Here is a 105184-nt window from a genome sequence, read left to right as displayed (position 1 = left end):
ATGCAGCTACATAAAAGTCAGTAATGATAATAAACAATGGCACTTTATGGTACTGTAACCATTCTGTAAAGTGGACATGATTCAGTTCATTATTGAAATTATTCAGCTATTAAATTATATTACAAGCATGACAATTTCAGTGAAGAGCAACATGAATGGGTTAGTTTTGTTGGACAGGAGCACTTGAGCTGTATGAACTTCCATTTGAAAACTGATGATCATGTTCTCCAGTATGATTTTTTAAAGGATCCAAAGTGAAAGAACATCGGACTGAAAGGAGAACAAATGATCAACGTCATATACTGACCTATAAAAAGTGCTGAATATGAGCTATTCTGTTTGACATCATAATGCTTCTTAGCTTTCTGGTGGACAGCAGTTTCAACGCGGCATCTGTGGATATTTGGACCCCACAGTACATAATAATTCTGTTTTGTTGTGTAAATCAGAGATCATTTCCAAATATTGTCATTTTTTTAAAAAAGAAACTGAACTTGCTTCTTAGCTACATTAATTTGACAAAAGAAGTGAGCGAGGAGGAGAGACGCCTTAAAGTTGTGATTATCCTGAGTGGCTTGGTTCGGCAGTGATTCCTGCTGGGACACAAGCACAGGGCTTCTAAATAAATTGCAAGTGGCCTTGGGCAAAGAGAAGAACTGTCTTTTGATCTCCTTTACGAGTGAATGAAGAGAATTTGCAGGCTGTCAATCAAACTCATAAGTCTTCAGAACAATGGGACGACCTTTATCTATTTTTTTTTTTTTTATCACACATTTCATTATGACAATGCTCTCTCTTTCTCGCAGGTCGAGAGCCGCACGATCAATAATTGATACGGTGTGGTACGGCAGACTTTCCTCTTTTCCTTTGGAGCCCTTGTCACTAACTGTTGTCAGAACACATTTGCTTTGATGCCAAATTTGAAGAAGCAAAAAAGGGCATCATATGTGATTATATATTTAAGGCAGTAGAAAGGTTGGGGAAGATCGGCAGCTCGGGTGCACCTTTTCCCCGTGTGTTCAAGGCACTCTATTGAAGTTGCTTGTGTTGTTGCCAGCCTCTGCCTTAAACACACGGATGCATTGTAAGGAGATTCCTCCTTCTAAAAGAGCAGATGAAAAGATCCAAGTTTTTTTTTTTTTTCCTTTGTCATGTGTCAGTAAACACTGTAGACTGTTTTGAGATGAGGGCAGATCACACAAAAGAAACTTACTCTTTAAACTCAGAGACATGGGATGGTGGGGAAACATCACGTGCGAGGGTTGTCTTTACCTGGACCGCTGTGTTTCACCTAAAAAGGACATGTGAGAAAAACAAACCCAGTAACCCATAATGCATAATCATGTTTGATTTTGGAGCTGAGCATGTAAACCTGGGATAGATTTTGAAGAAAAATGAGGACCAGCTCAAATATATATATATATATATATATATATATATATATATATATATATATATCATAAATTGGTCCCACAGTATGACAACTGAAAATGCTAATTATTTAATTTTATTATTTTAGAATAATTTGTAACTATGCAACATTTGTTTAAAAAAATGTATGTTTAATAACGGTGGTAAAAAGCTAAATTCTTCCAAATTAAATATTTTTATAACATTTAAATAAACACAAGTTTTACATATAATAACATAATAAATAAATACTAATGCTATATACAATAAGTTGAAATATCTTAATAGCTACTCAGCAATTAAACAATTATTCCATGTTATATCAATTTGTTATTTAGTGTTTTTCAACAATTATGATACTAAAGCAATGGTTCTTGCGTATCAAATCAGCATATTAGAAAGACTTCGGAAAAATCATGTGACACTGAAAACTGAAACAGAAAAATTTTATAAATTGTAATAATATTGAACTGCTTCTCTGCATTTTTGATCAAATAAATTCAGCCTGGGTGAGCATAAGAGATTCCTTTCCAAAACATAAAAAAAAAACACACATTTTAACATATGTAGTGTAAAATAAATAAATAGCACATATGAAATCTGGGGCTAAAGTCAACTTTAAACCTTCTAAAGAAAAGTTTTATGAAACGTCCAACAGTGTGTCGCAAAGGCGAGAAACACACAAAACTGCATGTATAAACTAAATAATAACCACATCCATTATTTGAATGGCTTCAGAAGAGTCCCCAATCCCTCCATTCTTCAGTGTATATTCCACTACTATTTCCTCTTTTAATTATCCTCCAAAAGAAAAGATGGAGCACATCAGACACATCTCCACAAAGCTGTCCCTGGCACGCTCTCAGAGTGGCCGGCGAGCGTAGGCAGCGTCTGGCGCAGCCGATAGTGAGGCTTGTGCGCTGGCAGGGACAGACAGGGCCCGTCTGCAGCTCCGCACAACAACAGGAGGATGATCTCCCAGCAAAGGGGCCCTCATCTTCCTCCCCCTCACATGGGAGGCTTTGGCTCACCAGCTACATCACACCGTCTTCAACAGCAGATTAAGGCCCGCTCGTACATACTCGCAAGGCTAATTGGAGAAAAGCGGCAGCTGCCATTCACTAGTGCAGAGCTTTTGTCCTAGAACCATAAAGTACTTAAAATTACAAATTTTCCTTAAAACAGTCCACACCGATAGCTTAAATACTCCTATCTGGGACTGCAAAGTCCACTGCATATTGTCTCCCACCCTTAAAAAATTAAAATGAATTATGTTTACTTGTGTGCTGTGCACTGTCTAATTCTAGATTATACATACAATTCCAATTTAATGCCATAATCAAGAAACTAACAGTGTATTTGTTTGCCATTATGTCTATCAAGTATTAAAATATTCTTCTTAGCCTTTCCTGTAATGTCACTAAATAAGACCATGTTCTTTTCTCAATATTATGCTTTAAGTTTCCAGATGAACCAAAAGACTAGTCAGGTTTATATATACTGAACAAAAGTCTAAAATCAGACCGAAAGCATGGAAATATGTTTTTGAACGTTAGACATGTAGAAAAAACATAAACTTTTATGATGTAAAATGATTAAGAATTATTTAAGATTATGCACTAGCATTTCTACAGTAAGTCGCTAATCAAGTAAATTTATGACACTGATCATGTGAATTTCATTGTGATGGTCAGTTGTTCTTCCATTACTGCGCAAGATTTTAGGATCTTTCTCAAATCATGCTGGAGAACATGATTGTCAGATTTGACACAAAAATGGTGGAGTTCAGTTCAACATTTAAAAAATGTTAACACTGATAAAATGTAGCTATTACAAATAAAATGAATACAAAAATACAAATGTTAATTTTCTCCGATTTTTTTGGACCTCATTGTAAATAAATGAAATTAGCGTATTTTGCACATTTTATCACCTCTCAATGAAAATAATCTAATGTGATAAAACTGTACTGTTACACTTTGTGTCTGTCCAAAACAACTCTCTCCATTTCCTTCTCTCTCAACCGGAGAGGCTGCAAAAGATCTTAAGTGTTGGCTTTTTGTTCTCCAGGGGGAACCAAGAGAGAAAGCTTGGGCTTATTTGAAGTATTTCGCCCCGTGTGGGGATGAAATGTCTTGTAGTGCTTTCAAGATTACTATTTGCAAGCCTGTGATGTGAGAGAACCATTCCTGTAGTGCAGAGTACATTTGGTACAGTAATCGTTAACTAAGCCAAGAAAAAAGCTGAGAAGTGGAGGAGACAGAAAGTTAGATTAAAAGACAAAAGATATAATATTAGTCAATCATTTATACAATTGAGTCCAAAAAGTCTTGAGACCACAATGCTATTTTTATTGTTCTAATTCAGTAGTTAAATGACAAGAATTAATTACATTTTAAAATATAGAAAACCATTTTAAATAATAATAATAATATTTAATTTATGACACTTTCATTTGTAGTGTATTTTAAAAAATAATATTGTACACATTACATTCAAATGTTGGAATGAGTTTCAGAATTTTTTGATATATTTTCATTTTGTCCCCCTTGCTTTAATAACTTAAATTTGTCTAAAATAAAAAGGTCAGGTTAAATTCACAAATATCAACGTCACAAAATTGCTTATTAGTTAAGTGATCTAGAAATAGAACAGAATCTTAAATATATCTTCTTCATTTAATAATAATTTAATTCTAATCATCCATTTTATGCGATAATGATTGCTTTAATTTGTTCAAAATCCTAAAACTTTCTGTTTATCTCCAGGTTTAAAATAGATTTTCAGATTAAGATCAGACGCATTAGTAATGATTGTAACTGTCAGCTCAAGCCATTGACAGATAAAGAAACAAAGCACTAACTACAACTTCTCTCACTCTCTGAGCTGTGTTTTAAAACGATGCCAGAGTGGCTATCAAAGAACAGTGTGGCTATTGTTTTACAGAAGCTGTCATTCTCTGGAGTAAAACCGGCAAAAAGCAATACACAAAACAGAGCGTTGCTCATCATCTTGATGAAAGGAGAGATGTGGAGAGTGAAGCTCAGCTTTGAAAAGAATAGAAACACAAGGCCAACTGTCTTAGGCCTTTTGCCTGTCAGCTGAGGGGTTTGCTTACATGCCAGAGCCGACTGTCCTAGAGTTGAAACAATCATCACACAATAACACGAACACAAACACATGAAATGTATGACCCACCTCAACACAGCCTCATATGAAGACCTTGCATCAGAGCGACTCTTCAGGGTATGGAAGCAAAAGAAGGCAACATATTGTCGGAGGTTATGTCAACACATTCCAGAACAATCAATAGTGTCAGAATCACTTAGATGAGTGCCTGAAAATGCACACGGCAGGAAAAACAGACACCAGATGTACTTTAATGTGTGCTGTGATGATATCACTCTCAAATGCTTTGTGATGACAGCATTTAAAAATAAACAATTTAATAAAATTCACCGCACCAACTGGTTGACGCAATGTCTGTCAAGCTGGTTCGCCTCAATCTAAACAGAATGTGTCAGTTGTGTTTCCTTGTAATCTCATATTTGATGACAACATCAAAAAACAAAGCTATAGAGAACCAATTCTGCCATAAAGAGACTTAAAAACTTGTGACAAATGTTTGCTTTATCAGCGTTTTTTTTAAAATCCTAAATGTGTCTGTTCATCTCCCAGTTTAAAAAAGAATTTCAGTGTGGTCTCACACTTTTTTGAAGTCGAATCTTTACAATACAATACACTACAATCAAATAAAATAAAATAAAATAAAATAAAATAAAATAAAATAAAATAAAATAAAATAAAATAAAATAAAATAAAATAAAATAAAATAAAATAAAATTAAATTAAATTATACTTGGCTTTATATTATACTAAAACAATTATAATTTAAGAAACATCTTGTTTAATTAATTAATTACCATGTTAATTTTGACTGCCATATTTTTTTTTTCTTCTCAAACTTTTGTGAACCTCCTACCATCCCCCTGCCAGCTGCCTGGCGTCCATGGTCCCAGTTTGCAACCCCACTGTTAAAGCGAACTTTGAATTACATCAAATGTAACTTGTGCATAAATTAGTTTGCTTCATTTTTACTACACATTGTGCCATAGACAGAAAGGCTTGTTATAATGCCTCCTGATCCTTTTGTGGCCTGTTGTGAAAAGCAGATCCCCAGGTCATTGGTGAACAAGGCTTGGTGTGCTGGTAAGGCTCATGAGGTGAGGGGAATTTGTATAGGTAAACTCTAGCATTCGGGAATAATGGGAGTGTGGCTTTAGTTGTCTTTAGAGAAATGAATAATAGAAAGGTCTGTGACGTTTTCAAAGGTAAACTCTAGTTTCTGTGACGTGCTTCTGGCTTCTGTGTCTATACATCTGTAGAAGAGTATAAAAGGTCCACCAGGACCTCTATGGGAGTTACGGCAGACCGGTGTGGACATCCTGCTTTGCAGCCATGGGAAAGGTAGGCGCTGACAGTTGTACCTTCTAACTAGAGTGATACTTACTGTTCAGAATGGCTATTTTCACAAGACAGTATGTGGTTATTCGCCACATTAGGAATATGAGCTTCACACTCACTTGAAAGACTCGAAGACCATATAGTCTGAAAAGAAATTCAAAAGTCAAACTAGATAAAGGTTAGGAGAATTTTGCAAAGGGACATTATAATTCTTTAGAATAGTATCTCTGTTCAAATTTTTTTTTCCAGTATTAATATTCAGGGAAGTTTAGCCATAAGAGCTTTCTATAGAGCTTTCACATAAGAATGGACAAAATCAGAATATTAATTCCCCACTTACATTATGCCTCTGTTCTTTGCTAACATCTTTACTGTCCTCTGTGGCTTTCTATCGTCAGATCATCTTCTATGAAGGCTCCAACTTCCAGGGGCGCTCTTATGAGTGCTCTGCTGACTGCCCTGACACCTACAGATACTTCAACTGCTGCAACTCCATAAGGGTCACGGGGGGTCACTGGGTTGGCTACGAGAAGCCCAACTATATGGGGTATCAGTACATCCTGGGCCGTGGGGAGTATCCTAACTTTCACCACTGGATGGGCTTCAACAGTTGTATGAGATCTTGTCAGATGTTCTCCCCAGTAAGTCAATCAAACTGATGGGTTTTATTTCACACAGTTAGACACCTTAAAAAAAAAACGTCAATCAACGAGCTCTTTGAAGTAATTCATATATGCAGGGAAAAACAGGTTCACAGGTCCACCAGGAGAGTTAGTTATTTGAAATGGAGCAAGACACACTCCGATGACTGCGCAGCTCATCATAATTCAATTCATCTCTGTTTTTTGCAGTGGAAGAATCATGACACTGTCACTAGAGTTTGTTCGACAAAAATGACTAAACGTCTACTTGAAAATCTTTGAGAGTAGCACATTTACAGCAGGTCAAGTCGTGTTCAAAGGCTCAGTCACAACAGCGACATCAAGAGTTTTCAGTTTTCTCCCTGACATTCTGACTAGCACACGTCTCTGCATTGCCCTGTTTCCTCTAAAGCCCTGATCTCTGTTTTCTCCCCACACAACAGTACAGAGGTGCCTACCGCATGAGAATCTACAACAGACCTGAAATGTACGGACACATGATGGAGTTCACAGATGACTGCCCCAATGTCTACGACCGTTTTGGCCACCACGGCATCTACTCCTGTAACTGTATGGAGGGCTACTGGATCTTTTACGAGCACCCCAATTACAGAGGCCGTCAGTATTTCATGCGGCCCGGAGAATACAGAGCCTGCAGCGAATGGGGTTGCATGAATCCCATGATCGGCTCCTTTAGGAGAATGAGGAGCAGTTTAGTGTAAAAACACAGTCTTTTTTTTTATTTTAATGAGCATTAAAGATGTCAAAACTGATTAAAACAGTTCTTGCATGCTGTCTTTTTCTTCATGATGCTTTGAATTATTTGGTAGTGTAGGAAACAGAACGTTTCTTAAGCCTTCCTCAGCCTTCAGTTTCTTGTTTTCGATTAAGGAGCCATTGATTCATTGCCCAGTACACATAAAAATAAATAAATCAATAAAAATAAAAATAAACAAAACTGCATGTCAGTTTCAAGCCAAACTCAACTTAAAAATCTGACATGGTTGGAGAATTAATTTTAGTCTCATACCAAACCATAAAGCAAGCTGATAAAAAAAAAAAGAACTTTGTGCTTATGTGAGAGAACAAATTCAATTAAATCTTGTTTAAATCACTTTATATCCCAGCTTCATATTACCATTTTATCCTCATTTATGAGTCCTGCCAGTTCAAGGCATTTACATGTAAAGCCCTGAAGCAACTAAAAGCAGAGTTTGCAACTTTTTTGTCAAGCACTGAAAAGTGCAGTGGTGCTGTGTTTGGAGAGAGAGAGAGGGAGAAGAGATGGCAAAGACACAAAGGGGGCCACGCACAGGCAGATCTACGGTCACATTCACTCTATAGAACACATTGTGCTGACCAGACAAGAGTTTTGTGAGTCACACACAAAGCCCTGATCCATGCCGGGTCTATAAAGAGATCCTGACCTCAGAAATGGTTTGGTCCGCTCAGAGAACAGTCACAATGGGCAAGGTAAGTGACCAAATTCTGTCTGTAAATTTAACAGATCAAGGTTTTAGGATATTTATCCCTATTACCCGAAACCATGCTTTTAACTCCTCAAAATAAATTCGAACAAAACATAGAACAGCTGTTATTTTTGTACTGGTAAAAAAATATATATATATAAAATGGTATACTCTGGGTTAAAAGATAAATTGTCATACAGAAGACAAAATATAAACTGATAGACTATAAAACATTACTATTAAAAAGAACATTTCAGATTTTATATGTATGTTTTACAAAAATAAATAAATAAATAAAAATAATTAAAAGTTAAACTACAAACTAAAAGCGTACCTTTAATCCTGTATTTTTCTTTTATTATAACCATCCCACAGATTACTTTCTTTGAAGACAAAAACTTCCAGGGCCGTCACTATGAGTGCACTGCAGACTGCGCTGACATGCAGGCCCACTTTTCTCGCTGCAACTCCATCCGAGTAGAAAGTGGAAGCTGGGTGGCCTATGAGAAGCCCAACTATGCTGGATACCAGTACATGCTCTCCAAGGGTGAATACCCCGATTTCCAGCACTGGGCTGGATTCAACGACTGCATTCGTTCCTGTCGCTTGGTTCCTCCTGTGAGTCTTTATTTGTGAAGCTATTGTGGCTTTGCATCAGCAAGTTAAGAATTTTTATTATGTAGGTTCGGTTGTGAGATTTTAGCGTATCAGTAAAAAAAGAGAGACTGTTCATAGAGTATTTTGTAATTTATTATTATTATTTTTATTATTAACACTCACCTTGTCTGCCACTGGTCATACTCCCACCACAAACTCATACTATTGGCTGATCCAGTGTTGCCATGTTGGGCTGATCAATCAGAGCAATGCTTTACAGTTTTTTATTTTTATTTTTATTTACAAAACTTATTGTATTAAAATTATTACAAATTTTTTAATATCTTCCGCAGTACACTGGAAACTACAGGGTGAAGATCTTTGAGCGCTCCGATTTTGGTGGTCAGGCAATGGAGCTGAATGAAGATTGCCCTGACCTGCGTCAGCGGTTCCACAAAGGAGACATCTCTTCAGCCAATGTTATGGAAGGCTACTGGATCCTCCATGAGCACCCCAACTACACTGGCCGCCAGTTCTTCCTGCGCCCTGGCGAATACAGGAGGTACGTCGAGTGGGGCAGTCCAAGTCCTACCATGGGCTCCCTGAGACGTGTGACTGACATCAACTGAAGATCCAAATCACACAAGCACCTCTCCCAATGTGTCAACAGCATTGCCTGTCCATGCAGCAACTGTCTGACCTTCAATCACCTTGATGTGATTAGGCCTGTGGATCTGTCATGCTGAATGTATTTGTGATGCTTGATTTATTCTGGCACAAATGCCTCACTTAATTAGGGCTATTTGTCTCTTTTGGCACTGTTGACTGAGCAAACTGTGTTTTATCAGCACCTTTCCCTTCCCAACTACAACTGGAAATAAAGGAAAATTTGATTAAAATCAAACAAATGACATTTGTACAGTCTGAATGCCATGCAATGGCAGGGTTTCCGCAGGTTTTATTGAGTTGAATTTAAGACCTTTTTGAGACCAAAAAAAAAAAAAAAAAAGGGAACACAACTTGTCATTTTGGAGGAGAAAATGAGTTTTTTAAAACCAAAAAATAGTCCAACTACCTTCTGATCACACAGCACAAATGAGTATTTTTTGTCTTGTATCAAAATGAAATATATTTGTGATTAAATAAAGGAAAAATATCTGCCAATGGCCTTGCCAAAGGCCACAAAAACTTAATTCAAAGGGAAAACAAGTTTTCAAACACCATTTCCAGATTTTTGTTTAAAGCATAAACTCCCTTAATTTTTATCAGTTTCAAAAAACAAAGTTTCATATCTTCATTTGGAATCTCGAGCAGAACTATCTTGATTTTAGGACTGTTATATTTTTGTCTTGAAAAACAAGACACAAATTACTGTCAAAGATATTCAGTCTTCAGTAAAACCCATCAGTCTTAACTTGTGAAAGGGCAAACTACGGCTTTTTAAGACCTTTTTTAAACCTGCAGAAATCTTGAATGAATGAAACATGCCAAAATGTTGTTGCACAACGTAATCTCATGCCTGAGAGACAAAAGAAAATTATTAAGGAAACAGCTTGTTCTTTGAACGGAGTTATTAAAGAACAAAAAAGGGGTATGTTAGGATGGAAGAGCAAAAGCTTTTTATGAGATCACATGATGTCTAGCAGATGCTTTGGGCCCTTGAAAGAGGCCCCATAGTAGCAGCACATCATAGGGCAACACAGACTCAAAGAGGAAAAGTCAAAGTGGCCTGGTCTTAGCCCCGAGCATGCGGCTCTCTCAGAACACATAACAAAACCAAGTCCATATCTCAGTTCATGCATTTTTCATAAGGTATGGATACCAAGCCCTTTCAAAGATAAATATCAATTATTGAAATTGTTAATTAGAAGCCCATATTTGGCAAAGACACAAATGAATAAATAACTTTGATGATTAATTATTGATTTGCGAAAAGAATTAAGCTCTGCAGGGAGCACATCTGAGTCTCTAAAGATCAAGGAAACACAAGAAAAGAGTTTTTGCCTCAAGTAACGTTCAATTAAAGCTGTACTGACTGTGAAAGCCCAATGGCTTTCAAGCCATGAGACCGGTTCTTTTCAATTTCACATCCATATGCTTTAAGCTCTCAGACGTGCGAAATATTGGGCACAGGTTGATGTGCAGTAATATCAAATCAACATTTATTTAGCAGTCATAATTTGAACAGAATAAACCTGTACTGACAAAATACATCTGAAAGCATTTTTAGGGTCAACGTTCATGAACTTTTATTTTTGAAAAGCTTTGTTTCGCATGGTAGTCAAAATTTTGCGGCCTTACTTCTGCACCTGTATTTCAGTCTCCTGATTTGAGCATTTTCTTAACCTCAGTCTTTCATCCAAACAGTCATTGATCATAGATCTTACGCAGTAAAGTTGGAACACAATAACAGATGAATGAGACTGGATCTTTTTAGTTTCTGATGAAGGCTCATTGAGCGTAAACCACACTTTTTTGAGAATATAAAGAAGTTGTGAGTCAAAAGGCACTGGCACTTTCATGGCAAGCCTCAGTCTTCTCGCGGTCTCTTCTTTCCTAATAGCAACATAATTAATCCTCTGTAGTATTGTTTTCACTCTTCCATGTCCCACTTAGTGCTTGGCAAGTCTCCCTCTCCCTACAGAACCGCCTCTTGATGTTTTCCACACTGAACTGCACTTAAGAAAGATTATTAATCAAGTTCAAAATGGCCCCAATACTTGTCGGTTTCCTCCCTAAACCCTTCTCTAAACCTCTTTCAGGTACAAATTAAACTTTCAGGTCTTTGTCAGAGGCATTAAATGTATCCAGAAGCATTTTGAAAGTACAAAAAAAGACAATTTATTTCTACATACAAAAACTGTGAACACTTTTCACACTAGAAGGACCACTATCTATTTTGTAGGGTGTTACAGCAGTTTAAAGGAAAGGAAACGAGGCCTTTTTGAAGCAGTTCAGGACAAAAGCTGGCCGTCCCGGGTGAATTTTACAGAAGAAAGATGGAAATGCTTACAGTTCTGCATATTATTCATGATTAAAAAGCAATAGGTATATAACAAAAAAAAAAAATTCAAATGAGAAAAGCAATGAACAGGAACATTGCTTTTCTTGCATTTCCTCTTCAATAAAAGTAAATCAAATAGACAAAGCAGCTTGAAAATGCAAGTTTTTTTTCTTCCAATTAAAATAATAGTTTTCTTATCTTGTTCTGTATATGACTAAAACTATTCCGCAAAAGAAGAAAAGAATCTTAATACAGTATTTTTTTTTATGCGATGTTGAATAAGGCAAGCACTATGCCAAATGACTTTTTATTTTTTTTTATTAAAGCTGAAATTATGTATACACAATATGCTGTAAAACGGCACAATGCTCCGTACAACGATTTTTAATGCTCCATATTTTGCCAGGAAATTTGATTTCAAAATTCCTACTGCATTTTCACACATTAAATATTACATAAATATATAGCATGGGCAATTCGGGGGGATTGTTTTCAGTAAATCCATACTGGAGTGAAGCTGTAATTATTTTTTCCATGATCAGTAATTCGTTCGGCTACTCAAAAGAACATAATGCACAAATCTTAACAAAAAAAATACAAAAACGGATGGAAAATCAGATGGACCACAGATTTAAGCAAATTCCCTTGTTGTCCCTGCATGACCCTTCTAGGTTTATGTTAGCTATAAGTTCATCTGGTTCTTTCTGAGAACTGGACACACATATCTGGAATATTTAAGTGTATGGGTTCATTGAACAGATGATTTTTTTTTTTGTATTCACACTTTCTCCATTACACTACCTGACTGGAGTCTTTAAATACATTAAGTGGGTGAGCTTTTACTTAAGATGTATTTGATTATTGACTTCAGATGCTTTTACTTGACGACTCTAGCTGGTGGTTCTGTGTCCAGGAAGAACCTGCGCCACTGGAAGATTCTCATGCAGATACGTCATGCTGCCCTGCTCCGAGAAATCTGCAGCTGTGTGGCCCTCGCCCCGTAAGACCCACTTGGTAGTGAGAAGCCCTTCTAACCCAACAGGCCCACGGGCATGAATACGGGCCGTGCTGATGCCAACCTCTGCACCTACAAAGCATCACAGGGTCATTAGGAGATCAATAGGGAAAAATGTAAATAAGTTTGTGGGTGGGGAAAAAAGAAAAAGGCATTTACCGAGACCAAAGCGATATCCGTCAGCGAACCGTGAGCTGGCGTTCCAAAAGACACAGGCACTATCTAATTGCTGAAGAAACTGCTCTGCTGTGGCCTCTACAAAGAGTATGGGAAATAAAAAGATAATTAAATCAATCTTCCCACTAGATGGCACTACAGCACTGCTTTTTTTGTTCACAATAGAGCATTGAAAGAGTCATTTTAACACTAAGAGTCTAGATTTATACATGATTGTCCAACACTATAGGCAGGTGCATGTTTAGTCTTACCATTTTCAGTGACGATAACATCAGTGTGGGAACTGCCGTATTTATGGATGTGATCAATAGCGTCCTGCATACTGTCCACAACCTCGATACAGCACTCCAGATCCCCGTACTCGGTACGCAGAGACTTGACCTCGGACGGGCTGAAGGTCAGGTACGATGCAAACTTGGGGCCGGCATGGACCTGCACCTAAAAAAGTTAAATAATTTTAAGAAAGTGCAGTTATAAAATGTAGACTATTATTTTATAATATACAGAAATATAATAATAATAATAATAATAATAATAATAAGTTATTATATTCAAATAATGCCTGTTGTGACTGCTGATCAAATGTGCATTATTATTATTATTATTATTTGGGTTGGGTTAAACTAATTATTTTTACTTGGTTGGAACGGCAGCTATGCTAATTATGTCTTTATTTGTATCTCAGATGATGCCAACCCTGAAACAACATACAGAACTACCAAATATTGCTACAAGTGTGAATGCATCATATAATAATAGCTGTTAATAGTGTTCATCGGCTGGTTGACTTCATCTTGAGATGATAAGCGTATAATCACGCGGTCTAATCAGCATCTTGATATGCCACACCTGTGAGGTGGATGAAGTTCTCACTAACAGATTTAGAAAGATTTGTGAACCATATTTGAGAGAAATAGGTCTTCTGTGTACATAGAGAGAGTCTTAGATCTCGGAGTTCAGCTCATGAAAAATGGGGGCAAAAACAAAAGTGTTGCGTTTATAATTTTATAATATATACACACAGTGTATATATGTGGTCTTACATGTTCTGTTCTCAGCATGTCAATGATCTGATCAAACAGTGGGGTTCTGAGAAGATCTCGATGCACCAGCAGGGTTTCCATGGCATTACAGGCTGCAGGGTAGTCGCATTTAGAGTCTCGGACTAGAGAGATAAAACATAAACAGTGCAATTAAGACCATTATAAACAAAACTACAATACCAAATTGTTGTCTGTGAAGTGCACCTATTTGGGAAAAAAACATCTACACTCGTAAATCTTCATTGGTAGTCTTACTGATTTTGATGGCGTTGTCAACACTGGCCTCATGGTCCACATAGACATGGCAGATCCCCTCACTGTGGCCAAGAACAGGGATGCTCTTAGCTGCACGCTGAATGTCTCGGACTAGCTGAGAGGAGCCGCGGGGAATGATCAGATCAATCATCTTCTCCAGACGGCACAAATCCTCCACCTCTTCACGCGTACTCACCTTGCACACACATTGTTATGTATCTTTTAAATGACTATATAAACACACAGCAAAATGGTTTTTTGTTGCTGATATTTTTAAAGTAACTTTTCAATGCAGCAAGGATGTGTTAAATTGATCAAAACTGACATTATAAAGATATTTAAAAAATGTTATAAAAGATCGTCAAGATTGCATCACATTAAAACATTTACATTTTAAATATATAAAATGGAAAACAGTTATTTTAAATTGTAATAAGATTTCTTTCTTTTCTTTTAACATGCACAAAAAAAAAATTACTGGATCTAAACTTTTGAGCAGCAGTGTATACATGAAAGGTGAAAACCTGCTGTGCAAAAGCATTTCATTTACCAGCTGGATGGCATCTTTGACTCCATGGATAGACAAAGCCTCCTGAGCGAGTTCATGCAGGATGCGATTTGTGTTGGCTGCCTCTTTGCCCCCTTTCAACAAAAGAGCATTTCCACTGGCAATGGCTAAAGCGGAAACCTGCAGGGATAAAAATAAATGAGACATTTAGCAGATGTTTGTATGAAGTGGCTCACATTACAATACAAATACTGGTTGGGCAATCCCACTTGAGAGAACTGGAGACTTGGTAAATCTGGTGAAGAATTAAAGGATTTGAATCTACAACATGTCTGTTAACAGCCCAGATGTTTAACCACCACCCACTGGCCCAAACTTAAACATGCTCCCATACAGGAGGAAAACTAAAACAATATCCAAAAAAGCTACATTTATGTATATGCATGCATTTTGTCCACCTGACCTGAGGAAGGCAGTCTGGTCGAGACTCAAAGATGACCAGCAGTACTCCTATAGGGACAGTGATCTGCTCCAGCTCCAGTTTGTTTGCCACACGAGTCCTGCGCAGAACCCTGCCAACGCTGTCCTGAGAGGACACTGCGATCTGACGCAAGCCGATGGACAGACTGTTCAGTTTAGACGACGACAAACTGAGTCGATTCAGCATGGGTGGAGACAGACAACCTGTAACACAGCAGATTGAGATGAAGTGGACCCAAAAAAAAAAAAACTCTGTGAAAGACCACTCCAGTGGGTGGGGCGTTAGGGTGAGTCCACCCGTCCAACCATCACTTCCTGTTACCTGTGCTAACAGCAAGCTCCATGTCCTTTTTGTTGGCAGATAAGATTTCGTCTTTCCTCTCAGTAAGGAGATCGGCAAATGTGCAAATGATTTCACTTCGCTGTGGACGAACAGAATGATATGACACAGATGCTTTCTATAGATGTTAAGATAAAAATAACCCAGAATATTCCTTTTTAATCTAATGGTTCAACAGTTTCTGGGAAAATAGGTGCATATGATTCCAGCCAATCAATTAATGTAGTGGTTTACAAGTTCAGCCAACCTGCTCTGGTTCAAGGGAAGCAAGGGTCCTGCCAGCAGAGCGAGCCATTTCTGTCTGCTGCTCGACTGTGGGGCCTATGGAAGACAAAAAGTGGCATCTGAGAGCTTTCAACAAACAGAGATAAATTAGTCACATTAGAAAAAAACTGATTCAGTAGAACGTGTTGTATCTCACCAGCTGGCTTGACTTCTGAGAAGAAGGTTCCTACTTTCTTTCCCTCAACAATGTCAGTGATCACATGACCTGTGACTTTGGGGTTTGTACCGTTAGCAATGACAACAGACGTTCCCCCTTGGAGAGCCCAGAGAGCAGCTTTAACCTGAAGTTTAGTGAATACACAGACTGACAATTTCAGTTATTCATCCTAATAAAAGATATATTTTGTGTGCTTTTACAGATATCCTTTCTGCGATCATACCTTAGCTTCCATTCCTCCAATGCCGACTCTGGACTTTGTGCCATAGGTTATGGAATGCTGATCGCCAGGGTAAAATGTGTCCAGCAGCTTGGCATCGTCTGACCCTGGTGGTCTGTCGTAAATGCCTGGACAGAGTTATAAAAAAGGCAATTAAAAGGGTAGAGTTAAAAATTTCACTCTGGAAAGTAAAGTTTGAAATGAACTCTGGAAAGCTTTAGACCGCATTTAACTGCATTAAAACGAGTGTCAAATATTTAAGTCTTTAAACCTTTTCCTTAAGTGTAATATAGTTTTACAATACAGTTAAAATGTTTTTTTTTTATATTTTAAAAATAACCATGATATATTTTTCTGCATTTATTTGAAACAGAATTAACATTATAAATAGATGTCTTCACTTTTTATCAACTTAATGCATCTTTGCTGAATAAAAATGTTAAATTCTAAAAAAATAAAAAAATAAAATAAAATAAAATAAATTTATAAAATACCCAAACACTAAAATCCTTTTTACATTTTACAAGAACATTTAGGCATTACAACATTTTAACGTAAAGTATCATTTTGAGACTTTCTAAAAATAACTTTTAACAGCGTTATTAAATACTTGAAGTGAGTGTTACAGGATGGCAAAGATAATTTAAACGTAAAAAAATAATTTAATGCATGAACAAGTACATATACCTAATACTAATACTAATACCAGCCAGTAAAATATGATATGGAAATTGAAGTATTCACTGATTATCATTCAAACTGAAATCTCACCTTCTACGTCAGAGAGAGCGATGAGAAGATCTGCCCTCATCTCCACGGCAAGCCGCGCTGCAAGACTATCGTTATCCTTGATACTGATAACCTGCAGTATGAAAAAGAGAAAAGTATTATGAAAAGAGATTCAAACTAAAGAAAGCCGCCCTTTTTAAAGCCCACAAAGACAGACATTACTAATATATTTCATGCTCCCATGAACATTTCTCTCTAAACTACGGCATTAAAATGGTATGATGAACAGTGACTCTGTCTAGTCTATGAAAAAGCAGAATTCCTCATGAAACTACATTGAAGCCACAACCAGTGCATGACAGAGCAAGCGCAGATGAGCCCAGAGAGTAAGCGACAGTACCGTGAATGGGGTAATGTTAATTTCTTTCCAGTTTCTACAAGAATGGAAAAAACCCCTCAGATTGCAACAGTGAAGAAGACAAAGATTAAGCCTCCACATTGCTCTGATACCCAGCATGCATCTGTAAAGGCCCCTCCCAGCATGCAGTTCCAAAAGGAAGAGGATGGGTGGCAAGGCTGCTGGGCAGACTCTCTCTCCCAATACCCACATTTACCCCCTGTAGGTCACTGTTGGGTTCAGGGGGAGGCACCACGGCGTCGTTGGTGTTGATGATGGGCACGATGTTCATACGCAGCAGCTCGTGCAGAGTGCTGTTCAGGTTACGTCTTTTCTGTTCGTCGTGGAAGTCCAGGTTTGTTACCAGGATCTGAAGCAACAAAAAATAACAAATAAATAACAATTAAGTTATGAATAAGAGTGTGTTTTGTAGCTTCACCATGCATATGTTAGTGTCTGCATGTACCTGGGCAGTACAAGTGCTGTATTGAGTGAACATTGCCTCATACAGAGCCATAAGTCCACTTTGTCCCGCAGCGGCACACGCTCTCGCCTCTAGAACTGGAAGTGACTGACAAAGGAAACACATCCAACTTCAGCCTCTTAACTTTTTAAATTAAAATGGTTAGTTTACTAAGCTGAAACATGGTTCACAATTAAAACAAAGGAGGTTTGTTTCCACATGCCAAAGGAGTACTGCTGAGCTTATCTTTACCATATTTGATGTGCCTTATGTATATGCTTTGATCAATGTTTATGTGAATTAAAGCCTACATTAAATCTATTCATAAAAAGCGATTGTGTCTCTTCAGAAGACTTGGATTTAACAGCTAGATTCATATGCATTTCTTTTGTGATCTCTTAACCCTTTGATGCCTTCTGTATCATATTTGATACAAATTTCTAAGGCCTCTAATTTATCAATATGATTAGAAATTTGCTTAAAAAACCTGTTGTACACAATCAACTACATGCCTTCTTTTAATAAGTAATAAGGCCTTTTGGTATAATTCTAAAAACTCTACTTTCAGGTTGAGGTTCATGTGTGTTTGTGCGGTTTAAACTTAGTTTATAAAAGTAATGCAAGTATAACTTTTATATTGTTAGTGACTTGCAGATGAACACTTACCGGACAGAAGCAACTTAGGTTTACTTGATTATGTATGCATCATATTTAGAAAAGTTAAATGCTAAAATGTATAAAATAATGTATTCAGTTTTTAGGAATGTTTATTTGTATATCATTACACACCACTGTGTTACACTTCTCAAATTATAACTATAGCCTTAATCATTAAACTAAGCATTTAAATAACATGTTTATAAGACAAGCTATTGGGAGATATAGATAGGGAAACTATCCCTTTTAAATCTAACATTGTACTTTAAACAAAATCAATTTTATTTTTAACCAAAAATGTTATCAAATGTACATGTCCTCACCATGTCTTTGAGCTGATTCTGGCCTGAGTGCAGGGCTTGTCTCACACTCTGTGAGAGAAGTATTTCATGCCTCAGCCTTTGTTTTCCAAATGCTACTGCACCACTGGTCACGATCATCATCTCTCTACCCTGATTCTGAAGCATGGCCACCTTAAACAATCAAAGTGCATAAATAAAGAGTTATGTGATATCAATTAAATATTATAAACAAAATTCCTACAATTTGCAACAACATTATGTGAAAATCCTTAAGCTTCAATCATCTTCTTTACCTGTTCTACAATTGAAGCGAGTCGGCCCAAAGCGAGGCCGCACTCGTCGCCACGTGTCACGACAGCACTCCCCAACTTGACGACGATTCTCTTGGCCTGGCGCAGCTCACTTCGGTGGGCAAATGACTTACCGTGCGCCCGTGCCAGCGGCACTGTAAAAAAAGGCACGTTACTCCACTGACGCACAGCATGGAGTGTGAGAAATGGGGAGGAAGAGGGATCTGCATAGAGAGAGAGAGCCGGAAAAGCACCCAATGAGGAGCCATGCCATGCAGGAAAGCCAGTGAGTGATGGATAAATGGACTGTGTTAGGGTGCACTGATTGTATCACTGATAAACATTAAAATAATGCAGAGCAAATAGCAAGTATGAAGTGCATGTTGTAACAAATGGCATTGCATACAATAAATATAATTAGCTCTGTGACAATATGCTTCTCTTTTAAGTCTCTTTGAAAGTGTCTGCTAAATGCAAAAATTTAAATGTAATTGTAAATAAATTAATACTACTCTATTCCCCACAAAATTAATCAATGCAATTTTTTTCATCTAAAATGGAATAACTTTCTGTGCTTCTTTTCAACTTATGTAACCAAAGCCACACCGGGCAGGGAAAAATATTAACAAATAATATCAAAGTCCAGGTTGCATGATCCAAAAAATCTCCAAGGAAGTGTATTATAACTATTTTCTTTATAATTAAAAATAAATATCATCTTCAGTTTTAAGAAAGTACTATAAAATATTGAAAATATTATTATAGTTTATAAAAAAAAATAGTGTATAGTGACATATATATGAAATTTCTGAATAATAGCAATAAGCTGTTTTGTTTATTTTTGTTATGGCTGATAATAATATGAACAATAAAATGCGTGCAACTAAATTTGATTATTTTAAAAACTAAAAGTGTACATGAACGTACAGTACGAAAAATGTGCCTTTATCTCGAAATTAAAAAGATAACATTTAAGAGTGTTATTAAATGTTTTAAGTTAGTAATATTAGCCAGTAACTTGTAATATTTTGAGCAAAAACAGTAAATGTGAAAACTCACCTCTACATTTGAGTGAGTAATGCATACACGTGAACAAATTATGTGCAGGTCCCTATGGGATTCTAGAAAATTCAGACCAGCTGACTAAAAGAAAACTTTAAATCAACATTAACCATTTTTATACGTAAAATTTGATTGGTCTTTATACAAAATTCATCAATAATAAATGGCAGTGCAATCATAAAAGTGATCTGTAAAAGCAATCAAATGAAACAAACAGAAATCACAAGCCATTCACAAAGCTGAGCTCATAATGTTCAGAGCCCATGCACCAACACCCCCGCCACATTCTGTATGAAAGAAAATAACACTGGAAAAAGTGCCACATCAGCAAAGCCAGACAGCACAGCCAAACGCTGACAGGACAGATCTCAAAGAAGAGCACCGACCCAGTGAATGAGAGACAGACAAGCTGTAAATTAAGAGCAAGGGTTATGAATGGAAACAACTCATTCTATCTCTATGTTTAAAGCTCTGTCTCTGACTGATTTTAATAAATAAGAAACAAGGATATCCTGATATACTTAAAAATATCGGTTCTGATACTGATCACTTTTGCAATCCATAAACTTTTCATTTATAGGTACCTACAGATTTTTTCTTTCTTACAAGAGGCACGTGATACAAGGTACAGAATTGCATAAATACTTACTTTTGCCTTGTGAAGCAGCTCTTATGAATGTTTGCATAGCATTTGGTCTCGCCAAAATCTGAGAACAGGAGAACATCTTCTGGAGATACATGGTGACCTGATCTGTACAACTGAAATATAAATCATATACACGTATCAAAACACAATTTATCTAATCAGTTTAATAAGATCTTTCAGGCAAGTTCCCCACATAAATCTAGCATGCGAGATCATAAGATGAAGATAGTTTATTTAACTTAATGTAAATGTAAACAAAAGCTTGATCTACACCCAACTGACCTAAATTCAATTCAAGAAGTCAGTTGCATCACTTTGCAACGTACAGAACAAAACTGTTACCAGGGTTGGATGCTTTTATTACATTAATACATCTAATGATAAATGGGGAATATTTATATTGTATGAGAGCTAAATGCATGCTGTGCAAAATAATATTTAACAACTAATATATATATATATATATATATATATATATATATATATATATATATATATATAACAATAAAATGGGGTTCAGGAAACCACCACTTATCACAGCACCACAATAAACAATAATCAATAAACAATCAATACTAACAGACATTAACGTTAGAGAAAAACACTTGTTATTTTCTCTTCAAACTTTCTTTAGAGACACGTTAGCTGATGCAAGAAGGAAGTTTAAATGGCGCAACATGAGATTTTTAACGCAAATTAATGACGTAATGCAGTCATGTATAAATGTAATCTTACATACCTTAATCTACAAAAAAAGTGATTTATTAAGCTCAAGTTCACTGTCAGCGCTTATCTTCAGTGCCACATCAACTCCCAGCAGCAACTCGCATGGATTCAGCCATGTTGACGTTACACCACGTAGTTACGCAACGAGCGTACGCAGTGACATTTGTACGCTGATTACTGTTACGATTCACAAACATATTTACGGTCAACTCCGCTGAGGTCACATACGCAATCTGAGCAAAATTGTAGTATTTTATAACTTGATAATTATTATTAAAAATAAAAATAATAAAATAATTAAACACGACATTAAAGGTCAGAATATGTATTATGTATTATATTTGTGGGTATCGCAACCTGTATGGCAATCTCAGCCTCCAGCACTAGAGGGCGAAATGTAAACATCAGAACGCATAACTCTTATCTCTGACGGGTCATCTGCATTCCAAGAACAGAACATGAACAATGGACCATTCTTAATGCTGATAGTTTGCACAGATTTCTTATGTCTTTAATGGGTTAGTGACCCATTTCTCCACAAACTCCATTGTAAGCCTACAGAGACTATGGCTTATGAACACCAGGTGGCCTAAAGGATTGTTTTGTCTTGTTCATTAAAACAGATGATGTAAAATTTTGTTTATAATATTTCAGTCACAGCATATATATATATATAGTTAGGTTACCTTTCATTATAACATATAGGCCTAGTTTTGGATTAAAAAATATATCTATTTTGACATTTTGATAATTTCATAATAATTTCAATAATTTATCAAACAATTTGCAATGTTTTAATGTAAGATGTCTACTGAAACCACAATCACCCAAAACATGTTCACAGAATTAATTAAATCCAATGCTGCTTAGTCTGCTAAGTGATATATGCAACATATATCTTCATGTTAGTGCATCATCCAGGAACATGGCAAAAATGATGACATCCCCTCAAACCATTTTGTGATCTCAAACCATATTGTATATAAATAAATTTGACTTGATTTCCATATTTAATAATTGTGAGTTTGAAACATACAGTATGATAATGTTATAATAATGATATGAGCACATGTAATGCACAAGTACTGCACAACAGCAATGACCCATGCTGCTTTATCTGAACTACTCATGATGTGTCCTGACTCTGCAAACAATTTTAAAGAGCACGTCATCAACAAGGGCAGCATCACAGCTCAGATGTTCAGACAGGCTTTATTCATTTTCCACATTCTTAGTTAAAAGCTCTGAACCTGTGACTTAATCTGAGACAAGTCCAAGAGTGTTTTTGGCACACATGGTAAGAAACACCTGGCACGTCTCATGTATTTATCTGTTTAGACAAAACCCTTTATCTTCTGCTATGGAGACGTGACTTGACAGGCAGGAAACATCATGGTCCTTTTTTCTCATTCATATAATGCAGTTTACAGTTTAGAAGTGAATCACTGGATCAATTAGTAAAGTCTGGAATGATGAAGGGGTGTGATGAGCTTATAAAAGATGCAAAAGATCTGAACAGCTCTTTAATGTCTCAACTAAAACCTATTTCAGAGAGTGCCTCTTATATAACACACATAAAGTATCTCATTCACAGTACAGCTGATACACTGCATTAGGCCTACTCTTTTACCTTTAGAAATCAAATTAAAATGACAACTGTGCTGAATGTGTTTTTAAATTACACTTCATATGTGCTGATTAATTCAATTATTTCACAAGATCAAAGAGAGCACAAGAAAACAATGGTAACACTTTAGAATAGGGAACACAGATTAATTTTTAACTAAGAGTTTTCACTGAACAAGCTCCTACTTTGCTGCTTATTAATAGTTAGTAAGGTAGTTGTTAAGTTTTGGTATAGGTTAGTGTTAACTTAACAGATTTAAAAGTCATGCAATATAAGGCATTAATATATTATTTTATAAGTATTCTTATAAGCTAACAAGAATTGTTCTTTAAAACAATTCTGGGTTGAGAATTTTTACTTAAAACAAGTGTTACCATCTGCATATTTTTATCCTCCCTACCCCCACTTTTAAGTTGTGTACCACTAACACCCTTTTTAATGTGCAGCATGAAACATTTTTGGAGGGAAACGTTTTTCCAAGAGGGAAGCAGATGGTTGGCATCATTGCCAGAAAGCCATTATAGTGAGACTGCTGGCTCTGAATCACCATCTGTAAAGTTTACGAAGTTTAAAGTGTACCTTATCAAGATCAGTTAGTGCCATCAGTATTGCTGGGGTTCATTTAATAATACTTTGTCAGTTGCACTTCAATCCGTGGCATGAACTGATATACAGAGATCTTTGCAGAAATGGTCAGCTACACTTTTAACCTCACTTAGATAACACTTGTACAGTCATTTATATGGTATCTTGGAAATAATCAATGACTTCACATGAGAAACTCCTTTAGATACTTTAGGAGCCCATAATAATAGGCTGTCGGGCGAGACAATCACTGTTTCACCAAAGGGTTTGTTTTTTCAATGGTAAGGTAACATACAAAATAAGCCAGAAATTTGTGTGGTCCACTTTAGTAACAATGAATAGTTCAGTCTCAGTATCCTGAGGACATAAAGTAATTAATAGGCTCTTGCTTACAAAGGTTTCCTATGAACAGATCTGTTATTTCTTCTCCAATCAGATATTCCATTCCAATTACATTGTTCCATTACCGGAGAAGAAGAAAAAAAAATCTCTTGGAAACAAGATGAGATGCTTGATTATGTTGTAACCATCCAAATACAGGGGATATAAACACTCACCAGGAAACAGCTTTCTGGAGGATTAACTGAAAGAGTATGCAGTTTAAGTCTGTTTCGGGGGCCCCAGGAAGTAATGCAGACAATGCATTTTCCTTTTAGGAAAGTTATACAGAGATCTAACTTTCAAAAAAGTTATGTATTATGCATTTGGTATCACAGAGGTCCCTTGTGTGTTCTAAATTTAAAAGGGCAACTTGTTTCCACTCTAACTGACCTAGTTCCAATGCATTTCCACTGTTGTGTAATTGTCTACACTTTATTTATTGCTAAACACATTTGAAGTATCTTTCACTAACTTTTAATGAAAGCCAAAAACCGCATATTATAACTAAGTGTGCCTTTGATCTTGTGTTTAATCTTTTGTATAAAGCATTACTCACTGTATCCGACAAAGATAAGCACTCAGAATATCAGCCAATTTAAAGGAACAGTTCACCTAAAATGGGTTAACTCAACTTCATGTAGTTTCAAACCCATATGGCATTCTTTATTTTTCAGCGTCAGTCACCATTTACTATGGAAAAACCTCAGTGGAAGTGCACGGTGACTGAGACACAACATGAGAATGACGGAATTTTCATTTTGGGTGAATTATCCCTTTGATTAGCAACAGCTGATCTCAGAGAAGCTGTGCAAGTCTCTTTCAAAAAACGCCTAGAGGACAGTGTTTCCTAGCATTCAAAATGAAAACATTAGTAAATTGCAACATAACTGTTCTCTTGCCCATACTGTAGCTACTAGAAGTGTTTTGTAATTTGGTTCCTCTGAAAATGTGAAATGGAAGTGAAAATGCTGCACAAAAGTTTTTGTTTTTGTATTTTTTAAAACTGTAGGCTGGCATGTTATTTAGTCCAAATCAGCACATAAACTTCACTAATGATGTGTCTAGATGCATCAGCAGATGTGTGTACACAGCATTATATTCATATTATTATATTGTATTTATAATATACATTACATACTAAATTTGATAAATATATAATTTGATATTATATATTTATATTATACATTATTGCTTTATTATTAAAGATACATTCTTATTATGTATCAAAATGTATTATATATATACTTTTTTATTTTCATATTATATATAAATCATTTACTCACTCTAACACAAAAGGAGATATTTAACAGAATGTCTAAACTGCTCTTTTCCATATCATGAATTTTTCATTCGAGTGAACTAACCCAAACATGTACAGTACATACCCAAGATAAGCCTAAATAAGTCCCATATCTCTCTAACGTTCGATTGTCAATGATATAATAATTTTCCCTGTCTCCAGGGCAACACCTGCATAAGAGACCCACACAAACACCAACTGAAAAAAAAACACAAAAGAAGAGAACAGAATGTGACTTTTGTTGTGTTGATGTTTTTTTAATGACAACCCAGAGATGTGACAGAGCTAGTTGTAACCCAGAGAGAAACAAAAATGCCTTTGTTTCTGGTCAGAGCTCTGGCAAAAGTGGTACGAAAATGGTTAGCGAGGGAGAGTGTGGATAATGATACTGTAAGGTAAGCTCTCTCTCTCTCTCTCTCTCTCTCTCTCTCTCTCTCTCTCTCTTTCGCTCTCTCGCTCATACACACACAGAGACACACTCTTTGTCAGCGTCTTTGTCTCTCTCTTCACACTCACACTCACACACGCACAGCTGAGAAGAGAGAGGTAACGGGCAGATCCTTTACATGCTTGGTGGTAGAGAGAGGGAGGGAGAAAACTTGGTGACTGGCCCGCCCACTCATGCCCTCTAGCCTTATAAAGAACCTCAAGAATGGGAAAGACCCTCCAACAGAGCTGAGCCAAACACCCGAAACAGCACTCGGAGAGCTGGGACGAGTCGGAAAGAGGGTGAGAGAGAAAAGAGAGAGGATTATAGAACGCTGCATTCATGGATGAACAGGGAGGTGAGTCTGACCACTCACATTAACCCACATTTCACCATATCGGGTTCATGGCAGGATGTAGTTTGGAAAGGAGTGCAGGAAGGAAGAAGAAAAAACAATGCAGAACTTCAGGACCACATTATTTGGTGCAGGAAAATTATATGTATATATATATATAAAATGAGTTGATTTAGTGGATGTTTCTTGTTCTGAACCCTATGGTTTTTTATTTACCACACATTTTGAGAGGTTTTCTAGTTAGAGATCTGTTGTAGGCTGAGCTAATTGAATAATTGATGCTGTAAACCAAATAGTTAGAATTTTTCATCAGTGACATGATCTCAATGGAAATTCCAGATGGACATCGTACACTCTCAGTCAAGCCTGAAAGACTTTAAAGTATCCTTTGAAGCATGCCGGTTGTTTTATCAACTTGATGGACTACATGTCAAAAAGTTAAATAGAAGCCTAAGTCAGGAACTGGTAAAGTGGCTGGATAATCCATATTGTTTGGTGCATCTTGCAGTACATTTGGCTTAGTCGTGTAAACAGATGATAAGAAGCAATGTTAATAAAGGTAGATCAGGAATCCGCTGCAGGCTGCGTGGTCGTCTGATACATCGGTAATCAGCATCTGATGTCCATCTAACTACTTTAGCAGCAGGAACATGAGAGAGTTTGTGCAGAATTGAGAATGCTGAGGCATCGTCAGAGAGGAAGAGAGAGCATTACGCAACACCAGAGGATTTCTTCCTGAGATTGGACGGGCCATCTGGTAGTTGAGGAGTCCCAATAACAAAACATCCCCCATTGTAACCATAACAAAAACTATTTAAGTTAGTCGCAGCTACATTATATCATATGGAGATTTGCATTCTTACACAGAGCTAAGAATGTTTTCGTTAAGAGAACGACTGTTTCTTCTTTCACTTTCCAAAATGAGGGAACTTGAACTCTCTGTGCCATCTCCATATGCCTGTAGTTAGTGCCTTGAGCAAACTAAACTTCTCGTAGTTGACACAACAAGGCCAGACGTTCCTCATTATTCCAGTCATGTGCAGCAGAGGAAGTCCCATTCCTCCGACACACAGGGCCTCTTTTGGAAACCTGTATGAAGTGATTCCCTTTTATTTATAGGGCTACGTCAACAATATTTGGGCAAAATGAACCTTTAAACTTTTTTGATTTAATAAATAGTAGAAATTACAAATGAAAGGGACAGTGTGCCCATAATTAATGTTAGTTAATGCAATGACTTTAAAAATGAGCATTACATTTTTTTAGAGTTGTTCCGATTCCGATACTAGTATCGGAAATATCTCCGATACCACAACAAATTCTGGCATCGGCATCGGCGAGTACATGAACCCATATACCGATCCGATACCATTTTCTTAAAAAAGACCTAGTTATGACCGCAAGCTTTGCCTAACCGCTGCACGGTTCTTCTTCGCTGCTCAAAATGCATTGAAAACACAGGAAGTTGTGCTGTGTTGCCACAAGCAACCCCTGTTTAGAGCAGCGAAGAAGAAATGAAAACGCGTTAGCAGCCCTTATCTATATATGACTGGATCACTCATCACATTCTAAACTGCCAAAAGACAGTGAAGCCGCTACTATATTATAGATCAGTGGTTAGCAGTATGTCTCTGTAGTACCGGTAGTTACAGACTCTCGAGTATATTCAGTACCGGCAACTGCGTTCAGTCGCTTCCGTGTAAGTCAAAACGCAGGGCTCCAGACAGTAGCCGAATATATACTAGTGTCTGTGAATATTAAACTGCAAAATACTATTTAAATATTACTCCCGCAAAATCTACATCTCTGTGGGTGACTGGCACAGATGCGCGAGAGCTCGCTGTTTTGTAGTCTCTGCTGTGTGTCATGAGGACACGAACGCATAAACCGTCACTTCATGAGAATTTACCGTTTCATTTGAGAATACTGTCATATCATAAACACAGACACTCAAAGATCTTCATGGCAGCCCATTAAAATAAATGTTTGGTTTACATGAGTAAATTGACAATATATAAAGCTACTGTTGTAGCCTACAGTAATAATAATACATCTCTATAATAATAATAATTATGCCTAGATGGTTGCTTGTTTTTTACTTGTTTTTTACTTGTTAGAGATTATCTGATTAATAGATCTTTTTTTATATTCCTAGACTTATTTGTTGCAGTTTTTTTATACAGTTATATTGTAAAACTTAAATACCTTTTTTAGTTTGCGGTGTTAGATTTTTGGCTGCATTTGAAGTTCTTTTTTGCATAAGAAAATAAATAATACTGTCAAATTCATGTTAGATAATAAAAATACTGTAATAAATACAGTAGTTCACCATGTATTTGTTCATGTTTTATTGAGGGATCTGTCTGAAGCACACCATAAAAAAATTCTAGCAATTTACACAGGGCTAGTAGTATATACAGCTGTATATACAGATATACACCCAGGTATCGGATCAGTACTCGGTATCGGCCGATACCGGCCGATCGGTATCGGAATCGGTATCGGGAAGAGAAAAAGGGTATCGGAACATCTCTACATTTTTTACAGTATTTATATATTTGTTATCATGTTTTTTAGATCCTAGGTATTCATCCCTGCTTCTGGTGACCCACTATCCTGCCATATACTGTACACACACACACACACACACACACGAATGTATGTATGTATGTATGTATGTACATTTTAGAAATATATATATATATATATATATATATATATATATATATATATATATATATATATATATATATATATATATATATATATATATATATATATATATATATATATATATATATATATATATATAAAAAAAAAACAAATACTTTATAACAGACTTTTTTCATTTTTACAGACTTTAGTGTATAAGTGTTTTACAGACTTTAGTGTATAAGTGTATAAATATATATTGTAAACAGTGCAGATTAAGGAAATACATATTTCAGTATTAAAATATATTTAATTTAAATCATAAAAAGCCAGAATATATTACAAAATGTACTTCAAAGGGTGGGAAAATCCATTTCCAATCTTAAAATACATTTTTGTTAAATGTATATAAACATTTTGTATGGATGTACTTATATTGAAAATATATTTTACAAATGTACTATAAATATATGACACAATGGAAGAAAATAAAACTCATAGATATTTATGCACATTTTAGAAACATATTTCTGAATATTTTTGGTTTATTATATTTTTAAAAATACATATATACATACACACACACACACACACACACACACACACACACACACACACACACTTTTTTATATTTAACGTTAGTCCTTTTACAACTCACAGCAGCTCACTTCCTCTAACCTCGAAAACAGCCACAACAGTTGAAATAAACATCCTTTTCTGGTAAAACAAACCCTTTAGGGAAGATCATCCTGAAATATATCTGAAGTGCTGAAATGTATACATCACGCTTTACATGGACACTTCATTTCATACACTGATGAAACAGAGGGTGTGTATAGTAATGTAGTTATATTATAGTAATGTGTCTTCTTAAACAGATAATGGATGTCATAACTATGTCTTTCCTGTTAATATGACAAAAACATCATTATATTATGTTTATTATGAAGATCAAAGTACAGATCTTAAAGGGGTAATATGATCCAATTTCAATTTTTCCTTTCTCTTGGGAGGGTTACAAGCTCTTGGTGCATGAAGAAGATCTGTAAAGTTGTAAAGATTAAAGTCTCAAATCCAAAGAGATATTCTTCATCAAAGTTAAAACTCTGCCACGCCCCCCTAAAACAGCTCATTCAAACACGCCCCACATGTCTACATCACTATGTGGAAATATTTGCGTAATGCTGTCCAAATGTTCACACAAAGAAAGAAGGCGTGTTATCAGTAACCGCAGTAAGTGTTGAAGCAGCCATGTCAGGGAGATCCTGTGTGTATTTAGGCAAAAGCACTTTATTTGGCCTTCCGAAAGTAGATGGATTTAGGAATCTTTAAGGTTACTTAGAACAGCAACAGAGAGAGAGAGAGAGAGAGAGAGAGAGGGAGAGAGAGAGAGAGAGAGAGAGAGACTTGGTCACACAGTGGAGTAAGCTGTCTAAACCATTTGTGGCTTGTGTACTGCAAACACATACGAGGTTCATCACTGTGTCTGTCACGCAACTCTGTTCCCCTTTCGGGTTTGAATTGATGGTTAAACAAAGAACATTATTAACTGCTTTTGCATTTATTTTGAGAGATGATGCTTGTGATTATGGAAAGGGGCATTACATTTCCAACGAGGGCTTGAGGTGTTCGACCAATCACATTGCACTGGGTCAGTTGGCCAATCAGAGCAGACTGTGCTTGTCAGAAGGAGGGACTTTTTAGAAAACGACAAGTTTGAGAGAGGCGGGGCATAGAGGACCTACAATAATGTACAGTATTTAAAAAATCATGTGTTTTTGGAACATTAATGCATGTCAACATATTCTGTTACACCAAATACACAAAAGAATGATCTTTCAAAAAGCATCATATGACCCCTTTAAGATGTTGACCACAAGATCACACTGACACACATTTCAAGGGTGTGACAAAAGCTATTCTCTCTTATGGAAAATCTGAGTGCAAATTTTCGAAACCACTAAACCAAACACATCTTGGCTCATTTCTTCTCATTATCAGTCTGCATGACTGAATGAACCACGTAATATGTACTGTAACATAAGCCCATTGAACTAAACAGGCTTCTTGGCTCTAACATAAAAAAAATTAACAATAAAAAAATAAAAAACAGTCTGATTGATTTCCAATGGACTTTACTCTATTAGATAATATAGCAAAGAGGCTAGAAAGGCACAACTTATTTTATTACCTCTCTAAAAAAAAGCATCACACCCAGATGAATGGGAAATGAACACTCAATGGAAAAGCATTTGTTACCACAAATCTTGAATGACTGCTAGCTAAAAGCCTACAGTGTGGTCAAAAATACTTGTCATGATGAGATAATGCAAAATCTCATCAGTGTGTTCTTTGGATCAGGCGTGTTATTCACAGTCCTCACTTTTGACTGATGGTATTGTTTGTGGGATTCACACCTGTCAGCATGAGAGTCAGTTTCCAGTGTTTAACAAAAAAAGCATGAACATCTCGATCATATTTATAATACCCCAAAAAAACAACATTTCACCCCTCATGCATGTTACACGTCCGTCAAAAACTTAGACTGGCTGTTGGTTGGCATATTAGAGCTAAAATTAATCAGCATAACACACTCATGGAGATCAATCATTTCACTGAATACATGCTGGTTTAGTAATAAATATTTATTATCTTACGATCCATCTGGTTTCAAATCCACATCGTTTGAATATTATCACATTGATATCTGTCAAAATAATAAATAGAAATAATGTGCACAATACATGGCAGTGTTTATGAGAAGTAGAGGTCCTAGGAGTACATAGATTTCCTGCAAAACTACCGGATTTTTTTGACTAAATCCTCTCTTTCTCTTGAGGACTCCTGCAGGGTTTAACTCTAATACACTGCAGGACAAAACCATCTTACACACTATCTAAAGACCTCCTTGAGTCAAATGGATATTTATAATAATTTTTGTAATCTAATCCATAATTGAAGGAGGAATGGAATTTCATCCTTTCATTGTTCTAAAGACAAGCCATGAAAACACAAAAAACATTACAACCTGACACCTTTGATAACACACTTTCCCACGATTTTAATTTTCACATATTACTGGAATTACATTTTTTTTAAATGACACATTATATTTTACATTTCAATGTTAAAAATTAAAAAATGTGTACATAAAAAAAACACTAAATGCTATACCAGTGGGCCTAGTGGTTAGAGAGTTTGACTCCTAACCCTAGGGTTGTGGGTTTGAGTCTCGGGCCGGCCAGACCATGACTTACGTGCCCTTGAGCAAGGCATCGAACCCCCAACTGCTCCCTGGGTGCCGCAGCATAAATGGCTGCCCACTGCTCCGGGTGTGTGTTCATGGTTTATGTGTGTTCACTGCTGTGTGTGTGCACTTTAGATGGGTTAAATCCAGAGCACAAATTCTGAGTATGGGTCACCATACTTGGCTGTATGTCACTTCACTTCACTTAGCTCATGAGATAAACTGATAATTCATAATAACGAAATAATTTTATACCGACAGATCTACTACCAGATACAACTGAAGGAAATTTAAAGACCTTTTCCTTGTAATCTAAAGCAAAGTTGAATGAAGAATAGAATTTCATTCTTTCATTGTTTAAAATAAAAGGTACTGTCGCTTTGGTTCCTGATGACACGAAACAACCCAAAGACATTACAACCTGACACCCTTGATATCATGCTTTCTCACGATCGTATTGAAAGAACCACTGTCAGAGCTCACTGTGTAGGGTGTGAAGTGACATTTACCATTATTTACAATGTCTCAAGAGTGTCACATTGATCTGGATTATCTCATCCAAGTTTATTCAGGCAACTCAGGCGTGTTAGTGCAGGTAACGACATTAATCCTGATGTAACATGTTTAGTCATGGATTTGGATTACAGTGACTCTTCATGCTGATGAGACTAATAAACGCTGTGCTGTATACTTTCAAAGGATTTAGTAGATGATGACAGTGTCTCAATTATGGCTGATCTACGTAGGAATTTAAAGAAACACCCCAGGTAGAAAGAAAGTCTGTTTACTTGAGAGCATGAGTGTGCATTGACGTCTCTCTTGTGTTCCAGAGAATAAAAGATTCACAGCTGAGACATGTAGGTTGCTATACAAACATCCTTTGAAATGACCGTAATTTCACCAAGAAGTTTCCCTCTGCTTAACAGGAAATGCAACTGTTTAGTTAAGTAAAGCAAGCAACATGGTACTCATGCCAGAGATTGTTTTTGGCCCATCTCTACTTTTATAGTAAAAGCTTAGGGGTGATGCATTTATGTGGGATGGGTGTTTGGAAGAATGCAATGAGATTTGCCCATAAAAGAGCATTGATTGGGTTGTTTGGGTTTTAATGTTATTTTGTTAGCCTAACAGTGTTCCTGCTGTTTTTATTCACGATTTGCTAATGGTCTGTACTGTCAAGCAATGTATTCCCAAGAGGCCTGAAGTATAAAATAAAATATACTCTTAGGCCGTCTGAGATGTAGATGTAGAGATTGTTTCTTCATTTAAGCAGATTTGGATAAATTAAGTATTAAATCACTTGCTCACCAATGGATCGTCTGACGGCACCCATTAACAGCAGAGGATCCATTGGTGTACAAATTTCTCCAAATCTTTTTCAATGAAGAAAAACTAATTCATCAACATTTAGGATGGCCTGAGGGTGAGTAAATGTTCTCAGTGAATTGGAACAGCGGTGTAGTCCTTTTGTACTGTAGCAATTTGTTAGTAGCTTGCATATTTCAAAATTCATGTTTGAGGTATGACTGTGTATGATTTATTTTGTAGAACAAGTCTCTTTAAGATCACCACATACTTTATTTTACAATCCATGGCTTGAAAATGCTCTTCTGGGTTTAAGAAATCCAAAACCACTTTCCACCAAAAGTCATCTCATAAAATATTTGGGTATAATATATAGTAATGAACAACAGTGCAATTTGTCCTGTATAACAGCATCTTCCATATACATCAAAGGAATAATATTCTTCATCTATTACTCTTCATTTAATCATTCTCATGTTTTCCAAACCCGTATGACTGTCTTTCTTCTATGGAACGCACAAGGTTAACTCTATCATTCACGCACAGCATTTACAGTGTGCAGCAAATAATAATAAAAAGCACTGCTGTTCTCACTAAGGAATAATAATACAAATAAAAAATAAAAAAAAAAAATGAAAATTTTCCATCGAAAGGGAATGTGGAATGGGGGCTGTCAAGCTTTAAAATGACGTAAAACTGCCATAAAGGAGTCCAAAAACACTAATTGAACTGTATTCCAGGTCAGTGCTTTGTTTATTGTTTTAAGAGAACAACAGATGAGCTTTTTTTTTTTTAATCTGGAAAAATATCTAATAAGCTTCATCATTACATAGTGAGTTGTTTCTATACTTCATTTCTATTGTATGTGTTTAACTCCTGCATGAACTCTTTCATGTGTCCTCTTATAAAGACAGTTACTTAACCTTTACCAAAACATTTGAATAAAACTGCAATTCTGGAAAAAATAAACCTCTATAGGCTTAATCAATTTTTAAATAGGCTAGTTCATGCATGAAGATGCCTTTTATAGTCTTCATACCAGAGCACTTGAATGCCATTGACCTGCATGCCAAAGACAGAAGCTTCCGCTCCAGAGGCTGATCTGTATGCAGCTCACACTCGTTCGTGGTTCAGTTCCTAAACGGGAGCACTAGGGGATTCCGCTCACCCCTGCTTGTGACGTCACTGCAAGTCTGGCTCCACATGCACATTGGGTGTTTCCCCGAGAATCACACGAAAACACTTGTGCCAAGCAAAGCCGCAGCAGCGCACACATGTGATTGATATTTACTTTTATAAATGCCTACAAAGAAGCTAACTCGCACAACTTGGCTGTAATTCAGTGTGCAGGAACGTTGTCCGGGACTAACCGCATCAACCGCGACAGTCGTTTTCACTCCGAGTCCGTTCACACCAGTAAAAGAAGTCGGCGCGTGTCCTTATGGGTAGGTAACAAGCGCAACAAAGCGCGCTGGTTTAAACGCTTCATTGCTGAATCTACTGTAACTGTGTTTCCCCTTTACTCCGTGAAATCGTGCGAACATGTGCTGAAAACAGCGAACCTTATGAGAAGTGGCTTCTTTTTTAGGCTTGCAATAACTTGAAGTAAGCTTTTAGGGAACTGTTTTTATGTCTCAAACGCTAAAATAGTTCCATCTTTGTCTGCTACAAATTAAGGTAGTTAAGAAACTAACAATAGGCTGTGTGGATGTCTGTCTAAATTAGAGTCAAGCACTCAGTGCTTGACCGGAACATTATTTTATATTTGTTGTAGTAATCAGTTTTCTGGTTCAAAATAACCATAGCACACCCTAACCACCTTTAGTTCTCTTTATACATTTTATTTATTTATGTATTTATTTTTTAGTCAAAATAGCAGCCTAAATATGCTGGAGAAAATTTTGCATATGCATGTAGGCTGTAGAAAGCATGCTAATTTCTTTATTTGATCCTCTAGCACTTTGTATTTTAATTCTACTTTTTATTTATCTTCTTCCTATTTTTTTTTTTTTTTTGATAAAAAACAGTTTTCTATTTGATCTACTTGTTTTTCCTTGTATGTGTGTGTATAATATACACTCGCCTAAAGGATTATCAGGAACACCATACTAATACTGTGTTTGACCCCCTTTCACCTTCAGAACTGCCTTAATTCTACGTGCCATTGATTCAACAAGGTGCTGAAAGCATTCTTGAGAAATGTTGGCCCATATTGATAGGATAGCATCTTGCAGTTGATGGAGATTTGTGGGATGCTTATCAAGGGCACGAAGCTCCCGTTCCACCACATCCCAAAGATGGGTTGAGATCTGGTGACTGTGGGGGCCACTTTAGTACAGTGAACTCAAGAAACCAATTTGAAATGATTCGAGCTTTGTGACATGGTGCATTATCCTGCTGGAAGTAGCCATCAGAGGATGGGTACATAGTGGTCATAAAGGGATGGACATGATCAGAAACAATGCTCAGGTAGGTTGTGGCATTTAAACGATGCCCAATTAGCACTAAGGGACTAAGTTCAGGAGATTGTCTTGACCAGGGCTGCATTCAGCCCCGACAAAACGTTGCACAACGTTTTTTAAACAGAAACGGTGATGTGTTGAACACACTCTTCTGACGTTTCCAGCAAACATGACGTTCAACCCGGAAACCGTAGCAAAACGTTGCACACCGTTTTGAACTTGAACATGCCCCAGGACCACACCACTAAATGGTGTAGGTCCTCATTTGTAAGTCACTTTGGATAAGTGTCCGCTAAATCACTAAATGGAAATTTCATTTAGATGATACCATTTCTGTCAATTACACAATTACAAATTAAATACTGAGAAAATATGAAAGCAGAATTCCTTAAAAAAAAAAAAAAAATTCTGTTAATCCTTTAAAACTCTTTATAATTCTTGCATAGGGACAATTTATACTGTGTGTGGACTTCAGGAAGGTGCTAGTCACTGTAGCTGACTAGTTAAACTGAATGTGTTACATCTCACCCATTACTGCAACATTCTCTGGTCTTCCCTTCAAGATAATTAAGCCTATGGTGTGAAATGTTGAGTAGATGATTTAGATAAATTAAAATAAAAAAATTGTATCACAACACATACAATAATAAGACATAATTTAGTCATTATTAAAAAAAAGTTTTATATTCAAATAATTTAATCAGTCATTCTAAATGCAAAATTCATATTCCTTACAGAAAGCAAGTTCACTTTTCCCAAGAGATATACTTTTTACATTATATTGACTATCCATCTATCAATCCATCCATTCTCCAAGCAGTGTTTCCTACATTGGGTCATCAGAATGCTGTAGCCTATCCCAGTCTATGGTCTATGACCACAGAAAATAAGAACTAAATATTTTCTTTAATTCAGAGTCATTCATTGATGTGAATATTATCTTTATCTGTAAAATATCTACCTCAAACCTAAACATACGAAGGGCCTCTCGGAGTCTTAATTGTATACACAGAGGGCTGTGTACACAGCAGAATACACAGTGCCTTCATACTCTCAAGCCCTGTTTGTTTTTCTGACAGAAGGTGTTAGCGGTTCATGTTAACAAAAAAAAAAAAACGGTGACATTTACGGTAAAATACCGGCAGCTGTGGATGTCAGAACTTCACTGTAAAAATATGGTAGCAACATTTTAGGTTTTACATAAATTCGTAAAATAAAAAAAATACAAAATATTTCAATAACTGATGTAATGTTAATATATTGAAGTACTAATTTCAGAACTAACTGAAGTATTTTTGTTTTGAACCGTTATAATTGTACCGAGAACCACCAAAAATGGTGAAGAGAAAGTCATATGAGGAATCAAAGCTCATCACAAACAGCTTTTCCACTAGCTGAAGAGGGAAGTAGAAGGTCCACAGTTTACACAGTGTCATTCAGGCAAATACTAAACACCATCATGGTAACACACATGATACTGAAATAATCCAATAACCATTCATTTAACATTTTTACAGAAATTGCTTGGCAATTATTATTTCGACTGGATTATAGATCATAAACACAAGGATTCAGTTTATAGTTTGCAATGAATCCAAAATTGTTACTGTCTACTCTTGTTAAAAAATGAAAATGCTATACAGTTATGGAGAATAATAACTACATATATGCTCTTTTTAATTATTCATATTCATATGTATTATTTACAGCTAACACTGTGAATAAAAATCACTGAAGCTGTTAAATAAGTAAATTGACAATCTGCTCACTTTATTTTCTCTTTTTAGAAGTAAAGGTCAAGAACCCATGGTACAGGCCAGTGGTCATATTTCTGGCTGCTGTTATCAGCGTGGCGATCATCATCATGGTGGCCATTTCTGTTGTCCAGAACAAGCCTTTAAAGCAGAAATGCAAAGTATGACTAACACTTTAAGTGAACCATTTACGGCGTTAAGAGATTAGATTTGTACAGATTTCACTGATGCAATTGTCTCTGTACATTTGACAGTATGGAATAGTTCTGGATGCAGGCTCCTCCCACACCTCTGTTTTTATCTATGAATGGCCAGCAGAGAAGGAAAACAACACAGGCAAGGTACGGCAGAAACACACCTGCAACGTAAAAGGTATGTGATCCCTAATTTGCATAGAGTTGCATGTAGAGAAATACTTCTGGTTATGTTTTTGGATAGCATTTTTTCCTTATTTTTCAGCATGTGAATGGGTATGTCCACCTAACATAGAAAACTGGCATCGTCATGTCAACATAATGCATAATTTCCAACATTTGCATACTGAGAAAAGCATTTACCGTAGGCAATGTCTGGCTGTCTCGAGAAACTTGTTTCTGTTTTATTTCTGCCCTGTAGGGAAAGGTATCTCCAGTTACTCCAATAATCCAAACGGGGCAGGCGCATCTCTGCATGAGTGCATGGAGGAAGCCAAGCAAATAATACCTACACACAGACATCATGAAACCCCTGTGTACCTGGGAGCCACAGCAGGCATGAGATTGCTCGAGTAATCATTTCTAAATATTCTCAATCCTCAAGAATCAAATAGGGTGGCTGAGAATAATTCTGAATAAAACTCTTAGAAAGATTACCAAAGACTTCCAAATCAATTTTATACTTAGACTACTGGATTTAGTAGTCTTCTTGATCAAATAAATGTGGCCTTGATGAACATGAAAAATTTAGTGTACCCGTATTTTCCGGACCATAAGTCGCACTTTTTTTTTAATTTATCAAAATTAATTTGACATGAACCAAGATAAATGAACTAAGAGAAATGAACCAAGAGAAAACATTACCGTCTACAGCCACGAGATGGCGCTCTATTCTGCTCAGTGCTCCTGTAGCCTACACTGAAAACATAGAGCGCCCTCTCGCGGCTGGAGACGGTAATGTTTTCTCTTGGTTCTTGGTTCTAAATAAATGCGACTTATAGTCCAGTGCTACTTATATATGTTTTTTTCCTCATCATGACGTATTTTTGGACTGATGCGACTTATACTCAGGTGCGACTTATAGTCAGAAAAATACGGTATATCGTTTATCTATTAATTGTTGAGTGATATAGTCTAGTAATATTTATTTTCTCAAGGAAGGAGAATAAAGGAGCCTCAGAAAAGGTATTGGACTCCGTAGCATATTCACTGAAGGGTTACCCCTTCTCCTATCAGGGAGCTCGTATCATTAAGGGCCAAGAGGAAGGAGCTTTTGGATGGATTACTGTCAATTACCTGAGTGAGAATTTGAGAAAGGTATGGTGGTTTTTAAACCTGGGTTTAGCATTGTTTCACATTTGTAATTTTTAACCTAAAGCCCTTCTCCACAGAATTGCAATGTTAAATATATACAGTGTAAATGTTAAATATAGTATAAGAATGAACACTGAAACTATTTCAATGTGAAAAGGCCAATTGTTAAAGCTTCCTGTGTTTATCATGCAGCCCACAGGGACCCTTGGAGCTCTGGACCTGGGCGGAGCATCTACCCAGATAACCTTCGTACCTCAACAAAAAATTGAATCACATGACAATTCTATTAACTTCAGACTGTACGGAAATGATTATCACTTATACACCCACAGCTTTCTCTGTTATGGGAAGGACCAAGTTCTCAAGCTTTCTATGGCCAAGAAATTAGAGTCGACACTTAAGGATAAAGTGGTATGCTTGTCAATGCAATTTAAGTTATTAACTTATTCTATAAAATTAAGTGTTGCACTGAAGCAATATTTGCTCTTTAGAAGCAGTTTTCAATGCTAGTAAATATGACAAATAATTACAAAGAATCAGCAAGGAATTTATTAAATTAAATGTGACATTTTGAAGTAGAAAGACAATTAATATTGAGTGTATAATGTATTGATCTTTCTTCTTTTTATTTCCAACTTAGAAAAATATTTTTTTGGCATGTGTGTATGGTAGTTAATGCATTAACTGCACATACTTTATGATGCTTACTTTGCAAATATATTAAAATAATTATTATTTTTTAATCATTAAATTTTACAATAAAAAAGGTAATAGCAAACATTTAACTGTATTTTAGCTTCTCCACTTTAGCTCTGATTAAATTTAACTATTGTATTTTTGTTTAATGCATATCTTAAGATATAGAGCACACTTGTTTTTTTATTTTTTTTAAATGGTATGTTATATTTTAAATGCTTTTTCTTTCCTAAGACAGACCACACTGAGTTAAGGGATCCTTGCTTTCACCCTGGATTTAACTTCACCAGGAATGTTCAAAGTTTCTTCAATACACCCTGTACGGAAGACGTGAAAATGGCAAATAGAAACTTCTTCCATCTGGGGCTTGGGAATTGGTCTCAGTGCCAGCAATCAATCAGAAAGGTTTTTAATACCAGCTATTGTCCTTACTCAAGATGCTCTTTCAATGGTGTTTTCCAGCCTTCTGTCGATGGAGACTTTGGGGTGAGAAACAATGAAGATTGTTTGTTTGCAAGAATTTGAATGACTGGCTATAAGTCATAACTAGTGATAATAATTACGGTATTTGACTTTCTAGGCCTTTTCAGCTTTCTTTTTTGTGATGGACTTTTTGAATCTGACAAGTGATGATTTAGCGGTTACAAAGCAGAAGCTAGCAACATACTGTTCTACACCATGGAAGAAGGTGAAATGCTTTATTAACAGTTTTTGAAGGAGGTTAAAAACGGTTGCATCTTTGTTTGGGCATGATGTCTAAATGTATACTTTTTTACTTTTGTAGATTAAAGAAAATCATCCCCACATAAAAGAGAAGTACCTTTCAGAATATTGCTTCTCAGCAACCTACATTCTCACTCTTCTGGAAGACGGATACAATTTCACTTCTGACAACTGGAAAGACATCCAATTCATTAAGAAGGTGAGCATGGTGTAAATTAAAATGTTATTATTTCTCATCAAATGTATTTGGACACTTAAATCACACTAAAAATATATGTGCAGATAGGAGACAGTGATGCAGGCTGGACATTAGGTTACATGCTTAACCTGACCAACATGATCCCTGCTGAAGCTCCAGACACGCCGCTGATGCCTCATGAGGGATACATCACATTCATGCTCCTCTTTTCACTTCTAATACTACTACTTCTTCTTCTGTTCTACATTTATTTCCGTCGGTCAACAAGAACAGCCCAGAAAGACATTTCCGTCATTTAGACAGCGATATTATGCTGTGTATCTGTGTATTGATTGTTTATTTCTTCAGAACAAAATTCTGATAAATCCAAAATCACATTTTGACTTGATCTCAAAGGTTGTACATTTCAAAGAATTTGGAAATCTTACCTCATGTGAAGGATTAGCAGGTTTTTGGAGAGAGATGGGTTACAGATTCCACTGCAACTGAAGGGAACTCGGAGTCTATTCCCATTCCTTTGTGCTTTTTGTGACCACTCAAATGTTTTCTTTAAAAATCAAGTCATGAGTACAGGTTTTAGCTTTTGGGGTGCTTGGTAAAAGGGGTTGATGTTACTTTAAAAGCAAATGTGCACTGACATTCAGTATATCATCATGTGCCCATAGTCTTTAATGAAGTTTCCCATTATATGTATACAAATCTTTTTTGCATTATGGTAATATGAAAATCACTGGATATCATTGTTTTAACATTGCTTTTAGCAAAGCACATTTTAACATTTTTGTTAGGTCTTTCATTGCACCCCCCCCCCCCCTCACTCACCCGCCCCCTTTCTGTGCTTACTGTTTCTTGCTTTGTATTGCAATAGTTTTTTAAAATCTTAATGTAACAGGAGAGTTCAAATAATCATTTGTCCTAAAACAGTAATAGTAGCTGCTTTTATTAGGCACATATGAAATGTATTGCTCTAAAGTAATGTGTAAAATTATGAAAATTTTGTTTTTATATATTTAAACAATACCTGTAGCAAATTTCTATTAAAATTGCAAATGACCGATTGTGTATGTTTTCTTTATAACACATAAATGCATATGGTTTTGAAATAAGTTTCTTATGCTTACCAAGGCTGCATTTATTTGATTCAAAATACAGTAATAATATAGAAAATTATTATAATAAAAAATTGTAAAATTGCATTTATTCCTTTGAGTGCAAACCTGAATTTTCAGCAGCCATTACTTCAGTCTGCGGTGTCACGTGACCCTTAAAAAATCATTATAATATGCTGATTTGTTGCAAGCGAGAATTCATTTTAAAAAGGAAAAAAAAACAGTTGTGCTTCGTAACATTTTTGTGGAAACAGTGATGCATTTATTTATTTGATTCTTTGCAGAGAAAGTTCAAAAGAACAATTTATTTGAAATATAGATATTTTGTAAATGTGTAAATTTTTACTGTCACTTTTGATCAGTTCAGTGTGCCCTTGGTGATTAAAATATTTACTTATTTTAATTAATTGGCCTCAATAGTAATTTTAAAATGTGAGTGTTTGTGCATATATTCATATCTATCTTTCTATCTATCTATCTATCTATCTATCTATCTATCTATCTATCTATCTATCTATCTTTGTCTTTTAAGGAATGCTACAATATGCATAGGACAATACATTCATTATTTATTATTGCTATTGAGAAGTAATAAAAATAATCTTTACAAAGGTTTACAATAAGCCTTAATTCCACAGGAATATATGATTAAAGTATTGCCACTATAATGCAAGATAATAATCTGAAGAATCCATCTGTATAGCCTTCCTTACAGATTATACGAGGCCATACTGCTGTCAAATACATATGCAGAGTATACAGAACCAGTGTGAGATTACAGCTCATATCAGTAGTATTATGCTATGCTAAAATATTTTTACAATTTGTCAGCAGGGGAGACACTTGCAATATACAAAGGTACCTCATTCAACACATGAAGCGACAATGAAATATACAAATCAACACAAGACATATCTGATCTTCGCTTAGAGCTTTGTTTGATTGTTTGTTATCGTCCTCTTGCATTATCGACAAATTATTTTCCTGTTTTCCACTGTATAAAGTGCTATATAAATAAAGCTGACTTGGAGACTTAAACTCTCACACTGTGGCTCTTAAAAATGAAACACAAACTTGCTCGTTATTAACTCAATAACTGTAACAGGTGAACAAATCGAATCCTAAAGCTTTGCATAGAATTGTTCAATATCTTCTCTAACAGCACCCTCCTTTGTGGATCTCTAGCAACTTTTATTTCTCGAAGCAGTTTTGCTATTGAGTTTGATGTGCAGTACATCTAAACTACATTATAAATGTGGAAGAGAGTCATTTGGTACCCATAGGGAGCTTATGGAAAGAATAAAACGCAGAGTCAGTGGAGACTGGGAGTAGATTTGGAGATGTAGTTCTTGGCCTCTCTCAGCCTGATGTGAAGCGTCTCTGAGAGTTTGTCTCTGGCGCTCTCGTGTGGCTCTTCTCGGTTGTACAGCATTGATCGTAACTGTGGCAGGCACTGGTTCCATTCCTCAGGTAGTAAGAGCAAAAGGAAGCCCAAACAAACGATGGACACGGCAATGATGCGTACACTGTTGAGCTGGATCTCACACAAGTAGCGATCGATGACTGGAGTGTGGAAGATTTTTGATGGTCACACAGGTATTACAGTTAAACATTTGAATATTTTAGTCTTGAAACAAAAAAGAATCTCATGTAATCAGGGCAATTTGGAAAACATTTAAACTAATCTTTGATATTTACCCTCCAATTATTACAATTTTTTTTCAGCAGGGATGCATTAAATTGATCAAAAGTGGCAACATGGCATTTGTAATGTTGCACAATATTATAAATACAAATAGGCTTATTGTTTTCAACAAAAAAGCAGCATAACTGTTTTCAACACTGATAATAATAAGAAATGTTTCTTGAGCATTCAAACAGCATATTATAATGATTCGGCTTTGAGATCACAGGAATAAATTACATTTTAATATCTATTAAAAGAGAAAATGGTTATCTTAAATTGTACTAATATTTCACAATATTACTGTCTTTAATAAATGCAGTTTTGGTGAGCATAAGAGACAACTTTCAAAAACATCGTGCCGAGCCAGAATTTTGAACAGTAGTGTATATTATGGGGTAAAGGAGTAAAATAATAATAAAGAAAAGTAATTTACTCAAAAATCATTTACTGATCCTCATGTTGTTCCAGACCTGTATGGCTTGCTATCTTCCGTGAAACACAAAAGGAAATTGCGTGCTGTTATTTATTTTGTGCCATTTTTGAAGTTTGGTCAAAATTTATGTTCAATGTATAGAAAAGAGCTTTTGTGGATTACAGAAGAAATAATCAAATATTTCATATAATCACAATTTGCAACAACATACACCTTTAAAAACAACAAGTGGCTCTTTTATGACTCACCAGCGTTGACAGGCACACTGAGGAAGACGCCCAGAGAAATCAGAGTAGGAAGATTTATCAGAATACCAAAATTCAAGAGGAAGTTGAACACTAAGAGAATAGCAAAAGAAAAATATTTAAAGTTAAAATGTCTTGATGATGGATTTGTTTATTAAAAACACAGTTTTCCATTTCAGGAGATTTTAATTGATGGACTGAAGTTGTATGGATTACTTGTGGATATTGTATCAACTGCTTGAACTTTCATTCTGATGGCACACATTCAATTTGTGTTTATGAGCACATTATGTGTTCCTGTATTGGTTTCTATCCTCTTACCAAGCAGAAGAGCGGACATGCCAGATACTTGGCCATGGCAAATCTCTTAGTGAAACAAAGTCCTCGTCCCCAGTGATAAGCAGGATCAGAGGTACAGCACTAATGAAGACCAGATTAGCTCCACCGAGAAAAGTTAGATACACATCTGCTTCATCCAGCTTTGCACTACCCAGAACTAGCTTCAACAGAACCTGAAGAAACACATTTACACTTATGGATGTCTCTACAGATGAAGAGAGGATAAAATAATTAAATGTTCATTTGAAATATCTCTGAAATAGCAGCAAATCATGTGCTTGTTGTGCTTTACAATCCCGTCTTACTTTGTATATAGCTGCTGTTAATGCAGAACCAACCTCAAGGGAGATGCCCATCACAGAGTATAGCTGTGGAAACCATCGGCATATGTCATCATAACAATTCCCCCAATGGCTAAAATGGCTGCTACAATCTGTGATTAAATGGAATACAGGAACATGTCTGACTTTTTTAACAATACAGTACATTATGATAAAAAGTAAAAATCCCATATAGACTTATTCACAATTGCACACAACAGTATAACACCATAAAAATATTTTATATTACTATCCCATTTTGGGAAATCCTGGTTTCGTTGAATTACACCTAAAAAAAATAATTTGTGCTGAACTCACAAAAGACAAAAATGCCATAAGACATTGTTAAGAAAATGAGGTTAGTGTCAAGTCCTCTATCTAAGCAGCCAAGGCCAACAAAATCGCAAAGTCAACAAAAGTTGACTGCATAAAACCAAACTATTTCACAGTGCAGCATTTTTGCAAAGAGTTCTCATTTTGAAATGCAGTTAGGTTTAATAGGTTACAGAATCAAATCTCCTTGCATGAAAGGAAACCCAACCCAACTCACCTGAAGCACTGTCTGGGAGTCTGTCTTTGTTTGTTAAAGCACAGGTGACCCAGGTAGTAAAGAGGGAAGATGGCACAATTCCAGGAGGTGGAGAACCAAGTGAGAGTGAATGGGACATTCAAGTGTCTGATGGTTATTTTGGCTAACTGAGTGCAGCCTGACCAAGAAAAGCAGATGCAGATCACCAAAGCGACACCCCACAGTGCTCTGTGTCATATGCAAACAGCAGTGGAGCCTCTGGAGCCTGTTCCCTCAATCTGATTTGACTGTTTCTGTTAGAGAATGGCCATCTACTGTACCTTCACTTCCACATTCTCGCCGTTGGACTGGTCCTCCCCTGCTGATACAGACAATATAACTGCATAATACAAAAGCATAAGCACATCACTATCTGATTTTTTTAGAAAATAAACTTTCATGCAGAACTCTAGGAGAAAGCTGACGCTGACAAATCTGAAATGCAGTTTATAAGATAATAGAATATCATTTCAGAACTGTACATTTAGTAGGATAACTCACAGCAAGCACTTTTGGAATGTTTTTGGTAGGTAAGAATTTGTTATTGTTTCTGAAATAAGTCTCTTATGCTCTCTAAGGCTGAATTTATTTGATTAAAAAATACAATAAAAATAGTAATATTGTGAAATATTAGACACTATTAAATAACTGATTTCTATTTCTAAATATTTTGATGGCAGAGCAAAAATTTCTGCAGCTATTACTCCATTTTCCAATGATCCTTCAGAAATAATGTGCTTAAAACATTTCTTAATATTAACAATGTTTTGCTGTTTTATATTTATGTGGAAACTTTATTTATACCAAGTTCACAGCATGTATTTGAACACGTTGTAACATTATAAACATATTTATTGTAACTTCTGATCAATTTAATGCATCCTTGCAGAATAAAAATATTACTTTCTCTCAAAAATAAATCTTACTTACCCCCAACTTTAAACAGTACTGTAAGTCATATTGTGATATATAAAGTTATAAAAGAGTTTCAGTTATGAAAAATAAAGTTACAACTGTGAGATAAAACATAAATTGCAATAGTAAGAAAAAGAGTCAAATTTGTTTTTACTCCATGTGTGTCGTAAAGTCATTTATCACAGAAAATATTTCTGACTCATCCTTAGGCTTTTTTGAAGTAGGACATATGGTTATACAACATCATAAATCATGATACATTCAAGAACATACAAGAACATTCGATAGCAAGAAGCAATACACAAGGTGTATGAAGAATGTAGAATGTACAGAATTTAAATTGCTGTCCGTGGTACTGAAGATGCAACACTGTTTTGTATTACAAATATTCTCATTTCTCCTTTATATAACATAGTTTTGCCCTCATGGTCTGTAAGAGAATATTTAGTGTGTACTTAATGGTCTGAAAGACAGAACTGTCAGTGCTAAAAGGACAAGGAGAAAGACAGATTGTCCCCAAGTAGCAGTCAGTCAACAGAACAAATGTCTCATTATCATAGTTACACCACAGTCTGGGATGGTTAATGTGTCCGAGTTTTTTTTTTTTACTTTATCCTTATGTGACTAACAGGTCAAGTAGTTCCATAAGTTTAATTTGTGCATGAGAGTGCACACAAATTTTATGCTATGATGCAGTCAGTGGATGACTGAAAATGATAATTGAGAGAAGACCTCGTCTGCCCCTGATGACTCAGCAAATCTGGGCTCTGACTCAGTTACCTTCTCAAGCAAAATAGAGTCACTGACAGAGCTGCACGTCATAACTCAGGCTACAGTGCTTAGCTCAAAGACAACAATATATACATCTGGTGACAAATTTGCTTGGATATTTGCAGAATATGCAAGATGTTTATCTTTTTTTTATTTTAAATGAGAGGGATCATAAACATTGCATTATTATTTTTTTTTTACTGTGTACAGTGGTTATAAATATAGAAAGTAACAGAAAGGGCTTTTTGATTACAAATGATCTGATTAATCTGTTTATCGAATGGGTGATAGATTGCGTTGCTTGTGCCTGTGTCAACAGTACTCTATAGTGCCAAAGAAATGTTTGTGCGTGGGGTTGCAGAGGAGCTCAATTTGATGCAAGGTGTAAAGCTGGTCTTTGATCGATGTGTTTACATCATAAATTATAGATTTTCAGTTCTCATATATAAAAAAGCTTGATGAAAAGAAGGGGGGAAAAAAACAGTCCATGCTGTAAACTTTGAGAGACCTTAAAATTTTCTAGGAAGGAGTCAACCAGAATATTTCAAGCATCAAGCAATGCAAAGCACGTGCAACCAAAATGCTTACATAATGCATGTAAAATTATATAATGCAATATCATGAAATTAATTTAATACTATTTTATTTCTATACAGTATACTATACATGTATATAACCTAAAAAAATGAAAATTCTGTCATCATTCACTACACTTTCAAACCTGTATATGTATCTTTCTTTTTTTCTGGAACACAAAATAAGATATTTAGCAGAATTTTCCTGAACTGGTTAACAAACATTCCTTCTATATATATATGTGTGTGTGTGTGTTTGTGTGTGTTTATTGCAGAATTTCCATTTTTGGGTACACAATCCCTTTAAGGCAGCTGTATGGACACCCTTATAGCTCTATGCCCTTAACTCATATAATATGAATTTAATTATTTGTACATTTAACTTACAAAACAAGCATGAATCAAGTGCACTACCTCTAAAAGATGCGTTCCAGGACTTACAGCCATAGTAACCAGTGATCCTCAGAATCCGCTCTTCTATGGATGCATTGTTGATGTACTAGACCGATCTTGATGACTTCAATTCTTCACTAAGATCTTCACCAATAATGACGAGGGATTTCAGCTGTCTGATCTGAGGATTGATACTGATTTTGTCTGTTTGCTAATAGGGAATTTGTGGACAGATTGATGTTTTTAGATTTGTGAATATTTTGTGAATTGTGAATATAAAAAAAAAAAAAAAAAATATGATGTGTGTGTGTGTATATATATATATATATATATATATATATATATATTACTACACACACACAAAAACATTAATATTGTTAGATTTGTGGAGTTAAAAATATTTTAATAGACTTTTGGTTAAGATGGGTTCCCCATGAATTGGTACAAAAAGGGACAGAGTGGCATGTTGTTATTATTTTTTTTATTAATGTTATTTTATATATATATATATATATATATATATATATATATATATATATATATATATATATATATATATATATATATATATATATATATATATATATTGTGACATGCGTCCCGAGCGCTCGTCAGCGTTGCCCTGGCAACACACGAGGATCACCGGCACGAGCTCATCACGGGCTGAGCGGCCACACCTGCAGCTCATCAAGCGGCGCCTACTTAGGCATAGGAGGAAGGCAGAGTGGGGAGGAATGTCTCCCAACAAAGACGCTAACCCTTACCTCCTCTGTTGCAGAGAGCAGCGTGTGACCGTCAGCCCCACCAAGGAGAGCACAGCACGGGATCCACCACTCAGGACACAGCGAGCACGAGGGACTTGAAGCGCCACGGGGAACACCGCCTTCACCAAGAGCACTATTTTACTTAATAAATCCACCCTTCGGGGACTTTCTTTGTCCATCGGTTGTCGTGTAGTTCCTCACCCCGCCACACTGGTGGAGAATGCGGGCACGCTTGGCAGTACCGCTTGACAACCGACCCCTGAGGAGACCGTTAAAGCCACCCGTTTGTTTTTTTTTTTTTTTTTCTTTTTCCCCTGTCATTTGTATCTGCTCTGTTTTCACAGGCGGCCGCTCCTCCCCCGGCATGGAAGAACTGCTCAAACACCTCACCGAGGTGAGCATCCGCCAGCAACAAATAGTGGAGCACATGGCCTCACGTCAAGGAGACGCCGAACGTGAGCTCGCCGCCCTCCGCGCCGCCGCCCACCGCACGCCGCTGCCTGACCCCCGTGTCCAAGCCGTCCAGCTGGTGCCACGAATGACGTCGCATGACGACGTGGAGATGTATCTTCGGATGTTTGAGGCCACTGCAGTCCTGGAGGCGTGGCCAGAGGACGAGTGGGCCCACCTCCTCGCACCGCTGCTGACCGGGGAAGCGCAGCGGGCGTATTTCACCATGACGGCCGAGAGAAGCCGGAACTATGGAGAGGTGAAAAAGGAGATCCTGGGCCGAGTAGGCCTTTCCCCAATCTGTGCGGCGCAGCAATTCCATGACTGGGAATATCGAGCTCGACAGCCCGCTCGCGCCCAGGCGGCCGAACTATCCCGGTTGGCCCAACATTGGCTGTTGACCGGGGGTCCCTCCGCACACCAGGTAGCTGAGCGTGTGGTGATAGACCGACTCCTCCGCGCCCTTCCCCGCGCGTTGAGGCAGGCGGCTGGCATGAGGAACCCCACCGATCTCGACGGGCTCGTGGAGGCCATTGAGCTGGCGGAGGCCGCCCAACACCGGGAGATAGGGGAGCGAGCGCCGCCTTTTCCCCGAAGGGTGGTCCAGGAGCGACGCTCGCCGGAGGGCACCCAGCGACCCGTGAGCAGGCCTGCGGTTCCCGGCCCCCAGGACGAGCCAATGCCCACCGAGCCGCCGCGTTCCCCAGGACGGACATGGCTAGCAGGCTGTTCAGTCCACGGTCCAGCGCCGAAGGCACCACGGGCCAGGGTGCGCATCAACGGCCGGCCATTCGTCGCCGTCCTCGACTCGGGCAGCGGGGTAATCCTGATACAACCGACTGTCCTTCCACCCCGAACAGGTTCCAGGGCCCGGCTGGTGATAACGTGCGTGCACGGGGATACCAGGCATGTGCCGGCCCGGAGAGTGACCAACACCGCGACACCTGGTTCCTGGCCCGTCGAAGTGGGAATCTTAAGGAACCTACCGGTACCCGTTCTCCTCGGCAGGGATTGGCCGGGGTTCGATCAGCTCCTCACCTCCAGCACACAGCCTGCTAGCCCGGCCGGGAACCGCCGACGCCGGAGTCCAGCAAGGCGCCCTCGACGAGGCCCCGCGCTGCTGACGTCGGACAGCCCTCGAGGAGGTGAGTCCCCCTCCCAAAACTCTAACCTGTTGAAGCGCTGGGTGGGGACCGGGCCCCAGCTCTCGGCCCTCGCCGCCACCTCTCCCGTGGTTGTGGACATGGATCCCCATCTCTCCGCAGCCCAGAAGACGGAACTGCAGCACCTGGTCGGTCAGTTCTCGGATGTGTTCTCCCCTCTGCCAGGGCGGACGACCGTCATCCAGCACGAAATCCAAACACCACCAGGAGTCATCGTCCGGCAGCGGCCCTATCGTGTCCCGGAGGCTCTGCGACACGCAATCGAGACAGAGGTACAGGAGATGTTGAAGCTAGGGGTAATTGAGCCCTCGCGGAGTCCATGGTCCAGCCCCATCGTCATGGTCCCGAAGCCCGACGGCACCCTAAGGTTCTGCAACGACTTCCGCCGCCTAAATGAGGTCTCTGAATTCGATGGCTATCCCATGCCCCGCGTCGATGAGCTCCTGGATCGACTAGGAAGGGCCCGGTTCTTATCAACTCTCGACCTCACCAAGGGGTATTGGCAAGTCCCCCTGTCTAAGGATGCCAAGCCTAAGACAGCCTTCTCGACCCCCAGTGGCCACTGGCAGTACCGGGTCCTTCCCTTCGGCCTGCACGGGGCCCCCGCCACATTCCAGAGGCTCATGGATGTCCTGCTGAGGCCCCATATGGCCTACGCCGCGGCCTACATCGACGACGTGGTCATCCATTCAGAGACCTGGGGGGAACATTTAGAGCGGCTGCGGAGGGTGCTGCTGGACCTCCGCCGGGCGGAGCTCACCGCCAACCCCCGGAAATGTCACCTGGCTCTCTCCGAAGCCAAGTACCTGGGCTTCTGCGTGGGACGTGGCCTCATCCGCCCCCAGGAAAAGAAGGTGACAGCTATCCTCTCGGCACCGCGGCCCTCTACCAAGACCCAGGTACGAGCCTTTTTGGGGTTGGCAGGATACTACCGATGTTTTATCCCTAACTTCTCCTCCTTAGCCTCTTCCCTGACAGATCTGACCAGGAAGGGGCAACCGGAGAAGATAGCCTGGAGTCCAGAAGCGGAAGAGGCGTTCCAGCAGGTGAAGTCAGCCCTCACCACGGAGCCAGTCCTGCGAGCCCCCGACTTCAACTGCCCCTTCCTGGTACAAACCGACGCCTCGGACACCGGGTTGGAAGCCGTTCTCTCCCAGGTCCAGGACGGCGAGGAACACCCGGTGATCTTTATTAGCCGGAAGCTGACCCCGACCGAACAACGGTATGCCGCCGTGGAGAAGGAAGCGCTGGCCGTCAAGTGGGCAGTCCTGGAGCTCCGCTACTACCTCCTCGGACGCCGGTTCACCCTGCTGACAGACCATGCGCCACTGCAGTGGATGGCCCGCGCAAAGGACACCAACTCCAGGGTAACCCGCTGGTTCCTTGCGCTCCAGGACTTCCACTTCACCATACAACATCGGGCGGGGACGGCCAACGCCAACGCGGACGGCCTCTCCAGGATAGGGGCAGCTTTCGCAGGTCTGTCAGGCTCCACTCCCCACCCGCCCCATATCTCCCCATTGTACCGTAGGCGCAGGTCGACGCTTAGGGGGGGGGAGTGTGACATGCGTCCCGAGCGCTCGTCAGCGTCGCCCTGGCAACACACGAGGATCACCGGCACGAGCTCATCACGGGCTGAGCGGCCGCACCTGCAGCTCATCAAGCGGCGCCTACTTAGGCAGAGGAGGAAGGCAGAGTGGGGAGGAATGTCTCCCAACAAAGACGCTAACCCTTACCTCCTCTGTTGCAGAGAGCAGCGTGTGACCGTCAGCCCCACCAAGGAGAGCACAGCACGGGATCCACCACTCAGGACACAGCGAGCACGAGGGACTTGAAGCGCCACGGGGAACACCGCCTTCACCAAGAGCACTATTTTACTTAATAAATCCACCCTTCGGGGACTTTCTTTGTCCATCGGTTGTCGTGTAGTTCCTCACCCCGCCACAATATATATATATATATATATATATATATATATATATATATATATATATATATATATATATATATATATATATATATAATATTTATTGTAATCCATAGGGTTATTATTCATTTATTTCAAAAGTTAGACAAGGGTGGCTTCTTGCTCCAGATAGGAGGTCATCTAACCTTCTTTGAGTTGATCTGCTAGTCCTTCAACTGCCAGATAAAATACTGTACCTTTACCTTTGGTACTACACATCAAACGTTTTCATAGGAAAGAGCCATCAAAACAAACTCATCAATATTTTGTTTCTTTCTCCCAGATAGCAATGAGACTCAGAGAGTTCTATATGAACCCAGATTTTACTCATCAAATACTTTTGAAGCCTAATAATTTATATAATTTGTTATTTAAATGTATTTATGTTTTAGCTATAATCTCCGTATTAGCATTCACAATGAATGAACTCTGTACTTTTACTGTTTGTTAACAAATGTCTCGATTGTCTCAAATGTCTCATATAAAGTCAATACCTATAGAAGATGAATCATTACTTAAACTTCCAGCTGCAGGGCCTTGTTAACATAACCTCGGCCCAATTGCAGCACCACTATTAAAGGATGGCATCAAATTCACTTTCAAACAGCAGAGTAAATATCTCTTTTAACAGCACTGAGCAGGCATTCTGATATACTGTTAACAGACTGTACAGCTGCTCAGGGTTTTAACACACCTATATAGCCTAGCAAAATAATCAAAGTAAAAATCTCTTGAGAGGTGGAGATGTGTTTGGATTAGATTTGATATGTGCTGCAAGTTCTGTTTCAGTTCATATGTACAAAACTGTGCTTCTGCCTGAAGAATGGACACAATACAATTACACCATCTACAGTATAACCAAAAATCAAGTTTATTCTGTTTTGTTAAAGTGCAACTCAAGACATATGGTACAATAAATGCACAACTTTCAGTATCTTTAGGCATGTGCAATACAATTTAAATATGAAAATTAAAACCAAAAATAATTATAAATTAACATTAGTTCCCTTCAGCAATATACCCAGTCACTGGGTATATGTCAAGAATGTACCGATGCACTGATGCTCTCATCTTACAATACAACAGTAATGACACTCAATGCACAACAGCACCTTTAGGTGGTGGACAATGCCTACTGCAACTGCAGAAGAGCCAACATGACTAAAGCCAAGTAAAGAAATTAAATATACAGATTTCTGATTGTCTGATGTCTCTACTAAAATTTATATTATAAGTTCCCTTTACAAGTTAATTAAAGAATGTCACCAGGGACCTGCCCCTGTCTTTTCAAAAAAATCTAAGAAAACAAAAACAAAAAACAAAAAAACAATGCGCCATGGCTAAAGGCTGGAATACACTACATGATTTTTTAAATCAAAAACAGATTTTAAAACACTAGGTATCGTGCAATTGCAGACCTTGAGTAGAATTAAGGCTGGAATACACCACACAACTTTTAAAACGACTAAAAGTCTAAGGATCAAACAATCACCAGATTTTCCAAAAACACAACAAACTCACACAGAAATGTGTGCCTTTTTTACTGACAAATGAAAACAATGTGTTCTGAAATCAGCTCTAAATATACAACTTTTGATATCCTCCGACAGGATATAATCATAATCTGAAGCAAAAAAAAAAAAAAAAAAAAAGGAGTCTGTGCCCATCATACACACCTTATATGATTTTCTGCGAAATCTGTCAACTCTGACTGCCTAAAATATTTGATAGTGTCGACTATACTTGATAGTGTCGACTTTTCCAGACTGTAAATCAGGGCAGAAATTGTCTTAAGAGTCATGTAGTGTTTTCCTTTCTTAAGCAATGCCTACAAACTTAGTCTAAGTAAGACATGATTCCCATTAATACATCTGTAATACAGGATGTGGATCCCTTTAAGTCACCTAACAAGAACAGCATATGAAGTATGATATACTAGTCTACAACCACTTACCAGTTAACTATTTATATTCAGAGTAATGGATGGATTTATCTTTAACATACGCACACAAACACACACAAAACCCTGGTCACAACATGTTTTCCAGTTCAGCAACTGCATGAACAATGATGTCATATGATATTATGTATTCTACAAATTCATATAATCCTTATCAATAATAAATTACCTTTAGCATGTGTTTCAAATATTTGTATCTATGGTAGTTTTCCGTTAATGTGACAGCAGAGTACGGTACACTAACAATACATTTATGCTCTTAGCGGAGATGTTTCAGAAATATTAACGTGTCAAGTTTACATGACAGAATTTCAGTACGTCTCATCGGTCCATTGGTCCATTGGAGGTAGCAGGTGAGGCAGAGACTATGTCATCAGGAAACATATCCGTCTTATCTTCCCTAAATGAGGCTGCCTGGTCTGACACAGAGGCAAATGAGAGGTGATCATGATCCACAATGTTAAGCTGGTCCTCTGTTTTTTGTTTCCTTAAGTAGAACATCTTCCTGAGCTTCTTCAGGTGCTGAAGTTCACAGAAGGTTTCCAGAACCACCAACATCGCGATCAAGCCCAATATCAGATATACTGTACAAGAGAGAAACAGATAAGGTTAATAAGAATCAGAAAGCGACCCTTAAGGGGTCTGTAGTTATATTACTCGGAGCGTTGGTCAATTAATTGTTTGGGGGAAAAAAAGAAAATCTAAGTATGTAAACACTAAGTTAACAAAGCAACCTAAGATAAAGTTCAATCAAAGTTAAAGAAGTTCAAGTTCTGCTACATGTTTCATTGTCTCTATCAAATTCTGTTCAAAAGTTTTGGATCAGTGAGATTATTACTTTTATTAAACACAAATTGTTACGGTGTCTGGTCTGTGTATCCCCGGGTGTCCACTAGTGGTCTCACTTCCCCATTGGCACCTCACCGCAGGCAATATATTTCCCACAAAGCCTTGTCCCTTCATCAGGGTAATTGCACACCTGTTAATTGCACTCAGCTATCTTCACTTTCATCGTCATTATCCTGTCTATATTAACCGATCTGTTTTCTGTCTATGTCATGGAGTCCTTATTTTCCGTCACCCAGTTTCCTCGCGGTCCCTTGTGATTTCTGGTTCTAATTTCTTGTTTAATGTTTGTTTTGTTCCTGACTGATTTCATGGTTTTGACCCCCTGCTTGTTTTGGATTTTGATTTTTGGATTACCCAATAAACACCGCTCTTGGATCTCTCGTCTCCAGTGTCCGATCGTTACACAAATGCATTAAATTAATCAAAAGTGACAGGAACTTTACACTGTTGGAAAAAAAAATGTCAAACAGCCTTAACCATGTTACTTGAGCACCAAATCAGCAACTTCTTCTTTTAAAAAACGTTTTAAGAACATTTCCAACCCCAAACATTTGAACAGTAGTGAATGTATAAATGCGAGAAAGTAAAAGTAAAAGTAAAATGTAATGTACAATATATAGCTCTGTACAGCAACAATTAAATAAAATTGGTTTAAATTTTTAATTGAATTAAAATGATTAACAAACTGTGCACTTACTTGTTATGCCTAATTTATAGAGTTCTCTGAACCTCTGATGATAGCCTTCTCCTGGTACATAGTCGCCTAAGCCAATAGTACTTAGAGAGATGAAGCAGAAATAGAAGGACTCCAGGAAATTCCAGTCCTCTTCCAGTACTGAGAAGATGATGGCAGGTATGAGGAAGAAGCAGGAGATGGTTATTATAGCCAGAAGAGTGGCGTGCAGGGCAGCCAGCGTAGGTTTGGACATGCCCCAGCGCCGGTGCAGGTACTCCACTGGCCTGCGGGTACTGAACTCCATGATCCTCTGGACCACTGCAGTCAGGAACAGCAGGGTGAATGGGATTCCCACCACTGAGTAAATGATGCAGAAGGCCTTACCACCATCTGAGAGAGGAACGGTGTGGCCATATCCTGGAAAAAACACATGAAGCTCTTTGAATAGGTCAGTTCACAGGTTGAATTTTCCCCCGCTGGTTATAGGTCATATTGCACAGATTGTATTTGACTGAAATAGATGTACTAAACTATTTTACCCATTTTATATTCTACCAATAATAAAACTGTTCTACATGATGAGATAAGAGAGGGATACTGGTTGGGAGACATTGAGCTCCTTAGCCATCTTCAAGAATCAGCTAAAAACACATTTCTTCCATCTTTATTTGACCCTCTAACTCTAGCATTCTCTATTCTAATTATATTCTTTGAAAAAAAAAAAACCTTTAGACTTGCAGTGTATTTTTTTAACTACGTGTTTTCTTAAAAAAGCTGCTCTATTATTTTTCCATTATATATTATATAATAAAAAAAATGTGTTGTATTGTAAATGTGAATGTAAAGAAATGGCAAGACGTTGAATTAAATATAAAATTTGTAATACAAACTCCAATAATCTGTTTTATTTACTTTAACTTCGAAAAAAATATTTTTTACAGTCTCCCACATTTGTAAGTTATTTTTTTGTATAAAGCATAATCATAACTAAATTTGTATTTAGGTATGGGAGTGGCATATTTTGGGTTTTGGTATGTTTGGGATAAGTCATTTGGCTAGTTCTGATTGGCCTGATCACATCTAGCATTTTACTTAATTAACCAGTTAATCTGTTTTTTAATTAAACACCATATTATTCACATAAGGCAAAGTTACTAGGAATGTCAAGGTTGGTTCCTGTTGTAGTACTTAAATCCTTCTGGATTAAGTTACATAATCCTTGGAAACACTACACAACCGGCATGCTTATCCTTCAGACATCCTTCAGGTCACCCACAGCAATGAATTACAAAACCACTAGGGCTCCTAAAGGGATGTAAATATGTGAGCATGCACTTGTTTTTCTTTATTTGTAAGGGTGTAGTAATAAATATAGTAAAATCTCTGACAATCATCATCACCATTAGTACAAAACGATTTAAAAGTAGCCCAATTACAATTGTAATGTTTTATCTATGTATTTGGTATTATATTATTAGTACTATCCTGAGCACTGACTGAAATGTTAATGTTATTGTTATTAATTAATAAGTTGCATGACACTGCTGGTCATTATTTTTGAAATAATGAAGCCCATTATAAGTAATTTGGTCCATGTTAAATATATATATATATATATATATACACACACACACAGAAAATCTATGGGGTATTGTGAAGAGGAAGATGCGATATGCCAGACCCAACAATGCAGAAGAGCTGAAGGCCACTATCACAGCAGCCTGGTCTCTCATAACACCTGAGCAGTGCCACAGACTGATCGACTCCATGACACGCTGCATTGCTGCAGTAATTCAGCCAAAAGGATCCCCAACTAAGTATCGAGTGCTGTACATGCTCATACTTTTCATGTTCATACTTTTCAGTTGGCCAAGGTTTCTAAAAATCCTTTCTTTGTATTGTTATTAAGTAATATTCAAATTTTCTGAGATACTGAATTTGGGATTTTCCTTAGTTGTCAGTTATAATCATCAAAAATAAAAGAAATAAACATTTGAAATATATCAGTCTGTGTGTAATGAATGAATGTAATATACAAGTTTCACTTTTTGAATGGAATTAGTGAAATACATTTTTATGATATTCTAATATGACCAGCATCTGTGTGTGTGTGTGTATATATATATATATATATATATATATATATATATATATATATCGTTTTTTCTAGAAGAGTTAAATGTATTTATCTCATGTGATTGCATATAATTATATTTAGCAAAAGTGCTGGTCATTTAATGTTGTAAAGTTTAAGGACTAATAATTGTCCTTAAACATGCAAAATAAATTGTCTGGGTCTAAATTCCCACTGTACCTTATTTTATTGAATTTTGAAGTTTGTTATGAAAAAATATAATTTGCCTTTATTTATGGTCTGTATTACAGTCTGTATTATGTTTGTAAACGTTTGTGATATATTGCCATTGTTAACAATCAGGCACATAAAGCTTTGTTGACTTTTAAGTCATTATGAAGGGAGGGAGGGAGACAGACTGCTCTAAGCAATTAAAACACAGTAGGATATACTAAATATGCTTAAAACAAGGATGTAACTCAAGAAAAGAGACCTGCCTACAGTGTTTATGGCTTAGAGCAGTCTATCTCTCTCCCTCCCTTCATAATGACTTAAAAGTCAACAAAGCTTTATGTGCCTGATTGTTAACAATGACAATATATCATGAACTAATATATATATATATATATATATATATATATATATATATATATATATATATATAATATATATATATATATAAAGTAAATGCTGGGCTGTTTAAAAAGGGCACATCCTATTTTACATGCTTTTCAGACTTCATAGGCGTAAGCTAATGCTTTTATCAGATCTCAAAGAGGACAGGTCGACCTTACGAATGACATCACAGAGGCCTCGCTACTTGCTGTCTTCTGTCATTGCGGCTCTTGGGTAAATTATTGTAAAGAACGGCTTACAGGACTACAGACAGTAAATTATATCATGTAAATCAACAACTGGGTTAAAATACAAAAACAATTCTATCATGGCTATTTAATATTGTCAAGAGAAAGTCTGTTTTCACCTGTCGTGGAAAGCACAGTGCTGGCGAAGAAGAGCGCTGATGTGAAATCCCAGTTCCAGTTAGTGGTAGCATTATTGAGAACCGACACACCGTAATTACTCGCCTCTAGAGCCCTGGTGAGAAACTCCTCGAGTCTTTCTTCGGACAGACATTCATTATCCTCTAGAAACTGCTGCTTCACGGTCCGAAGCTCCTGCCGAAGCTGCTCTTCATACGGCAGCTCCACCGCGGAAAACACTAAAGCCCCGAATAACAGATATAACACATACCCCAGTACCAGGACCAAGAAATACCACGTAGACCTGTAACCTTCTATGACACGCGCACACGAACTTCCAGATAGACACTGAAGCATTGTCTTCGCGACTAAATAGGTGGGACAATTAATACAAGCAGTTGAATTACAGGAATACACTGGTTTCCTACAAATAAAAGGGAGCAAACACTCTTACAGCTGTCTTTTAGTTAAAATTTCCTGTTCGTCCCCTGCCAGTATTGCGGAGCTGATGTGACGGAAGATCAGAAGCCGCGTTTACAAATCATACTATGGTGAAGGGTTATATTAATATTAATGAATACACTATTCGCCTGTAGAAGGTAACAACGCAACGTCAGCAGTACCTAATTAATATTTATAAAACAAGCCATCACCATTGGAAGGTTGCCGTCAGAGTTGCCTGATTAATATTCATGAGATAGCCTTCGCCTTAGTGGGATTCATATTTTTTGCGTCAGGCTCGTGACGTCTCGTTCCTCCACGCCTCAACTCAACTTACGCAGGTCGGCTCTATTCATTACATTTATCACGACAGGGCGCACCCAGTAAGGTAAACCTGAGGAATTTGCGTTTTGAAGACATACAGTTTAGCAGTTGTTTCAAAGAGTGGATAGCTTAGGGTCAGCAAGTGAGACATACATATTCTGTTACCTGGTAGAACAGGTTTGACCAGGTGGTGACTGGATGGGGTCATGGGATGGCAAAAGATTTGAAAGGTGATCTTAAACAAAAGTGTTGTTTGAGCTTTCCATGCTTCCTCGTGTGTATCAGAAATCTTTTATTTGGTGCATGTATTATAGCCAAAACTCTTGTCTGGTTTCTGTAAAGGGCATTGCAAAGTGGTCTGTATGCAGTTTTAGAGTTCAATGACCTGTTTCAGTGTATCATCTAATCAATAAATGTAAATGAACCCTGAGTACAAAAGCATAATGAAAAAGTATCATAAAAGTGGTATATATAGCCTACTACAAGTTTCTGTATGCTGATAATCTTCTAAACGCAAGAACAAGATCAGTTTGATTCACAAATGAATCATTCAGACCAGTTTTGTTATCCAGTTCATGTTTTGTTATTGAATTGCTCTTTTGAATCAGATATTTTTAATACTGAATTTACTTGTGAATCAAATTGATCTTGTTCTTGAATCTCGAGAAGAGCTAGGACGAATGTCATGATTTTGGACAGTTTTGATGTTTCCTCACTTTAAAAGCATCACTCCACCCTTTGCATAGAAATTACAGAGCATGAGATGATTATCTCAGTAAACAGGTCGGTGCACATTTTGTAGCTAAAGCTGCTGATGCACAATACAACTGAGATCATCAGACTGCTTATGTGGATAGTGTCTACTTGTCATACATTTAATGCCAGATTTTGTGAGTGGCTGGCATGGCCGCGGGAAGTGGGGGTGCTGGGGGTGCTGCAGCACCCCCTAGTGACGAGAGGGAGATAAAAAAAAATGTAGGCCTATTAAAATATTTTGCACAATTTATAAATTCCTTATGAATATTTTAGAAAATGATTTTGAAACACGTAGGCTATTACGTATATTTTGGATTTTAATTTCATATTTTGAGGCCTAATCAACACAGGTTCGGAAGTTACGTTGTCGACGTCAGGCAGGCAGGTTTGGTCGCCGAGTAACGAGGTTTCCCGCTCGTTCCATGCAGAATAGGTCTCTGCAGAGCAAAAGTGGGCGTTTATCACCATATGGGTGTTTTGAAACTGCTGGGTGTTTCTGAATCATGCAATCTAAATTATCCCCCTTACCCAACCCCACCCCTAAACCTAACGTCACTATTACATCAACTAATCAGGTATCATGGTGTAAAAACACCTTGATCTGGTAACTCCCATTACTTTCCTGCAGAGACCTATACTACAGCGCACACCTGTAACCAGTCCAGGGCACCCCGCCTGCATGTAGCTCAGGTAAGAGCATGGTGCTGCCGCGCTTGTAACATTTATTTTTTTGGCAACAAGTGTGGGATCAGCTTTGACTAGCCAAGCAATTGTAAGTAGTACACTATTATAGTATTTTTGTAAGGTGGTGGGGATGGAGATGGAGAGTATTATTTCGTTCGTGTGTTCCTTGCGTAATTATTGTGGAGAAATTTTAAAATAAAGTTTAAATAGTCGGAGATTATTTCCTTGTGGTTTGTGTAAAAAGGTTGGAGATGAAAGCTTTATACTGTGCGTGTGTTCTTTGCGTAATGGATGTGGAGAACTGTTCAATAAACAAATTGCTTAAATAGTCAGAGATTATTTCCTTGTGGTGTGCGTAAAAAGATTTTGGAGTTAATAGAGTTGCGTGTGACATAAACGTGCAGTGACTCAAGCCAGCTGACCAAATCGATTGCATTGTTTTAGCGTTATTGTGAAGTTTGATTAATATTATATTTTGTTGTAATATTATTTGTTGTATCTTAATATGTTGCATGTATGTATAGGCTATCTGAAATTGTAATGAAAGTAATTATTTAGTTTTCTTTCGATTATTAAACTATTATTTCTGATTCTGCTTCTGCTTCAGATTAATAACCCATTGCGCATATCTGAGAACTGATGTCTGTACGTTTCAGACCCTGGCTGGCTGTGCACTGAAGTGTATATGACAATAAAAGTAGTAAATCTCAATGTATTTATTTTTAAAATGTATTTTAAATAGGCCTATATAGGCTCATAGGTTTTTTGTAAAAAAAAAAAAAAAAAATTCACAGCACCCCCTGTTCAAAATTACTTCCCGCGGCCCTGGTGGCTGGACAGCTTGATGTGAGAGCTGTACTTCCTGCACCTTTGGCCATTTTGCAGTTTTGCTGCATCACTGGATGACTGTATGTTTTATTTTTGGTACTGAACAGAAGAAGAAACTGTAAGAGCTTTCTTTTTATGTTATGATCTGCTTCTTTGGGTTATTTCTGTATGATCGAATGAAATGTGAAACCTCTGGCCAGACCTGAGCCCAGTAGTCAAGGTTGTTGCTTTCACTCAGAGGCACAAGGCTGCAGAGCCAACGTAATTGTTATACTGCAAGGAACACGTTACAGCTAATGTGCTAAGACAATTATTGACATAAATGTAACTGACAATAAGATTAAACTATGTTATTCTAGTGGAAATCACAAGATATTGAAAACCCTAAGGTGCACAGAATGGGTTTTTGCATGTAAAAACACAGGGCAGTGGAATCAGTGTTAGAACTGTGTCAAAGCTGGTCAGCGTGAACTGCCAAGAAAGACATGTTCCTGGATCAACATCTTTTGTTGATCCTGGATCAACATTACTGTCAAAAAATACAGACTTAACCCAATCCGTTACCCCTAAACCTAACCTTATCCATAATTAATTCCTAAAATCAGAGGGAAATGATAGCTGATTAACAAGGGTGTTGAAGCACCTAATCCTGGTCGTAAGCTTAAAACTGACATTTCCTGTAAAGTTCTCTCAATTCTGATTGGTTGATTGGAATGATCATGTTGAACATGTTGTACTTGGTGAAATCACGCTCACCATCAAAGCTCTTGGGGGTCCCCCTAACATGCAAAAACTCAGAGGTTTCAGCAATGACATTTGTGGACACCTCTGATTGGCCATTGTGTTCATAAACTCAACAGAATCATGTCTGATTCTTTATAAAATAATGCATATAGTGGCCATGCATTTTTACAAAAAAACTAAAAAAAAAAAAAAAAAAAACGCAGTATAATGCAAACATTTTTAAAAATGCAAGATGCAGGGTAAGGGGATAAAAAAGCATGAATAAAAGAACAACTTAAGCGCGTTTTTAAGCAAAAGATACGAGCGCAAAGGAGATTCACAACATCCATCAAGAGCATGTTAAAATCGAAAAACAGCATGGTGGAATTTAAAACCACATTCTTTTGTGCGTATCCCTTTAATACTGCAGAATACACTGAGCCATAAAAAACACGTTATACATTGAAAATGCCACATGCATTCAAATTTTCAGATTACTGGTTGGTCGAGTATGGTGTTTTCAATGACTGAACCTTACTTATCTGAGCTACCCAGTTTTGAATATGCGGTTGCGTCCTTTTGTGCAAGCTCCTTTCAATTGCCACTGGAGGGTACTGTGGGTTCAAAAACTAGAAAAATCACGTTTCGAAGTTTGCAGAGGTAGGGTGTTTGAAAGGTCAGATGCAGGATGTGGAAAAGAGTCTAAAACCTGGTCTTGTTATTCTCCAGACCAAGTTTTTGAAAACATAGCAAACTTTTTCAGTCACCTTAACACTCATATATGCATTCCTCTACTGTGAGTGGAACAAAAAATACAAGTTTAACCTGCCACATCTGTAGAGTTACAGTCCTTTAAACTGTGTCTAGAACACTTCCAATCTTACACCTGGGTATAATTTATCCTTCCTGTTTCACGGCCGCAGACCTTTGATGTTCCTCTGTCTATTGTACTTCCCGCCTATTGTGGTAAGTGTTATATTTTAAAAGCTTGTGATTTCCATGTTTAGCCACTTTAAATACAGAGGAAGTTGTTTGTTATGTATTTTGAATTATAGCACACTTTCTGATTTTCGAGGCAACCACTAGGTTAATTGCTTACTGTTTAAAACCCTCTTCACTAGCTTATTCCATTATTCAAATAAGGAATGGTATTTCCATTACTCATTTGTGCCTTAATAATATTTTTCAGATCTTGTAAAGATATTTCCTATGTCAACAGGAGATTAATTGGTGGCTTTATCGACACTGTTGATCTACACCTGTGCGTATAAAGGAACGACAGAGAAGTATAAATGCTTTAAAAAAAAAATTCAACTTCATTTTAGTGCTTCACAGAAGGCCTTTTTCTTCCAGTTACTGGCTTAAAGGAAAGACAGATGAAATGTCAATGCGCACATAGGGATTAAATATCAAGAATTTAAAACAAGAACGAGGTTACTTCATAAATCAAAAGAGATCATGTTGTTAGTCTCCACCTAACCTTGTCTTTAGTCTATCATTTGTCTCTTGCATGAAACAGCCTGCTTATATTTTCACTGTAACCATGGCATGGCTTCTAAGACAGGAAGCGAACACGTGTAGCGCTTTCCAGCCAGAGTCAACATTCTGTCTCAATGGTTGGCATTTGTGTTTGGGTTGTTTTTGACCATCCCTGGGCTGTTGACTAGTTCCCAGGATTATGTTGCAATATAGTGCTGAAATTGAGATCAGGACAAATCTGACAGCTGGCCTCTGTTTGTCTTCTTTATTGACGCACAAGCACCCTGACGCCATGTGCCCGCCAGGCAGCCGCTCGTTAGCCGGGTTGCGTGCTTTGGCAGGAGCTGCCATTCAGCATGTATGTTCTCAGCTGTACTTTTTGGGGCACATCATTGATTGGGGCCACATGCAGCATATTTATGCATACTATTTCAGGTTGAGTGCAGGAGAAGACTCCTGGCTCAACAGGTTCTGCGTTTCACCTTGGACATAGATATTCATGCCGGCATCTGGAAAAGCCAGGTCCACCCCACAGGGGCTCTTATGCTGGGTCAAGTTCATGAAGAGCTGTGGTAAGCATGCTGCATTCTGTAGACTCCTCTGAGAATACTGCATTACCTCCTTTGAGTTATATAGCCCTTTTTAAGGCCACTGGCAGAAAACTCAATGGCATTCTTGCATTCACTTTGCTGCGCAGTTAATGTTCGAAATACTAAATAAATCTATCTATCTATCACAGGGGTTCTCAACTCTGGCCCTCGAGGTCCACTTTCCTGCAGAGTTTAGCTCTAACCTCAAACAAACTCACCTGCTTGTAACTTTCTAGTGATCCTGAAGACCTTGATTAGCTTGTTCAGGTGTGTTTGATTAGGATTTTTCAGAGCTAAACTCTGCAGGAATGTGGACCTCAAGGGCCAGAGTTGAGAACCCCAGATCTAGCATTTCTAGTGTACAGTGTAAAATATTGAGCTTGAGATGTTATCGATATCAACATTCAAATGTGTTCAAATAAAGATTTTATGGAGCTCCTAAGGAAACATGGTGACGGAAAAAAAAAATGACATGAGAAGAAAAATTATGTTTCAATGCTTTTGTGTTTTATTGCAAAAGTAATTCATTCTGCCAAGAAACACAAAAGCACTAAAATATTGTCACTATAATATCTGCCTACTGGCTTTTAAATAAATCAAAGAAACATATTTTCAAAATGAAGGAGAAAACAAAATAAGAGGCTGGATAATTTTTTCACATTTTAAATAGCAATAGCCCACAGAGATTTGCCCATGAAGTAAATAACAACACTTCGAGAGCCTGCTTTATGTAAAGCTTTTCTAATTTAATCTGCTATCTTCCTTCATGACTTCAACACCATTTTTTGGTGTTTTGAGTGCAGAGCTAATCATCTTCACCTCTCAGACAGACTACTGGCTTGACACAGAAATGTAAAAGCGGCTGGCATTTGAAATGTGCTGAACTTACTCCATGAGAGCATGTGACAATGTTAATATCCTCTTGATCTACCCTAAATCATACATCATCAGTTTGCCATGCCTCTGTACGACAACTGAAAAGATGCATTTGTAATTTAATCTGAAATGAAAACTCGGTCTTGTGGTCCCTCTATTTTCAAAACATTGACACTGGCTCCCTTGCAGCATTAATTCATGTTTATTTGCCTGCCAATAGTGAATTCAGACTGGTGTCTTTGATTAAGCTGTTTACACTCCCATCAAACGCATTTAAACATCAAATGCATTTAAAATAAGTGTGTTATCTTTGCAGATGACTTGCACCAAATTGTTGTGATCTGTACAAACCTTTACTTGAAATAGCCTTAGACCTATAGGACAAATATGCAGATGAGTAAGCCAATGTAATTAAGCATGTATTGACCATAGAGACTGATTAGTGAGAGCTCAACCATTGTTGTGACATTTCAGTTCCTCTTACTCTATATGGTGTCTACAAAACAAGCTGTTATTTTGGGCAGAGCAGATTTGTTTTAAACATCTATAATTATAAGAAATGTTTCTTGAGCAGCAAAACATATTAGAATGATTTCTGAAGGATCGTGTGACACTGATGACTGCTTAAAATTCAGCTTAGCCATCACATGAACATATAAAAGATATTTACATAAAAAATATTTATTTTAAATTGTAATAAATACAAAATAGTCTATTTAATAAATAGAGCCTGGTGAGCATAAAATACTTCTTTCAAAAACATAAATAATACATCTTACTTTCAGGACACCAAACTTTTGAACAGTGAGTAGCCCAATTTAAAAAAAAAAGGTTAATTATTATTATCCCTGTATAAGCACATTTTTAAATGAAAATAAACTGAGATTTTGCCTTGTGCTATTTTTGTCTAGAAGAAGAGGAAACTATTTCTGACCTGTCTCGTTCATAAATTTCAGCTACTTTATTTCTTGCATTTTATCATTTTATTTATATATTTCTGTCACTATGGTTCTTTTTCATAATGATGAATAAGGTAATAAAGAGTGAGATCCAGTGATGCCTTAAAATGTATTTATATGAACAGTAAAGGAAAGATGTCTTAAATTCAAACACTAATCCTAAAATGTTGTCAGATTTATGGCTTTTGTTAGCTTCAGTTCGGAAAAACCTCCAATACAAAAGTCAAGAGAAGAAGATTTCATACCATAATATTGAGTTGGCTTGGACTGAAATGGATCTTTTTTTTTTTGGTATCTCCTTGTGTGTTTTATGTCTTATCATTGCAATATTTAAAAGAAGAAGAAGAGAGAAACGGTTCATCTGAGGTAAATGGACCTTGACACAGTGTTATTGTTCAAAACAGTAAAGAACACTGTGGTCCTGCAGTATCTTGTGTTTCATTTTATTACCCAGAATGCTTCAGTCATACAATATATTGCAAAGGCTTTAGTTTTTAATTTATGTTTTACAGAAACAAACTTAAAAGCTTCCTTTGAGATCTCTTTCTTCCTTTCTCACCGTTTTGTGCCTCACCTATGTCTGATGTCTCCACATGAAAATGACAGCACAAGCATTAGGTTCATCATGGTTTGCTGTGTACTGTGAGCACAGCTGGATCTGGTTATAGGTCTACTAAATAATGGTAACACAACATCCAAGCATTAAGAGAGCATCATTTATGTGCATCTAGCACAAAGATGACATATTTCATGATTCTCTCCAGTTTCAAAAAATTCTCTGCTTTTAAAAACCACAGATTCCCCACATGAAAGATGAACCGAATCAGCCTCAGATACTTCACATGCATGTATCTCTGTCTGTTAGCAAAAAATAGTTTCCCTATGTGGCCCGATCATTAAATTGAACACAGCACTTCCTCTAAATTATCCCCTAATTGCACAGTTGTGTCAGCTGCATGCACACGAAAACACACTTATGCTCGCATATCTTAACCAGGTCAATGCTTTTCAAAATACTTTGCAGCATCTGAAAGCAGTGAAATGTGGGCACTCTTTCAGAGACCAGAATTACTGCAGGACAACATGTCGTCTTAATCCTACCAAGCACTAAATGTTTTCCTCTAAATGCTCCAAAAAGAGCCCAGAGGATCACCAGATGGAAGAGAGAAAAACACTACCAAAATTGGACATGGGACTTCATTTGCATTAATGAATTAAACCACTCATTTAAAATTGGTTTATTTTAAATTAAGAATTGAATCATTAAAGATGCACTTAGTAGTGTCATGAGGCAACCCAAACTCAAAGGTAATATGAAGGTCTAAATTTAAGATTTATGTATATGAATTGCATATAATATTTCCATCCATTTGGATTACACAGTTTTAACAAACTAATGAAATGAATGTGGTGCACAATGTCAGTCATACATAAATGAAGCAGGTAAGATATCTGAAGAATAGGACTAATGAAGTGAATGTATTTTAAAATAACAAATAATCATGTTTATATATTTATCATTGATCAATCAATCCAATTTGCTTCAAACTCGATACATTTCACCTGATGTTTGTTCCACAGCTAGCCACATTTTCACCATGTTTGTGCTTTAAACTACCAGTTTTCACAATGAACAGTTTTATGCTGATTATTAGCAATTTGAATAAATGCAAAATATGGTTATTTTCAAATCAAATCAAACAGATACAAATAGTTGAATAAGTGCAGAAATCTTTTCATTTCTGTATGACTGACATATTTGTCACAATCTTTAAAACAATGAAAAATTCAAACATTATTTATTTTTGTGGCTTTTATTAGGCTACTGAAATCTATCGATTTTGCAATAACTGACATAAATTAAATTTGTATTTTTTTTTATAACTGAGTCATGTAGTTTATTCAATTTTATTGACAAAAGTGAACACATAATTGCCATGAAAAGCACGAGTGATCAAAATAGCAAAAACAACCATCTGTTTGTTAATAAAAACAAGATGATACCTAAAAATGTGATTGGCAGCAAGCAATACACTGTAGATGATTTCTGAAACTAACATCTAATGAAGTGCTCTGTATTGTGAGGTGAATGAAAGGACTGTAAATTAAACAAGTTGACATTTAAAGCATGTACACAAGAGGCGTAATATATCATTCTTAATCAGCTCATAAATACATGAATGTTATATTAAATCTCTCACTGCCAATTTCCTGAATGGTGCTTTCTTATTGAATAATAAGACAGAAAAGAGTGTGCTGGTGAAGTGGAAACCTTCAAAATTGCTGGTTCAATGCCAAGTTACGGTGACCTAGAAACTGGAGAGTTACTGAGAACTCAATCCAGGTTTGTTACCATTGTACCTATGAGAGCGAGAAAAGTCTCTGTGGCTGGGATCACTGAGGACGGGTGTTAAGCGATGGTTACTTACATGCAGGCTCTGTAGTTTAAAAGAAATGTGAAACATACACTTCCTCTTGTCACATTCATTTTCTATGTAGATACTGTACAGTAATAGCCAATGACAAAGCCTTACGGATTTGAATGCAATTTGATAACATATGCAAAACATTCTTTTAAACCTCATCTGTAAAATGTGCCAATGCAAACAAATAAATAAGTATTTACAATTTGTCAGTGAGGGATACATTACAAAAGGAATGATAACTAATAACCAGAAATAACAAAACAAAAACACAAATAAGTTACAGTAGATAGTAGAAAAGGTCTGAATATAATACATCTCCCCTTAATGCTTGCAACGAACACAAAAGCCACAACAAATTTTCTCCACAAAAATCACGAGAATGACATATGAAAGAATAAATGATACTGAATGAAAACTATAAACCCTTAACACTCAGAGCCTTGGGTTCATATTCAAGATGGCAGGACTTAATGTAGCATTACAAAGATTATTTGTGCAACAGGTAACTGAGAATCTAAAGCAATGCTGACCAAACTTTTGTTTTCTTTCATACTTGGCCAACTGAAGGTATATTCACTTCTTGAAGGCACCTCTGGTCTGTGGATCTGAGTTCTTCTCTCATGTGGGCCCTTATTGCAGAAAGTATTTTTTTATTATTATTATTATTTTTTTTTTTATAAAGGCACTACACTGATCCGGTTTTTCCTTGACCAGAAAAGTCCATGACAGGAGATAGAGTACACCAATCACACTCAATTATCTGAAAAAAAAGAAGATAATAATAATAATTATAATAATAATAATATTATTAATATATATATATATATATATATATATATATATATATATATATATATATATATATATATATATATATATATATATAAAAAGGAAGATCACAGATAATTCAAATATATTTTTATCTGTAAATGAAGTGTAAATTTGTTCACCTCTGCATTCATATTTGAGGTCAGAGAAGACGACGGCCTCCTGGGAGAAAACGAATAACCCGATTCTTCCACCTGTAAATGTCTGGTCATAAATAGGTCCTGAGTCTGCCATGATCTGCTTGCCTTCATACACAACAACTCTGGGAGAAAAAAATAATAATTACATATTTTTTATAAACAACATTTTCACATATTTTTTTTATATTGATATGTTATAAAATGTATAGAATATACTACACATTAATTATATTTATAATATATTTGATCAAATGTACATATTTTATATAATTTTATATAATGTAAAAATTCTATTATCTTCTATTCTATTCAAATATATGCATTTCACAAAAATATATATGTGTAGGAAAACAATAGATAGTTGCTGTTTAAAACAATAGTCTATGCCTAATACAACTTTTTTTTAAATATATATTGTTATATAGTATAAAAAATAATAAACATTATATTCATAATGTTATTTATAAAATACTTTACATATATAATTTGTATATATTATATTATATTATATTATATTACAATAAAATGTGTCTTTGAATAGTAAAGGAGATTTACTGTTTACTTGTAATAGTGAAAGTCTGAGTCTGTACCTAATGAAGCCAGTCTTCGGTCTGTGGATGAGATGCCAGCGGTAGGCGGTATAGTCTTTCCAGCCAATATTCTTCGGGTCGTGCCACAGAGTGCGTACCTAAACGATATTGGAGAGCCATCCATCATTTTGAGCACTAAGACAGACAGCACTGCTTTGAATCATGGGAATTAATTGGATAGTTTATTGTTTGTAATGGCATGAAAAGAGAATTAGTCAGGGCTAATACAAGTGAAGGGAGAGTTCACCTGCTGTTTGGTGTTGCCTGTGTGCCATAATGCATTGCGTAGATTTTTCCCAGTGCCCGTGGTGGAGTTGACCACCTTGAGAGAGACGCCAGAGATGCCAAACGCCTTTGATGGCCTTTCTTCCCAGTATGTCTGCGTGATCTGTTTCCACATCACTACGTAAAAACGTCGACTAGACTGGTATCCAAACACAAAACCTGCATAGTCATCATCCCTGTCTGTATTCACATAGAAGGTCCCGCTGAAATCCACAGCGCTGAACTCATCAAAGCCTGTTATTGTGCAGAAAGACAATCGCATTAAAAATCAATACTGGCACGTTTTAGCTTTTTATGTTTGGTAATGTTTCCATTACAGCTCACTTACCCACTGCAATTCCAGGGTCAGAGTTGGCAGTTTGCACGAGCTCTTTGCCCTGGTTTCGGACCACCCAGTTGGGATCAATCTGCGTGGTTCCCTTGGGGTCGAGGTGCACCATTTGAAACTTCCGGAAATCTGTGACACTGATGGCATTGTTTTCCGGGCACGCATCGAAGATATCCGGGACTTTGTCGTTGTCGAAATCATTCTCACAGGCGTCACCACGGCCATCACCTGAGAGAAAACATAAGGACATTAAACCAACTGCTACAGTAGGTTGAATGTCAAAGAAGGTTAAACTAGACAAATAATTATAAACAGATCATTATGAGATTATGAGGTCATATAAAGCCATACTGTATACACCGTTCGTGTTATACTCCATAACTCCAAAGCCACTGATCTTGAAATTTAAATCTAAGCTTGAAAACATTCAATCATTTGATCTGCAAACTACTGGCATCACAGTATAGTCTCAACCAAGAGGTACTTGTCCTTTTGGAAAACAATAGCTTTTCCCAAAGCTTTAGAATTGTCTCTTTAAGCCAACCAAACCTCAAGATCTCCAATCTCCCCATAGACCATGACAGCTTCAGCTAGCACTTCAGAGATCAGAGGGCTGCTGAAATGAAAACTCTTTGGAACGCCAAGGCAAATTTCACCTCATTTAAATTTCAAATCCACTTTATAAAAGAAAACACAAGCAGTAAGCATGGCATGACAACAGAGAACTTTTTCAACCATTATAAGTTTTAGGCTTAATGTCAAGCTGCGTATATCTATGTCTAAAATACCTCATAAAACACAAAAAGATGTGGAGTACTTCCCCGGGATGCAACCCTTCAGCATTTTTGATGCCGAGAAACTTATGCATTTCTTATCTGTCTGCTTTTTATGCCTCCTCTTTGATTTTCTTTTTAATGGGACAGATTTTTGGACAACCCTCATAGGAAATATGAACAACATCCAAAACAACAGACTCTTGCATGACACAAAAATTGAATGCAGGATTGTGTATCAAGACAAACAGGTGTGAGGAGCCCAGAGGGAAATTCTCAACGTTGTTTATCCGTTTTCTCTGGTAATCTGCAGAGCAACTGTCCACGTGATGCCATATATCAATAATTAATCACATCATTATTTTAACACATTCCTTATTCTGGAGTGAAATGGTAAAGACCAGAAATTATATATGATATATGAAGCGAGATATGAAGGGTTCTATAAGACGTTTTAGTGTGGCGCCGGTATATATATATATATATGCATAAAGTATTACTTTATATATATATATGTATATATATATATATATATATATATATATATATATATATATATATATATATATATATGTATATATATGTATATGTATATGTATATATATGTATATGTATATATATATATATATATATATATATATATATATATATATATATATATATATATATATATATATATATATATATATATATGTGTGTGTATATATATATATATATATATATATATATATATATATATATATATATATATATATATATATATATATTTCTAACATGTTTAAATAAGTTGTTCTTATAATTTTATGGGTAATATTTTATACAACATATTTTATAATAAAGGACCTACAATAATCAAAAAATGCAATTATCAACGATAAACATACATATTTTTTATTTCTCATTTGGTACCAATACATCATGCATCCCTAAAAAATATAGGTACCATTTTAAAATAAGGTTTCAATTGTTAACATTAACTACATTAGTGAATGTGACCAATTCTAAAGCATTTATTAATCTAAGTATTTTTATTTTATAAAGTTTATTAAATACTATCACAAATGTATTGCTCAATGTAAGTTATTTTGAGTTAATGCACAGTATTTTTTTATAAAGTTTAATAAATACTATAACAAATGTATTGCTCAATGTTAGTTATTGTGAGTTAATGCACTGACTAACTTTAATTGATAGGAACTTACTGTAAAGTGTTATCAAAATAATCCATTTTTTATTTATTTATTAATGATATATATATTTTTTACTATAAAAAGAGACCAAATTATTTTATGTAGTATATATAACTACCTAAGTAGTGTTTTTACCATCAGAGTCTGTTTGGTCCTTGTTGGAAACTAGTCTGCAGTTATCTCGGTCATCGGGAATGCCATCATTATCATCATCAAAATCACAAGCATCTCCTTTCCCATCTCCGTCGTGGTCGGCTTGGTTAGCATTGCTTATGTACGGGCAGTTATCCATGTTATTTTGATGGCCATCTTCATCTATGTCCTGGTTGTCATCACACTGGTCTCCAATTAGATCGTTATCTGCATCCGTCTGCAAAAACAAAATGGTACATTCATTAAAAAATGAATAAAGATGTTAAAAAACTACAAAAGCACTCAGTTGCCATTTTTCTCCAGACCTGCTGTGGGTTGTGAACTAAGGGGCAGTTATCACACTGGTCTCCGACACCATCTAAATCTGTGTCTTTCTGGTCTGTGTTGTAAATGAGAGGGCAGTTGTCTCGCTGGTTTAGAATCTCTAAGAACAGAAAGAAAAAAAAAGAAAAGGACATGAATCACATCTGTTGCAATCCAAAAAGGGGACACATGGATTATAAATGAGGATCAAGGCTTTTTGTACCATCTCCATCCATATCAATAGAACAGGCATCTCCTTCCCCATTGTTGTCGGTGTCGGTCTGAGCAGGGTTATGCTCATACGGGCAGTTATCACACCGGTCTCCAACATCATCCTTGTCATAGTCATACTGCCTGGGGTTATACATCAGGGGGCAGTTGTCCTGGAAGAAATACCATATACATATATGTGTCTATAGCACACAGTCTATTATACAAGTCAGCAGCATGAAGACAAGTCCATAAACCTCACATGTATTAAATCTGCCTCACCCTTTCATCCACAATTTCATCATTGTCATCATCTTTATCACAAGCATCTCCTTGCCCATCATTGTCAAAGTCCTCTTGACCAGAGTTGGGTAAAGTCGGACAGTTGTCCTGCAGAGATTGCAAAATACAGTTGTAAGTAAGAAACACGGGCCTTTTCACGGTGAAAGCATAAGCAGTGCGTATTTATTCGTAAAAATCATAATCTGACTGAGTAAATCGCAGCCGAAAACTAAAGACTACTAAAATGCAACTTAATGTCTTTTAAAGAAAGCATCTGTCGCAACCTGCATATCTTCCTGAGTGAAAGATTTAGCATTAGAAATTAGGTTCTTCTCCCCTGAACTGCATGTGGTGACACACCTGTGAAATGTAGAAAAACAAGCCACCACAACAAAACAAAATAACAAAATAATGTTTAAAAAAATAATAATTTTCATAATGTATATGAACTTTCTATTCATCACACAACCCTGACATTTTTTTTTCATGGTTTCCACAAAAACCTTAAGAAACACGGCGGCTTAGAACAATTTATAATAATATGAAATGTTTCGTGAGCCCCAAAATCAACATATTAGAATGATTTCTGAAGGATCCCTTAACTGGAGTAATGGCTGCTGAAAATTCAGCTTTGCCATCACAGGATTAAATTACATTTGACAATAAAGAAAACAGAAAACAGTTACTTAATATTGTAATATTTTTTCCCCCACAAAATTACTGTTTTTACTGTATTTCTAACAAATAAATGCCATCTTGATAAGCATAAGAGAATTCTTACAAAAAATCTTTGAATTATTGTTTTTATATAACTACATATGCACACACGCAAGATGTTTTTCATGAAATTATTCTGGAAGCAATCCTTTTTTGAGTGTGCTTTGTGAAACAAAGAAATGTGCCACTAATAGTTATTCATATCAAATCACCCACATACTAGACATTTCAAGCTTCTTTTGCTATGATATCTCAATTCTTCATTCTGTGCATTACCAATTTTTTCCTTTATTTATTATGTGCGCATATTTTATTCTTTATTGCTTTCTCGCTTGGCTCTCTTTGCTTCCCAGGCATCAGCTCTATGATGTCTTGCAGATTCTGGTTCTGGTTTTTCTCCACGGTGTGTCATGACATAATTCAAGCAATTATTAATCACAGGAGAAGAACAATGAAATTATAACTTTTGCTCTTTTTCCCTTTGGCTAAACACTTCACCACAAAGACATTTTAGGGATATAAAATATAAGATTCCAAAAGGCACGATAGACAGTAAACACTGGGCCAAATCAAAACACTCCTCAAGTTCATGGTCAGTGGGCATGATACTGATTAATGTAGTTACGTAGTACCTTTTTGCAATGGTAGGTGGCATTTGCTCCACACACAAGATCCTGGTTGGGCCATCCATCCAAATCAAAGTCCTCTCCGCAGATGATGCCATCTCCAGCATAGCCAATACGGCACTCACACTTGTACATTGGGTCACTGAAGTGACTAAGGAAGATGCATACCGCATACTTGTGGCAACTATGGCTGTTGTCCTTGCAGGGGTTGTAGGGTTCACACACCTATATTCATGGGAAAAAACCAACAACAGCTATTGAAACTTTGTCTATTTAAACACACATGGACCCAGAACTTTGAGAGCTCAATGCTGAAGGTATCTGTTGGGAGAATGGATGTAAATTAGCTGCTCGGTGGTAAGTGTTATGCGGGGTTATGTATATATGACTGACCTGTTTGTTGACTTTAGCTGACTCCACTCCCATGCCGTAGGGCTGAGTCCCTTTGTAGCGCGGGGGGCAGGGGAGACAGTGGAATCCGGGGTCTGTATTCACACATTGCTGTAGGCCACCCACCTTATGACACAGATCTGACACCATATCGCACTGCACACCGCAGAATTCAAAGGAGAGAAATAGAAACATCAAGTGGTTGGCATGTTAAAATAACTGACCCCCAGTCTCCATGATATTCTGACGTCTGGATATGGCTTTTGGTTCCTTTTTCAGTGTAAATATATGTGAGTCAACAGACAGCTATTTGGTTTGAAACCTAAACATGGCAAGTTTAATACTTAGAGTTACAAGTTTGTTCAGAAGTATTTTGATGTAATCATTTTGCTCACCTCATTGACATCTTTACAGAAAGTTCCATTGCCACTGTAACCATTTGGGCAGCGTCCACACTCCCAGGATCCATCAGAAGCCGTGATACACTCGACTCCGGCGAAGCAAGGGTTCGAAAGACAGCCATCTGTAAAATCAACACAGCACTCGTTTCAGTGTAAAACATGACATATTATTCTTTCTTTCTTTCTTAATTTCCATGTCCAATGCTAAGAAAGTTTTAGGTTTTTAGGTTGAAAGGGAAAAGCACTCTATATATGCATATATGCAACATATTTTGGTCACAAGTTTGTTTTTCTCACCAATAGGACACTCTTGTCGGTTGCATACTTCATTTTCAATGGAGTCTCCAAGACACTTCCTTCCTCCATGCTGTGGTTCAGGGCTGTTACACTCCCTAACCCGACTCTTCAGACCCCCTCCACATGTAGCCGAACATGTTTCCCAGAGAGACCATGGACCCCAGCCACCATCAACTAAATGGCACAATATGGGTTACTTTAGATATCCCACCTTAATTGTTTGATGCACAAATCTATTTGTAGGGACTAAGTGCCCCCTTACGGCATCTATGCCATCTGTTTTGTGACCTTATGAAATTAGTATTAATATAATTTTAAAACATAAAGTAGTATGTTGTGTTTTTAATGTGACAAACTCCATCTGCTTGTTATTTAATTTTTGTTTTGTATTAAACTGGTTATTTCGTTTTATTGTGCCATTGTTCAGCGTATGCAATTTTAAAAGAACACAGCACAGAAATTCTAGTGCAGACTTCAAAGAACTGATATTGATGTAATGAAACTAGCTAATAAAACTAGCTAAAAACATATTTACATATGGATTAACTTGGATTTTATTTTGGACCAAATGTTATGTTATGTAATGCCTCCAATGTGTGCTTGCACATTCCTGGCTAATGCGGAAATAACACATAAACACCCCAAATAAGCGGGCACAATACACATAGCATGCCCTTTTCTGGCAGGCACTGCTGTTTAGAAACTAAAAGTTAGCCCAAATCCTAAACATTCATTAGCCCCTGATTGGGGGGTGTTCCCAGTTATCTGCTTTATCATGAGCATCTTTGTCACAATTCTCTGATTGAACAAACTGGCCAAATTGTGTACCGTTCCGCTCTAATGATAATATAACCCCTGGAAAGAATTATATAATGCTCTCAATGTTTTCCAGTTAAGATCTGAACATCAGGATGGATGAGATGGTTTCTTTATGAGCACGTGTGTGCTTGGGCTCAAATTGGGAATGAGCTTTAAGTTTTGTAGGATTGTAGAAGTTAATATTTAACAGCATTACATTTTTTGAAATGCAATACTTTTTTTTCAATTTGACATTAAATATAACAGTGGTGATTAAATACACAATACTCACTCGGACAGGGGTTTGTGTTACAGCTCTGTGTCTCTCGTCCATCACCTTCACAGTCCTTTCCACCTCTTTGTGGAACAGGAGCATTGCAGAGACGGATACGTGTGATCAGTCCCTCTCCACACGTCACTGAGCAGGATGACCATGGAGACCATAAGCTCCAGCCACCATCTTTACGAACTATTAGTGCAAAACACAATGTTATAAGCATGTTACAATGATACACTGCCACTTATCACACATACAGTGGCTGTATTCATACCTCTGCGGTCACATTTTCCCAAACTGCACTTGCGTGTCTGAATCGAGGGTCCAAAACATGTATTGCTTGTGTCATCACAAGAGCGCCCCCTCTGTTGAGTGCCACTTCCACATGTGACTGTGCACCGAGTCCACTCTGACCATGGAGACCAGCCATCTTCACTATCCAATGCTAGACAAAATAAAAAATAAAAAAATACAACAACATAAGAATATATATATACAAATAATATATACAGTATATGCTGCGTGTTTATAGGACTGTACTATATTTAAACAAACAAAAGATTGGAGTCTGTAAGATTGAAAAAAAAAAATCAAGTTAGCTGAATTAAAGCTGAATAAATGTATGCATTTTTAATTTTATTAAAAAATATATTTTGTTTTTTATTCAAGTAGTATTGAATCATGTTAAAACTATTTAAATTGTGTTACCAAAGACATAAATAAAAGGCAAAAAAAAATTGGTTGTACTATATCTCTGTTTGTGCATCTACTTACGAAGGCAAACTGGACAACATTCGCCATCGATGAAGGATGGATTGGCACATGCCACTGGAGGACAAGTGATCTGACGACAAATAACTTTTCCTTCTTGGCAGGTACATTTAGTACAGCTATCTACAATCCAGTCCTCTTTGTCCTCAAACACTCGACCATCTTGCCAGCACATAGCCTGCTCTGAAAGACTCTGCATCTTATTTAGTGCCTCCTTCATCGCCGTGTTTTCTTCTGTCTAAAAAGTTAGTTTGAAACGAATCACAGTTGTTCATCTTCATGCTGCAATGACACGTCATGCAATGCAGTCTTTCCGCACATTCAAACATAACCAGCAGTCAAAATAACTATAAATTTTCATGCATTGAAAATTTTAGCTTTTTTCCAACAGAAAACGTTTAACACAGTGATTTACTGAGCTCACATTTAAGCCACAGTTATGTGGGTAGATACCAAATTATGGTCCAACTATCCTGTTCATGTGCCCACAAAACATAACTGCCATCACATTTCTCAAACATCTGACAAAATCAGTTAACTTCAACAATATGGCATACTATATCTGCGTGTTAGATCTTAGAGGAAAGGTTAGCCTCTCTTTTCTAAATTACAGAAGTTATACAGTAGGTGTTCGATCTTGTTTAGGCGTAGGATAACACAGGTTACAAAGCAACACAACAGGACTCACCACTTTCTGCAGACCATCTATGAGGTTGCTAACTACAACTCTGAGACCCTTGAGCTCCTGGAAGAGGTTGGCCAGCTCTTCACAAGAATGTTCACACATCTGCTCTGAGGAGCTGGTTGCTGAAACATCTGTAATCACGTTGGTGGCAATTGAAGATGGAACATCCACCTCTTCTTCACTCTCGCTGACTACATTCACCTCGACTGAGGAAAGAGAGAAGAAATTCTGATTAGTTTTGCGTGATGAACAGACCAGCACATCATGAATCCAGTCTGGGAGAGCATAAGACACTTCGTTTTGCCATCCCAAACATTTGAAGTACTGTAGTGTATACTGCAATTTCCAACATTTAAGATACTGATCATTAAGTAAAAAGCAGTGCAAATGAGCAAGATCTGAAAAACAAAAACAAAAAAGAAAACTGCATCGGCCATTGGTCACAGAACTGGGTAAGTATAATAATTTGAGCAAGGTGGGATAAGAGAAAGTCTTATAATGTCTGAAAAATTACACACTTCACCTTTAAGGCAAATACAAAGACTGAGAATGCAGACATTGGGTATCTCACAGCGTGACAGCTAAACCTGTTTGCAATAAAGCTCTTTATACACGACACTTAGGCGCTTGAAGATTGTAATAGGATGTCAAATGAAAACGTTTCATTGGCTCCTGTGATGTAACACACATGGAACCGTGAGCAAACTATTTCTAGGCACACAGACCTATCTCAGGAATTCTTGGTCACCGTCTTTAGAAGCAACATTTTATTAACAAATTAACAAGTTATTTTTAAGTAGTTCAGAAGGAATAGTACAATACTAAAGTCTGGGTGGGGAAGTAGTGTGATTTACCCCAATAAACCATTATTAAAAACAAAAAACAACATTTAGATTAGACCTTAATGGAAAAATTATGTGTAGGCTATATTAACATCATGCATAAAGAGGCATTTGTTGAACATGCTCAAGACATTCCAAACATTTCTACATCATGATACTACTTGAGTTTGAACTCCCTTATGTGAAGCCAGGACAGTTTTCTATATTTGTGGAACTCTTTTAATTCTCAGGGGGCTATAGTGTGTGTCTGTGTGTATGTGGCAGTGTGAGTGTGTGTGGTTGCATTCATGTTTAACTTTAACCGCCCTTCCTATCTTCCTGGCCTTATGACCTACTGACCTGTCTATTTGACCACACACATGGTCCGTTTGCTACTAACAAGTTGAAATAATTTAAAAAGAATCTAATGATGAACTACATGCAATATTTGTAAAATTACAAAAACATATCAATCTTAAACCTAAATCACCAGGGCCGATGTGCTCTGAAAACACTTGCAAAGTCAGACGGGATTGATGGATGGCCTATTTAGACAAATACAGGTTTTTAATACATGCACATTATGGCAATACCAAGCTAATAATTTATTTAGTCACGCTGGTTACTGCTAATCTGAGTGAGTGTGCACAGAGGTCTCCACAAGCGTGAGCCAGACTAAACATGTTTATTAAGAGATATAAGTGTCAAGAGCCAAAAACCTTCCCCTGAGCAAAGAGGTTAAAAGTCTGCAGTTTAAGAACCTATTCTTTCCACAGCAACCATTCAGCTGACACTGAAGAAAGCCTAAACACAAAATATTCCAACAAAAGTGGACATCATTATAGAACAAATCCCTTCCTGTGTATTCCTACAGCAGTTCCAATTAAACAGGAACTTCATCTTGATCCCACAAATCTTTTTTGGCTGGATAACAGGGTTAAAAGAATGTTAAGACTCACAAGCCCCTCCTACCTGGGTTTCCAAGATCACATCCCCTGCTCTCCAGAATGTCCTCAAGTGGGGTGTCAAAGATAAAACGTACATTCTGCAGCAAGCCCTGAAAGAAACAACAGCTGTTGTCAGGCTAACTTTGCCAATTTTCAACCATTCACATATATCTCCCAGGACTGGGAAGTTGGATTGGATTTACAGAACACTGGAGGAGCAGCTGTAATTTATTACTCATTTTCCAACAACTTGCTTTGCATGCACTGCTACTACAAATGCCAAATAAATTGCTGTACAAAGAGCAAAAATGTATTTGTTACTATTCTTGATATCCTGTAGCTTATGCCTTAATGATTTCTCCTGGCATGCACTTTACTTTACTTGATAACGGGAGGTCAAACATACCCTAAAATGGCTTTCTCGTGTGGCCCCTTTGGCCACATACATATGACCACCTGTGGCGCTCAGGTGTTCATAGAAAGGTTCATCTAGAATAAAGCTATCAATAAGTCCACAACCAATGTACAAAGTTGCCGTCTCTCCATGCACATAGAGTGTTAGATTCTTCCACTGTGAATCCGAGAGGTCTACATCCTCAAAAGAGATCACATTGCGTGAGCCATCAGCCCACCAGTACACCAGATCTAATGTGTTGGTTCTTCCGTCTGAAACAACTTCAAACTGTCTGCGCTCTCTGGGGCCTTCCAGTGCAAGAATGGTTCCACGGGATGTCCGGTCCTGGCGCAGAGTGGCGGTCAGAATGAAGCCTTCATTGTTTTGAATCTGCAAAAGAAGTTTTTGTAGCGCAAAGGAGCTGACTGAGGGGAGCTGGTCGAACCGGATGAAGCGATATGCTGGAGCATCGCTGTCCAGGCCTTTAAAAAGCTTCACACCGATAGTCTTGTGTGTGATCCCACTGGTTTCAAACATGTCAAAAACTGTGTCATCTTCCAGTTCTGCATCTAAAAATGGGTACATGTTTTGTTATTTTACATTTGATTCATCTATATTCAATTTGTCACTATATACCACATCTGACTCCATGTTTATTGAACCATATGGAATGTTTTACACCACAGGACCATTTAAGGTCAAAAAAGGCAAAAAGGTGAAAAAAGATGGTGTAACACTGAAATTATGACTAGTCACAGGACATACGAAACATGCTTTCCCTTGTATACAAAAACACACACACACACACATGTTTGTTTTTGTAAAAAGTGGGAACATCCCATTTACTTTCTCCAAAAAACTCATTCTGTATGATTTATAAGCGTTTAGAAAAATGGGGAGGTGGGTTATGTCCTCATAAGTCACCCTCTCCTTGTAATACCTGTGTCATATCCATGTCATTATACAGAGTTGTGTCCTGATGTGTCACAAAAACATGCACAAACACACACACACACACATGTATAAACATCACAGTAAATATTATATATATATATATATATATATATATATATATGTATGTATGTATGTGTGTATACATATATATATATATATATATATATATATATATATATATATATATATATATATATATATATATATATATATATATATATATAGACAGTAAGTATACAGTATTACCTTGAGATTTTACGGAGGTGTACAGAAGAAAAAGGGCCAACACTCTGAGACATCTTCTGAGAATCATTTTTCTATGGATAACAATGGTAACAAAATATTAATTTTTCACATTTATTAAATTACCTGCCCCACAGTGGCTCTGCTCTACTGAAAATAAGGAGACCTCACCTAGCATTAAAATACATTATTAGACATGCCCAAATTTTTCAAAGAAATTTCCGTCAGTATTTTTCAGGGCACAATCCTTGAGATTTCAGTCCCACAACCAATATTGTCTTGGCGTCCATAATTTTTTTATTTTTTTGGTGATTACACTCGTCCTAAGTACATACAATAAATGATGATACTGTAGCTACTGAAAAATGAGAGCTGCTATGGTTACCTGTTCACTCTCTTGCAACGCGTTCTACTTGGCACACTCTGGCAAAAATATTGTGGTTAAGAATCAGCCGTAAAAAAACACTGTTAAAACGCATTTATAGACTACACACTTTTAACAACCCACGCCACATTTGTTTTGCCTTCAAATTAACCAGATATATGACAAGCACCTCACTTACCCCGAACCAAAGGTGAACTCCGTTTATTACAGCAAAAAAAAATCTATATCTATATATATGTATGTACAAGACGAAAATATCTATCCGCGCGGCTCCTCAGACAGTTCCACAATGGTAAACCCAGGATAACGATCAAAAATTCAGTGCGTAAAACCTGGAGATGCCACAGGTCACCAAGCGCAAAGTTTAAAATTCGCGCACGAAGCAAGTTGCACGGTTCACAGAGGACTGCAGTGAGTCATGAGGTGTTAGTGCACAATGTCTTTATGCTCCAAAGATGATACGTGATAAATCCAGATGATTTCGGACTCACGTGCAGCCTCCTCACAACTGATATATTTCGTTTCAAAAGGGGAGGGTTTGGGGTGCCGGAGGAGGGGTGCGGGTTGTTGCTGTGACAGCCAGTTTTCATTAGCTAATGCACGCCTGGCCCGGGGTAGGGGTGAAGACCAAAATGTAAGCATAGGTATGTGAGCAGGCTAAAACTGAAGTCCGGTTTATTAAAAAGCAATAGAAAAAAAAAATAAGTGTCAATGGACAAATGCCAGATACTTCACACTAAATATCTAAATAGAGAGAGAAAGAGAGAGAATATGTACAGTATACAACTATAACGTTATTTATAAATAAAAAAAACAATATGATAATATAATACATAATAATTTTGCATAAATAATGCCACATAAATATTCAGACTAACAGACAGACTGACAGAAAGATAGACAGGCATATAGATAGATAGATAGATAGATAGATTAGGTGAAACAAATCTCTTGTGCATTTAATCTCTCTTGAATTTTATCATGAGGATTCACGAGGATTTAATAGTAAAAACACTTTCTGAAAAAAAAAAAATAGAATAAAAAATAGAAAAAGAATGAAACCAAACATATAATAAACCATTGCATATAACACATCTTATAAGGATGGACTGCAAATTCTGAAAAATACTGAAAAACATATTTCATGTTTTCTGTACGTTTTTTGCCCAAGGCCCATAAATAAGCATACTTTAAACCAGTAGTTTTCAAAATGTATAGCCTATATGTAGCCTATGAAACAAAGTTAAAGACTCAAGGAAGAAGGAATAGCAAATCGGCAAATGTAACTTTAATAACAAAATAATATATACAAACAATAAAATGAAGGTAAGCAGCAGCCACATCGCAGCAGACTCCAGTGCTTATCTTTCTCTCTGTGTTTGCACTCTTGAGAGCTTCAAAAGTTTCTAATTACAACATGTTTTTACACCATTGAGCACTGTAGCCAATCACAGACATATCTGTTGATTTCTTCAATGCAACAGCCAATCACAGGTGTTTAAGAGAATCCTCTCACTGCTCAAATGCCAGCCAACCCATTCATAATTTGAGTAAATGGGGGATTCTCTCCCGAAATCGCAATAATTGACAGTGTTAATCATAACAATGGACTGGACAAAATATGATGTCAAAATTGATGTGCATGAAAGCTAAAGCACCCATAATGATTGATTCTTGAATAGCATGGGTCGCTCTAAAAAAAACTTAGAAAACCACTGCCTTAAAACGTATTGTCTTTCATCTATCCAAAGTTATGATGCACATTTTTGTAAATCCAATCTCCACAGCATAACCTAGGCAAAATTTATGGCAAAGCCTCAGATCCTCCTCACGTCACAGAACCTAATGCCCACATTATATAATAAACAGATAGTCCTCCCCTCTCTTCACCTCCTAAAGTATTTATATATCTATCATTAAAATGGAACATTTAGCTAATGACTTCCAGACTGACATTGCCCTCTATGAGCTAACAATGAGAGAATGCTAGACAAAGTCTTTATAATTCCTATTTTATCTCAGCCATTTTATGTCTTGGGCCGCAGGGAAATCTTTTTTTATTGTTGTAATATATTTATACTTTTTATATATATACCTTTTTTCACTATGTTTACCAATTTATTTTATATGTTCCTTTCCGCTTGGGCAATTTACACTGTTACCAATCTTTTAAAAGTCAGAAACGGGTATGCATGTGTGATATTTTCTTTTGGAATAATGCAAAGTGAAAGGCACCATATGTCATGGCTATGGGAGTCAATATGTTAACAAATTCTTCTGAAACGTTGCTCACATTTCCATCTGAATGATTAAATGTAATGTTTTTGTTACTTCTAAAAGAAAAAACGTAATCTTTTTTGTCAAGGCATCATGCAATAAATAATTGCACTGGAGACTAATATGCTAGAAATAATAGTTTGCCATATTTTCTTATTGGAAATTAATAAAGTGGGAAAATGAAAAAACAGTACAATAACAGTACAAGTTTACAATATTATATAGCACTGAATTATTTTTAAGTCCTAGTTTGATTCCCTTGTTCAAAGTGTGTGACAGGTAACCTCTATAAATCAGAGTTGTTGATAATATTTCTCCGTCAGGAAAAGAGAGATGATGTCATTGAATCAGTCAGTAAGATAAACCTGGTTTCCTTTCTGAAGTGGAAAAGTGCGGCCTGTAGTGGTTCACTTAGATTTAGACCTTTCTGAATTCTCCAGATTTGACTTGTTGACTAGTTTTCCTAAAAAGCCATTCCTGTAGACTTTTCAGACAACCTTTTTTTAAGAGCGTCTGAATCCCAGGGTTTTTCCCCCCCAAGTAATTTCAAGGTATGTAGGGCACTGAAATCAAACCCTATTTCTTCTATTTAGTTTCCTCTAGATCATTTGATAGGATTTTGTGTTTTCTTCTATTTTTAAATAATCTCTCACTTTATTTGCCAACATCTGTTTTTCTCACAGCCAATGACTATAAAGCTAGGAAATACCTTAATATCCTACCAAGCCAATATCCATTATTCATATATTAAAAATGTTATAAGGATCAATAAAATCGCATATAAAACCTAATTGCTTACAAATGGTCAGTAATTATAAAATCTGTTTTTGTTTTGTTTGTTCTTTACTGTTTATTAAACGAGATTTAGATTTTTATTTTTTTAGACCCCATTGCACGACCACTGGGAAAGCAGAGGAAATGGACAAACAGTGGGAGATGAAGTCGTTCCATTTATCAAAGGTACTCAGAACAGAAGTGAGACTGCATTGTATTATTCCTTGTTTTGCTTATTTAACCTCCTTACTGTGCATGCTGCATTCCTGACCTTGCCCTTTGGCTTCTAAAATCGTGTCTCAAAAGTGGTTTACTAGTTCTAGGCTCAGCTGGTTAATAACTGCCCCTGGCTGCTGGTTGCTTGTGTCTCCATTTTGAGGTTTCAATAAAGGGTAGCTGTTTTTATTCATTTCAAGATATCACCTTGCTCAGTCAGAATCACTCATGCACTCATTTTACATCAAACAAAAGTTGATTAAATCGACAAAAGAGGGAAGCAGGTGAGAAGCTGGTTTACCAGGCTTTAGCAGCTGATATGTCACACAGAAAAGGGTTCCAGCAATGAGATTCAGGGACTCAAGCTCCATCTCTACATCCAGATTTTAATTCAGCCTTACAGAGAGGTAGAGGAACATTCTAGTGGAAAGGCACTAGAGATGGTGCACATGGCTTTCACAGCCAGTCACACACAAACGACTAGCCATGATATAGTCACATTCAGAGTTCAGTGGGAAATGGCTGTGTCGACTAAGAGATATAATTTATTTTCAACATGTTCTTGATCCTCCTGTCAGAAATTATTTGTACAACAGATCATACATTTAAACTTACGCAAAGTGATTGATAGTATCAAGCTTATACATAGGCCTATAGTTAGATACAAGCAATGAAGCTTTAATATTTAATTATTTTTTTTAGAGACCTCTTCTTTGAGTACATGTTTGCTCAGGCCAAACATGAGATCAGTTTCCATTTACAATAATCAACACCAGCTTCCTTTGGTGATACCCAAGTCTCTGCAGACCGGCATAATTTGAGTGACAGCTCTCCATCCAGGGCTCCACACAAATAATGGAAATAAGAGGCACTGCTCCAAGTTTTTTTTCTGTGAAGGTTAGCATGAACACAATGGTGAGAGACATGTCTAAATCTCTAGCAGGATTCTTACATAATGGTATATCACATCTAAAATACATTGTTCTCTTTTATCCAAACAAAACGGTTCAAAAATGCTAGAATTCTGTGGTTTAAACATGAAAATGTGTTAAATGAGGCTGAAAGTGCTACATGACGTTGGTTGCTGTAGCCTATGTAATGTAAAAAAAAATATTATTATTAATGAACAAAAAAAATTAATTATAATATATAAATAATGATTGCTTTAGTAAAAGCATTTAGAAAAATTCTCAACTAGATCAATGAACATGCATGAATATGCAGTGATTACATTCGATGTTGACCATTATAATGTGCACAAATATAATATGTTAACGTTTATGTAAGCCTACTTTTTTGCCGAAACTTGTGCAGAGTTTCAAATTTCTTCTGAAATTCTCGTTAAATATCATCTCTCAGTTAACAATTTAAGTTGGTAATTCTTATCTAAGCAGACCTACAGTACATAACTTTATACACTATTATCTGGATGTAAATAAAAGACCTATCATGGATAGTCTCTACATTTTTTATTCTCAAATGTAGTGACTTTGTAATGTTCAAAATGCATGTGACCTTTGTCTCTGATAAACTGTGAAAGCAAATGGAAATAAGTGCTTGTAAATTTATGATCATTCAACTTTAACAGCATTTGTGCAAGAGGTCATAGAAATGTCTAGACTGTCTCCTTCACATTCCTAATTGGAACACATCTAGAACCTGCTGTTCTGTGTTGTGGACTGTTTAAGAGCATAAGACTATCAACACTCAGTGTACTAAACCATCACAGCCAGCTGAAATGGTTTCGAAAGTTTGAAGGAATTTGGCCTTTATTTCTCTCTCTCAAACTTGGCTGTTGTTGTAAATCATAAGTACAAATCATCTAAATTTATGAAGTGATAAATATAAAATCATACTGACAAACTTATCAAAATGTTCAGCAATCTAAAGTTCTCTTGGGAATTGTTAGCTAGCACAAACAGATTTACAAGCATAGAAATACATCGTACACCTATAATCACAGATAGTCAGGACACAGGCTTATTAGTCAGCTTTGAAAGGTTTAAATATCTAAAAGAGACATTGCCAATACTTGATGCAGGCTACTGGCTGTCTGGAGAGTTCAGTTTTTAGGTCAAGCTGCACATGTATTTCTGGTTAAAACTAAGCCGGAGCACGTCATAAATCAGGAATGGTGAGAATCTTCTTTGGTAGCGGTAGACAGAGCACTTGTGAACAGGAAGCTAAATCTTACAAAATTCCATTAAAAGCTGACATTATTAGACAATGCAGGACTGAAGCATGAAGTATTCAAAATATACAACTTTTCTTTTTATCTCTGATGCTGTAAGAGTCCAAGGTGAACATCCTGGAAGGAGCATCAGGTGTTTAGCAGAATGGCATGCACTTGTCAAAAAAAATTAAATTAAAATCTCTTGAAATGTGAGAATTAGGAGAAATATTGTAGCATGTGACCGTCAGGACAAGAAACTATCATTTACTGTAGTTCATTGTCTGTTTGTTCCCAGTCTCTTTTTGATGAATGCACTCTCTGTGCATTCATCCAGATGCTTGTTCAGAAGAAAAACTTGGCTAGGAAAATTTGCTGCAGCTTTATCAAAATGTTTCATCAGTTTCATCTGCTATGACTTTTTAATCATCTCTTTGGTTACCTTGGCTTTAGTTCTACATCTTTTCAGCATCATCTTGACTGTTCAATCAGTAGAATTTCTTTAGTAACCAAATTCTTAATCAAGGGCTGTGACCTGAACATATTTCACTGTACATCATCCAGTTATAATAGCGTTTTGTTTTTGAGGGTAGCGTACAATATATTTTATATAAATAAATAAAACATTAAAATGAATGTAAAATGTTATTAAAATTATTTTTAAAGGTTAGCCAAGTGAGTTTTAGGTGAGGGTAATCTAATTGTTGAAAACAGGAAATGAGCATTACATTTTAACTACATTATGCATTACACACAGAAAAGGTTGGGGATACCGTGTAAAACAATCCATAGCAGACTACTCTAAGAGCAAAATTATAAATGCAACACATTTGTTTTTACACCGATTTTGAGTCTCGACAGATCTGAGACTTTTTCTATGTACACAAAAGGCATATTTCTCTCAAATATTGTTCACAAATCTGTCTAAATCTAGGTTAGTGAGCACTTCTCCTTTTCCTTTGCAGAGATAATCCATCCACCACACAGGTGTGGGATATCAAGATGCTGATTAGACAGCATGATTATTGCACAGGTGTGCCTTAGGCTGTCCATAATAAAAAACACTCTAAAATGTGCAGTTGTACTGTATTGGGGAGGTCCGGGTGGTGGGTTGGGTTCCCAGTCAGTATCTAGTGTGACCACCATTTGCCTCAAGGAGTGCAACACATCTCCTTCACATAGAGTTGATCAGGTTGTTGATGTGGAGTGTTGGTCCACTCCATTTCAATGTCTGTGTGAAGTTGCTGGATATTGGCAGGAACTGGAACACGTCATATAAACCGATCCAGAGCTTCCCAAACATGCTCAGTGGGTGACATGTCCAATGAATATGCTGGCCATGCAAGAACTGGGATGTTTTCAGCTTCCAGGAATTGTGTACAGATCCTTGCAACATGGGGCCATGCATTATCATGCTGCAACATGAGGTGTTGGTTGTGGATGAATGGGACAACAATGGGCCTCAGGATCTCGTCACAGTATCTCTGTGCATTCAAAATGCCATCAATAAAATGCACCTGTGTTCATTTTCCATAACATATGCCTGCCCATACCATAACCTCACCGCCACCATAGGCCACTCGATCCACAATGTTGGCATCAGCAAACCGCTCACCCACACTACGCCATACATGCTGTCTGCCATCTGCCCTGTACAGTGAAAACCGGGATTCACCTGTGAAGAGAAAACCTCTCTAAAGTGCCAGACACCATCGAATGTGAGTGTGATGAGTGGGGCGGTTACGAGAGCCATGGGAACAGGTCGAGGATTACTCCACCGGCCTCGACTCATTCCCATGGCTCTCGGCCCCGCCCCACTTGTCACAGTAAGCATTTGCCACTCAAGCCGATTACGATGACAAACTGCAGTCAGGTCGAGACCCTGATGAGGATGATGAGCATGTAAGCTTCTCTGAGATGGTCTCCGATAGTTTGTGTACTATCAGGATTTACTACCAAATCCTCTGAAATGCCTTTGGAGAAGGCTTATGGTAGAGAACTTATCATTCAATTCATGGACACCCCCTCAAAATTAGCATAGTGCTGTGTGATAAAACTGCATTATTATGGCCAGCATTAGACACACCTGTGCAATAATCATGCTGTCTAATCAGCATCTTGATATGCCACACCTGTGAGACGGATGGATTATCTCTGCAAAGGAAAAGGAGAAGTGCTCACTCACACAGATTTAGACAGATTTGTTAACAATATTTGAGAAAAATAGGCCTTTTGTGTACATAGAAAATGCCTTAGATCCTTGAGTTTAGCTCATTGAAAATGGGTGCAAAAACAAATGTGTTGACATTTAAATAACATAAATAACATTCAATAACATTTAAATTTGATTTTAATGTTTTATTTATTTAAATAAAATAAATTGCACTTCACCCTCAAAAACAAAACACTATTATAACTGGATGATGTACAGTGAAATATGTTCAGGTCACAGCCCTTGATTAAGCATTTGGTTACTAAAGAAATTCAACTGATTGAACAGTCAAGATGATGCTGTAAAGTTGTAGAACTAAAGCCAAGGTAACCAAAGAGATGATTAAAAAGTCATAGCAGATGAAACTGATTGGTAAATGGAAATGTTTTGATAAAGCTGCAGCAAATTTTCCTAGCCAAGTTTTTCTTCTGAACAAACATCTGGATGATTAAATCAAAAGAGACTGAAAACAAACAGACAATGAACTACAGTAAATGATAGTTTTTTGTCCTGACAGTCACATGCCACACTTTTTCTCCTAATTCTCACATTTCAAGAGAATTTTTTTTTTGTTTTTTTGTTTTTTTGTTTTTTTTTTTTTACAAGTGCATGCCATTCTGCTAAACACCTGATGCTTCTTCCAGGATGTTCACCTTGGACTCTTAAAGCATTAGAGATAAAAAGAAAAGCTGGTAGGTTGTATATTTTGAATACTTCATGCTTCAGTCCTGCATTGTCTAAGAATGTCCCAGCTTTTACTGGAATTGAGTGAACTTTGGCTTCCTGTTCATATGTACAAGTGCTCTGTCTACCGCTACGAAAGAAGATTCTTACCATATCTGATTTATGATGTTCTCCGGCTAGTTTTAACCAGAAATACATGTGCAGCTTGACCCAAAAACTGAACTCTCCAGACAGCCAGTAGCCTGCATCAAGTATTGGCAATGTCTCTTTTAGATATTTAAACCTTTCAAAGCTGACTAATAAGCCTGTGACCTGCAGCACTGATTATCTGTGAATATATTATTTCTATGCTTGTAAATCTGTTTGTGCTAGCTAACAATTCCAAAGAGAACACTAGATTGCTGAACAATAGGATAAGTTTGTCAGTATGGTTTTATATTTATCACTTTATAAATTAAGATGATTTGGACTTATGATTTACAAAAACAGCCAAGTTTGAGAGAGAGAAATAAAGGCCAAATTCTTCAAACTTTCGAAACCATTTCAGCTGGCTGTGATGGTTTAGTACACTGAGTGTAGACTGTTTCATGCTCTTAAACAGTCCACAACACAGAACAGCAGGTTCTAGTTGTGTTCCAATTAGGAATGTGAAGGAGACAGTCTACACATTGCCTCAAGGAGAGGATAGAAAACCTTCGGCTTTTATTTTTTATTATTCTTTTTTAGTTAATGATAAAATTAAGATCCCCTGGGCTGCATCATCTCACTAAGGAACAACTAGGCCCACATGTGCTAAAAATTTCTGAATAATTGGAACACACGATCCTCATGAAGTTCTATAGTGGCCCTTGAGCATTCATTTATTAGATATTTTTGCTAAGGCTCAGTTTCCCAAAGCACTATGTTAGTAGCACATAAGTAGTATTTAATTTCTATGACATCTTTCACAAATGTTGTTGAAGTTGAATGATCATAAATTTACAAGCACTTATCTCCATTTGCTTTCACAGTTTATCAGAGACAAAGGTCACATGCATTTTGATCATTACAAAGTCACTACATTTGAGAATAAAAAATGTAGAGACTATGCATGATAGGTCTTGATTTACATCCAGATAATAGTGTATAACGTTACATACTGTAGGTCTGCTTAGATAAGAATTTCTAACTCTGGCATCTCTGGAACCGCACTCCTGTGGAGCCTCAAGGCTCAGTACTTGGACCACTTCTCTTCTCCATCTACATGTCGTCATTAGGATCTGTCATTCAGAAGCATGGTTTTTATTATCACTGCTACGCTGATGACACTCAACTCTACTTCTCATTCCAACCAGATGACTCGACGGTAGTTGCTTGCATTTCAGCCAGTCTGAGTGACATTTCTAGCTGGATGAATGACCATTACCTTCAGCTCAACCTTACTAAGACAGAACTGCTGGTGGTTCCAGACAACCAATCGTTTCATCACAACTTCTCTATACACCTGGGTTCATCAACCATAACTCCTTCTAGGACAGCCAGAAACCTAGGAGTTTTGATGGATCATCAGTAAAGCTTCACAGACCATATTGCTACAACGAACCGGTCCTGCAGATTTGTCTTATACAACATTAGGAAGATTAGACCCTTCCTGTCAGAACAAGCCACCCAACTTCTTGTCCAAGCTCTTGTTCTCTCTAGACTGGACTATTGTAATGCTCTCCTGGCGGGCCTTCCTGCATGTATTATCAAGCCTCTGCAACTGATCCAGAATGCAGCAGCAAGGGTTTTCTTCAGTGAGCCAGATCACTTTACTCCTCTCCTCATCAGGTTACACTGACCAGTAGCCGCTCCCATCTAATTCAATCTTATGTGCCCTCCAGAAGTTTGTGCTCTGCAAGTGAATGACGCCTTGTGGTGCCATCCCAAACAGGTTCAAAATCACTCTCAATTACTTTTTCCTGGACTGTGCCAAGCTTGTGGAATGACCTCCCAAACTCATTTTCAAAAAACATCTAAAGACTCATCTTTTCACCAGCACCTAAACAACTAATACTAGTACCTTTTCTTTTCTTGTCTATCATATTCTTAAAAAAAAAAAAAACTGGCTACGTTTTCTGTACTAGACTAACTGAGACTTGTCATGGCACTTGTATACTGTTGTTGTTCTCTTTTTGGTCTGATTGCTTTTATTGTTCTCAATTGTAAGTAACTTTGGATAAAAGCGTCTGCTGAATGATTAAATGTAAATGTACATAAACATATGTAACATATGTTAATGTTAACATATTAGATTTGTGCACATTATAATGGTAAACATCGAATGTAATCACATTCATGCACGTATATTTGTGCATGTTCATTGACCTAGTTGAGAATTTAAAGTCATCATTATTTATATATTATAATTAGTTTTGTTTGTTCACTAATAATAATAATAATAATAATTTTTTACATCTTGAAAAAATTGACATACTTTTTTATGCATGTACACTTGGCACTTTTTTCATATTGGAGAGGCCAAAATTTTGGACATATTGGGGAACGTTTTGGTTCAGCACTACTGTCTTTTATTACATTTTGCAAACTGGTTTGGGACACAGTTTTGTTCTATCACAAAACAATGTACAATATAACTTAAGATGAAAGCTAAGCTTAATTTGATTTTGCTTTCAGCAACCAATGTCATTTAGCTCTTTCAGCCTTATTTAACACATTTTCATTTTTAAACCACAGAATTCAGAGTCTAGCAGCTTTGAACCCTTTAGTTGAAAGAGAATTACGTGTTTTAGACTATGTGGTATATCATAAGGTAAGAATCCTGCTAGGGATTTAGACATGTCTCTCACCATTGCACTCATGCTAACCTTCACAACTTTCTAGGTAAGTGTGTTAAAAAGTTTCACTGGGGCACATTTGAGGAAAAAACTTGGAGCAGTTCCTCTTATTTCCTTTATTCGTGGCGGAGCCCTGGATGGAGAGCTGTCACTCAAAATATACTGGCTTACAGAGAATTGGAAGCTGAAAACATGCCAGTTCTTGCATGGCCAACATACTCACTGGACATGTCACCCATTGAGCATGTTTAGGATGCTCTGGGTCAGCGTATACAACACTGTGTTCCAGTTCCTGCCAATATCCAGCAACTTCACACAGCCAGTGAAGAGGAATGAACCAACATTCCACACGCCATAATCAACAACCTGTTAAACTCTATTTATTGTGTTAAACTCTAGGAGATGTGTTGCACTATGTGAGGCAAATGGTAGTCACACAAGATACTGACTGGTTTCGGACCAAATTGTTTTTATTTCGGACCGAAATACGCCTTTTGTGTACGTAGAAAAAATCTTAGATCTTTGTGTTCAGCTCATGAAAAATGGGGGCAAAAACACAAGTGTTGTGTTTAGAATTTTTTCAATTGCATTTGTTTTGTCTTGCATTTAGATTGAGCTTCCACACCAAGGGGGGCAAAAGCCATGTCGGTATGTTCGAACACTCCAGGCAGTCCCTTTATTATCAGAACTTCTCATACTCTCAGAGGCTTAAATCATCAATCTTTTTTTTTTTTTTTTTTTTTTTTTTTTGCATGGTATTTCAGAAGAAAGCCTTTGTCCTATTCACAAAACTGCTATGTGTTCTCTATAGTGACTCGGGAAAAGCTCTGGAGAGAACTCCCAAAGCTGTCGTGAGGTCCAACGGCAGAATATGATTACTTTAACATTCTAGGAGTCCCAACCCCACTCTTGCAAAAGCACTTTGTCCAGTACAGGAGCGGAAACAAGACAGCAAAACTCTGTCAGGCATTGGTGACTCAGGAGAAACTAAAATTAATGTTCTTCTTCCTAGCTACCTTTGATGTTGGTTTTCTAATGGTCTACGCTTAGCCTTACTACATCAGACTTCGTACTTCCTCTCAATTTCAGTTCGCTTCTGTACTCAGTCTGAGATAGCGAACTATCTCCCAGTTTTCCTCCGACTCCAAAACAGCCGGCCAATCAACGAACATAGGGCAGGCTGAGAACCGTGATGTAGACTCTAAGCGCCGAGTTTAAGATCGTAGTTTAGATTAGGGAAATCAAAAACGACAGCGGACACGAAGACACGGGATGCTATTTCGCTCTGTTGTGGAGAAGATTCCCGGCATTTGCCAACTGAAGCCCAAATAGGAAGAGTGTTTGTTTCACATTTTGAATATAGGTGAAGTTGTGGCCCTACTCCGAGTCCCGACAGGTTTTGGTTTTTTATATTAACAATACAGAATAGAAAATGAGCAGTATGAACTTTTAACATTCAAATTTAAATAAATGTACTGCACAAACTAGGGTGAAATTTCAATAGGTTAATTGTGAAATAACTCAAACATATAGCCTATGTTTTTTGTGCATTGTTTTTGGCTGCCTTTTCCAAAAAAAAAAAAAAAATGTTTTCTTATTATAGGCTACTCTATTTAAATGGACTCTCAGAAGTGAGTATACGCTCTCTATAAATCTGCCACACTTGCTTTGTGTTCAACAGGAAAATCCCTTCCACACAATTATTTGCTAACATAGGTTATTCTTCCAACTAAGAGCATATTGTAGGCATTATTTTTTGTTTAATAAACAAAATCACTGGTAAATAAAAACACCTTAGTATCGATATTTTTTATTTTAGTATCGATACTTTCGATACTCACAACTCACAAATACTTCGATTCTTCGCCCATCCCTACTTTCCAGACTCTGTCTATGAAGCAAAGCAAAGTAGCAGAGTTCGGTATTACCAGGCTAGTCTACGCTATCAACTCAGCCAGTTCAAAACTTTATCCTAATATAGTAAATGCTTTGAATTGGAATATGGACTTAGATATGTTGGGAAGTTTCATTATTCTTCATGAATTTTAAGTTTCCTAATTTTAGAAAAAAAGTTATTGGCCTTTGATTATACAGGACAGTAAAGAAGTGACAGAAAACATCCAGATCACACAAAGATGGTGTCCATAATTTCAGAGTTTTGTAACTTAGCAGCACTTTTTTTGCTCTCAGACAAAGATTGAAAAGATGAAAATGACAAATCCGAGGAAGGACAACATGAAGCTGCTAAACTAAACAGTCAAAGGTGGATAAATGTTTATGCTAGGAAGTTTTTAAATGGACAATGGAGTATACATCTGTAAAACATTACAGTCTATGGATATAAAAAATAGGAAATGTTGTAGTGTTGGTCTTTGAGTGTGGGAGTTTAACACAAGAATTGCAAAACCATTAGAGGTCCTTTCCGTTCTCCAGGACCTTTGAGTCAGATCATTGCACAGGATAGCTACTTATTCTGAACCTGTGAGGTCATCACACAGGACTTTGTTCATCATGCCAAGCTCCTTTCAAACAGCACAGGAGACAGGCCTTGAGATATCATTAAATTCTGAGTCCTCTGTGGAAGCAGAGTTCCAGGAGCAGCCTTGGAATGTTCCAACATTCCCTTTAAAGTAAAGCTTGCTTTTCTTCAATCACAACGTGATTAGTTGTTAAAGAGAAGTGCCAGACTGTTGAAAGAAATCAAAATGGTGCACCAGTAACATCATCCTCAGGTCATATTTCATCAAATAATTCTTAGCAGATTGAATGATCCAGGAACTATCCAGGAACATATATATTTTATCTTAGAGGTGGACTACCTTCATAGTTTGGAAAAATGGAAAAACAGTACAAAACCTACAGGTCCACTGATGTTCCTGGTTTGTTTTGTTCTTAATTTTAGGAAGCTGGAGGATAAATACAAGATGTCCCCATTCTGTTCTGCACCTGTGGAAGTGAGAGCTGTACGTCATGTTTTCCAGACAGAAATTAATTCATTTCTCTTTAGCCGACTTCAGATGCTCCTTGCCAGAGAAACACACGTGCACGTTATCACTCACACACTGTTCTTAAATTTAGATGGTACAAACCAAATAAACTCTAGGCCATGTTTAGACTAGACAGTCACTTGCTTGAAGCTGAACTAAAAGTAAATAATTAAAGCACTGTTATGATGACCCAAACATATGTTAAATAAACTATGTCAATTGGCAAGCATTTTGGTATGCCAAAATGAAAGGTAGCTGCTGTTACTCGAAGAGAAATTAATCTGTTATGGGAGTTGAATGAAATCACCATTTACTGGCATCAACACTTCAAGTCTGATTCTGCTGGGCTCCTGGAATCATCCAGAGCTGCCATTAACGTTGTTGCTGCCATAAAAGTTTTCACTGCACTCTTCCCTGCTTTCTCTCGGGCCAATCTCTCCCTGTATGCACACAGGAAGATTTATAGCTATTTGTTTTGTCCAACATTTTAAGATAAAAACAGCTATATCTCTATCAATCACCACTGCTGCTGAGGAACAATCCAGACAAGATTTTTTTTTTCTGGCCTTACTTTGGGGAGAAGATAAATTTTCCATATGATATTTGAATAAAGAAAGAAGGGGGGCAAAGGGACGAGTGATGCTGGAGTGTGAGAGAAAGGGACGAGGAATCATCTGCAATCTTCAGCGAGTTCAGACGAAACCAGATGTTGAGACGTTTTTCTATTTGACAGAGCATCACCAGGATCACCACGAGTGTTTTCCATTTTGGTTTCCTTGAATACAGCATCATACCAGAGTTGGCACTATAGGATAACATATCACAAACATTACAGGGACATCTATATGTCACTGTACGCTCTGAAACCACAGAAAAAGTGAATGCCGCTAACAAAATAGAACCATTCAGAGGATGTATCATTTGCAATAGCTGTAATAAGCAGACATTATTTCCTTACTCTTTGCATCCATTCTGTCTGCACGGTTTGTCAAATACAGTCCAATGGCCATTCTCAGAAATATCCATCCAGTACAGAAGTAGCTGTGAACATCTGTTGTCAGGAAATCTGGGTCTCCACAAATTCTATTTTGAAAGCCCTGATATGACAGTGAGCAATAATGATTTTCCTTTAGAGCAACTCTGTTGTGAAATATGAAGACAACTGAAAAAGACCTGAGCCAATAAGAGCTCCCTTGATAACTGTGAATTAGTCTGTCAGTGTCACGTGTAACTCTCTAGCCTCTCTGAGGAAATATTAAAGATAGACTCTCTTGGTTTGGCAGTATGCATAGATAGTTTGATCAAGTCACATGCATGCAAAAAAAAAAAAATGGCATGCAAGCTGTGTCTTTGCACAGAAAAACTTCTTAGATAAATTTGTTCATTCCAAAGATATAAATATCCCACAGTAGATGAGGTTTATGATTAATGTGATACAGTATGTTTGACCATCCAAACACTAGGTTAAAAGATGAAAGTGCATTGATAGATGATTTGGTTTATCTCTCTCACACGCACACACACACACACACACACTCAAACACACACACGCACACACACACACACACGCACACACATTCATGATATCTTTGTTGATTTAAATCATATATTTGTTAATAAATCACACTATACAGTAACAATCACTTATCTAGTAATTTCAAAAGATAAAATTAAAAAAATAAAATTTAAATGTATGCATTTAGCAGACGCTTTTATCCAAAGCGACTTACAGTGCATTCAGGCTATCAATTTTTACCTATCATGTTAAACCATAAACTAAACTTTTTATTAAGGTTTATTAAGTTAGATAAATTGACTGAGATTATAATTACAGTACATTGATGATGAGAGGTTGATATACCAGTAGGGAGGCTAGCCTCCCCTGTGAGGTTTCTTTTTCTCAACACTGCTCAGCGATGAGAGTGAATACTCGATGCTGATTGGCTCATTTATTTATTTTTTAACAATGGATTCGGACATGCCTTGATGCCTTCCTGCCTTAGAATGCTGCCTCCGAAAGCAGCATTTTTGAGTTTTCGAACGCAGCTGATATATCCTCGCTTCCTTTAGCTTTAAAGGGATCTGCCCTTATGTTGTTAAAGTTAATGAAATATATGATGTATGGTTTACGTGACGATTTTGACCAAGAGAGCTTATGCACACTATAGGCCACTCTATAGACCACAATGCAACACGACTATGATGCATCGCAGATCACGTTTAATTTATCCCCACCCCAAACAACTCTATAATATATAGAGTTAAAAAAAAAAAAAAAAAAAAAAAAAAATATATATATATATATATATATATATATATATATATATATATATATATATATATATATATATATATATATAATTTTTTTTTTTTTTTTTACAACAGCCGAAGCATACCTAACATGTTTTTCTGGCACGTCTTTCGTTTTTTCTATATAGGCTAAACATATTTGACAATTGTGCCAAGTTTCACTGCAATCTTTTTCATTCCTCAGCTCTGCGCCTTGCACAGGGGCACATTCATGTGAGCAGCTTCTTCTACGATTAAATCAAGTGGGTAGTTCTGTAAATCCTACCTGTCACACGTGGTGATTTCATTTTATTTTTACTCTAAATTAGGTTTTCTTCCAAATTAATGCCATGGCAAACATGTAGAAAATTAACACCTAGGCAGTTTACAAACTATAACTGTTTCAACATAAAATAAATACATTAATGCATCTTGTCTTTGACTTTGATTCAAATAATTATCCTTATTATGATGACAGTTTCAAAGATGGCAGCTCGTCCAAACAATGGAGCGCCTGTCTGTAGGTAGCAATTTGCATGAACACTTCCCAATAATCTTCATATCAGGACTTTGTGCAGCCTCACCTGTGTTTCACTTGTTTCTTCACTTAAATTGTACTTATAAACATATTGGTTTTACTTACAGTTAATCAATAAGGCCCTGGGAATTTAAAATAATGCTGTTACAGTACATAAGGAACAGTGACAGATATTTCAAACGTGAAACCCATTTTAAAATGCCCTTTAAGTTAGCACTTGCTTCCATTTCCAATTTATTACCAGGGAAAATGAAAATGACCTACATATGCTTGAGGACTTTAAACCTTGGCTCACTCACACTATGAAGGGGATCACATCAGTCCAGAATCTGGGTTTGTAATTATTGTCGTATCATGCATGGCTAAGGTGTTGGCATACCAGCGCTGGCTTTGGACAAACTCTCTCAGTATCAATGAATAAAACAGAGACTGCAGTTCAGAAGAATGATGAATCGTTAAAGCTGAACTGAACTGAATTCACAGAAATACAAATCCCTTGACTGATAAAATGCATGGAAATCAAACATGCATTGCATGACATTTGCCTACAGTACACACACTAAACAGATACCCTTGTCGTACTGAACACTTTTATTCTGCTCCAGAATTTTTTTTTTGCAATTCACATGACTGAATTATCATGTGAGGCATTGTAAAACAATCCATCGGACAGGATCAGCAGGATTTGCAGAACCACTGCTCCGATTGATTCTCTGTCAGTCTACCACATCTCCCTCAGTTACACTACAGAAAGTTGTCTGATCTATCTCTATCTCTCATGTAGAACATCGAGCCATCCTTGAGGCAAACAGGGTAAAACAGTAAATATAATGATTTGAGACTTCTCAGATCAGATTTCCAGTTTGAGTACTGCAACGTGGGTAGTCCTGCAGTAACATATAGGTGCCTTGTGGTGCCAATTTATGGTGTGCAGTCTTTGGAGAAAGTATGAGGAGGTTGTCTAAACACTTGGGGCTGTCAAAACAGCTTGTAAGAGGTCAAAGGTCATTAGTGCTTTCATCCAGTCCAAAAACCCTTCATATTTAATCAAAGAGTTAAGGTCATAAAAGTAGCAATTTGTCTGTAATAATTTACATTATTGCAGTTGTTGCAGTATTTCTTCTGCAAAAGACCACACATATGATCTGGTCCTTGTCGGTGTTTCAAAAATAACTCCTAAGAATAACCCCTTATTGAAAGTAAGAGTGAGCTGGCTAATTGGCATTTTGAAGTTGTGTGTAATAGAGTTTGGGGCACCGACCTCAGATCTGTGTCAGAGGTACTGAAGACTGAAGGGAAAAAGTAGAGCACTTTTAACAGCTGTAATAAAAGATTTTTCAAACAAATAGCCAAGAGCCACTTTTTCAGTTTTCAGCCAGAGGTGTATCAGTTTCATAAGCAGATGTACGTCAAAACCAGTTTTGTCCTCAGAACATGTAGCTTAACCGATAATGGGAGGAAATCATTTTCATGATACTGCAACATATACATAAGTTATTCATGTTGTTAGAGTGACATGGTTGATGTGGCAGATCAGTCTGAGTATCAAACTGACATGTAAAGTAAGTATTTAAGCAAACATAAAGAGTTGTTTTCCACTCAAGATTATCTTGATAACATTGTGTGCTTGATGTTAAATCATGTCGCTCGCACGTAGTCCAAAATATGAGCATGTTTTGGAGCCTCTTTATCTTGAATTTATCAAAGACATGTGGGGAGCATTGTGAGGTATAAAAGGTTATGAGATGAGTGAATTGATGCAGTGTATTCTAGGGTCCTGCAATCAGGCAGTGTGAGTTCAGCTGAGGACGCCGTGTCAGGCTAATGGATATCATTCAGTCGTCTCACAGAGGCTACTGTCCAAGGTGTTTCTGCCGAGGAAACATGCAAGTTAGCGTGATGTTTCAAACATACTGCCAGCTGCAAAAGAATGCACTGACACTGCAGTCCAAACCTAAAACCATTTTCCAGTACCATCTGTTGACAGAGGCCTTCTTCTCTTCTGTCTCTAGGGCTTATCCTAGTGTTGGGAGTATTAGCACCCAAATAGTCATACATTGTGGTTTACCTTCATTTATACTGCTCTCTGCTGTACTTTTGGCTACTTTCCTGTTTCAGTCTGAACAGATGGTGTGTCAGTTTGTAATGCTTTATTTAACATACATTTTAAACTCTTTTGTTTTGTTCACCATAATTACAGTAAATATGGAAACATAATTCATTCTATCTTGCACAGGGAAAACATTTTCCAGTTTAGATAAATTTGTCCAGGAAAACAAATGACTTCTACAGATGGAATTCTGAATTGCTCCCAAAATAAACCTTGAACTTTGTGTTCGAACCAAAATAAACCATTCATGACAGAGTTTTGGAGATGTCTGAAACTAGGTCTGGACTAGATAAGGTGCTCTGCATAGCAAATCATCTTAGATGAGTTCATATTCCAAGCAGTATATTTGTGAGCTAATAATTATCGTTATTATAATTAAATATCATTTTAATAAGGATACAAATTATGGCAAATTTTTAACCTCAAACTCTTTTACAGCAGAGGTCTGTTTTACTACACTGTGAGGGGATCGTAAAAGCTAGCCATTTAACATTGTCAAAATTGTAGAAAAGTCATTTGGCACATAATAAATAAATAAATACTGTTCTTGAACTTGATTGGTTAATTATTTTATCATAAAAAGAAGACAATTCTGAATCTTAAGGTGCAGTCATATTTAGTGAAATTCTGAAAAAAAAGACAAAAAAACAAAACAAACAACACTGGTTCCCATTTAAGTCTATTTCAATCCAAGCAGGTTTCTGTTGCGGTCAACGCAGTGAATCCACATGAATAACTGGAACTTGGTGCCAGATTTGCTTGGGAAAATCCAAGATCGCAAGGATACCAACTGAAAAAAACTATAAACAGTAAACTGTGGGGTCAGTCATGGCCTAATGGTTATAGAGTGGGACTTGTAACCCAAAGGTAGGGAATTGTAGGTGGGGGGAGTGAATGACCAGCGCTCAATTCCACCCTCAGTAACCCAACTGAGGTGAGACCCTTGTGCAAGACACTGAATTACCAACTGCGTGTGTGTTCATGGTGTGTTTGTGTGTGTGTTCAATACTCACTGCTGTGTATGCTGCTGATGGGCCATCATACTTGGCTAGTGGCTACACGTCACTTCATAAAAATAAAAAAAAATCTCAGAGTATATAAGACTTCAGTATAAATTTGTCTTATTTCTAGGCCAAATTGTTTTGTACGTTATAGTCGACTGCTTTTTTTTTAGTGGAGGCTTTAGGTTAATTATAAAAAAAAAATTTAAACTTAAATCAATTCTCCATGTCCACATATTAAAGGTCCCGTTTTTCGTGCTTTTTTGAAGCTTTGATTGTGTTTACAGTGTGCAATATAGCGTGTCCATGTTTCGCGTGTAATTTTCACACAATTCATCTGTATACCGCTGTTTTCATTATCATAAAAAATGGCTGATGACTTCCTTGTTCTATGAAGTCCCTCCTTCAGAAATATGTAACGAGTTCTGATTGTGCCAGCGGTTCCTGTGTTGTGATTCGACAGCAGCTAAGCACGCTGCACTCCTGGAAACGCGATTGGGCTAGTTTTGAGAAGCAATTGGGCAGGATTTGTTTTGAAAACCTGATCTGAACCATGGACAGTAAAACAACGCATGTGCTGGAGATGTACTTATAATCACAGGATCGTTTTAACTGATGAGATGCGCATGAAAATCGCATTCGATTTTTTTGCACAGCCCTAACATCTAGTTAACAAAGCTAAACTGCGTTGCCCTTTGTGTAATAAGTTACAGAAACTGTTAAACTCACAAACTTAAATAATAAAAATACAATTACTGGTTGTGGTCCATAAACAACGCCTTCTCCAGACAAAGAGGGAACTGCTCCATCTTTCAAGAATAATCTTTGTGCGAATCCGGCATTATTAAACTGATTGAGATTGAGGAAGCTGGCCTCAGCAAAATGTGCTGCACATAGTTTTACATGTGGATTGTAATTTTCGGGAACCGAGTTAAACATAAATTATAACCGTTAAACTCCAAGTACAGCTTCCCTGAGAAGCCCAAACAAAGGTTATTGGAGTCTGAGATGAAAATAACAGCATTTTGACGACATGGCGACAAACACAAACGCAACTCTTCCTCTTCTCTGTCGCAGCGCAACAAGGCCATGCCCCCTTTTTGTGTATTCATCTGGGTGGAGGTTAGTCAAAAAAACTGTTTTAGTGACGTCATTACTGCAGGAACTAGAGGGCTGTAGTCCAAACGATTCATTTTTTGTGGGTGAATTCTGTTAAATAAAATATCTCGCTTGGCATTGAACTTTGAGCTTTAGAATTGTACAGATTTTATTTATACTCTAACAACAACATTACACACTAACTAAAGTTTAAAACATGGGATCACGAAGAAGGGGACCTTTAAATTTATTTGGTGCATGGTCATGTAATAAGCAGGAAAATGTCAGTGTGTTATCGCAAAAAATAAACTCCCTCAGTTCATTATCTCCTACTTAATTAATGTTATCTGATGATGGTTACTTGACTTTATGTAGACCCTTGTACATAGCAGTGAACAAAAAAAATATAGAAAAACTTTTTGGGAAAACAGTTTGGGATATCTGTTTTCCACAGCATTCTCTGCCAAGCCTAATGCTTCTTATTATCTCATGAGAGAATTCGATTCACCAAACCAAGCTTTAACTGGACCCCAGGGGGACTCTAGAAAGACCTAGTTTTTTAGCCAAAAGAAATAACTCTGCTATTAGGATCTATTTGGTGGGGGTATGGCAATGTGTTGGGAATAAGTGGGATTACCTTGGATTGGCGCAACTGCAATGCGCCTCCTGCTTTGCAAGAAACAGTCTCTTTAATACAGCAGCTTTAACCAAAGATTAGATTTATCAGCAAGTTTGCAGTGAGGCCATTTAATGATTATGCTCATTTGAATTGTTTGGACTTGTTTGCATGCTGGTTTCCCTCTCTGAGGGATCCAACAGTGGTTTTGTGAACCTGCACGTCACAAATGGAGAACTTTGGCACTGTGGTGAGGCAACAGCAAAAACCGCCAGCCTTCAAATTAGCTTTAAACGTCATGTTATGGAACCATGCAAAAGTGATGTATGTTACACGTTTTATTTATGCACATGATTAAAAGCCCTTACAATGGTTGGTTTTCCAATGGAACTGTGTCCAGTAAAAACTCATAAGAAAACCTCACTCTGCTGGTAATCCCAGAGGCCTGTCCTAGCAACTGTTCCCGTGGATCCTGTTCTCATTTTCACACTTAGGTCACCCTGCCCTGGCACCCAGAGGCAAATCCCTGTCTCTTCCATGCTCTTATTTATTCTGTCCCTCTTGCCAAAGACCACAGAAAAAAAGTGAGAGAGAGAAAGATAGAATAAGTGGGATATCTGTAATGCATTACATATGGCACCTTAAGGAATGTAGACAGACAAAAGGAAGCACTGGTGGATCAAGTATATAAGTTTATTTACATCACTTTGTGGTCACTGACATGAGT

General features: G+C 37.1%; 6 protein-coding genes and 1 pseudogene across 10 annotated transcripts; 3 read left to right on the top strand and 4 right to left on the bottom strand.

Annotated features, from left to right (window-relative positions):
* The first annotated feature begins 5793 nt into the window (after positions 1 to 5793).
* Positions 5794 to 7300, top strand: LOC128025774 (gamma-crystallin M2-like). Its single transcript, XM_052612301.1, has 3 exons — positions 5794 to 5877; positions 6273 to 6515; positions 6959 to 7300. The coding sequence occupies exons 1-3, from the start codon at positions 5869 to 5871 to the stop codon at positions 7235 to 7237; spliced, it is 531 nt and encodes a 176-aa protein (XP_052468261.1). The 5' UTR covers positions 5794 to 5868; the 3' UTR covers positions 7238 to 7300.
* Positions 7301 to 7886: 586 nt separating this feature from the next.
* LOC128025767 (gamma-crystallin S-1-like) lies at positions 7887 to 9478 on the top strand. The gene is made up of 3 exons (XM_052612295.1): positions 7887 to 7988; positions 8360 to 8602; positions 8935 to 9478. The coding sequence occupies exons 1-3, from the start codon at positions 7950 to 7952 to the stop codon at positions 9208 to 9210; spliced, it is 558 nt and encodes a 185-aa protein (XP_052468255.1). The 5' UTR covers positions 7887 to 7949; the 3' UTR covers positions 9211 to 9478.
* Positions 9479 to 12314: 2836 nt separating this feature from the next.
* On the bottom strand, positions 12315 to 21516 carry LOC128025371 (delta-1-pyrroline-5-carboxylate synthase-like). Of its 3 annotated transcripts, none has more exons than XM_052611661.1 (18): positions 21351 to 21516; positions 20615 to 20724; positions 18907 to 19127; positions 18635 to 18784; positions 17658 to 17762; positions 17403 to 17561; positions 16837 to 16927; positions 16069 to 16193; positions 15825 to 15969; positions 15651 to 15724; positions 15386 to 15485; positions 15047 to 15267; positions 14626 to 14763; positions 14076 to 14271; positions 13821 to 13942; positions 13029 to 13215; positions 12760 to 12855; positions 12315 to 12672 (listed from the first exon to the last, which is right to left on the bottom strand). In XM_052611661.1, the coding sequence occupies exons 2-18, from the start codon at positions 20703 to 20705 to the stop codon at positions 12476 to 12478; spliced, it is 2418 nt and encodes an 805-aa protein (XP_052467621.1). In that variant the 5' UTR covers positions 20706 to 20724; positions 21351 to 21516; the 3' UTR covers positions 12315 to 12475. The 3 variants fall into 3 exon arrangements, with proteins under 3 accessions (XP_052467621.1, XP_052467622.1, XP_052467623.1); XM_052611662.1 differs by having other exon boundaries at positions 17409 to 17561; XM_052611663.1 differs by having other exon boundaries at positions 18907 to 19058.
* Positions 21517 to 25713: 4197 nt separating this feature from the next.
* Positions 25714 to 41615, top strand: LOC128025370 (ectonucleoside triphosphate diphosphohydrolase 1-like). 3 transcript variants are annotated; one of them, XM_052611657.1, is made up of 10 exons: positions 25714 to 26015; positions 37466 to 37593; positions 37687 to 37804; positions 38048 to 38198; positions 38784 to 38943; positions 39133 to 39351; positions 39871 to 40122; positions 40217 to 40324; positions 40421 to 40558; positions 40642 to 41615. In XM_052611657.1, exons 1-10 carry the CDS (start codon positions 26000 to 26002, stop codon positions 40855 to 40857), a joined length of 1506 nt encoding a protein of 501 aa, XP_052467617.1. In that variant the 5' UTR covers positions 25714 to 25999; the 3' UTR covers positions 40858 to 41615. The 3 variants fall into 3 exon arrangements, with proteins under 3 accessions (XP_052467617.1, XP_052467618.1, XP_052467620.1); XM_052611658.1 differs by lacking the exon at positions 25714 to 26015 and adding an exon at positions 34297 to 34661; XM_052611660.1 differs by lacking the exon at positions 25714 to 26015 and adding an exon at positions 34676 to 34821.
* A 1364-nt stretch (positions 41616 to 42979) lies between these two features.
* On the bottom strand, positions 42980 to 46218 carry LOC128025653 (putative thiamine transporter SLC35F3; annotated as a pseudogene).
* A 6886-nt stretch (positions 46219 to 53104) lies between these two features.
* On the bottom strand, positions 53105 to 59351 carry LOC128025369 (potassium channel subfamily K member 1-like). Its single transcript, XM_052611656.1, has 3 exons — positions 58798 to 59351; positions 55763 to 56158; positions 53105 to 54800 (listed from the first exon to the last, which is right to left on the bottom strand). The coding sequence occupies exons 1-3, from the start codon at positions 59150 to 59152 to the stop codon at positions 54538 to 54540; spliced, it is 1014 nt and encodes a 337-aa protein (XP_052467616.1). The 5' UTR covers positions 59153 to 59351; the 3' UTR covers positions 53105 to 54537.
* An 8996-nt stretch (positions 59352 to 68347) lies between these two features.
* Positions 68348 to 83319, bottom strand: LOC128025368 (thrombospondin-2-like). The gene is made up of 21 exons (XM_052611655.1): positions 82848 to 83319; positions 82288 to 82358; positions 81100 to 81656; positions 80719 to 80803; positions 78929 to 79131; positions 78244 to 78478; positions 77744 to 77914; positions 77485 to 77661; positions 76395 to 76568; positions 76092 to 76219; positions 75700 to 75852; positions 75313 to 75531; positions 73964 to 74071; positions 73695 to 73854; positions 73474 to 73592; positions 73151 to 73385; positions 71053 to 71280; positions 70687 to 70958; positions 70440 to 70537; positions 69832 to 69971; positions 68348 to 69641 (listed from the first exon to the last, which is right to left on the bottom strand). The coding sequence occupies exons 2-21, from the start codon at positions 82352 to 82354 to the stop codon at positions 69634 to 69636; spliced, it is 3537 nt and encodes a 1178-aa protein (XP_052467615.1). The 5' UTR covers positions 82355 to 82358; positions 82848 to 83319; the 3' UTR covers positions 68348 to 69633.
* Between the last annotated feature and the right edge of the window lie 21865 nt (positions 83320 to 105184).

The sequence above is a fragment of the Carassius gibelio genome, chromosome A12 (genome assembly GCF_023724105.1).
Source record: "Carassius gibelio isolate Cgi1373 ecotype wild population from Czech Republic chromosome A12, carGib1.2-hapl.c, whole genome shotgun sequence".
In the NCBI taxonomy this organism is placed as follows: Eukaryota; Metazoa; Chordata; class Actinopteri; order Cypriniformes; family Cyprinidae; genus Carassius; species Carassius gibelio.
The sequence above is the reverse complement of the archived record's forward strand: the minus strand, read 5'-3'. Positions and strand labels throughout refer to the sequence as shown.

What these genes read in the sequence shown, in the direction of transcription:
- LOC128025774 (XM_052612301.1), top strand. An exon ending in CTTGTCAGATGTTCTCCCCA is followed by an intron (nt 6,516 to 6,958) that starts GTAAGTCAATCA and finishes CCCACACAACAG; the next exon opens with TACAGAGGTGCCTACCGCAT.
- LOC128025767 (XM_052612295.1), top strand. Translation starts at nt 7,950, where the DNA reads ATGGTTTGGTCCGCTCAGAGAACAGTCACAATGGGCAAG. An exon ending in GAACAGTCACAATGGGCAAG is followed by an intron (nt 7,989 to 8,359) that starts GTAAGTGACCAA and finishes ACCATCCCACAG; the next exon opens with ATTACTTTCTTTGAAGACAA. An exon ending in CCTGTCGCTTGGTTCCTCCT is followed by an intron (nt 8,603 to 8,934) that starts GTGAGTCTTTAT and finishes TATCTTCCGCAG; the next exon opens with TACACTGGAAACTACAGGGT.
- LOC128025371 (XM_052611661.1), bottom strand. Translation starts at nt 20,705, where the DNA reads ATGTATCTCCAGAAGATGTTCTCCTGTTCTCAGATTTTGGCGAGACCA. An exon ending in TGACAACGCCATCAAAATCA is followed by an intron (nt 13,943 to 14,075) that starts GTAAGACTACCA and finishes TTATCTCTCTAG; the next exon opens with TCCGAGACTCTAAATGCGAC. An exon ending in ACATGCTGAGAACAGAACAT is followed by an intron (nt 13,216 to 13,820) that starts GTAAGACCACAT and finishes TAACTTTTTTAG; the next exon opens with GTGCAGGTCCATGCCGGCCC.
- LOC128025370 (XM_052611657.1), top strand. An exon ending in CGACACTTAAGGATAAAGTG is followed by an intron (nt 39,352 to 39,870) that starts GTATGCTTGTCA and finishes TTCTTTCCTAAG; the next exon opens with ACAGACCACACTGAGTTAAG. An exon ending in ACATCCAATTCATTAAGAAG is followed by an intron (nt 40,559 to 40,641) that starts GTGAGCATGGTG and finishes ATATATGTGCAG; the next exon opens with ATAGGAGACAGTGATGCAGG.
- LOC128025369 (XM_052611656.1), bottom strand. Translation starts at nt 59,152, where the DNA reads ATGCTTCAGTGTCTATCTGGAAGTTCGTGTGCGCGTGTCATAGAAGGT. An exon ending in CACTGTGCTTTCCACGACAG is followed by an intron (nt 56,159 to 58,797) that starts GTGAAAACAGAC and finishes TGTTTTTTCCAG; the next exon opens with GATATGGCCACACCGTTCCT. An exon ending in CTATAAATTAGGCATAACAA is followed by an intron (nt 54,801 to 55,762) that starts GTAAGTGCACAG and finishes TCTCTTGTACAG; the next exon opens with TATATCTGATATTGGGCTTG.
- LOC128025368 (XM_052611655.1), bottom strand. Translation starts at nt 82,354, where the DNA reads ATGATTCTCAGAAGATGTCTCAGAGTGTTGGCCCTTTTTCTTCTGTAC. An exon ending in CAGCTAAAGTCAACAAACAG is followed by an intron (nt 75,532 to 75,699) that starts GTCAGTCATATA and finishes CCATGAATATAG; the next exon opens with GTGTGTGAACCCTACAACCC. An exon ending in CAGGCAACACCAAACAGCAG is followed by an intron (nt 70,538 to 70,686) that starts GTGAACTCTCCC and finishes AATATCGTTTAG; the next exon opens with GTACGCACTCTGTGGCACGA.